Here is a 144,179-nt window from a genome sequence, read left to right on the forward strand (position 1 = left end):
CTACAACACTTCAAGTGTGTTGTTTGAAATAACCGACGCAGAAAAAAAGGTGACAAAAAGTTTATGTGGCAAATAAATATACAGGTAATCAATCTATAACATGTATTGTCGTCCCCCCAAAAAAACACTTTGTGATTCGTCTGAAATTAGAACGGGTTAGGTATTATTTTTGGATCGATATTTTAAATTTTTTGACTTGTTACGGCCCTCTTCGCTTTTCCTCGGGTCTTTGTGTATTGAGAAGAGAGCAATTAGTTTTGAACAATCGGGAAAATTATCAAGACTTTAAATCATCTCTTTACTTTTTTGTATGGTTTCTGCCCACGTTGAGCAAATATCAATATTATCCGAGAGTGACTGACGGCGACCTTTTGGAAGAATTTAATAAAAACCGCTTTCATCGCTAAATATAGATTTTCAAGGTCAAGGTCGCCCATAAGACAGTTACGATTGTGGTTGATAATGTTAGCAATCCATAAATTGCCAAATAGGCCATTATTTCAAAATTGATGCAGACAATAACCATGAAAGCAGTTCAAAATGGCTGTCATTTGAAGACACGCCAGAACTCGCTCCGATATAATTTTGTTAATCGTTGATGACGACAAATTTGTCTATGAAGTAAAATTTAATATTTTCGCGAGCTTTTCATATTGCTGCACGGATTTAAGCAGATCCAATTTCACGTGTAATATTTCAGTCATTATACGCCCAACTGTTGCTTCCTTCGAATATATATATTGCGGATATAATAAACTATTTGTGTATACTGCAAGTTTGGTGTCGATAGTGTTGTGTTAAATTTCGTAATATTAGAAAACACATCCTGACACGGAGAATTACTCACGTGACAGTTCAAAGCTGTCGCGATTTCTTCTTCACTATTAAACTGTCTAGTCTGTTACGAAACCCGTTTTTTACGCTACAGACCAATATCCGAAACATTTACAAACATGAAAAAGCCCGTGCAAAAAAAGGGGGAACCCCTTTACAGGACGCAACGACTGTATGTGTAGCAACCATGTTTGCCATATAATGACAGTCGGGGACCGTGTTGTAATACTTATAGGTTGTGAATGTACCGCGAGGTAAATCATGGTCTAAGTCGGGATGATTTTTGACTGTCCGACGGTCATCAACCCGACCAAGGAAGCTTTAAATTGGCTCAAAGTTTTCCTCGTTTCACAGACTTTGCTTGTATGCTAAAATAGCTCGGGCAGGTTTACAGTAACTATGTAGGGTTACCTAAAACGCCTTTTTAGTTTTTCTCTTGACTCGAGCGAAGTGTCGTCGATCTGACTTAAACCCACGAATGAATGACATGGGAGGACAAAAACGTGTCTCATTCGCGGTGAGTTAGTGCGATCTCAGGTAACATTGTGAGGACTGAGGTTCGATGCATTACACCGGTTCAGGGATGGAACATTCGCTCTTTGGAAGGGGGGGTCCAGAAGACAGGCTTGCCATTTTTTCGCGTTCCAAAAGCCACTTAAAGATTTTTCGGGGATTATGCGTGACATACCTATGCGGATCTTATCCATTTTTTTCGGCCCACGCATGAATGAGTATTGTTTTAATAACGTAACACGGATAGCAGTGATTTTTGCTCCGCACGTTCCTTTTCGATGATCACCCCTCCTAAGATCTAATCGTACTTAAATTCAAAGGTTCATGATAGTTTTGTACACTCTCCTGAGAAAGCTGTTTCAAGGAACGTGTATACGCGTCATTTTATACGACACTCGCATGCACAACTAGAAAGTCAATTATACCACACTAGATTAGCAGCAACATTGACAATTCCTCAAAATCTTTACAATGTACATCCTACTTATATGCAATAAAAGTAATATTTGATCGGATTGAACATGTTACAGTACTTTATAAATCTACCGTGCAGCCGATAGATAGTAGAGGGCGATAGAGGGCGGTGTTTCATTCAGTGGCAAAGAACGACTGTCAGGATAGCCAGCGTAACTGCGCAAATTAGCGAGCCTCATTATTTATGGCCTAGGGGGGGGGGGTCGGAGGAATCTGAGGGGGTCACTCAAAAATCGAAAGCTACAAAAGGGGTTGCTCAAAAGTGGAGAACAAGAAGGGGGGGGCTACTCAATTTTGTTGACATGTATTGAAGCATTTAGTGGAGTTACGAATTAATACAACAATAATAGTAAAGATATGTATATTCATACCCGGTATATGTACACATATACAAACACACACACACACACACACACATATATATATATATATATATATATATATATATATATATATATATATATATATATATATATATATATATATATATATATATATATATATATATATCATAATACAGGTGGTTTCAAGTAGAAACTAAAATCTCATTACACTATGTGTTTCACGTTATTGTGATCTTCAGACGAGAATGATCAGCTATTCGACGTGGCAAGCCTTATGTTAGAGGCTAGTACTGAGTACATTTTTCAGTATTTCCTGATTAAAGATTGATATACTTGCCTGATCATTCATGAGAAACGTCTGCTTTCTATATTCTACATTGTATAGGTTACCGATAGGGGAAAATGTGTAAAGCAAGCTAATTCTGATTCTATAAAGTTTAAAACAAGTGGAATGCCTTGACAACAAACCCATATTTTATTGCAAGAAATTAATAATAAACAAAAAGTTTAAAACAAGTTGAATGCCTTGACAACAAACCCTTTCTTTTATTGCAGGAAAATAATAATAAATAATAATTGTGAATAAATGTATGTCTGTCGCTATTTTTTCAAAAATGCAATCTTCATTGAAATCAGTGAACTGGAATATAAGTTTTGGAATACTGTCTCAGATTTCTGTTCCTTTGAGTTTTTTATACGAAAAAAATCTGAAAAAAATACTCCCCAAGTGCCACCAAATAACACCATTTTAATCTCTATTTTTCAAAAGCTCCAACGGCAGGAGGGGGACACCCCCCTCCTGACCCCCCCCCCCCCGTGACCGCTTACACGGTCGTTTGTGGTGCTTTCGCACCACATCTTCACCCTCTTGTAAAAAATCCTACGGAGAACACTGCATGTCATCAGAGCACTGGATACAGACTTGTACATCAGCCCCTGTCACAGCAATGGAACCTCTTTCCGACACAGACCTGTACCACAGGGTTTAATCAGGGTCTGTACAGGGCCTGTCGCAGCAGCAATCCATTTTACTGTATAGATATTTAACTTTCCCAATTTTTTTTTTTTGGTGGGGGGGGAGGGGGGGTTCACTCAAAATTTCTGTAGCAGAGAGGGGGGTTACTCAAACACGTCATGGTTGGCAGGGGGGGGGGTTACTCGAAATTTTGGAGTTTCTAAAGCAATTCCTCCGACCCCCCAGGCCATAAATAATGACGACTCCCTTATATGTCAAAATATAAGAGACGCTGACATCTACTTTCACAGATTCAACTCATTGCCACTCATTATGTAAATAAATTCATATATGTGTCGTCTCATCACGCATCTTGCAGAAAAGAGGTAAATTAAAAGGAGTCTTTGTACCTTCACAGATTTACGTGTCTAAAGTAGGTCTTCGAGAGGTCCGGTCTAACTTACAGTTGCAATCATTGAAAATTTTTCGTACCGTGATTCCATATTTATTTTGCAGGAATCCTTATGGGACTGAAAACACTACACTACAATCGAAAACGGAAACAGTAAGTACAGATTTTGGGTATGTTTTCCACAAAGTTGCTGATCTGAATATTATTTGTTGTACTACCGGTACAGTGTACTACATCAGTGTTCTCCTAAACAACTTAATTTCAAAGACGTTCCAAATTGAAATATTTTGGCCAATAGCCACTGTAGAGTCAATGACACAACAGTGATGGTAACACTTGTTCGTGTGGTAAAGTACTAGCCCTTCAGTCCAGGTTGTCACAGTAGCTAACATTGCACAAACCTTTTTCACTAACACATCTTCCATGAACCCCCTTCATTTCTTTGGTGATTAGTTTCAAAAGGAGGTATCAGGCTACAGTCAAAGCTGTCTGAGTGGTCACCCTTACAGTGCGGTCACCTCCCTATGGTAGTTACCCTGTGGTAGTCCAGTGGCACGTTAAAGGTAGAATGCGCCTCGGGGACAGATATTCGGACTCTCAAACTTTTTCAATTCTTTTCCGATCTACCACTTGTGGGGTTAATTTTAAAGCTCTTGGTGTAAGAAAACTTTTCACTGTCTTAGTTTTTCGAAAATCGATTTTTTTTTTCTCCATAGAGTTAACTCGGGGATGGCGGCCATTTTGAATTTCAAATGTCGGTAAATGTTAGGTAAGTCGTTTCTCCAGTACCAAAACTTGCACGGTGACCCAATTTTTATTCTTGATTTTGAAAGAGTGATTGAAAGATTCCTTGAGGAAAGTTTGAGCGAAAGTTTAGGTCTTTTACTTTCAAGGTGCATACTACCTTAAAGCCCCAATAGCGGCAACTGTGTAATAAACCGATCTCAAAATAACCTCAGTTTTCCGAGAACTTTCTTTGAATAAGATCCATTAGAGACTGAAAAAGTGTGTAACACTGTTATAAGTGTGGAAAGTGGCATGTAATTTCAGGCGTTTCCTTGTAGATTTCCCGCCATTTTCAAAAACTAAAAATATGACAGAGAAAATAAAGATTACAACAACAAAATGTTGGCTATCATGCGTGATGCTTGTTTCTTTTACGACTACGATGTGTATGTGCAGGAAATACTTATTTTTACACTTTTCTGTGGGGGCGCCATTTTATGAGTGCGGCACCTGTTTATTATTCAGCCTGTTAAAACTCATAGGAATGGTCAAAATTAGCAAGCAGTGATACGTCTATACACGTCCTTCAATTAGCGCGTTTACACGAACCAATTTTGGTTTGAAAATAAAATCATGATCATAATTCTTAAAATTAGCAGCTATTGGGGCTTTAATGGCTTTCTACAGAATGGTCGTTCTCTATGGTTGTCAGTGGCCACATGTAATTGCTCCTATTAGGTACAATAACTGTGTAGGCCTATACTATAACTGTCAGCATAGCCGACTCTGAACCACCTGTCAAAAATCCTTTAACTGACGGCAAGAAAGGAGTCTATTTTGGCAATCTCTATAGCCGCATCACATGACCACAAATGCATGTATCATGATTTCCGATATTGAATTTTATCATTGCTATTATATTTTCCTACTTACACCACAAGGAAACACCATATGCACTGAAAGTAAGACCACCTCCATATAGTGGTCACTTATTCTTGGTCCCCAGTGTGACTTCAATGTACACACGTTGGACTGTATGTAGTTAGTACTTCCTTTGGGCTTATACACTTTCTGGGGGGGGGGAGGGTGAAAAGTTGATCCACATCACACTGACTAGTACAAAACTTCAACAGACACACATAATACTTTTTCGCAATTGAAATTTTATTGGCATTTTGCATGCTCCCTATTGTTGCCAGCATGAGACACCAATATCAGCTGTTCTGAAAAATTTCATTAAATTAATTTACGGACAATCTCCTTGCATCCTCAGACTCGTTTTCCGCCATCTACCCGATGGCCATCCTCCAGAGCAAATTGCCACAAGAGTAAGCCTTGAAAAGGTTTGGCAAGGCAACAAGATCAGACTTTCAATATTGTATCGTACTAGTTTTTATTTTTCAAAGTAAGCCATCATTTTCAGCTTAAGTTGTCCAGACCACAGCTTGAGAAAAGTTGAAAAGCAGCCTCTACTTTTTCACATTGAGGCTTTCATCAGTATCAACCAACCAACCACAAATATATCTTTTCTTAACAGTAGCATCCAAGATGGAAAGAAGAGGGGACTTAAATAACCTTTTTTACTCTCTTTCATATAATAATGGGGATTAAAGGGATATTTGTCAAGCAGATTTGCCACAAGCTTTGATTATTTGAAATGGAAGATTTTGAAAAGAAACACTCCGATCACTCGTTTGGGTTTCATGTACCTATGTCTATACTTTGCGCTATTGATAAGCTGGACACATACAGAGCAGCCAACTTCCATTGATGTTAAGGTAGATGCGTCTCAGAGACACATTCGGACTCTCAAAGTTTTAAAATATTTTTCTGCAGGGGCTCATTTTAAAGCTTTTGGAATAGGACAAATTTTCACTGTCTTAGTTTTTCAAAAACTTGAAAAATTTTGTTTTCCCCTCGTAGAGTTAACATAGGGATGGGGACCTTGTTGAATTTCAAATGTTGGTAAACATTAGGTAACTTGTTTCTCTACAACCAATCTTTGCACAGTGACCCCCAATTTTTATTCTTGATTTGGTGAGAGAATGGTTTATAATTTTATTGAGGAAAGTTTGAGCAAAGTTCAAGTCTTTCACTTTTGAGGCACATACTACCTTAGAGAACTGACATTCATTTAGAAAGGTCAAATATTTAAGAACCTTCAAGTGGTGAGTTTTGCTAATAATCCTCCCCCCCCCCCCCCCCCCCCCCCCCGATATCAGATAATAGGATTGAATTTGAGAGTTCAATATCATGGGGAACCACCACAACTTCCTTTGATATTACAAATACTATATTGATAATTTTCACCTCTTCTGTATTGATCATAGGTTTAAATATCTGGTACAGTGTAAAAGAGCCCCTTGTGTAGTAAAACATGATAAAAATTTCAAAAAAACCATGAACACTGCACTCAAACAAGGAGTAAAAACTCTTTACTAAAATCAGAAAAAAATAGGCCAATATGACAGACCATTTCATTATCACACTCTTGAATTTTATTCTTGGACTGAAATGTACGACTCAAACTGCATTTGAAGAAGTTAATTTTAATCTAACAGAACTTTGTGGCGCGATTCTTTGTCTTGTACAATACCACATTTTCACACTTTAAATTTTGTCTTCTTTATGTCTGTTCTGGCAACACAACATATGCAATGCGCAGGAGGGAGGACATCTTTTGACAATATTTTTGGGGAATTCACTGCTCCTTCATAATGTCCCTGTTTTATAAATGAGATACTACCAACGTAGTGCTGGCTTGAAAACGATTATTGAGTTGTTACACTTTCATGAACCCTTATTTTATCTTTTTGATGAACTGCTCAATTTTACTGACTAATGACAAATGTGATGTTTGACCTTTGACATGACCTTTTGACCTCTTCTCGACACTTCACCCCCTACATCAGTGGCGGAGGGAACCATGTTCACATCAATGGAAGCGGCTGTGGTGGAAAAGTTGGCCACTAAGCTAGCTAACATGCAGATTGGATTTCCCATGGCAAAACCCAATGAAATGTAGGCAATTATGCTGACACCGACCGAATGTTTTATAATTTGTTATTATACTAAACACCATTTTTTTCTTCTATTATGATACTATCACTGTAAAGATCTATATAGTAAATGATGCATGCAGTAAAGCTTTGTACGTCTGTCAAGTGTGTGTGTGTGAGTTTGTATGTGTGTTTGATTTTGACAGTGTCTTCTCTTTAAGTCCCGCTCAGAGGGTTTGCTGTGGTTCTGTTGGGTTTCCAGTAGGTCTGTTGAGTACCCCTGCTGGGTTGAATCCAGGTGGTGGCACCTGGGGTGCAAGCCAGTTGGCTCCTGATTGAAAGAAGAGAGAGGTCAGGAATAACTCAGTCTGGTGTATTTTCGATCTGTCATGCTAAATAACAGAGCGCCCTCTGGGCTGATTGGCTGCACAATGGACTCCAAAGCATTCTCTTTGAATCACAAAAATCTTTCAGACTATGCGTATTGGAATGAGGCTGAATAAGGGATATTTCATGAAATTTCTTTATATCTCAAAGAATTTGCCGATTTAAAAGGTAGCAGGAATGTGGCACTGTAAATATGGTTGAAGAATGTCTTGACTGCCTCATTGACTGGTAGGTATATGATTGCCGACAGAGGTACATATGACATCATGCAGGTATATTTATATTGAGAACATTGGAGAAAATATTTGGGCAGTTGTATTGTAATTTTGCTGGTGAAGTCATTAAGGATTGCAATAATTGACTGAAATGGTTAAAAAGGGTGTAAAATTGTGCTTTTTCATTGTTATATATTGAATCAAACAACAACGATGTCTACATCACATATCACATGTCTTACCTCTGTTGTTGTATGCTGAATGTGGTGGGTAAAAGTTATTTGTGTGTGTGGGTGAATCAACTTCTGTTAGGGTGTGTAAAGATTTCATCCAGTGTGGTGGACTTTCTGATAAATTACCTGCAAATAAACAGAGCAAGACCAATAATGAATGGGATGGGAGCACTCGGTATAATTCTACCGTTTCTCTTTGCCGTGGAAGTACATCAAATTTTGTATCGGAAGACTGACTGCATTTTAAAATAAAAGATAAACAAAAATAACTGTTTTGTTTTGTCTTCTGTACAGGCATGACTTCTTGTCTACAAGGAACATCAGTGCACTAACAATCACTACGAAGTTCTTGATATTGTGTTTCTCAGATGATACCAAGGTACCTTTGCAATTTACCATGTACAAAGACACACACAGCTTTACTAAGATAATCATGTTACGAGTTGTCATTGTCTTGTCGATAATCCAGCTAACAATATTACATGAACAAAACGATAGTTTCCAATGGAGAAACTATTCATTAGGAGCAAATATCCAAATCTTCAACCTTTTCACCCCAAATAAAGCAGGTCGACAATCACCACTGATAGCAATTGGTTGGGATAAACTCGATACTGAAAGGGTTTTTAAAAATTTTCAAACTAAAGAATTTGAATTTCTTACTTTCTCTGTCTGTGTCGGTATTTGTATATGATGCTGAAGGTGTAGATGCAACTGTTATACTTGTTATGATAGCTGGGTCTTGTGATGGCCAGCCACTTTGACCTGCTGAGTTCCAACCATCTGTAAAATAAAATTGAAAAAGTTCAAAAATTAATACGTAAAACAATGGTAATATCTTTTCTTCCAAATGACATCATATTTTCTAGGAAAGATGGTTAGAAATGAAAATACCTGGTTACCAAGGTTACTGGGGCAGTGGAAACTAGGCTTTGCACCTACATCGGCATATGCACATATGTAGAAAATGTTCATGTATGGGTTTTATTGAGAGTAAATTATTGACAATGCAGTCAATCCAAACATTTTCACTGTCAGACTCTCAGCCCCTGCATAAATTAATCCAAGATCTGCTTGTGATTTTCAAATAATGACGCAGGAGCAAAGCTTTTATGATGCAGAGTTACTTATAAAATGTAAGTAGAGACACTTTGAAAGCCTAGATACTGTATGGATCATAGTGTATTGCACAGATAACGTGATGAACACTTAGATAATATTTCTGGGATGAATTTCATCTCTTTAAAGGCCAGGGACTTGATCCCCGGGATCAAGTTTGTTTTAGTCTATGAGAGGACTATGGAGTGTCATAGCCATTTGTTTTCCATTGACATTGTAATCTAATAAGCTTTCCCTGCTAGAAAATCTGACGCCGGCACAGGCCTTTAAAGTTGTTAGTAATAGCTGCTGAGTAATTAACAACATAAAGATGTCTCTGGGATGGTTTTTACACGTTTCTCTAAAATGGCTAGTAATCACATAATTATGAACGGTATGAAATAATTTCTAGAATGACTTCTAAACATCTTTTTGAGATGTTTAGAAATGGCAGTGTGATAAACAGCATACATTCTTCAATGAATTTTACTCAGCTCTTTTAAAATAGCAATGGAAGAGTTTGGTTCAATTAATATTTGAATAATTGTTACATAACATATCAAATGACAGTTCGACAAGATACTGAAGATACACTTGAGAAATTATGGAAAACTACATCAACAAAAACTTCTGAACAGAAGAAAACATGTAACACATGAATATGAATGACTCACCTTTTGCTTGAGTAAAATTTGTTGAGAGATTTGGCTGTCCAAAACTGATGTTGATATTTGGAAGAAGTGCCCGTAAACCATCTTGCCAGTCTTTTGCATTCATATTTGTTGGATCTGGCTGATGCTGAGATCAGAAAAGAGGCAGAGAGATGGTATTTTAGAGGGCAGCAGCAATATATTCTGACAAGACTTCAGTTTACAAGATTGTTGGACCCACTGTTCCACAGATGTCATTGGCTTGTGGATGGGTTTGCATTTTTCAGTCTCTGTCTGATCTGTACCCTGTTCACCCCTGAATCCCAATACACAGGTCCACACTCATTGTTGATAATCATGGGCTTATGTAATACCATGGTGTTGAAAGGGTTACTAAAGCGTGGCCAACTAGCCAAACCTCTGAACTTTTCATCAGCAAATGCTGCCAAACAGATGAGTTTGATAATTGTTTTATAACAAACATGAATACATGTATGAAAATACCCCACTTTAAATACTCTATACCATAATTTTTCAGAGGGGAGGGAGAGGGGAGGAGGTTGTTGACAAATGTTAAGAGCAAAAGTCGGAGGCTTTTGAGATCTGTTGTGTTCATTTTTGATGACACTTACCATTGAGTTGGAAGGCTGAGTGTGTGGCATCCATGACATCATTTTACTACCCACTAAATCTGAAAAAATATCATATGATAATATTACTCAAAACATTTGAAAGCAATCATGATACCAACAAAAACATATAGACTGGAATGCTAGAACAGAAATGAAACAGTATCTACTTCTCAAGTTGACCCAATGGGTGATAATTTGCTAATTAAATGCATCATAATTATCCAAATGCCTACGATATTTGGACACTTGTGTCAGTTTTTGCCTTTTATGTTAAAACAAATCAACAACGAAAGTTTAGAGGACTGACTGCCTTATTTCATGTATACTAATTTTCAAATGGTGGAGAAATAAGTTAGCCTAACAAACTCATACTGAAAACAAGACCACATTCTCGCTTCAGCAAACACTGGCAAGCTTGATACAAATCCTGGAATCCTGGATGGCTCCCGATGTAAATCAATGCTGGGTACGACATATAAATGTCAATGCTCTCCCTGGCTGGTGCATGCACACGCAATATTTTGAACACAGATATGGCTTCACTGACCTGGCCTGTAGGGAGGCCTTGGAGCTGCAGCTGGATTGAAAGCACTGATGTGATTGTTGAAACCTGGCGGGGGAGGGTGAGTTCTGTCTGCTAGTGACGATGGTGCTGAATTTGTGGTTGAATTTGTGGGAGGCGATGAGTTTAACTGTAGTTCTTTTTCCATGATTTCCGCTAAACCTTTAGAAGATTCATCCCAAGGATCAAACCCTGTGTGATAATAGCAGTATTGCATATACATGTAGCAGTATTGCATACAGCAGTACATAGCAGTATTGAACTTTAAGCTGAAAGCATAAATGTTACAACAGAAACTTTCATTTAATGGTATTACATCCAGACTACATCTCACTTCACTGTGGGCAACATACATATGTCCATTTGAAAAATATGTACTGGTACATTCTGGTCTGAGAAAATGTATAAACATAGCTCATCATATACCATAATGTTGCACTTGTCAACAGACCTAGAATTACACTGTCAGCAGAAAACAACGCACAATAAGTGTGTATGGAGATTTCAATGTATGAATTGAGTTCTGTGTTATAGAAATTAGATAGAGTCCACATGTACTGTACATAAAAAGGCACAAGTTTGCTGACAAAAATCATGTAATATGGCAATTTACTGAACACTATTTAAACAAATGTAACAGTATAGCAAACTTTATCCCTTTTGACTCTACAATTTGACTTACCCAGGTCATCTTCTTGTTTATCTTTTAAAGAACTAAACCCAAAAGCCTCTTGCCAATTTGTGGAGCTGGTGATTGGTAATGTGTCATTGCCAAACAAACTGCTTTCTGCTTGCCAGTCTGAAAGAAATCAATCAATCAATCATGTTTTTCTTTCCATCTTTGAATATCACATCAACCCTTTTAAAATCAATAGATTTATATTTGAAACTTAATATTGTGACTGTGACAGGAACGCAACCTCTCTGTAACGCCTAGTACATGTATATGACAACTTCTGAGTCTCATTATATGAGGGAATGCATAAATGATGTGGGCTAGTGTAGACCTATCACTTTGTGACTTTGGCCATGTTTGGCAGATCATACCGATATCTCAGTAATCAAAGAAAGACTTCAATGGCACCTGTGTGCATTGTGCTAATATTTTCTCTTGTAGATGACAGTCATTTCTGGGTAATTACGGTAGAATGTGCCTTGGGGACAGATATTTGGGCTTTCAAATTTTTTCAATACTTTTCTGGTCTACAACTTGCAGAGGCTCATTTTCAAGCTCTTGGAGTAACAACAATTTTCATTGGCTTTTTGAAAATAAAAAATTTTATTTTTACCCACAGGGTTAACACAGGTATAGGGGCCATTTTGAATTTCAAATATCGGTAAATTAATGGTAATTTGTCTCTCTGCTACCAAAATTTGCACGGCGACCTCAATTTTATTCTTGATTTGATGAGAGAATTGTTGAAAGTTTAATTAAGGAAAGTTTGAGCAAAGGTTTAGGTATTCACTTTCATGGCGCATTCTAACCTTGATGATTTTTCATGGTTAATTCATGGCATGTGCACTGTGGGAATCATGAGGGCACTGCTGTCAGCGTTCAGAGCAGAAATACTTTGAACAGGGGCAAGAATCTTATATTTTATCACCACCTTTGACCTCTAAAATGCATTTGTTTTTGTACTTCCAACCCTAAACAACTTTTGGAACACTTTGCCCTTCCGACTTGTAAACTAAAAAGCTATTGAGCTCTAATCACGTCATGACTTTCTCGAATGGAATCTGGAAAACAGACATATATGTAGACTTGTTGCAACTAAGCAAGTACAAATCTATAAGTTTACATTTTCAGTGACTTAAATCTGGTGAAAGTTGAAGCCAAATAAGTATGCTATTATAAACCTGTGTAGTAGGTCTCATCTAATGGCCTAATTTGATATATCTAGCTCAGACATGCACTGTAATTACCTATGATAATCTACATCACAGCACAAATGTACACTCTGTTGGAAGCCACTGACCGAGCAGGTCATTTCAAAGGTCATTGCAGTTGTCTCATACATGTACCAGTATATGTCATCTTGAGCAATAGTTTTACCATGCAAAGCATAGGAACTCTATTTTTGTCACAGTGTTTTTGTTAAGGGTGGTAAGCAACCAAATGTTACTGGGTTTTCCCAGTGATTTAACCAGGGTTCCCCTCGCTAGTATATCAATGCAATTAGATTAGGGGACAGAAGAAATGTTACCGGCATTCCCAACCGTTTACCAATGTATCCCTACCGTAGCCAAACACTGAGTCAACTCTATTCATGAGCACAGTAGACTGAGGGTATTTTGCTTTACCAACCTCCTATGTTGTCTCATTTCACATACAACTTTGTTATCACCATATGATTACAAATCTGACAATCATACATTTTGTTCTGCAAAAACATACATACAATCATACATTTTGATCTGCAGTAGATTACTGTCAAGTTTGTGACAGTCACATGGTTGTCTGGGTAATGTAACTGGGGGGGGGGGGGAGGAGGGGGGTAAGGGGTGAGAGGAGGATTCAGTGCTAGCAGATAGAAGCACCTGGGGAGGTCAAGCAGCCCCATGAATCTCATTTGAAAGTTCTTTGCAAATTTTTTTTCATGAGAAAAAAGGCCCACAACTTACCATTTGCTGGGTTTGGCAGGGCAGTTGCATTTGGCACATTAACTGGTGGTATGACTGGCCTAGGTTGTGGCATAAAACTGTTGGAAAACAATGAGGAGTCATCTGTCCGTAAACTGTCAAATGGTGACCGCCTCTGTTCTGTGGGTCTCTGTTGTGTGTCAACTGCCTGCGCAGTTTGTTGTAATATGTGTGTATCGTTCACTGTCACCACACCATTTGTCTCTATGTAATGCTCCTCTCTTGGACTGGAAAGCTGTGTATTGTTGCTCGACGGAGGCGAGCCTTTCGAAATAATACTTATGTCCTCTCTGCTGTCTGTGAGTGATGTTGGTGACAACTGCGGGATTGGCTGTTGTGGCAGATTTTGAAGTGGTGGAGACGGTTGCTGTTTACAGTTCTCTGTGGACTTTGTTTCTCTGTGTAATGATGGCCATGCCTCTTTATTTGTGTTGGCAACTGGGGGTGGTGACGGGCCTTTCCTGTAAGGAGATGAAAAAGCATACTCCGTTATTACTTGCATGTAATTAAGAATGTTTGTGAATGCTGTCTCAATTTGTAGTGTCATAGTTACAGGTGAGCACAAATTGCCTCTAGACTGCATGAAACACACAATTATAAACATTTTACGCTACATGATGTACAACGTTTACATAGATTTATTGAAGGAATGTTATCAGGTGTTTGACTTACAATATGCATGATGTAAATTTTTTTTCGACATTTCACTAACAATGGACCATGGATGATGACAGCACGCCAATAATGAATGAAAGTAATTCAATGCAGGGGGTAAGGGTCTAGTTCTATTTCAATTAGCCTGTGAAGTTTAACACTGACTAAATGCAAAGATTACACTATAGAACCCCTGTACACATGTGATACTCAATAGGAATTCTGATTTTATTTTGACACTTTTGTTGTTCACAAACTCAATCAATAGTTCAAACTTTCAATGATCTACACAAGCAACTTATTGTGTTTCAGGGAAAGTTCAAAGCATAATGTCATGATCAGATTTTTGCACTTCCAAACTTTGGTTGGGGAAAATTTGAGATCATCTGTGATAAGTTTTGTTTGCTATGAATATGCTTCAATCACCAAGTCTATTACACTTTTCTCACTTTTGTAATAACAAATTTGCAATGTTAATATTGTAATTTATTTTGCAGCAGTACACGTGGGGTATTACAAGTTCTTCCTCTTGGAATTTCAACTATCTCTGTTTAAAAGGACACCATGATCAGAGAATGTTTTTCAAAATTACCTTGGGGTGTTTTGTCTTGGAGCTGCCTGGCCATCTGACACAGTTGTCTGTGCACTACCAGTGCCACCACCACCAAATAACTGATCTAACAGTTTCCTCTCATACTCTTGATGTTTCCTGTAAAAAAAGAAGAAAATAATTTTAAGCCAATTTGTACTTTCTGGCCTACTTACAGAGAGTGGATCATCTTCCTATCTAAGTAATCTTGTTTTCTAGCTTGTTTCATCATCACTTGTAGAAACATCTGCCATAACTCTATTATCCCCATTTCTAAGTGTATAGGACGAAAGTTGCCGTACAATCAATGGGTCTGTACCAATACAACACACTAAACTGTGATACTGTGCTGTACTGCATAAAGCTATTTTTCACCCCTCGTTTAACAGAAATTCACTGATGTTATACTGATTAAGCGTAAATAGTAGTCATAATTTTTTTTGGCTTTAAGATTGAAATGCCTTCAATGTATACAAATTGGAAGTTGGTGGTTTTTGCCTCTACCTTATCGCTGCTTTCCCACTTGCAAGGAACATTATTTGAATAATTCTGAAAAGCATTCTTCACAATTTTACCCTTCACATGCAAGAGTCAGTGCATTATAAAGTAAAATAAACCTTCAAATGAAGCAATTTCAAAACTCAAGTAATTCAGATACATTTTACTAATTTACACAGTTTCCTACCACCTGAGAAATGTTTTCGTTGTGGTGGAGCAGGCATTGTGCTTCAAGTACACTTACCCTAACTGCATGTCTTCTTTTGTAAAACTCGCCGCTTCATCACCAAGTTCATGTAAATACATACAGTCCTACAGGAACAGAAAATATTGGCCATGAGTTTGGTGTAGTTCATAATGACAAAGTGTGAGAAAACTGAAAAATATAATATGTTAGTAAGAACCATATTTGTATATTGCAAAAAGTATACAACCAATCACTATGTGAAACCTTTCTTGCATTCTCTATAAGTTTTTCCTGCCACTTTTAATATGCGTTCTCTTCAAATTCTCTGTTTGATGTTGAAGTCCTACAAAAATTTGAACTTTACCTCACAAGTAAGTGTTAAGTATTAAAACCATCATCAGTTTTAAATTCAATGGAAAGTGCCAACTCTCTGAATTTGTTTATCATCAAAAATACTTCAAGAAGCCATCTTTCTGCAATTGGCATTTACGAGAACAATCTCTTTGGGAAATGAGACACTATCACTGAAAGCCTTCAATATCACCACTCCTAACCTCAGACCAATCCTTGGTATGTCTCAGTTTTACTGTAGCTAAGTTTCTTGTGCATTGCATCTGATATGTGAAGATAAATATAAATTTCTTTCACTTTTTCAGTTCCCTTGACTTGACAGCTTCATCAGCTGTGACTTTTGATGAATTTTCCAATCTTTTTCTTTTCAAAATATTGTAAATTACGGTTTCTTGTCCTACTCCTCAAACCGAGTCAAGATGCCTGGTGTTAAACTTGTAAACACAGCCTGTCCATGTGTAAGAAATCTTTGACAGTATTGACTGCTGAGTTTTTGTCCGGAGAATTCATTTGTCAAAAATACCATTCCTTTTTGTTCAGGATGCAGAGTATTTATACGGATAATATTCTGTATTTCCACACACTTCAGGCACAGAATGTGAAATGTGCTAGTTTTACAGCACAAAAACAATATTGCCAAAACGTTACAGCCATTGTCCCCCCAAGGCAATGAAAGAATTCCATGTCCTTGATTGTGACTTACTGGGTAACACTGATGATAAAACTTACCGGTTTGGGACACTGTGCATTTTTGAGGAAGTGACTACAATATTTTGTAGTTCCCAAAGATGCTTTCAATGTTCTCCCGTCGACAAACACATTGTTGACTGCCTGTATGGCCTTTAATGCATCTTCTGATCTTTGGTACGTCACATATGCACTTGCACTGGGTCCCTGGGGGTATAGAAAAACCATGATAATTTTGCATTTGCACACTGAAACTTGTAAGTCATGATACTAAGTGTACATACATTGCTTGTCAAAATCTTAAACATTTAACGATTTGTATAAATCCCTTATAATATAAATAGGTTTGAAAGTAGTCAATCAATTCTGTTTACCATATACAAACTACTGCTGCTAAACTTGTCATTAAAAAGCTACAAGTAGTGTAATATGGCTCTTATGGTACTTCATTTACTTTGTTAAACTCTTCTTTGGCAAATTATTTGAGGTTTACATGTAAAAGAAGAGTGCAAGTAAGCAATACACTTAAAGTAGCGCTGACAGCTGCAGTTACACAGAATAATTCTGAGCTTCATATTACCAACTAAAATATAGGCTGGATTTTTTTTAATCATAAGTCTGTTTTGAAGTTTCTTTCCGATCTAAATGTGTTATTTCATGGCTGTCGAGCATTGATGTTAGTAATGCAGTACAGGTATATTTGATGACACATTTGTGAATGTCACTGTGCTATGTATACAGATATTACAGCTACAGAGGTCATTTCAACTTCCTATTGAGATTTATAACACATTTCAGAATAAGTGAAGTGAAATTGTTGGATTTTTGAAATATTATAATTAGCAAAATATTATAATTTATGATGAAAATAAATTTTCCCGGTTGAATTTAGGAAAATAATACACTGATAATTGTTTTATTGGCCTACCTGTGAGCCTGCATACGATGTGCTTTGGTTGATTACCACTTTAAGGATCTTACCAAATTTGCCAAAATACTCATGCTTTTTCAAAATCTGCAGAAAAAAGGATGGTTCATTCATTAACTTTGCAATGTACAAAATGGAAGAAATTATCTTTTTGAGCTGGACAATTTCTCTACACATACATACATACATACATACATACCTATATAAATATGTACATACATACATACATACATACATACATACATACCGTACTCGTCCGAGTATAAGCCCCCGGTTCGGCAACACTAAACAGCTGTAAAACTAGGGGAGGGGCTTATACTCGAGCAACCCCATGCTATCTGGCGCGGCATGGACGCATAATTTATGCTAATTTTATGCACGATTTTTTTCAACACCACTCGATCTTTCTATCGCTTTCAAAATCGACTTACACATCCAAAGAAACTGATTGTACAATCTCTGAACACAGAAGTGACATTTTGGTGAAATTCAGCGTCAAAAAACCCCCAAACTTGAAACAAAGACGTCATGTATGCTGCTGATCAACAGTAATGTGAACAGGCATGCATTGCTTACACGGAAAGGCAACTCAATATTCCAGTATCAAACTGTCTACATCTTGTGAAAACAACAACATAGCAGTGAAAATTGTAATAGTCACCAGGAAAAGTCTTCACAAATGAAAGGATAATTGCTTCAAACAAAAGAAACTGCATGTTTCAAGCATGAAAACATCGTGGCTGTGCATGAAAATGAACAATGGCCGACGTGAGTGAGACTATTCTATTTAGGCGACGGGGGTGAGTAGGGTCAAAGAATCAAGATAGTACTGGGAAAACGTGTCATTTTCCTTACGATGCTGTCAAGGGAACTCCAGTTTCCCATTGTTTTAACATCTTTTAATGATTTCTTTATTATCTAAAAGTAATTTTACCAAGTTAAATGACCAAATATACTCTCCTAACCTTTCTGTATTTGAGTTACACTAGGGTAGGGGCTTATACACGGATGTAATGCATTTTCTAAAATCCTCTGAAATCAGTAGGGGGGCTTATACACGAGCAGGGGCTTATACTCGGACGAGTACGGTACATACATACATACATACACACACACATACATACACAGTGATGAAGAGTTTCTTTAAGTTTTGGGAGAGTACCTTTTGTTTTCAGACTTGACTTTGTAGTGGCTATTCTTTTCAGGGCTGTGACTGATATTGGGAACACACTAAAATTTTTTTTTTTTTGTCTTTACAAAGGACAACACTCACCTCTGGATCTGCCAGCCTCTGTGACAGCCCAACCACAAATACAAGATTCTTCTGCACAACCCTACATGAAGAGAAGAAGGTGTGAATACCTGAAGTTATGCAGTTTGTTAAATGACTGTGCTTTGGGTAATGATTGATATAAATATGGAATTATTGCACAAAATATTGTTTTCTGTAAAGGAATGCCAAACAGGATGTACTGTACAAGATTTGTAGCATTGAGGACAATGTACAGAATATACTGAAGTCAAGATATAAATCCTAGTATTTTGTGAATATTATTATGCAATTTTGAATTCAATGGGCAAAGTTGAAAATACAGTACTTTCAGAATGTCCTCTATGTACATTTGGCCGTGCGATTGCATGCTGTATGAGTCCCGTGTGTCACCTGTGCATACACTGACAGGACAAAAATTCAACATATGTGGGTGTAGAAATTACATTTCAGCAGAATTACTTAACATAAATTTACAGGTTTTGGAGAATCTTTGTATACTATGTGACTTAACAATTGTGAAATTTAGTTTTCAAAACATTATCTGATCTTGTTGAGTTTCCTGTTCTTTACATAAAACAGCTGTGAGGTCAAAGGTCAAATAGTGCCCAATAGAGCAAAAGGTTATTGGACAGTCAGGTATATCGGTTACTGTGATTCGACTCTGAGTTCAGTAATACTTAGATTCCCTATATGAGGAAAACTCAACAGACTACAGGAAAATGTGTAAAATAATTGTATTTAAATAACACCTGATTGAAATCCTTCGACAATGGCATTCATGCAAGTTGCAAGAATTTGCACATCTGACAAATAGTGCCATGCCTCTCCTATGGATGCAAACAACAAGTCTTTCAAAACTTTGGGAAGTGAAATTCAAGACAATGGTGATATTAAAGCAATCTGCCTTTTAATGTGATAAACTTGTCAAGTCACATTTTCACAAAGAAAACAACTGGTTAGTTGCACTGAAGTGGGTGACATTCTGCAGCATGTTCAAACTATTTCATCCTTCAGCTGGAATTAACTGCAAGTTTCCTGATAAATCAAATTAACCTCCTGGTTTCAGCAAACTTGAACTGATACCAGCCTATGAACCTGGCAGACCGAAGGATGAAGAATTACTTGGGAACAAAATATACTCACTCCACCTGTTTCCACTAACTTGTCTCGGAGTGGTTACAAAGTACATCTCAAGGAGTGAAATGTGAGACATGAGTGAGTTTTGCCTTACCTGACACTGGCCAAATGTTTCCTATTTTCTGATATTTTCTGCTTCCTCTGTATGTCTTTTTGCTTCTTTTCATTCTTAATCTTTTGTAGCCTGACATGAAGAAAAAGAAAAAAAACATTGTAAATAGTCTGTAAAACGCAGTCAATGTATGACTTTCAAAGTCATGGTCTTGGCAAAGGAATTTCCCTAAAAGATGAAACCTTTATGTTGCTAAGTTCCCATTTTCTTTAAAGCATCAATGAACCTCTTTGAATGTACAGCCTATCACATTACGACTTTGTTTTAATTTTCAATGTCTAACAAATCCCTTGAAATGAACTTTTGGGAAGAAAAACTATGGTGTTTACGCTTGATCAGCATATCCTGTTAGTTTACTACGTCTGAATACTGAACAGCAATACATCTACTGATCTAGCACAATCATTATGTATGTAACAAAAATCTTTGACGTGAAACAAAAGCAACCAAACTGTCCTTCTCTTGTTCTTCATTTAAAAGATATTTAGCCCAGCAGTTAGCATACTTATATTGACATGGTCACTACACATTACGTGTACATGTACATTTAACAAAGGGACTAAACCATTTCCCAAATTTCTCATGACTGAGCAGTATTCATTGATGTGTTTCCTATTGGATTCAACTTTCACTTTCACTCCTGCTTTTTGGAGGATATCTTGTATCAAGAAGTATCTATAATCTACTGTGCATCACTGCAGATCTTAGTGATATTACTACATGTAAAACTATATTGCAAAGGGGCTCTAAGAAATCAAACTTCATGAATTCCTGCAATCAACTCACTATGATTGCTGCTGTACAAGGAAATTCATTTTCACAAACATTGTGTAACATAATGGATAATGTAAACATACTGTAAACAACCACTTGAATATAGTATGAATTTGGTGTTGCATATAAATTTGGATTTACAAGTCACTCAGGTTCACAAATCAAAATGATGACAATCAATCAACTATATTATCATTGACAAATCAGGCCACTGTTACACATCAGCTCATTAACATAATAGTCAGATGGCGTCAAAATATTTAAGTAGGAAGGTATTGGATACCCAAGGGAATTATCTGTCCAAGTATACATGTAATTTTGCTGTATACAGTAAACAGTTAGCTGGCAGTATTCATGGTAGGGCTTGCTATGTTTTTGAATCCACAGCAACCTTCATTTTGTGCAGTCCGTGCATGCCACTGGCGAAGGGAAAACAACAGTTGCATACTCATGTGATATATCATTCTATTATTAAAATGTGTAATAGACTTCAAGTCCTAAATGTATTTACCAATATACTATAGCATGTATTTCAACCTGACAAAGTAGCTGTGCATATTATAAATTCCACCTTGGGCATTTCAAATACAGTAAAACAGGTTATGACACTCTCTATTACTATTATAATTGTTATTATTATTTATTATTATTGATTACATAAACATTCTGTCCTCCAGCCTATGGTACAATACAAACCTGGAACACATCAATGAATATTATTGTCATTCATTCTTATTATATTTCATTGCATGGAGCCAACTCTATAAACAGGGTTTGTATTGTGCATCTCTCAAGCGCAAAGTGTATATTTCTGATATGTGCACCTGGTCTTTTACCTAGACATTCTTCACGTACAATGACACATCTAACATTCATATTGTGTGACACACAGAATAAATTCATTGAGCGCGTCTTCTTTTAAGCTCAAATTGTGTCACTCTAGTCAGATGTTCTCTGACCAAAGGCTTGTTCATTTTTCATGCCACGTAATGAGTTTGGGGTCTATTACTATAAATCATATCCATCTTTGATCTATGGGTGCATATCATTTGAGCTGATCACTTATGGAATCCTATAGATATAACAACAATTTTGTGTCCTTTTTAACAGCATACACATTATCTCTGTCACTTTGCCTACTGAATGTAATGTTCTATTTCCCAAAATAGGTTACCCCAGACTACTCAATGTGGTTATACACATACATGTAAAACATGTTGATTGGTTAAATTCACATAAATCCATGTTGGTTGAATTCACATCAATAAGTCGCTTTGCATTAAGGCTTTGTGGGTATTAACAAAGATATTGTTGGCTTCTTTGTTTCCCAACGGTGGAAATTAACTGTCAGGAAATTAAAGAATCCTTGCATTACTTCTATTTTACCATATTCATTTCAAGCAATCACAATTTGAAATATGATATATGTATTCTGAGAGACTCACTCTTCTTCTGTTAAAGGTTTGAAATCAGCGGGATGTTCTGGATAAGGCTTCCTACATGCTGGACACAGACCATTTTCATCAGTACGAATACGATGCCAACAGAAGCGACATATCTGCAAAAGGTTAGAGAAGAAACAACACGTCATGAATATTAGTAGACGACAAACATATCTAATTACTTCTACAATATGTATCAGTTATATTTAATATTACAAAAATGATATTGTCTTTGAGATGTACAAAAGTTGCCTGCAAAATTACCCTGGTGATAAGAGTGATACAAAATTTAACACATAGAGTTACTTCTTATTTTGAACTAGATTTGTTGTTTTTATTATTCACTAACTTTCTCTTGATAAAATTCATGTCTCAGGAATAAATGTACAAATTTTATTTCAAAAATTTTATTTAAAAAATTAACAGTCAACAAATATCGTAACATTTATGCCACTAAATTCTAAGTGACGCTATATATTTTTACAGCACAAACAATTACAGCATTTGAATGCAGCTTTTGAACACTTTGAATGTGTTGACAAACTTTTTGATGACATTACAGTGAAATTACAGCAGGAAATCTATGATTATGGGGAACTTCAATGGGGTAAATTTTTTGCTATAAACAGCCTTTACAGCAGCTAGCAGGTATGTGGGTATTAAGATAACAAACAAAATATAAAACGTATTTTCCTTGGGTGATGGTGTAAGCAGGTCTGGGGATAATTGACAATTTGTTGTCATGTAGGACACATGCTGTCATTTGTTATCAACAATGGAATATGTCAAACAAATATGTATCTTGGCACTGTCACTTTGCCCTGTGTTGAGATAGATCACTATCCTTAATGGACATGTACACAGCAGATTCAACAGTCTGAACTAAAATACTTGAAATATTTAAAGTGGCATACATTGCGTAAATGGGTAAATTGGCTATGGTAGCAGTTGGAGTGACCCATTGGATTTTCCTTTCAGATACTGTATATCATGACGATGATGTGATCACGTTTAGTTTGTTATTTTTATCCTAAATGGCTGAACAGTTTTGATGAGAATTCACTTAGATAAATGCTAGAAATAATTTGCTTTTTTTTGAATAATTACCTGGTAACCACAGGTGCATGGGAAAAAGTTGACATCATCCATTTCCAGAGGTTCCATGCACAGGGGACACTGCAAGGAAAATCAGGCACAAGATGAGTTGTTTTCACAGATGTAATCGAGAGCCAACTGACCATGTCAGGGTAGATGAGAACAGATGATGTTACAACAAATTACATGCATTATCCTGCAATAGTGTATACTTGTAACATTGACTTCTGATACAAATGCCCTCCATATGCACTGGGTCAATGTAAACCCTGACCTAGATATGCTATATTTGTTGGGCAATAGGAGTGCCAAGAATTCAGCTTTATATAAACAGCAAATGCTCTGCTGTGGAGTGGAGACCATACACAGCTAACTGTTAAACACCATTTGATGTTGACAGCCTGCCTAAACACCAGAGGACCAGTAATTATCATTGTGTAAACTTTGCTCTACTTAGTATCACTGCATCTACATATTGTTTTGGAAGGCAATTCTGCAGCGAACCAATAAAGGCGTCCCAATCTCCGATTTGATAAACCCTGCAATTGAGCCTTATCTGCAGCTGCAGTTCTGATCAGCAACAACAAAAACGTGAAAGGTGCTGTAACTCGCTGTATTTTTTCTCTAAATATTTTGTTGTGATAAAGACATTCAATCATGGATAACAAGTGAAAAGGTACCCATGGCTATCTGATCATCCTGGTTTTACAGACACTTCCATCATAATTCATGTGGTTGCAAACAATCACAAAATGAAAAGTATAAGTCTGATCAGTTTACAGTCACACAGTAAATATACTCTACTTTTTGCTCTGTACACTTCCATATATTTGGAAGATTGCTTCAAAATAGGGCCAATAAGGAAATACTTTGTTTATAATGAGCTATCAATCCCAATAGAATGACCTCTGTTTAAATCTCTGATAAGACTAGCCAAAATTAGCTACAGCATTGGAATGTAACCAGCTCAATGTAATAGCACCATCATCATATTTGAATGGCTTTAAAAGTAACATCAAATCCACCCAAATCTCTTCCATGTTACCTGTCCAAGCATTGCCACACTTTGGCAGATAAGGATAATGTAAGAACATACATGTAAGAGTGAGATTTTTGTAATGCTAACCATAAAGTTAACAATGTAGTAGCTTTTAAAGTAAAAGCAACTGCCATTAAGTCTTAGGGAAGGGTTATCAGAAGGAATTTTGAAGTCGAGTTTAGTTTCTGATTCCCTTTCTCTTCTAAAAGCTGGATGAGTGAGCCGCTACATAACTCAAACTGTCTCAATGTTCCTATTTCTCACCCCCTTCCTTTCCTTTTTCTCCCTCCTCTGTAATTTGATTCATTTCTTCGTTAACAAACTCCCTGAGAAATCATTTTCAGACAGATTTAAAAAGTTGACAATGTGTACCATTAACCTCCTGGGTGTCTGTAACAACTAAATATAATATTGTGAAATATTTTTTATGTGTTTGCTTGTGGAGCTACCTTTTCTAATGAATAAATGTACCCTGAAATGATATCCTTTTTCCTCTCTGATCATAAAGTTTAAAAACACTGACATGACGGCGATGAGGCATGTGACTGACATGTCCATGAGTATATTAAATAAGCTATTCTATGAGTTTTGCAGTTCATGTCTGCATTTTCTCTATACTGCATTCTTCATTTTTTCACTGTAATCAAAGCATGTTGTACACACACATGATTCTGTGCAACAATACAAACATGCTAACTGCCACATTTTGGCACCTCCAATTAAATATAATTTGATGAGTGACATAGTATCAATACATTACTACTGGGACTGTAATTACCAAACATTACACAGCTCATATGCATATACTCATATAAAATAACATAAATATTCTACTAGTGAGATATTCAAGTCATAATATTATGATGCCTTAATGAAACATACATTTCAATATTTAAATATTCACACTATAGCAAAGCAAGTAACTTTCATGCACAAACAATGATTTTTCTTGAGGATTTGTTTCACGTAATTTCGAATGTTTATAGAGACATAAAAATTCACAGCCTCATATCGTATTGGCTTCAGGTATGTCCCGTTTTCGAAAGCTTTTAAACAAATACTTCCTTGCTTTTTGTTGTCATGGTATATACAATTGATAGGGTATTCCCCAACATACTACACATGGGATTTCCTAAAAACTGTCCTTTCTATGACCTTTCCTGAAGCGCTGGAACTAATGTCAATGGCCTCATGTAAACAGTGACCAGACCAGGATTTGATTGAACTACTCCAAAATATAACCGCAGAATGAAAGTTTCTTCTCACAATTAAATTTTTTTCATTGAATAATTCCCCAAACAACTATTCAATAGCTACTTGTCTCGAATTGTAATGGTACTTACCTCCATTGCATCGTCATGGTTGTTATTGTTGGCCATGGTGATTTCTGATGGTTCACTAATAACAGACGAAAAGCTACGGTAGATTTTGAAATACTGTAAATGTTTCCTAAATTAAGTTCCTCGCAATGTTTTACACGGATGCTCGACTTCGATCAAAATACTGCAAAATAATGAAGAAAACACCGAAGTCAACACAAACTTAAGTCACGTGTCATGGAGAATCCTTAACGTCCCCTTGCCATCTTTAGTTTTATGACATCATCAAAATGAAAGCTGGATCTCCCGATGCCTACATCAATATTATTGATTACAATGACATAAAAGATATATTTGAACCGATTCAATTCCAAAATCATGGTGAAGACATTTTTATACGACGATCATCTGGACCACTCCCACACTGACCGTGAACAGGATGAGCAGTTGTTCGGCAACGGACATTACTAAGGCTAATTCTATATTACAAGGGTGGCTCTATATTTTTTTCGAACATGTCTATTCATTATAAGAGCAACTGGGCATAATATGCCTGAAATATTTCCCAAGTATGCTGAAGACATATAAAACATGGCTGACGCATATCGACTTAGGGCAGATGTGCGAGAATGATCGTTTCCATTGACAGTGTATAATGTACACACCCTTCGGCTGACCGATCGTGTGAAAGTCGCTGCAAAGATCGTCGACCAAGGGCCATCTCTTATTATTCAAATTATTGCTTTCAAAATGCGTATTCCGCTGCCGCTACTGGACGTGTAAGCTTCCTAAATTACAGTTAGTGTTGCACTGACAAGTGTACGTATTTCACAAAGCTCCGCAAACATTAATCTAATCGACCTACACAATTTCAGTCGGACAAAATTTCGCTGTACCGTCCGTGGTCGCTGCCTTGAATATCGCGAAAATTTTGGTAAATATCAAAGCTTAATTATTTGAAGAATCAATTAGGAGGCGCTAGGTCATCATTCGTGCACAAATTGGGTGTAAATCTTTAAAATCTGACTATATGTTTTCGCTCACCTCTATGATTCTGCTTTCCAATATACAGTACAGTGAATTTTACTAAATGACGTAATTGCGCATTGCTCTGCGCACGTCACCCGGATGTTCGTCAGACCAAATTCGCAAAGTAGCATGGGAAAATGAAATATGTCTGCCGAAGGCTGACGTTCGCTACGAAATTCGGATGTCAACATGTCATATGAGCATTGCCTAGTTGCATACTGAGAGCTTTATCAACAATTGTAATTCCAGCTTGAACACATAGCTTACCATGTCTTTCAAGAGAGAAGGGGACGACTTCAGTTTGTTGAATATTATAAAAGTTAGTACATCATTTGCAAAATATAGTCTGACTCCAGGACTGAGGATTTGTATACTATTAGGTTTAGGGAGGTGAGGTAGGAACTTTTGGCTTCATGTTGACTCTGAATCGTGGTGGACTATGATTTTAGACGTGTCGCGTATTGGGATAATGCACAACAAATGCCCATAAGAGAGCTTAGGCGAGACATCATATAGTGTGGCTACACACCTTGAAGAGGAGGATAGGTGGATAGATAGGTGCACATTCATTCACTGATGATGGACATTTAGAGTTTTGCAAAGTACACATGTACTACATAAACTCTGGAAACTTATTTCATTCATGAAGTTTACGCTACCCCCAGACGTGACCATAGGTAGACCATAGCAATAAGATCTATAGTCGGCGCATGGGTCATCCTCACGTTCGGGGTGCTGTGTGCATGTCAGGTCACGGTTAGGTGCATTTTCTTCAGGTACAATCTGGAATTGCCCAAGGATGGAAGAGGTTGCTATAGAGACGTTGCATGTCATTACGACTTCATGCGGAGGGGGTAGGGTGGGTTAAATGGGAGAGTGAGCATGAGCATGGCGGTACCAAACGTACCTCCATGATATGAGCAAGGAGCTAGCTCACTGTTAGCTGCAGTGCAGTCGCTTGAGGTTTTGCCTTGGGTTTTGGGTCTGGCAGCTAGCTTGCTGTGTCTTGTGTAATACCTCAATGAGATGAGTAACTGAAGTACATGTACTCTGATTCTGAAGTTTTTCTCACAATGTGTCATCTGTATTTAAGTTTTTGGGTAGGCCTTTTTGAAGTACATGTACATATCAACCAATGTCTTATCTGTAACCAATGACAATTAGCTGTATGTTAACATAAAAAGTAGCAGAGTCCTTCTTCAGTAGTCTATGTGCCATGGATGGAAGGACCGTGATCTAGTCTAGTTTGATAGCCATACAAACTTTCTGAAAAGTGTTTATGCAATTAAATTTTACGTTATAGTAAAATTGTACAAAGTTTCAGATTACTGGCCAACAAAACCACTTTTACAGTAACAATGACAAAACATAACCTCTGCCGACTGCTTGCCCTCACAGTAATATTGTCACACAATAATCAGCTAAATATTACCCAGTGTGCCTTTGGTCTTAGAAACTCCTCGTGGCAATTTAGGAATCTTGCCAGTGTCAGTCATATAGCAGAATGTGTAGTATGTAAAATTTCCTTGTGCAAGGGAGAACTTTTGCAAGTCAGTGTTGCATCAGTATAGAGAGAACACCCATGTGCATTGAACCATTGTATGCCTTGTCTTTGATACTGGTACTTCAGACCGTCCTTTTTTTTAACTCCACATTTAGACATAGCCTGGGCAATGAGCAGGTAAATGTTAGTGGGGTTCCCCAGTCATTTTACCAGGGTTTCCCTTGGTATATCAATGCGGTCAGATTAGGGGACAACAGCAATGTCAGGGGGTTCCCAAGTCATTTACCATTATTCCCCAACCTTAGCAAAAACACTGACCGACATTGGATGTTTAGGGAATTTACAGCCGGCACAGACTGGAGATAGTATTCCAATATCCACAGTCTGTGCATAGTGACATATGTATCATTGTTTTAATTTCCTTTGCTTTTGTAATTGTAGAAAAGAAGAGTTTCTGAATTACTGGCAAATGATATTCCCAATGATGAGGCCATACTCATGGCAAATGGAAGGCAAGTCCACTAGTGATGCATTTTTTCTGTATTTTACACTTTAAGGTAGTACACGCCTCAAAAGTGAAAGACTTAAACTTTTGCTCAAACTTAGATTCATTGAAGCTTTCAACCATTCTCTTACCAAATCAAGAATAAATATCAAGAGTCACTGAGCAAAATTTGGTACCAGAGAAATAATTATGGTAATATTTACCTGAATCACAGTCCTTGTGCCTGAATTCAAAAATGGCTGCCGTCCCTGTATTAATTCTATGCTAGAAAAGTAAAATTTTTGATTTTCCAAAAAAACTAAGATGATAAAAAGTTACCTTATTCAAAGAGCTTTAAAATGAGCCCCCACAAGTGGTAGATCAGAAGAGAATTGTAAAAATTTGAGAGTCTGAATATATAACTCTGAGGCTTAACAAGCAGGCATCGCAAGTTTCAGTCATTGAGGCATTTCCATTGTCTAATCGATTAATGGTAATCACCAAATCTTCGGATTGACCAGAATGGAGGGGGGGGGGGGGGGCTGAAAATTTTGAAATGCACAAACATGAATTTACAATTTATTAAATTAATCATACAACCACTGCCATCTTAGGAATTGCATTATTTTTTTTTTCACTTTCTAGGTATGCATGCTGTGTGTGTCATCACAGGCCAGTGTTTGATACTGTTGATATGCTGTCGGTTCATAGGAAAGGCAAGAAACATGCAGCAAGTAAGCTTTATTCATTTGTTCGGTCTTCATCTAATATTATATTTGTATTACCGAATTCCTTGCACCACAAGCACAAAGAGATAGTGACAAAGTATCAGAATTCTGCAGCAAACAATGATATGGAATTTGATCCGTTGGAGATCCAGGACTGAATCATTTATAGGATCCGTTGGAGATCCAGGACTGAATCATTTATAGGCTGTAGAGAGTTCATAGGTCATGCAGGCCAGGTGCAGCAGAACAGAATCAATACTTTTATAATGGAATTGCGTGATAAAGATGACGTGTACAAGTAGACTTAGATTCAGTGAATCTAACCTGACATCAGCCCTCGTACCCTGCAATACTGGAAGGATTTACTCGACAATGCTTCTATTCCGCCATAATTACGAAACAGCGTTTCTTCACTCCACATTGAATTTTTTGACCCCAGCCTACAAAATTTAATTTTTTTTACTTCCTTAAATCATGTTCAGCTGCCACGCAGTGTCCAGAAACAACAAGTGTTAAATACTGAAAAAATCACTTACCGGGAAAGTATATGTGAAGTTTTAACTAGTCAATGTTTTCAGTGGCTACAATCACAAATGTTTTTACTTCTCTAAACTCGGCATATTGATACTTTTTCAGCATTTCAAAAGTATTTGGCGATGGTCTATACCATTACAACTTCCACCTTACTGCAGTAGGTCTTATAAAAAATGTTTCTGATAACCTTACGTACCCTGTTTTATATCTCTCAGCACGGTCCTACAGGACCACGCTATGAGCAAAAATATTTTTGCATTTTTGAAAGTAATACGCTGATGTCTCAACTTTTCTGTCTTCTTTGACAGCGAGTGAGCTAAAAATAAAAATTAATCTTCCTGCCTAACCTAGCAGGTTTTTTGAAGCCCTGTATTGCAGGAAGCATGCTTTTTAATTCCGTCTTACTTTTTTTAATGCTGGCGGACCTCTCTTTGATTGTCTACAGCCCTGTGTTTATTGTTTGAGCAGCCAAGTGGAACACTCTTTTGAAGATGACAAAGTTCAAAAGTTTAATGATTCTCAGTGAATTAAGAAACAAACAATGCATCTATTGTAAATTGGAGACATGTTATCGTAGACAATATGCCCTGAAGGGTCACATAATTACAAGTATGGTCTCCAAGGTGGACTTTAAGAGACATATTCCTGATGAGACTAATCAAAAGGCAAACTTTTATCCCAAAGAATTTTCAAAATTCTGTCAAAAAACAAGGGCTGGGATGGTGTAAATTAGATATGTACCATGCACAACAAAACGTTGAGTAATAAAATTAATATTCACCCTGAAAGAAGTTTGTCAGTGGATTGTACCAGACTTGCCCATAGAGTTATTGTAACATGACTACACAAAGTATTACTAATCCATAAAGTGCCATGCGGTAAGATACTTGTACATGCCCAAGGACAAAATTAGTATTTTGTACTTTCTTGAAACGAGGAATTTCACTCTCGTTGAGATTGTAGGGAAGCAAAATTATCTAAGCGATGTGAAGAATGTGTTGCAAAAACAAAGACAAAGGCTTGTTTGTATCCTTGAGTATGTTTTATACAATTACAATAGATATCTGTAACAAAGTTCTCTATAAAGTAGCATCAAAGAGAGCAGAGTACAGCACCAGTATAATAACATATACGTCATGAAAAATGTGCTGATTGTGATCGTAAGTTTGTTTCTAAAATTAGCATCATGCGTGCAGCATTGGTGACTACCAACAGAAATTCATACAAAAAACAATGGCATGTGTTATGAACTGTTTCAGTTTAGATCCCTTAGGATGTGATCTTTATAGTTTTTTGGCTCCATTTATGCCATATGTATATGGCAATATAATATATGGCAATATAGGTGATATTCGTATAGGCTCGAAAAATGTCTGTCGTCTGATGTATGTATATATGTGTGTGTATGTTTGTTTGTTTGTTTGTTTATAATAGCATAGGTGTAACATAATGTATCATTTTTGTCTTTTCTTGTCACATGTAATTTTGTGAAAGACTTGTCAAAAATGTCAGAAAATAATTTTATCACTCAGGAGGCAGCCAAACAGCTATTGATATAAATTGTGAATGGAAGTGTTTTTACATGTAAGTAGACTATGACTTTGAATGCAATGACATTTTGAATTGAAAGGGAGAGTTATTTATAATTGCCCCTTCCACTATGATTTGAAAATTCACCCTTTCTACTCCCCACTCTCCCCTCTCCCTGCATCCTACCAGGACAACTTTCCACTGGCCCTTTCCCCGATATGTAGTTTCTCACCTCTTGCTGCCAGATGATTTGCCTTCCCCGTCAGCAAGCCCCAGAAAACAACCAATTCAAGCTCTGTACCTGTACCTTTTTGTCTAAGTTGGTTAGCCAAGATTCTTTGTACGCTGCTAGGCTGATAAATCTGTTTGTGATGATCTGTCTATATATCCATATGTTTGCAAGGTACATCAATTATGCAGTGTTAATGGCATAGGTAGGACTTTCTCACCGCATCCTTATTCGCTATGAGGCTTTTTACATCTCTCCATTTCGTTGATGTATTCTCAGTGGTGTGACTGTGAGAGGCATTGTCTAGTGAAATCCTCACTGGCTATGTCAACTGACTCAGGTACATTAGCTGCATGATATACATTGTTAATGGCTGATGAACACAACAACATCACGTTGCTAATTACATGTATTACCATGTGTGCCTCGAAATTGAAAGATGTAAGATTTTGCTCAAACTTTCAGTGAAGAAACTTTAATCCGTTTCCTTTTTGAAATCAAGAATAGAAATCAGGGGTCACTATGTTAAATTTGGTAAAAGAGAAAATAATTACCCAATATTTCCTGACACTTGAAATTCAAAATGGCTGCCATCCCTGTGTTAACTTAATGGAGGAAAAATACAATTTTCAGTTTTTCACCAAAAAAAGGCCGTTGGAAATTTTACTTACTTCATGAGCTTCAAAATGAGCCCCCAAAATTGGTAGACCGAAAAAAAAGAATATTATAGTTTTGGAGTCCAAATATCTTTCCCAGAGGCACGTTCTACTTTAAAGAGGGTCTCGGAGTGAGTCTGAAATCAGGTCAATGCTCATTCTGTAACCAGGGACAATATATATATATGTATATAGAGGGTGACATTGTGTGATGTTATTCTCTTTCAGATCTAGAGAGATATTATCGCAATCAGAAAGAGATTGCCGACCTCAAATTGAAACGAGCTCATGAGCAGTATTTAAAAATCACTGAACAAAAGCAAGAGGTACAGTATGATCTGATAGAGTTGTTGCTCCGTTCTGATCTAATCTCATAGATGAGCAATCTTTCAAATAGTAATGTGCATTCACTTCACTGTATGCCAACCGTAATGTTGAACTTCCTGGCTTATGTCGTAGATTTGATTCATTGTGTTGTCAGGATTTCTCAGGATGTCTCTGACTTTCAAACATACTCCAGAACAAAGCCCTAGAAAGTCTTATAGCAACATAAAGTATTTGTGCTGTCTGTAATACTGACCATAGACAGTCTTCTGTTCTACTGCCCATGTACTGACTGAACAGACTTACTGAATCCTAGTGTGACAGACATTGATTAGCACCCAGACAATATAACATTAGAATTATTCCAATAGCTTTCTCTGTACCCTGGCAGATTCAAAATAACCCATCTCATCAGTGGCAGTTTTTGAAACATGACAAATTCAATAGACAGTGGGCAAGGTTATGTTACATAGTTGCTCCCTTAAACTCTACATCCCTTCAACACTAGAGTTAAATTTTACGTGCCTTGTTCATCACGGCAGATTGTCGGAAGCACTGGTCGTGCTTGGAATGCGATGATTGTTCCACGACTCTCATTCCTGGCAGTCCTGGAAACGTGACACACTCAATAGACTGGACAGATTTTGATATATGCTGGCAGCTTACCCCCCTGGATACCTTCAGAGAGTTAGATGGTACAAGCATAGTTCATTAAATCTATAATACAGAATAGGCGTCCTAGGGGTGATGGAAGACATCAATGTAAAATAATCACTCAACCTTCATAAATTCTTACATGACTAGGCCGGAGATGGACACGGGGATGCCGCAATGCCCAAACTTGTCTCTGAGACACACAAGACTGCCAAGCATGCATTGCTGAAGATGACACCTTATAACAGCTGTGTACAACGTGGAAAGAAAGAACAAATGAAAAGGTCAGTGACCTGTACTGTCACTCTTGACAAGTAGAACGGTTTACTTTAACCTCTGACCCCACTAGGTCACTCTGCATTACATCTGCAAGTTCACTTTCTTGTTATGATGTCTTTATTTTGAAATTTTTTTTTCAAGTGTCAGGATTTGATCCCTCGGTGAATTAATTGTCTGCAAACTACAACAACACAGAAATGGACCCAGACATTGTAGTTTCAAACTTACTTTATGCTTTCATTATTGCCAATGTAACATTTTTACACACAAATTGTTTTTTAAATTAGAGAGGACAACATATTAAAAAGAAAATGAAATTTAAACTCCTTTAATGAAAACCTGAAAGAAAAAATTGAAAACGATATTCTCAATCAAAAGTAGAAAAATCAAAAGGGTATTAACAAGCAAAATGAAGAATTATATTGAATTGTAGACTGTTCAAGTAGAACCAATGTTTGGATTAACAAATTCCAATTCTTTTCCAATAAATGCATTTATTGAGTGTGTTTGAATATTGGTTTTATGCTGGCTGAAGATAATTAATCATCTTTAAATAATGTAGATCTTCTGTCGATGTCCAGTGAACCATATCACTCATGTCCCCATATAATATATGGTATTTACAACTGAAATAATACACTGGTATTTTTGAAATGTGTACAGGTAAACTATTTCATTCTGACTGCAAAGATTGCCTTTCTTAACACTGAGTCAGTTATGGCATACAGGCTTTGATAAAAAAAATGATTTGTGGTCAATACTGGGTGTTCAAAAGGTAATTTTGAATTGGTGAAATTTTGTAAACCTGAAACAAAAAACACATGAAATATTGCTTACAAATCAGTCACAGAATCTATTCAGGTTTATGCATAATTGCCTTTTGGTTGAGAAAGTAGCTCTATCAGAGGAAAATTCGTCTTTTATGCTCACTAATATAAATTTCTTTAAAGTGAGAAGTTTCAGTATGTACTGTAAAATTATGTAAATTGGTGTTGGAGGTTAACAGCTATTTTAGCCTTTGTTCTTCACAGTTTTTACATTGATATAAAATTTTCTGTTATTTTCTTAAATCTCTCCACTTGCAGTGATAGTTCTGACAGTAAAGGTAAAGGATTGTTTTTCCAGTCAAAGAAGCGTCGGCTGAAGCCTGGAATGTTAGTCAACCAAGCTACAGGAATGATGTCAGGAGCATATGTTTCTAAAAGACTTCACAAGCAAGGACAGCTAGGACATGTTGAGACAAGTACCAGTATTTCGGGCAGTGACAAACATTCAGACGCAAGCAGTTCAGAAGTGGCCACAACAGGTGGCCATGCTGAAGACACATTGACATTGATCTCAAGGATACCGGCAGAATTAGTCCATGCGCCTCCCCCGCCACCGCCTCCAGAGGGCGCAGTCACACAGGTGCCATCGACCTCGACAGATATGCAAACTGCTTCCCCAAGGGCAGGTGATTCATGCAACTCAAATAATAAACAGGTGAAATCTAAAACAGAGGAAGCTTTGGAGGATTATGACAGAGACAGGCGGAAAGCTGAAGTAGAGTATTACGTCAAAATGAAAAGGTGTGTTAATTTTCTGACTAGTGAACACATGTATTTTTATGTGAATGGGAAAATCAGTTGTTGTTAGTCAAATGGAACAGTAGTGCAAGTTGTGACTTTAATGTTGACGTAGACATTAATCTAAATTTAAAGTTTGCAAATTTAGTGTATAGTTCGTGAACGTCTTGCATGGTAGCATCCCCTCTATGCTAATATTACACACCACTGACCCAAGAATGGCCTCTGACGCAAGGAAAGTTTGTTTGGTATTATATTGGTGTAAGGGCTGATTCATGGAAACTTCAAGAAATTATTCAACTGAAAGAGTTTCAGAAATTTTAAAAGTTGGAGGTTGCATAACTTTTGAATTGAGAGAGAGAGAGAGAGAGAGAGAGAGAGAGAGAGAGAGAGAGAGAGAGAGAGAGTCGTCAAAATAGAATATATCAGTGATTGACGACCTTTTCATCAAAATTTGGCTCGTCTTGTTATACTCTGGCACGTTGTCATTTTCTAGTCTGTTTGCATCTTGTCTAAATTCCGCAGTTCCGGTTGGATCATGGATCACAGAAGTGGCAAGTGGGTGAAGGACGAGAATGCAGAGTTTGACTCAGACGAAGAGGAACCACCTCTACACCCTCCATCATGACATAAAATGTGAAACGCACCTTTTGAAGTAGATTGTGCGAAGGAAAACACCAAAATGAAATTAGACTGTGTGTCATACACAATTATCAATCCGTACTTGAATTCTCTGCTTTCAAGGTTTCATGTCAAGAAAGACAAGGGATCTGGCAATATCAACAGTACACATATTTCTGTTTTATGAAAATGGGAGTGTTTTCTTCCCAATATTGTAATATTTCTGAATAAAATATCAATATTTTTTATTAACCTATTTGTTCTGAATACTTTCAACCTGAGCATATCCCATGTCTCCATTCATAGTTATCTATCCATGATTTGCCTGGCAGAGTTCTGTCACTGTTGTAATTCAGTCAAAACTTTGCGAGGAAAACTATTCCTTCTGTTCAAGAAAAAATTCCATATTCTCAGACAAATGTCTACCATTTATATTTTTACTATTCACCTCAAGCCCTGAGAGCATTGTCATTTTTGTTTGCATTTTATCATTAGTCCAGGATGTACAGTATGCATACAACTGGAAATGCCAAATAAAAATATTATACGGTCAGCCGAATTTATGAAAAATGAATTGTTAGGCGTTTGAGAGTAATTAAATTGTATAAACCAACATTGGAGTCAAATTTTATCGGCAGAGGTCAAATAAAAATAATATATGACATTATAGAATACATTGAGGCGCAGTTACTCATAATTGGGTATTGGCCTGCGTGTATGCGACTTTTCTCACGTACAAAAATCCCGCCTACGCTTTCATGTGTTTCTGTGACCTTGACTGACCTCCGAGTCTGTGAGTGAATGACTGGTGACGTCAGCACCGACCTCGCTAACGATATCGGTAAGTAAGACGGCGTCATTAAAAACAGTTATCGTTGATGACACAGTCCCCACTTGTTAATGGGTACTTTGATTACATGTCCTCAGAGAGGATAGAGTCCTCTTCATTAATTAGTCTGTGATAAAATACTTGATACAGATGACGCTCAATGGCCAAGAATGAGTTCCATGGTGATGAAAACATAAAACCAATGTAGCCACCATCCTAAAGTTCAGAAAATGAGTCAACTAGGAATTAATCAACAGGATGTGCAAAACATTTGTGCACACAATTCTAACACTTGACAGATTATCACTTGTACCATATTTCATAAAGTTTGATGCAGTATTTACAACACTATGAGATCAACATCTGTATCAAGTTTCATCACATTTGACGTTGTATTAATTTATGGCTATATCACCCTAATTAGGAAAGTTCATTACTTATGCAATTACAAATTAATTAAAATGACACTGATAAATGTCTTTTTCAATGTTAAAGCAATGTGAGCTTAACATCAGTTATCATCTGTATAAAGTTTCATGAATTGATGCAGTACATATTTCTTGACATATCAGCCTACTTACAAAACTTCAATAATTGACATGTTACTGCTACATGACGTGAAACAAATTGACGAGCATATGTATGAAATACTCGTAGGTCAATGTCCTTGTACCAACTTTGAATGATACTGGTGGAAATATGTCTGATTATGGCTCTGTGCATTTGAAAATTGTAACATAATCACCGCCATGCAGCAATATTTGATCTTACTGTTTCAAAACTCAACACGTATATGTATGACGTAAGTCAATGTACATGTACCAACTTTGAATAAGATCAGTTGAGACTTGCAGAGTTATGGCTCTCGACATGAAACAACCATAACAAAATTGCTACCATGTGGCCATATTGGACCATCTCGTGAAACCAATCGACATACATAATAAGTCAATGTCCTTGTACCAACTTTGAATAATTTCGCTTGATACATGTCTGAGTTATGGTTCCAGACATGAAAAAATCGGAAAAAAAATGGCCACAAAACAAATCAATGTGCATATGTATGACATAGGTCACTGTCCTTGTACAATGATTAAAATTGGTGAATAAAATAAGTTGAGACATGCCCAAGTTTTGGCTAAGGACACGAAAAAATTGTAACAAAATGGCTGCCATGCAGCCATATTGGATCATATCATGAAACAAATTTACATACATATGTATGACATAGGTTAATGTCCTTGTACCAACTTTGAATAAAATCGGTTGAGATATGCCTGAGAGTATTATGGCTCTGTACATGAAAAAGTCGTAACAAAATGGCCGCAAGGCAGCCATATTGGATCGTATCACATAACAAATTGACATGCATATGTATGACATTAGTCAATCTCCTTTTACCAACTTTGAATAAAATCGGTCGAAACATATCTGAGTTATGGCTCTGTACATGAAAACATCGTAATAAATGGCTGCCTTGCGGCCATATTGGATCGTATCACATAACAAATTGACGTATATATGTATAACAAATTGACGTGCATATCTATGACATTGGTCAATGTCCTTGTACCAACGTTGAATAAAATCGGTTGAAACATGTCTGAGTTATGGCTCTGTACATGAAAGAATCGTAATAAAATGGCCGCCTGGCGGCCATATTGGATCGTATCACAAACAAGTTGACGTGCATATCTATGACATTAGTCAATGTCCTTGTACCAACTTTGAATAAAATCGGTTGAAACATGTCTGAGATATGGCTCTATACATGAAAAAATCGTAATAAAATGGCGGCCTGGCGGCCATATTGGATCGTATCACAAAACAAATTGACGTGCATATCTATGACATTAGTCAATGTCCTTGTACCAACTTTGAATAAAATAGGTTGAAACATGTCTGAGTTATGGCTCTATACATGAAAAAATCGTAATAAAATGGCCGCCTGGCGGCCATATTGGATCGTATCACAAAACAAATTGACGTGCATATCTATGACATTGGTCAATGTCCTTGTACCAACTTTGAATAAAATCGGTTGAAACATGTCTGAGTTATGGCTCTGTACATGTAAAAATCGTAATAAAATGGCCGCCTGGCGGCCATATTGGATCGTATCACAAAACAAATAGACGTGCATCTGTATCACATATGTAGTAATCCTTGTACCAAGTTTGAATGAATCGCTTCTTGCATCTCTGAGATATCTGCGTGAACGGACGCACGCACGCACGCACGCACGCACGCACGGACGCACGCACGGACATGACCAAACCTATAAGTCCCCCCGGACGGTGTCCGTGGGGACGAAAACCAAGTCACTCGACTTGCGCCATAATCACCTTTTTATCGAAAACGATATCTGTGTTGAAGAGGGCGAAAGTCAAGTCCAATTTCACGATATCGTTTGCGTCATTGGAGAGGTTATGTATACCTCGCGTAGAGTTTCCAGCTCAGAAAAGATCGCAGTGCCGGACAGTAAAGTTCACGTTCAACTCATAAATAAACACGATGTGATGTAATTAAACTTGACGACTATAACCCATGTAAATGTATTTCAATGGTTTTTCAAGAGGATCTGAGGGTTGGTGTCCAGAACAGTCTCAGAAGTCATCGGGAGACATCGGTCGCCATAGCATTTATTCAGGCGAAAAATAATATAAATGGAGAGCCTATTGCCGATTTTTAAAATGCATTATTAAATAACGCTTATCCTTAAACAACATGCTCTCAGAATCGTATTTGATATACTTCTCCCTTTTAAACAGTTCAATGTTATGGATTCTGGTTAGGGAGTCTAATCGAAATAACAAACAGATAATAAAAATGTAAGTGATAGTTGTGGAGTGATGATGAGGAGGAGGAGGAGGAGGAGGAGGAAGATGATGATGAAGATGATGATTAACGTTATAACAGCGAAATACAATGGGCATTCTTGTAGCACTTTATAACAAACCATGAAATGGACAAACTCAGCGCTCGACTGCTCAATTAGATATTTGCCAGTCTTTCCGTTTTATGACCGAGGCGGATACGAAACATACCTAGTTGAAGAATATACTCATGCGACTAGAAATGTCAATGTCACGGCCATTTGATCAAGGTACATTATGGTCATTCGTTCCATGGTGGTTTTTCTGAGTATGCGCGATATATATTTCGATACAAATTTATTACCAGCTGCGTGCGTGATCCATATCGCGACTCTTAAGTTCTATTCTTGGCTTTCGTCATACATCGATCTGAATACCCACAATCGATACCATTTTGTTGAATTGAAATGCTGACACTATGGCTCTGCTTTTCGTTGGAATGTAAGCGTGAACAGCCAACATGGTAAATTGTGAAGTGCACGGTAGCTGGCGGTCACGGTCAGCTCACCGGACCCTTTGGGTTGGCCTTGAACCTTGATGATATGTCAAATCACAAACCTGACCTATTAACGAGTTCTTTCGAATTTTCCTTTTTTAAATTTGTTACTTACTTTCTTTAAGCGCTTTGTAACATTGAGTAAATAATACTGACGTCACCGCTAAGCACTGCTTGAGGTAATGGTATATTTTCGACCTTGTTTTTAGTATGTTTATAAATACTGAACAGTATGACTTACCGATTTATGAAAAAAAATGAAAATGTAATGTTAAAGATATTGCGATTTGTCATAGCAATAGAGGTGAAACTTGCACAAACGGGAAATGCGTACATGCAAAACTACCGGTGACCCATTTACTAACTATGGCTATTCAATCGAAACGGGCGCGCTCCCTCACTGTTGCCATGGCAGCGGAACAAAACTGCGGAAAACAGCGAAAGCGATTCGCTCACAGCTCAGTGAAGCGCTGTATCTGATGTAGGTCTCAAAACCATGCACCGAGTTGTGGCAAAGCTATGGAGGTGAGCTCAGTGTGATTTATTTTAATCCCTTGCTCTTTCGGGGCTCGCGCCCATTCTATAGTGAGTCTTTTGATCTGCGTTGAGTTACTTACGCGAGCAGATAAGTGTGTACACTTGTCTCGGTGTTGGTTCTCGCATTGTTATGCAAATAACGTTGTGGTGTCTCCCATAGATATGGCGTAAACATGTCATCGCCGGGAGTCCTTGTCTTCAAGATTCTGTCACGTCCAACGACAGACGCTGCGGAAATTCTCGAAAACTAAACTCCCTGATTTATTTCAGCCTGACCCGGGTGGACTAGATAAAATGGGTTGCGGGGCATCGTCGAGCTCGTCCGGAGCTTCGAGCGCTCAGGCCGGATTTCAGCCACAAACTCAGAATCAGGCAGCAGGTGGACAAACGAAGGGCAAACACGTCACAAATACCGATGTTGATGTGGGAAGGCTAGGCCCCATACAAGTCGCAAGGCAGCCGTTTGCGCCGCCAGGATCGCCCGTGAGTATCAGAATATTGTTAGGCCTATATGAATTTTGTTATGTGAATTTCATTATGAAGATGTTTTTCGAATGACCCGTATCTGGAATTCAACATTATTATTTTCATTGTGCTGTGGTGACCGTGATCGTGTATATTACGGTCAACAATAGCCCGGATGTGCCGAGACATCCGAATCTCAGGCAGCATCTTCTGATTTGAGCACTCCGGATGATCTCTTAATACCATTGATAACGACAGAATAATCTTTACCATGAGAAGCATAAACGGTTTCAATCTCAATTATCGAACGCCGCATCTTATTTTTGGCTATGGGTGTGGTTAGATCGATATCCGAACAAACAGGTGTGAGGTTCATGTACACCGAGGTTTAGTCCACCATGCGATTGTTTACCATGCAGATACTTTCACTGGTACCCCCGATCGATCTTTAAGAGCGCTTTCAAGAGAAAACGAAATGGTCGGTGAAAGTCACGATTTAAAAGCTGAAGTACATTTGACCATGGAGTTGTCTCGCATACACCTTCATCATTGATTTGACCATGATCACAGAGCCGCCGTGATATCGGCTGTAGTCCTACCGATAGCGTCATGAATCACAGTGCCTCTCTCCACGATTTAGAAGACTTAGATCTCATGAAAACTTTTGTAAAAAATGGTTTAAAATTTTACGGACAGTTGTTCATAACCTAAATCAATTAAGTCGATAGTGATATAGAAATACAGAGATGTTCATATATCGGTTGCTCTGAGTAGGAAAGAACTGAACACTAGCCATTGTCCGACATTTTCAGTTTAGGCCAAAAAAACCAAACAAATTGTGCTGTTCCGATAATATGATTTTCAAAAATAGGGTAGTTAGGTCGGCAGGGATTTTTATTTTCCAAAATTATCTTATTTTTAAATATGCATTTTTCAGGGGTTCAGGGTGGTCAAACACTGGCCACAACATTTCCAGAAAAATGTGTCATAAGCTTACATATAGAAGGAAAAAAAAACCATAAAAGACATCCTCATTCAAGCAAAAATCAAATGCCAAGTAACGAACGCGTGATTTTACGGGTTTATCGTTCTTAATTTACTTCCGTGTTTACGTAGCTCTAAAAAGTTTAGGGTCGGCAGGTAAAAATTGGGGTAGGTCAGGTTATCGGAACAGCACAATATTTTTGTTCGGCCTTATAAGCACTCGTTCACACATGCGCAATGGCTGAAAAGGACAAATATTTTTTGCTGCCTCTCAGTCTGAAGGAGTAAATTTTCAACGTTTTCAGTAACCTAATTTCGTAAGAATAACGTGTATTTGAGCATATCATGAAAAATATTGCTACTGTATCGCTGTACAGACTTGATTTCGAAATCACTGGCCGATACTTCATGTAAGAAGTCAATGAATGTTGGAGGAAACGTTTTTCAATGAGAATACATCTGACCATCGACCCCGGGCCAGCAATGTCGCTTTTATTCCTCGACAAGCTGTTAGCACGCAGAGCAAGAAAACTGTACGGTACTCAATTAGTGTACGAAACAATACATGTAAAATAACATTCATATTTTTTGCAGGCAATTTACCATGGAACCGTGCTCCCGCTATTGAATTTCGACCCGACGAAGTCCGCAGAGAGGATAAAGGCGGCGATAGAGGGCGCAGGTAAGCTTGATACCATGCTTATAGGTCTTGATCGGCCACCTGTATGAATCGTGCGAAAGCGGATCAGTAAGACCTAACATTAGGCTGTTGGTAGAAATGTCTGTGAGAGATCGCATTTGTAAATGAATAGTATTTTGACACTTCATGGGAATTTAGGGAATAATCAGCAAGCTTAGATCAGCCGAGTGGTGTATGGCGTGAGATTTCATAGACTAGAAATCTTCGTCAAATACCTGGGAAGAATTACGCTTAAAGTGTGAGCAAAGTAAGAATTATTTCAAAGTAAAACTGAAAATCAAATGTATAGCTATAGAGGGCGCAAGAAAGCGGATTTGAAAGGGGAAAAAACTTGCATGAAAAGTACAGATGGTCCCCCCTTTTACTTTTCAGGGACAAACGATGATCAGCTTATACAGGAGATTGCCATAGTAACAAATGTGCAACGGCAGGCAATAAAGAATGCCTACCAGCAGCGGTATGGAAAGGTAAGACTGGCAAATGACTTCAGTCGTCATCCCCGGGAACTTTGCAAAGGTTCTGACAGATATGTCTGCGTGAATATTTTGATTTTCCCTACGCTGGAACCTACTCATTTTCATAAAAACATGTTCTTATTTTGCTACCCAATATGGCATTCTTTTATGGGCGCGAAAACTAAATTGAACGGTTCAAAGGGAAATTCGACAAACAGGATATAACGATACAGACCTGCACAAATGGTCTCGCTGCTCGCCCACGTACAGGACACACACGCACTGTGTAAATTCACGTCTTTGTTGATAATGTCGATTGATATCCCCTTCCCCCTTTGCAGGATTTAATCAACGACGTGAAGGGCGACATCAGCGGTGACTACGAGGAAGTGATCTTACACCTGTTGGAGCCTTCCGCGGAGTATGACTCCTGGCTAATCAACGAATGCATAAGTGTGAGTATATAGGGCCTTCGGTACGAGTCACGTTTCTGCCAAACGCTGATCGCGGAGAAGTATTAAAGAAGTCGGGTTGGTATGCAAGAAACAAGCAGTGTGTGACCTAGCAGCAAATGCGATAATAGTACAATACTAAACGTTATAAATGTCTCAATGATGTGTTGTTGATTCAGTTTTTATGGGAATGCATTACCGCTGTAGACAAACCAAGTTCAATGGTCATTTGATATAAATGGAGGCATCGCTTACAATTGCGAATGGATAGTTGTCTTTTTTACAGACTTGTTAACGTCATTGTCGAATTAATTACCCTGAATACGATCTCTCTGTCTACTCAGGGCCCGGGAACAGATGAAGATGTCTTACTTGAAATATTGTGCTTCAGAACCAAAGAAGAATTGGCAGAATTAAGGCGAGTCTATCAACAAAGTAAGTAATTTCAATCGTCCGTTCGACGAAAATCTGTGCACGTGAAATTCAAATCATACATTTTCTATTACGGTCAGAAAGATATATTTAAAAGCTGACCGCAACTGTGACTGACACACTGTTTAAATTAACTGACGACATTGCTGTAGTTCTGACATTATTCCGTCTTCACGTCTATCAGAATATGGTCGAACTCTTGAAGAGGATATCAAGGGCGACACCACCGGTGACTTTGAGAAACTACTACTCACTCTCCTTCAGGTGAGTTTACTATCTCACATTTATGCGTTTTTGCATTAAGGTAATCCCGCACACCACTCCCCAGGGACCTTTTTAATGGACTCTTTTTACGTACAATATGACTAATGATAAGTGAATCTCTGTGCTGTTTCACCTATCGAGGCGCACTTTTAAAGACGAGGTCTTCTTTATTTGACCCAGGATAATTATAGAATTACGCTTGCAGGAACCAATTGTACTGTAGACCCTCGAAGGTCTATGATTGTACGTTGTCGCTAAAGCTCCCTCCCAGAATCAATTTTATGTCTCGGTAAGTACTGCGTCGCAGTAGCATGTAGTAGCAACATGAGGGCTTTAAGTTTACATCTGCATCATACAAATCCCGCACCCAAAACTCACTTCCAATGTCTAAAAAACTATCGCCAACCAATAGGAATTAATTTTTTTGCTGCAACTTTCTTTTCTTACTAGGGTAACAGGGACTTACCACACATTGTCGTTGAAGCGTTTGCCAGATCAGATGCAAAGTTAATGTACGAGGTAAGGAGACACCCCTGTTGAGCGACGTTACAAGCCATCAAGCCTCAAATACAGTATTATTGCTGTGTATTCAAACGTATGACCTATTTTCATCGCTCTCTCTTTCGATGACCTATTAACTCAAATATCTGCGAATCTCCTAAATAAACTTAAGTTAGATTTTCCACGTGATGTTGTATCTCTGTCTCTGGATGACTGCATCTTTTCTCCACAATATCCCTCTTTCTTTGTATCTAAACGTGTATCTCTGTTTCCCTTCTGTCAGTATTTTTCACTGTTTGTTTCTATATGTGGCTGTCTTCCCGTCACTTTTGTACCTGTTTCTTGTCTCACCCTTTCTCTCGTCTAGCCATCATTTTGTCAGTCTATGTCTCTTCCTCTGTCTATCAGTCTCCGTCTCTCTCTATCTCTGTCACGGTCTCTATCTCGTCGCTCTGTTTACCTCTGCCTTTCTGTCTGTCTGTCTGTCTCTGTCTCTGTCTGTCTGTCTCTCTCTCTCTCTCTCTGTCTCTCTCTCTCTCTCTCTCTCTCTCTCTCTCTCTCTCTCTCTCTCTCTCTCTCTCTCTCTCTCTCTCTCTCTCTCTCTCTCTCTCTCTCTCTCTGTCAAATCAGAGAAAACGGTGAATTCACAAAGTGTGAACACATATTTCCTTAATTTGCTGTGCTCTCGTTACAGGAAGGAGAAGGCAGGCTAGGAACAGACGATGACAGATTTATTGATATTTTCACGACGCGAAGTTGGGACCAGCTAGCGGCAGCCACGTTTATGTACGAAAAGGTAATCGACCAATCATTCAATCTAGTATGTGCTCGTGCGCATACGCTGGGATGAAAATAATACACCCTGACTCATAGTAATGTTGATCATTACTGTAATTTCTGGGACAGATACCACACCTTGCATTGATCAGTTGATTTTTGATAACTTCTATGTTACGTTTTTTCAATGGATTATCGTGCTTCCCCATTTGATCAATCGGTGTGGATTTATATTATTTGAGTCTGACGCTAGTATTATTTAACGGTATCTGCAAACTTTGTAACTATTGTTACTTTGATTCTTTTGTTTCTTGGGAACATCAGATGTACGGAAAGAAAATAGAAGACATGTTGGAAAGTGAATTTTCATTCGACATGCTTGCTGCTCTCAAGAAACTGGGTGAGTAATTCGTTTAGGTATATATAAAATAAACGAATACGCATGGTGCATCAGTATTCCATAAATCTATGATAATTCAATTCAATTTGATAAGCGGAAGCATTTGTACTGTCATAACTTCCGGTCTATGACTTCGAATTCGTTTATCACTGAAAGTTGCAAAAATGATTTAATTTTCAATGCATGTGTTGATCGCTGTCTGTTTCCAACAGTTGTCTTCGCCCGTGACAGAGCTGCGTATTTTGCCGAGCGACTGTACAGTGCCATGAAAGGTCTCGGGACAGACGATGACTATTTACAGAGAATCGTAATTACCAGATGTGAGGTAGGTTTGGGTCGCAACTCTGCCTGGTGAAATGCTGTACGTCTCATGACACTCAAACTCGGGGTAGAACGCGCCTCGTTTTTCAAAACCCGATTTGTTTGCAATACCTGTCATGTCGTCTGCTTGCGTGCACTCATTTGAAGCCTGTGGACTTAGTCTAAAAGAAGATTTCATCGCTTTGTTTTGTGAAAGTTGAGAACATTGTCTTCCATCGTATTAACATAGGGTACAGTGGCCACATTGAATTAAGATATCCGTAAATTTGATTTCTCTTATTTTAAATGCTAAACTTTTCGCGGTGACCCATGTTTTGTATTCTTGATAATGAAAGATAATAGGTGAAAAGCCAAAGGGTCAAGTTTCGAGGCGCATATACTACCTTAAAGCAATCAGTAAACTACAAAAGAGCCCACGTTAACTTCGCTTCAAATTCTGCTTTCTTTGTCGTCATTGTGAGTGTACATAGCACACAGACTTGCCTATCATCAGTGCATTTACAAAAAGTTTGGTTATTCTTTTTTAGTTCGTTGTAAAGTTTGGCGTGAGAGGTCGTGTCCAAATGTACGATTGTGGATTTGTTAGTTAGTCGTAAAAAGACAAAAGCCTTACGGGACTCTTTGTATGAATAGTAATCAACTAAAATTTCATTTTTATTTTAGGTGGATTTACTGGAAATCAAAGAGGCTTTTCGTCAAAAGTATGGATTGCCACTGAGCAAGATGATCAGAGACGACACAAGCTACAATTACAAAGAAGTTCTATTGGCTCTCGTCAATTAGGATTAAACAATTGGGAGAATAGCGCTACTATACGATGGGCCAACCAAAAATATGTTGAGACACTCTGATTGAAATGTCATGAGGGGACCAAATCAAACGTGTATATGTGACAGGAAACTGCGGTCATTTCCTGGAAATAATTAATCAAATAACTATTCTTTATAAATGAAACTCAATGATTACAATATGTTACGCTTTTATTAACCATCGTCTACAAGCGGGAGACGTTTGAGCAAGCTATTGAAACTCAAATAACTCATATATTTTCGGATATCAGGAATTTTCTGAACTGTAAATAGAGAACTCTGGGCTTGTTTCTTTATGTACATATATGTAAAAAGTGCAATCACTCAAAACGATAAACTTTTGAAAGTCATTTTATACCAACAAGATTACAATTTTAGAGGAGAATACATGTATTTTCATATCGCCGTATTTCAAGACAAAACAGACAATACGAATTTCCTTTGTTTTAAAAGCAGTGAGTGTAAGAATAACTGCTGAGACAGCAGGGTGGTTTATAAAACTTTGACAAATATCTTGACTCTTTAGCAACTCCTTTGTGTCTGCATAAAGTTTTCAGTCACCAGGATCGTAAACGTTAGAAAGCTCGGAACAAGGGAAGTGACGGTACTTCGAACCAAAGCTCCTTGCATCTTCGAGCTCTGAAATTTCTCGTTGTTCAAAGAACTGCCTGAGATTACGCATTTTTGTGTGGTGTATCTCAAAAAGTAAGACGGGAACACATGTTTTGTCGCTCTACTTGCATCTATATTATCACGAGAATACCAAGATAATGGTAATACCTTTGTTTTGTAAACCTCTGCCTTAAGTGTGCAATGTCGTTAATGTTACTTGATTGTGATTACAAGTGTACACACATGTGCCTGGATGTTCCATCTATACGTAAGCCGTCCATTTTGTGTAAGTTTTATTCCGTTAAAAGTCTGGTCGATAACTTTTTAACCTTCAGAGTTTTGTATGCTTATAATCTAATTACTTAGTAAAGCAATGTACATAAGATTTGCAGACTGCTTTCTGAGATGGAAATAGAAGAAAGATTGTATCTGGATAAGAAATAGCGAAATAACATTTACCATGGTCGAAAGTACAAGTGTGTTTGATTGTGTGTAAGCCTAATATTAGTAGTACATGTAGATTATGTCCTCTTTGGACAATCTTCTGTTTGCATACAAAACATTGGCAGCCTATCATTCTTTTCTCTTCCGCCACCCATCATCACCATCACCATCATCATCATCATCATCATCATCATCATAATCATCATAATCATCATCATCATCACCATCACCACCACCACCACCACTACCACCACCACCACCATCATCATCATCATCATCATCATCATCATCATCATCATCATCATCATCATCATCATCATCATCATCATCCCTGAAGCTAATCATTTAATTTAATTATCACCAGGACCGAAACAATATGAACAAATCGCTACAAAACATGGAAAATCCTCACCGTCACTCAAGCTTTGCCCATATTTGTTTCTGTCATCACCGTTGTCGATACGCGATAGGGTTCTTGTTGGTGACAATGCCTCCCGAGGAGCACGACCTGTTTTCTCCGATACAGAGCGAGCAAACACCGCATTCGCGACCTATTTTCAACGGGCAATTGTTAGTTATTTCAAAGAGGTTCTGATCGTAGGCGACAACCATATACCTATAGTTCAAAAGCATTTTTGCCTGTACACTGGCAATAGGACATTGTAATGCTTGAATGGGGGCCCATCCAATAGTTTTAACATTGTTAGCGGACTCTTGTCCTCCGTTGACATGCGTAACAAGTACCTCTGGGACCGGGCAAACAAACAAAGGCACAACCAATAGCATGCACTGCTGCTCACGCAGTTTTCAAAGTCGCGGGGTGGCTTTAAGGTCACTTTTTAAAGGACTCTCCGTGTTGTCCGAACACATCCTTAGTAACGGGCTGTATAACACACACAGGCACGTGAATGCAATGTAGACGCGCATACAAATGTGAGCAGTGAAAGATTACGTATTGTCAATTTGAAAAGCTGTAATTTATAGGGAAAGTCTGCCTCAAAACCGGATCGTCACGAAAGAGCGAATCTCTGAAGACGCTACAACTACTACTTTTATAGGAAAGAAGTTTCGATTTCAACGGCAAAATGGGATGTGGATCGTCAACAAGTGCCGTCGCTCAACGTCCGACGCACGCAGGGTTGGGAACGACGAATCTACGAGTAGGTCTGAACGGCCCCATTCAGGTGGCATCCCAGCCTTGGGCTCCGAAGGGCGCACCGGTAGGTAACGAAAGTTCGTTGTTGGTTTTGTAAAGTAAAAACATCCCACTTAGTTGGAATTGAAACCATACGTGGGTTTCGGCAGTTCAGTTATGATCATGGCATTGACATTGACATTGACATTGGCAGACTCGGCCACGTGAAAAGACGACAGCAATGGTGGCCGAGAGACAGATTGCAATGTGCGAATAATAATAAACTTTTGCCATAGTTAATTAAAAGCAACGCCTTTAAAGATCTTTCAACACTCACTATTACATGGCAAAATGTCGTTACCCTTCTTTAATTACTATACAGAAACGAAAGTTTTAATCCATCGCCAGTATCCTGCTAAAACAAACTTTACACTTCAGTCTCTCTTTCATAATCTAGAATAAAAATCAAGAGTTCGCCGTATACCATTTGGTCAAGTATTCCTGTTAATTCAAAACTTACAGATGTTTGTTTGATACTCAAATCGCTACGATTCACTGTATGGGCACAAATTTAATTTCCTACTTTCACAAAACCAAACAAAGAATCACAAAATAAACAAAAGAGCTGCTAACAGCCTCGACAGTCCTTAGACCGTCCGTAAACCACACAAAATTATGGTTTTCAGAGAACGAAAATCTGACATTTGAGCGAATAACACCATGTAAAAAAGGAAAACGTGTTTAGGACTGACGAATAATTTTGGTTTACACCTGCGTAGGTTGTTAAATAAAGGCCGACGTAATATCTCCCAAGTCATTAATCGTCTTCGGATGAACCAAACATTACAAGGTCTCTGTATAGGTGTTTCGAACCAGGCGGTAACAGTGACAAATGGAGATGTCTAGTCGATGTAATTACGCTGGCTCCACTCATGCATTGACGAATTAACTGTTTATTCACGGACCGTATCAAAAGACTGCGCGTCATCACCTGTGTTGAAAAAATTCACACCTGCGAAAAAATGGCTTCACTGAAACTGCGCTGCACATTAGCTCCACTGAAGTGTTTAGCCAACTGTCGATTGGTATCGATTTAAAATTCTTCACAACAACGAACGTGTGAATGTCTACTCACAGTCCCTCCATATAGAGGGACTGTGGTCTACTATATTGCACACTTTCATTACACCATTCAGTTCATCATCATGTATCTTCGATCGCGCTGACAAAAAACAAATTTATGAATTTCTTAACATCATGTAAAGCATTATGTCGTATAATGTGGTTTGTAATCTTGACATGGTACTTTCGTTTTGTTTACCGCCCTGGCACAATTTTAACGGAGTGATTTGTAGTAACATGATTATAAATACATTATCGAACCTCAAGTGCTGTTTATCTGTCGGAGTCTAAAGGAAAATTATTTGGGATTAACTTGATATCGTCGCAATCATATTTGCGATGCGTGTTTGCGTTGCTGTCATTGTTACAGACGCATGTACATTTCATCGAGCGAAATTCGACAAACTGCATGACGTGGTCTTTCCAGTAATTTTGAATTCCTCGCTGAACATGGGATGACACCTACCAAGTATAGCCCCTCCTAATGTAATTCAGTACGCTAGACTGCTCGTATTTGTTTTAGGTGAGTTGAACGCTCCTTGGTGTCCTTCCACCCGCTCCCTGTTCATTAAAGGGGCTCGAATTATAGATGAAAACTTATGGCGATTATATTTTCATTATTTCTGTACAAAACATATCTTCTTTTTCCGCCTTAAGTACGTGGAAATACAAAGTGTTTGCCTACACAAAGCATTGTACAATATGCACTGTTACATACAGTTGTTCGGTCCGATGAATTTGGTTAAATTTCTTAATGGGCAGAAAACTCATATGTAGCGCCGTGCGTGGATTAGATCTAAGCTTATCCACAACCAAATGTGATCCAGCCACTCATGTCAAATTTATATAGAATACCAATCTTTCAGACACTTTTAGTAAGAGTCAGCAAATAAATTCTAGTCCGGTCTGACAATCAAGTATTATCGTCATCAATTTCGTGTGTGATTTTGTCGTGCCTTTCGGGAGCTGATCGAGAAAATGTACATTATTTTACAAGCAGAACAGATCTGAAAGATGATGCAACGAAAAATGTGCTGCTAATAGAGCTTTAAATTGCTCAAAGGAAGAGACAAGGTCGAATTTACCCTAAGGTATATTTACACCATTGTGTAAAGATCTCGAGAGCTGACAGGGCATGCGTGTAGGTAGGATGGTGTATGTGAGTGTTACTCGTGCTGTTGTGAATAGCGGCCACGACGGTAAAGAATCTCGATCAAGAAACCCTCCTTCCAGCTCAATAGAGCGAGGCTAGTCAAATCTCAGGTGACAATAATGAGTGAGAAATGTAAGGTGCCGTATGTATTGAAACTTTTCAAGCTGTTGTAGTACTCACTTTAGAAGAATGCGGCCTAATATCAATACGCAATTGTATGAACCACTCTACGTCACAATTTTTTAGAAATTGCGTTCCTGGTAGCGTGACTAAGCAAACAGATGTTCATTATTCAACCTACGCTATGGTCTAACGAATTTGGTTAGATTTCTTAATCGACAGAAAACTCATATGTATCGCCGTACGCGGAATAAATAGGCCTTTCCGCAACCAATGTCATCCAGCTACAAATGTCGAAATACAAATCTTTCAGACACTTTGACCCCCTTAAACTTGACTCTCGATACTTCTTATAAGGTACGTAGAAACAGTGTCATAAGAGGAAGTATACTTGGCGCAAGGGTTGCAATTGTTTGTCTATCAACCAAGCGTCCGAGCAACACAACCGATGTCGAAGTATGTAAGTCTACACCTGTCATCAACATGGGAGAGTGAAAAGGACGACGATATGGTCAAAGTCCTAAAACTTATCTCAATACAAACTCATTGAAACAATGTAAACAGAATCGATTTGACAAATTTGTAGTGCACCGTTGAATGATGTATTGAGTACTGTTTGCAAGCCAATTACGAAGACATATCACATATACCGCGGGTTACTAAGATTTGCATGAGTTGACTAGGTCCTTCTGAAATTTCACCATCGGTGTGAAGGGTCGTCGTTGTCGTCAAAACATATAACAAAAAGTACGTTTGTGTCATTCCCTAGATGTCAAAGCAATGTATAGTAACAAACCCGGTCTCGGTTGTCCTGGTGATGTCAGGAAACAACGGTTCTATGTCGTCAAGCTTTGACATTTTTGTCATAGTTGAATTGAAAGTCAAAACACCCGCGTCGGGGCTGTTTATGGTACATGTATTAAGTCTGTACCTCAGTGTGGTCGAGTATTTCGCACTAACCTTTTTCTTAAACAGCTACTTTTCCTAGCTAGAGACTACGAGTGCCATTACACCAAGTAGTAAAATACTAGCAAATAAGTACAAAATCGCTTCTGAGGGAACTTGAAAACACAGAGACAAATTAAAACAGAAATAATTCAATTTCACAATTATTGTTATTTGCAGGCAATTTATCATGGAACAGTCAGACCCCGGATGAACTTTAACGCCACGGAATCAGCTGAGAGATTACGTGACGCGATGGCTGGACTTGGTAAGGTTTCCCGTTATTCACTATAGTGAAGTGAATATCTCTGGTTTCTCCGATGGTCCAAAAATACATAGAGAGGACGCATGGATTGGTATTTCGGCAGTCCCCCTTTCTAAAATCAAAATCATGATGTATTTTTACGTTGAACCTGGAACCCCTTTTGCGCTTTAGTCTATCATTAGGCCAACATGTACAGGGAAATTGCTACTCGCAAAATCGATACGAACGGCATATTGCGCCGAGCTTAACGGTTAAGTAGCAAATTTTAGAATTAGGTTAACATGCTCGCTAGAGTAGCGTTTGAGGTACATGTATAGGAGATGGTAAAACATGAGAGCTCCAACGATTTTCGGTAAAATTTGTACCTAAAGGTTGTATGTGCCTCGGAAATAAAAGATTTCATCTTCAGCTCAAGCTTTCCTGAATGAAACTTTCAACCATTCTCTTATCAAATCAAGAATAAAAATCAGGGGCCACTGAGCAAATTTTGGTACTGCAGAAACCGTCAAATTACCCAACATTTACCTACATTTAAAATTCAAAATGGCCGCTATCCCCGTGTTAACCCTATGGGAAAAATTACAATTTTCAATTTTCGAAAAACTAAGACTGTAAAAAGTTTTTCTTACTCCGAATCCAAGAGCTTGGTGAGCCCCCACAAGTGGCAGATGAGAAAGAATATTTGAAAGTCCTAATATCTGTTTCCGAGGCGCATTATACGCATTCTGACGCAAGGATATTGTTTAACTTCGTTCAATGTATAATTCCGTATTCAGGTACCAAAGACGACCAGCTCATCCAAGAAATCACAGCAGTTACAAATCTTCAGAGACAAGAGATAAAAATAGCCTACGGTCAAAAATACGGCAGGGTAAGTAAATACTTCATTTAATTAATCCTCGTCACTCAAACGCTAAGTTTATTATATAGAGAAAGCACATAAGGGAACATCCAGTTATTATAGGCGGGGTGGACCAGAAAATTCTTCTTGCGCCCAAGAACATCCCCATCCACTCAAAATATTTTGAACTCCCTTAGCAGATGATAAAAATGTGATATCTCCACTGCAAGCAGATGTTAGAGATTTTGCCGGCCCACCTCGGCCATAATATTTGAACGCTCCCTATGGGACATAAGGTCTTTTGTACGCACACTGCTTTGGAGTAACGCCACAATTACCTGCCTTATATTACCGCTGAGATCTATTCAAGTGATAATAAATGCGTGATAGAGACGAGTAAGACTACGGTGAAGTAAAAGTAACGACAGGATTTACCGGCGGTAATATTTAGCCAGCGAGACTAATTTTGCGCCAACTACTCGACTATAGGACGACCAATAATTGGTTACAAAGTCGCTGTCACTTGGCATTCTATGGATGCTTAATTGGTCGTAACAGCAGCGGTCACCGGAGCTGACAGACAATACATCTTTATGTTTTTGATCAAGTAGAATGCGAAATGTTTTGCGGACTCTCAAATTTTTTCAAAGGGTTTCTGGTCTAGCTGCTGCTTGTGTGGTTCCATGGGCAAGCCAAATTTTTGTCTTCTCGTTGTGCTGAAAATGGCGGTCATTTTGAAATTTAAATGCAGGTAAATTTGTACAGTGTACAACTAGGCATCCTGAAAACTGATAGTAAAATGGTTTGTGACGTCATGTATGGGACAGAGACGGAAGGAGAATTATGTGGTGAAATTCTTCATATGTGAACACAATTTTAACGCCTTCTCCTTTTTATAGGATTTGATTCAGGACATCAAGAGTGAGATCAGCGGTGATTATGAGAAAACGGTTCTTCATTTGATGAAGCCGAGTCCGGAATTCGATGCTTGGCTCCTCAATGAAACCATGGCCGTAAGTATTTGAGCTTAGGTAAAATATTATCAACTCTATATAACGAACGTAACAACACGTTTCAATTGAAATGTCTTTTAAACCCTCACTATTCACATACTCACATTGTTTGCTCAGCGTTTTCAAACCACGCTTCTGCAATACACGTATGTTTTATTTTCCTCGGTATGTGTATAGAACACATGGATAACGCGTACGGCTTGTATTGATTAACGCGCGGGCCGCTGTAAAGCAAACGCTTACATAGCAATTTTTATCCAACACTAACGATTGATTAAAAAATAAACGGACATACTAATATAAGGAGCTGCGAAGCCTGTTGCTAACAAAGAATCGAGTATAGTTTAAAATTGATGTTTATATTTGTAGGGCCTTGGCACGGACGAAGACATCTTGCTGGAAATTCTCTGTCTAAGAACGAAGGAACAGTTGATGCAAATACGACAGGCGTACCACCAGGGTAGGTAGAATTTCCTGAACCAAGATCGGTCCACATTATTCCACACACCAAGTGTGCAGTCACAATCTTTGAATAATCTAACGATCACAATTAGTTTTAAATTTAAAATAAATTACCCTACAACGATTTGCTACTGACTGAAACTGTGTGTGCTATCACACTATCAGCCGACGAGATTGTCAAATTAAATTGGGTTGCCTAGTTCGGCATGGAAAATTTTGGGACATTACACACTGTTTAGGGAAAGCTCTTTTTCGTTCCATTGCCCAGTCTACGGCAAGCCGGTGGAGGAGGATATAAGGGGCGACACCAGCGGCGACTTCAAGAAATTGCTACTGGCTTTGTTGGAGGTAAGGTGACATTTACGAGACTTCATATCTACCAAATCCCTGATCTTGAGGTCAGACCAGGAATTAGAGGAATATTGAAGTGAAAAGTACTACTGATATTGCCTTTGAAATGGAGGAGTCATAGATAAAAACAAAAGAAAACAAAGTACACGGAAGGGCGGCATAGCTATACAACAGCGATAACGACACAACGATGTATATTGGGGCAATACTGTACCATGCACCGTAAAATCGATGAAGTGTATAAACTGTATGATATAATGTTTATCTATTTTGTTTGCTCGTTTTTCACTTCGAAGGGAAACAGAGATGATCCACACATAGTTATAGAAGCGTTTGCGAGAGCAGATGCCAGAACTATGTATGAGGTGAGTGCGAGAATGGTACCACCGTCCTGCACCCTTTACGCCAAATTCACTCTTCGACGCAACCATGCGTATACCGTTACAGATACAGTTTTGGAACGAAATATAGCTTGCAACAGAAACACAAAAACATCAACAATTAAATGACCTCATTTGTGAACTATATTCCTTTATAAAGAGATCTTAATTGCATTTTTTGTGATAGGTTTTCTTCTTGAGCATTCCAATGGTCTATCCGCCGAAAAGGTTTTAGTTTATTTCACATGTTTCTGACACTTTTTTCCAAGCGTGAGATAACATTTCTTTGAAGACGTCTGCTGTCATACTTGACCTAAAATATCACATATTTTCCACAGGAAGGTGAGGGAAGATTGGGTACTGATGACGATAAGTTCATTGAAATTTTCACGACTCGCAGCTGGGGTCAGTTGGCGGCGGCGACCTTCATGTACGAAAAGGTAACTGTTATTAAAATTAGTGTCGAATAGATCACTTCATTCCTCGCATGCCAACTAGGCCTGTCTAGTTCACACGACAATTTCATGAATTTTATGCGCCACGGGACAGATATTTGGACTCACGCAATTTTTACAATTCTTTTCTGATCTACCACTTGCGGGGGCTCATTTTAGAGCTCTGGGAGTAAGAAAAACTTTCACCGCTCAGTTTTTCAAATATAGAAAATTTTATTTTTCCACATAGGGTTAACACAGGGATGGCGGCCATTTTAAATTTCAAATATCAGTAAATGTTTGGTAATTGTTTCTCTGGTAACAAACTTTGCACCATGACCTCTGATTTTTAGTCTGGGTGTGGTAAGACAATGATTGAAAGTTTCATTGAAGAAAGTTTGAGCAAAAGTTTAAGTCTGTCACCTTCAAGGTGCATACTGCCTTTAAAAATAATGAACAGAGAGTTCTAGCCATGCGCTTTTCATTTTAAATTGATGACGTAATGTATGATGGGCGCATCGAATATTATGAAGCGTAGAGTTTGTTCTTTGTCAACGCTGCTATTAAGATGAACATCCTGTTTTATTGTACTAATTCCGCTGATCTCAATTCATGCACACCTTATACGTTATTGCCGGATATCATCACCGAGACAGTCAAAATATTAAGATTGGTTTAAATCTTTCTCTAATGTATTCCTAATTACACAGTTGTACAACAAACCGATTGAACAGATGCTTAATAGTGAGTTCTCGCGAGACATGTTGGCTGCACTGAAGAAAATGGGTAAGTACCAGAGTTCAGGAAGGACGCAATGATTTAATAGTCTCTACTCATCTCCAAATAACGTCACCTTGTAATTGAGTAAGACAGCCGTAGATGAATACATGGATGGATGGATGGGTGGGTGGGTGGATCGGTGAATGGGTTGATAGATAGATAGATAGATAGATAGATAGATAGATAGATAGATAGATAGATAGATAGATAGGCAGATAGGTAGGCAGATAGGTCTACAGTATAGATAGCTAGAAACTATACATACATACATACATACATACATACATACATACATACATACATACATACATACATACATACATACATACATACATACATACATACATACAAACATACATACATACATACATACATACATACATACATACATACACATACATACATACATACATACATACATACATACATACATACATACATACATACATACATACATACATACATACATACATACATACATACATACATACATACATACATACATACATACATACATAGTTCACGAATTATTGACGAGAATCAATTATTGTTTTCTGTTCTTTCAAGTGGTATTTGCCCGTTGTCGAGCGTCATACTTCGCCGAGAGGCTCTACGCCGCCATGAAAGGTCTGGGAACGGACGATGACAGTTTACAGAGAATCATCATCTCCAGATGTGAGGTATGTCTTCATAGATCATCATCCTTGTGTCAAAGTTCACTAAATTATGAAGTGCTGCACTATGGATAGTGAACCCGTAATTATTGAACAGCTTTGGTGATGATTCTAAAGATCTCTGAATATCGCAATGTCTGAAAACTGAAGGGTTGATTGTACTATTTTTATCAGTTTATGGTGTTTTCTTTTTTCACAGGTGGATTTGTTGGAAATAAAAGAAGCCTTCCGTCAGATGTACGGCTTACCGCTGAGTAAAATGATCCGAGATGACACCAGTTACAAATACCAAGAAGTTCTTCTAGCGCTTATAAACTAAACTGTGTCTCTCTCCCCCACCCCCTTCGTAGCTATTCAGACGCAGACGTACTTCAGTGTGACGGTTAAAAGACATTGAATTGCAATTATGTTTTGTATTCTGTTGACCTAAGTCAAACTGAAGTCCGATACGCAGTTTCTTCTATCAGTTGGAAAATACAGCGTTTGTGTAGTCATGCGCGCCATGACGTTACTGGTGACGTCACATCGCCATTTTAGCCCATATCGTGACTATACATCAGCCGCGAGACTGGAGACTACGCTTTAAGACAGATTTTGACGAAGTTCGGATACTTAAGATAGCAAAGACCCTCGAATTTTATATGATTTGGACTCACGTAATGAAATATAGTATTCAGTTAATAGTTTGTTTTGATGCGCTGTAAATATAACTTTCTATCTGATCATGTAACTTCTATGGGTATGTTATTTGATACTCAAACTTGATTTTTACATTTTTTATATTTTCATTTTGTGTCAACATACTTAAATACGGTTGTGCAATTTTTTTTACGCATTTACAATGTCAACAAGCAAAAATACGACTCCCTTCCCTGCTCCCCGGAAAAAAGCTTCATCTTTGACTTTGAATGGAGCGTTCATTGCCATTCAGGGTGAGTTAACACCTTTGCACATGGCTTTGTTCATGAGATGGTCGTAGTTTGCGTTTGTCAAACATCATAGCAATTTGGTTTTTGCTTTTCCCCCCGTAAATGTAGAATGCGCTTCGGGGACAGATATTTGGACTCTCAAACTTTTACAAAATATTTTGGTCTACCACTTTCGGCTGGATGGCGGCCATTTTGAATTGCAAGAAAAGTCGGTATTTTATTTCCCTGGTACTTTAAGTTTGCATAGTGATCTCTGACCTTTATTCGTGATTTCAAAAGGGAGTGGTATAAAGTGTCCTCACAGATACTTTGAGCAACCTTTCACGATTTTCAATTTCCAGGTGCGTACAACCTTAATATTCCCAGCGTGCATACTCTCAAACAGTCAAACAGTTAATTTAACGATTGCACACAGTGGTTTTGCATCGGTTTTATTTTCATTTCCGTCACCCCTCTTTGATAAGGTATTTTATTACACAAGAAACTCCTGTTAAACAGCATTTGAGCGATCGAGAAATGACTCTCGCAATATCTTATAGCTGGATACTTAAAGGAAAGTGAAATGAACAAACTATATCTTTTGCATTGTACATCCTCCATGAAAACCACATTATCTTCCGAATAAATGACTAAAATGACTTGGTCAACATTTATTGACCTGAGTATTGTGTAACTCAAGTGTGGAGTATCTTTCTTCATCAAATGTAGCGGTCTATAATTTATGGGAGCTTTATGTAGCGTTGAAATAGTTTTGATGATACTGTCATGAATTTCCTTCTACAAACAGATACATTTTCCTATGTCGAATCACGAAGCATTAACATTGCAATCACTATGCTATGTGGACAAAATACTGTGTTATTGTTGAAAAACGAATTTTAATAGCATCCAATTCTCTGCCGTGACATTGCATACATACACGCTATACTCACAGGTTTAGCATAATTAACATTTGGACATGATTTTCGAAATCCTAAAAGAAAACTTGTGTTTAATTCTTGCTGACAGGACACAAATACTCGAAAGTAAATCAAAAGTTACAGCTAATGGAGCGACGAATTCTAGCTTTCGCTTCTCGACTTGTAATTGATCGGAAGGCATTGCCCTGTTTTTGTTTCCAAGTTTTCGAGGACCCTGCGACTTCTAAGACATTGCCCGTGACCGCAAAAATATTTACCTGAAAAGTAAAGACATTCAAGCACACTCAAAAATACCCAATAGTGCTACAATGATTTTTCTATGAGTATCTGTGCTGTCCACAATAAATCCCTAAATGTAAGATATTTTAAGTGGTTCTTTTTCTCCTTTGATGGAGTTTCCGATTTCTCGTCTTCAGTTTTTACGATTCGATCTACACTATTTTGAGAAAAACTGCCTGACATAGACAAACGATAGTTCAGTTTGTCACGGACACTCTTGGCGGAGAAAACGGTACATTTCGTTCCATACGTTTCATGTATAGAGAATATGTATGACAACAAAAAATATTAAATTTGTATATTATCACTTTCTATCAATCGTGTAATTATCCCCAAATTGTTCAAATCGTGTTGTTTATCAACTAATTTTTTCGTACTGTATGGACGTAAAGGTAGGGTATTTGGTATGGTTTGACTTGATTTCAAACATTCTTTGAGGTAACCATCTCAGACTAATCGGATGAAGACAGGTCGTCTATTTCATGGTAGCGTTTACCCCACGAAGAGAACTCCGGTTTCTTTAAAATTTTTCGGCAGATGTCGTAATGTTTCTGTTTCACTTCTGCAAGGAAGAGTAGAGAAGATATACTTTCAGTGTTAACAGATGTGTCTATATTTGACAGTTTGAACTAATTGTAAGAGATGTTGTATAAATCCTGGGGCACAAAACATGAGAGATTAGTGTAAGCTTACATTTGCGAAAGGCTATTCGGACCCATCCTAGATTTGTTATGCGACCTGTTTGCCAGTACCGTATATATATCGTATCCCGATAAAATTTTCTATGGCAAATGAAACGTATTTGCCAGAAGGTCTTCGTTTAATGTATGGAGCACGGCATAATGATATTTATTTATGCAGAGCGTAAGAAATTGACCCTTTTAATCTAACTATTCTCTGGTGATTAATAAGCTCAGAACCTCCGTAAATTAAACATTTTCTGAAAGCCTAGATATAGGGAAACATTTTGATTAACCACAGTGTCACCATTATTTACACAACTATCACGTGACAGGTAATTTGCATAACCTTTCAAAAATCGGTTTTCCCTATGTTTTGTGTGAATAATTCAAAATATCTGATTCAAACTTGCTGGAATGCAAGCTGTCACAACGCTCTTCCAAACTATGTCTCAGATTTTTAATATCTTGCTTAGTTTTTTTGGAGCACAAATTTACAGAAATCAACTAGGGTTAAATTCACCGCTCTGGAAGTTTTTCTGGCATAAAAATTGTTTTAGAAGTTTTAAAAAATCTCAGACACTTTTTGAAGATCCTTAAGACAGCTTTCTCTCACACAAATTTCAGCCATATCTCAAAGCATTGAAACAAAACATGGGGAAAACCGATTTTTGAAAGGTTATGCAAATTACCTATCACGTGATAGTTATGTAAACAATGGTGACACTATGGTAACTAAACTGTTTCCCTATATCTAGGCTGAAAATATATGATTTGCGGGGGTTCTGAGCTAATTAACTACTAGAGAATTCTTAGCTTAAAAAGGTCAATTTCTTGTCTTGGAACCTTAATTTGCATTTGTTTCGTGTGTGCAAATACTATGATAACTGACTATCTATAGAGTGTTTCACATACCTCAGATCGCGCACAATATGAAGGTATATCTAAGAATATTTCGATATCATTGAAAATGTGCTTTGTTTTTTTATCACTAATAATTGTGCACACACACCTTTAAACGTGCGTCCAACCAGGCTGGTGGAGGCCACCACAGCACCGAACATATCATCGCCCACCGATATGTGGTCATCCGGGACACATCGCGTAGCGACTTCTGGGATTTTGCTGATCTGATCAAAATCAAGGATGCTCTCCGCAGTGCCAGAAGAGTACGTATCAACGAATCCGCACAGTCCGACGACGCCATCACGGAGCACAGGTTCCTGGATATCTTCACCGTTGGCGAGTCTCAGGATGAGCTGCATTAGACCACCATTTTCGAACACCTGTTCACGAACAGGTCCAATGTCATGGTCAACCCTACCATTCAGCTCAAGAAAGGTAAACTTCCCGTTTGGAAGAGGAAAGAATTCATAGTTTATAAGCTGATTATCAAAACCCTTGTCAATAAGTTTCTTTGTGATGAGATCCGTGGCCTCCCACAGCTCACCTGCTCTCTCGTTGTCGTTGGCAACAGTTGAAGGGATGAGGCCACCGAGGAAAGATTTTGCGCCCTCTCGTGGCGAATGTTTATGAAATAGCCAATCGCACAATTCCATGGACACCACTTGACCATGTCGCACGTAGCAGCTTGTGGACACAATTTCCGAAGCATCAATGAATTCTTCCAACATTGCACAATGTGAAAGGCTGTGTGGATAGCTCTTGATATCTAGCCACTTTTTCAAGAATCTGTCTGAAACGTAATTCAAATGCTTATCTTTCTTCAGGCTGATCACTGCAGCTTCGAGTTCTTCTGTGTCGGTGATCTTGTACACGCCAACGGAAGCTTCGCCCATCGCAGGTTTCAAGCAACAAACTCCTCCACTCCTCTCGTAAAATTCTATCGCTTTTCTCATGATATCTCCCAGGTTCTGATCCAAATCCAAAACAATAGATCTTACCTGCTGTACGTCACTTCCGATCAGCTCTCTACTGTAGTGCTTGTGGCAAGTCAGGAAAACGGACTCCACAGAAGGACCTCGGATATGGGGAAAAGTTTGCGAAATAGCAGCGTGTACAAGAGACGCGAAATCACTGGCACTTAACACTGCGTCCACATCTTGTTGTTTTACCATTTCAATGCACTGCTCGGTGTATTCATCGATGTCAACGCCATCTTCCAAGTAGGAATACAAAAACGAATAATTCTCGCGTTCTTCGCTTGGAAGTTGATCCAGTGCACTAAAGACCACGCTATCCATTTTCTTCGCACACAATATAAGTACTTTCTTTACGGACGCCATCTGCGGCCTTTTAAGTTTTTAAAATTGCTTTTCACTAAATCAAGTGCAAACACGGACCTAGATAAGAAATGGGATATATTTTTAATCACTCGTGCTTCATAACATTATACAAACAGCTAAGAACAAGACCGCAATCACAGTACACCAATCTTGATATATCAATCGACATTAGATTTATATCAATGATAATCGCGGAGATTTTACATTTTCTATTGTAAAACTTGTGAATAAATTTCCCGTCTGTCCGTTTCATGCAAATAGTAAGCCATTTTCTCCATCATAATGATGCTATTACGTACCACATTATTTTTCGCTTGTCTTCATATTAGAAAGATTGATTAATAATTCCTGATCCATGAAAAGTGTTAGACTTGCCTGAGTATATTCGGCTGCTCTAGTTCGCTAGGTAGACCTTGTAGGTCAAAAGTTTCCCATACAAATTGTTTTCCGTGGGTAAAATGGGCAAACGCTTTGTGTAGGAACCTCAGTAACGGCAACGCATTGTTTGATGAGGACATTGACCTTCTTTGTAGAGTCAACGAGGGCAAGGACAAACTTTCATCCGCCATTTTACTGTAGTCGAGCTGTTTGTTGTCAACGGGAATTGAACAGTAGTCATCGTAGGGCAGATCGTCCATGTAGCCGACACGAACACGAAGTGTCTGTTAGCGGCTCCAAAAACTATGAAAAATAGTAAAGAATGAGCTACAAATCACTATCAGTTTTAAGTTGCAGGTAGAATAAGTCTGTGCCTTTGTAAAAATACTATAAAAATAGTAGAAAGTGAAGAACCAGCTGAAAGTTAGTTGAGGAGACCTTAACCGTATATCATTTGCATCTCATTGTCGGCTACATGGACTGTGTGCCCATCGTTAGACGTCGCTATAAAACCAAAATGTGCACGAAGCCGAGCGAGTGAACAGGTCCACGTGCGATAGACAGTTTAGGCCTACTTCTTCTGACGTTTGTAACAGCGAAAGAATGCCTAGTTCAAGGTTATTCTCACGCACCACAGGAGCTAGCTTGCAGTGTGCTGGGATGATCTATCGGAAGCTGAAGGCCGAACCTACCAAGTTTCTTGTCTGGACCCCAGTCTCTGCTTTTAGCCTTCGTCCACACTTCGAGTGTGGTCGGAGACACGGTGGCCAAAGCGAAGAAATAGGGTCAAGGCCACCAAGTTTCGGCCTTCGACTTAACACTGTATGATGTCGGCCTTCGGCCTCTGATGGACTACTCCTGCAACAACGCGAGCCCATGGGGTCATTGCATTCTTATTAATGAGAAGGTATATACGTACTTACTTAAAGACCTGAAAAGTGCTACTGGATCAAATTCTTCCGAGAGGGCCGAGATTTGTAGGTTCTATTTCTACGAGTCCTTCACGAGTAGATGTTAGCGATATTTGTTTTGTAACCAATCCGTCGTGACAAGGTCAACTGCACAGAGTATTCAGATATCAGTAGAGTCAGCAATGGACTGAGCTGCTCAGGCAACCAAGGGAGCGTTCAGTTTTTGCGGCCGGGGTGGGCCGCAAAATCAAGGGAGTCACCTTAAATTTGAAAACTGCAAGCGGGGGGGGGGGGGGGTCATGTATTTTCAAACAGCAAAGAGGGAAGGGGGTCACTAACTTCATAAGTATCCTTCCCATCAAAAAACAGTTTCGGTACAAAATATTCTGGGAAATAAGAATGATTCTCTGCATGATTTTATTCTTTGAAGTCATTTATCTGTAAATCTAAATAAAAGTATAATCATCTGTCACATAAACATCTTGCTTTGGCAACTCTGAGGCTTGTCTTCTTGTAAATCAAGCTCACTCGGGGGAATGACCAATTCCTATTACTCACATATTAGAGATATTATAGCAAGTTTTGTCATCGAAAGTAAAATAATACTTTAAGGTGAAAGTCCAACATCTTAATTGTTGTCCATATCTGAAGTTTCAAATACCCTCTTTGAACCAAATATCAATTGTCTGTCAAACACCTATGAAAGCACAGATTTAGTTAGTTTAGTATTGTTAAAAAGTATTCATAGTTTTCTCATAGACTGCCACGTATAGTGAATCTACATTTCGGTGAAATTCCAAAATCAAATGTTTTGCACACACATCAACTTGTAAACTCTATAGTCTAATCCGAGTACTTTAAATGAATTATGAAATGTCAATAAATACAAAGATTTAGCTAGTTTTCTAGGGGAAAAAATATTTATAGTTACCTCATAGACTACCATGTATAGTGAATCTACATTGCGGTGAAATTCCAAAATCAAATTTCTTGTACACACATAATAGTATTCGTTCATACACAAATAAATTGACACTTCCTCACAGTAACGGTATGTCAGATATTATTTACCAAAGTTTGGGCTATAACAGATCGGGATGTCCTAACGATGTAGACCAAGAAGTTCAAAATAACAATGGGATGACTCCTGGCGACTGCGACGATATTTGACATCAAATGCAACGAGCAGTGTCAGCGTCCAGCTCTCCCTGCATCGGGCAACACACTCAGAATCTGCACAACTGTTCATCACAGTTGCAGTCATCGCAAGTCTGGATTATTTTAAAACTGCTCGTTTTCTGGCACAATTAACGTCCAAATTATCCATCAAAAATAGATCCTGTAACTTCACTGTGCCACCACTGAATGTCGCGACGGTATGCGGTACAGAATGAGACAAATCTATTTTTAGTATGCCAAAAAAGCCAGGACTATTGTTCTTATGTAAATTACGAAAAAAATTGTTACTTTTTTCTTTTGATTTGAACTCTTGACCCATTTTCTGTGTGAGTGCAGCAGGTATTTTTTGACAAGTATCGTTCGTGTTGCATGCGAATAAAATGCAATGTCGATATCGGATATGGACGTAATGCGTATTTATCGTAGGGTACTGTGTGCCTGTACGGAATCCCAACTTATAAAAATGCTCGGTCTCGGGCGCAGAATTTCCGACGTTCGACGATCTCTCAGACGTCCGTTTTATGCATTTTGGGCTTAGAGTGATGAAAATAGCCAAGTTGACAACAAATACACGCAAGTTGATATAATATAATAGCAATAACCCCCTTCGCAGTCGGGTATACACTCGATTTTGGTACAATTCGCTCCATATAGCACTCGCCTATCGGCTCGTGCTATATGTCGCGCATTGTACAAAAATCTCGTGTATACCCTCCTGCGGCGGGGGTTATTGCTTAAATAAATGATCAATGATTGTAACAGCTATTCTGATCGGACAGCGCATTGACACTGACAGTTCAATCCTGTTTGTAATGATTGATCTTGTCTCATCTTCAGTTATATACGTCAAACAACTTGGATTGGTCCAATTATGTCTGTGTGATGTTAAGAAACTGAAATTTTTTTTCTTTAGCACTCACCCCAAAATTTCTCCCAGCCCAGTCAAGCAAGCTATTTCATCGTCGTTTAATTTCACTTCATGCTAATTATTGTTCTGATGTTTGGATCTTCACGACTGACCACACAATCTCAAAAAAGACGTACGACTCACTTATTCTCGACTCTGTTCCACTCTTTTTCCGCTCTTGCGATGTATATATACAGCTTCGCCGTCACAAATGTTTATTTCAAACTCCATCTTCATAGCTTACCTCAAACTCACGAAGAAACCGACAATTTATCCGCTGTCTGTAAATTGCATTATGTTTCATGGCTATGCTCCGCCACGATCTCTACGTTCCTGTAAGCAGAACCTCTTAAAAGTTCTTAAAACACTTTAAAAAATACTATGCTGCTGCAGGAGTCTATGATTATTGTAATCTTCCCCAACCTATCAAGGAATCAGAGTCGTTGTTATGGTTAAAAGAACTGGCAAAAACCAATTGTTCTATAGTTTCGACGTAATTGCGTCATTCCAATCCGTTTTCTCTATTACGTATTACTGTTCTGTTGTGTATTTTATACCGCCTCCAGGACAAGAGGTATTTAATACCCATGGGGTTATCGAGTTTAAATAAAGACAAGATCAAATTAACATAACGATAACAAATGAAGCAATTTAAAACACAAGCTCTCTTTCTCTTTGAATTCGCCAACCATAATTCCCCGGTTATACAAATCAATCATACCAACATCTGTTGTCCTCTGTTACAGGAGTGTGTGGATACATAATTTTACAAGAGTGTATTGAATGAGTGAGAATTTCACATTCAAATGTCTACAAAGTGTTTTTAGAGTTGCCAATATAGGCCTAACAGTGTCAGAGTTGGCCATCATCGAAAACGGTTAATCAGTATACACATATTGACCGGCCATGAGGGCAACAGCATACGTCCGTACCCCGAGGGACTGTGAGTCACCCCCAAAACCAGAAACAGACTGTTTCCCGAGGCCGTAGGCCGACGGAAACAGTCTGTTTTTTGGGGTGACTTACAGGCCCGAGGGGTTAAAGATGTATGCTGTCGCCTGCATGGCCAGTCAATATGTGTTTTATAACACACCTCATCCGTAGCCATGCATTAAAGAACGTACTATACACAAAACTTGTCGCATGAATGATGTAATATGTTGAAGTGGTTCGGCAAAAAAAAGTTTTTTCCCGACAGGGTCGCAATACTTCTGCAAAACGTTCAATGCACCTTTGACTATCGTTTTCGTTCGTTTCGAGTTCTTGTTGGAAACCAGAGCATTCAGTTCTTCTTCAGAAAGTAGGATAAACCGAGAAATTTCTCGACTATCGTTTCGCTCGGCCGCAGACGACATCTTTGTTTACATTCCAGTTCGCGCATGCGCCAATGTTTGTTTTTTTTGACGTCAGCGGGCATCATTTTTCGGAACTGATGCCTGGCAGGCAACAGTTCCGACAAATGATGCCTGATGACGTCGTTTACGTGGATCAGCACAAAAAGAACGCATCCCACGTGACTATCAATTGGCGAATTAGAACACAGACTGCGGATGAGGTGTGTTATAATAAATTATGATTTAGGCGGGACATCATTAAATTGATAACTGACATAGATTCTGATGTATTCAGCCAACCACCTGTTATTTATTCTGCTTTTTTGTCCAATAGCTCGCTCGCTCGCTCGGATTTCAGTACGTTTTTTATTCATATTTTCGGATTTACATGCATGCAGGTATACCTACGTACTAGTAATACATGTACAATGCACTAGTAATTGTCAAATAATACCTGTCAACCTGTCACTTGATTGTAGGGTGATATATTAGAAATCCAATAACTGTACCATTTCTAACAAAAATAAATTAACAAGTATCATATTTGATAGAGCTGACTAGGTGCCAACACAATATGACTCGACAAATACACCTCCTTCAGTACGTATGAATATCGAATTGTAATAACATATTTGAAAAAAGCAGAAATGCGGAATACGCTAACGAAAACAAACCTACAAGGATCTCCTTAATGGATGTTTGTTGTTTTATATCCTGGATGCGAAACTATTTTTGTGTCGGCTGACGGCTGAACGTAAGTGGTACACATTCCATGGTAGTTTCCAGAAACCGCAAACATTTTCCTTTAAATAATGGAAAATAAAATAATCTAGCTTCCATGAAAGGATTTTGCTATTGAAAGCTTCATATGGAGATTGTTGTAACTCCCATTCCTACCGCTGTATTTTAACAAATAGGGTTAAAGCAAAAAAAGAAATCTTATCACATTGTTTCATTTGTCAGCTGAAACCGGATTTTCAAATTTTACAATACTGGTGAATAATAATCGTCTTGTTCTCAGCCCATTTTGTTAAGTTTAACTTTTTACTTTTAAAAGTTAAGATTTTGAAAATGGGTTTGCGGTATTACTTGGCTTTCAACAGTCAAACAAAAGATCAAAAGTTACTTGAAAGAGAACAACAATGTCAATACGTGTATGTATGTCCCTACCTACGACTGCAAATACAAACCACATGGAAAACAAGGGCCACAGTGAAAAGACTATTATTATTATTTTATCCTTTACTGAGAATTGGCACAATTCAAAACTTCATCGGGTGTGACTTTTGGTGCATTTTCGAGTGTTTTTGTTTTATTTACTTGAATGTACAGTTTCTTGTTCTAACCGAACAATCTGGTTGAAATTCTTCAACACAGGCTGTATGTATGGAATGTCAAATGATATTGTTGACTTCTGAATTCTAGTCCGGGCAGTGTTTTCTCTGCGTGATCATTGAAAGGGGCACTTTCTTTTTGGGTCACCCTCATATACCAGTATATTTGGACGTCTTTGCTCGGTTTGTTTTATACGCGATTTCTGTGCTGTCAGGGCAAACAATGGATCGAAATGCGCAATTTGCCCAATTGCGCAGTCGAAAGAAAACCCTGTCCGGACTTGTATTCATTTGTCGACAACATATTGTGCGCAATCACTTGAGTTTGCAAGGCTGATACTTCGTATTGCTACCTGAAGAATCTTGTTGAAATTCTTCACTAAGTAATTTGTCACCATAGGCTGTGTCTATATGGATGTCAAATGTTATTGTTGACGACTGAATTCTAGTCCGGAATAGAATTCATTTGTCAACAACATTATTTCATATTGTGCCAAATCAATCGAGTTTGCAAGGTTGATACATTGTATATCAACACACATTTGGTAGATGGTTAAAAACGTGACCTTACTTCAAATAACAAACTAGAAAAAATTGTCAGAAGTTGCTGCTTATATGGTCCCTCTAAGCAATTTTGTGTCAACTAAATTGCGCAATCTGAAAATGACGGCTTGTCATTTTTGATTTTGGGATAATTTCGTAGCCATCAGTGAACTGTAAAGATTTTTTTCAGTGGACAAATATCCCCGATGACATTATGTTTGACTTACTGGTCAGCATCAAGGTAGAATGCGCCTCGGAGACAGAAATTTGGACTCTCAAACTTTTACAACTTGAATTCTTTTCTGACCTACCACTAATTTTAAAGCTCTTGGAGTAAGGAAAACGTTCATCGTCTTAGTTTTTCGATAATCAAAAATGTTAATTTACCGCCATAGAATTAACACAGGGATGGAAAACCATTTTTATTTCATACATCGGTAAATGTCAGGTAATTTGTTTCTCTAGTACTATACTTTGCATGGGTGACCCCTGATTTTCATTCTTTGATTTGGTAAGAGAATAGTTAGAATTGTCATTCAGGAAAGTCTGAGCAAAAGTTTTTAAGTTTCACCTCCGAGACGCATACTACCTTATAAATCAGATTGTTGCGACTGTCTCGACTTGGACGAAGACGGGCCATGCATTTCTTGACAGCCTTTTTCCAACGACGAGAACTCCGGTTTCTTTAAAATTCTTCGACAAATGTCGTAATGCTTCCGCCTCAGTTCTGTAAGTAAAGAGAGTGTGAGATAATTGCTTGTCGGTAGTTTAATTTATTCATTATGGCGTTGAAGCTATGTCAAACGTTGGCCTACAGAGTGTCGGTGAGATATATTTTTAAAACATACAACGATAATCTTATGATATTGCATTTTGTATTGCTTTACTCTACATTTTGGGCCTAACTCAAAATTGCCATTTCTATCACGACTCAGTTTTCTTTTTTATTTCATATGTGGTATCGACTGAAATGCGTACACTAACCTTCGAATGAGCTCCCAGTCAAAGCTGTTGACGCCACCAACGGACCACACATGATCTCACCAACAGATATGAAGTCATCCGGGGAGCATCGTGCAGTGACCTCTGGGATTTTACAAACTTCACCAAAATCTAAGATATCGTCTCCCTTACCAGAACAGTATGTATCTACGTAACCGCAGAAACCGACCACTCCCTGACGCTGGATGGGTTTCTGTATATTTTCACCGTTGACGAGTTTCAGGAAAATCTGCATCAAATCACCATTCTCGAACACCTGTCGATGGACGGGACCGATGTCGTGTTGTATCCGGCCGTTGAATTCCAGTAAAGTAAAGTCTCCGTTGGGTAAAGGGAAGAACTCGAAGTCGATGAACTGATCGTTGAATCCCTTTTGAATTAACTTCTTCACAATGATATCAGTGGCCTCCCACAGTTTACCAGCCCTTCCGCTGTCTTTGGTTACAGGTGAAGGGGTGATGCCGCCGGCGAAAGATTTGGCGCCCTCTCGTGGCGGATTCTCATGAAACACCCAATCAGTCACACTTGCGTGCGCCACTTGATCGTTTTGCACGTAACAAGTTGTTACAACGGTTCTCGAAGCATCGATGAATTCTTCCATCATTGCACAATGAGAAAGGCTGTATGGATATAGTTTGACATCCAGCCACTTTTTCAAGAAACTCTCTGAAATATACTTTAAACGTCTGTCCTTCTTCAGGCTGGTTACAGCGGCTTTAAGTTCTTCTGTGTTTGTGACCTTATAAACAGCTGTGGAAGCCTCTCCCATCGCAGGTTTCAAACAACAAACTCCTCCACTCCTCTCGTAAAATTCTGTCGCTTTTCTCATGATATCTCCCAGGTTCTGATCCAAATCCAAAACAATAGATCTTACCTGCTGTACGTCACTTCCGATCAGCTCTCTACTGTAGTGCTTGTGGCAAGTCAGGAAAACGGACTCCACAGAAGGACCTCGGATATGGGGAAAAGTTTGCGAAATAGCAGCGTGTACAAGAGACGCGAAGTCACTGGCACTTAACACTGCATCTACATCTTGTTGTTTTACCATTTCAATACACTGCTCGGTGTATTCATCGATGTCAACGCCATCTTCCAAGTAGAAATACAAAAACGAATATTTCTCACGTTCTTCGCTTGGAAGTTGATCCAGATCAGCAAAGACCAGCCGGTCCAGTTTTCTGGCACACAATACGAGGACTTTCTTGACCGATGACATTTTGGAAGCGGTGACTGATTATGTTCGCAAGTCCGTTTATCCGCGAAAGGCTTTTGACGGATGGTCCCGTATCTCTGTAAAGGTCTAAACGGTGAGGGTAAGACCGATTAGGGTGTTTATTCTAGTACAGAAACATTCATCTGAAAACATAGCAACATTCATAATTTGTGGTGTGGGAATCTTCATAAGTAATCCCTAGGTTTCACATCAGTCACAGGTAAAAGGTCTCCCTACTACCCCCAATGGTTACATAAATCAAATGATGATATGCACAACCATAAAACTCATCTGGTCTACAAGGTCCGCAGGTTTGGAGAGTGTGCTAAGGGAGCCATCATTATTTACGGCCTGGGGGTCGTAGGAATGTGAGGGGGGGGCATTCAAAAAATTGAAAGCTACGAGGGGGTTGCTCAAAATGTGGAGAGAAAGAAGGGGGTTACTCAATTTTTGGTGCAAAATGAATTTAAATACCTCTCAGATTGCAACATTTCACACATCAATTTCTCAAATTTTTCCACGCAAAAGAAGGCATAACCTCCTTCGACACTTCCCCCTCAGCCTCCCGCATGTTCTCCCCCCTGTACTTTCAAATTCTGCCCTGTCAGATATCCTAAAACCCTGTCATGATACCCATCCTAATTAAACAATACTGTATGGTTGGATACTGGTTATAGCGTGAAGTTTTATATCTACATTTTATTGTGACTTTGAATTTCATTTTGTTGGTTTAACCTTTTCAACAGTCGTGAGATAACCGATAATAATTTAGCAGGGTACACCAGGATATGAAAGGTCTTTTCTATTGCTGCATTTTTGTAAATTTTACAATTACATGTGTTAATATTTAACTTTTCTAGTGGGGGGAGGGGTCAGTCAAAATTTCTGTGTTTAATAGAGAGGAGGTTACTCAAAATCATCAGGGTTGGCTCGGGGGTGGGTGGGGGGTGTTACTCCAAATTTCAGAGTTTCCGATGAAATTCTTTCGACCCTCCTAGGCCGTAAATAATGACGGCTCCCTAATGCAAAAGCGGAAAACTGTAGACCCTATACTATGCTTAAACCGAAGTGCTGAAACAAAATGAAAATGTGCACGGGTAAATCTGATGTGGCAGCGATGTGAGCGTAAAATGCTCGCGACGTTTTCTTTGTATATACACTCTTGTGAGTCATGTCATCATTACGATGAATTATGCCCGCGTTTGTCGAATGTATACAGATCTCATGTCTGATAGTTAGACAGACTGCATAGAGTGCGAAGTACAGTTGTTCTGAACAGTTGTCCAGGTGATATCTCATTACCCATAAAGGAGCGGGATTGCTGGATAGCCAAAATAATATACTTTGACATATTTAGCAGCTATTCAGCTATAAGAGGGTTTACAGCAATGACTCAAGGGATAATTAGCGGCAATTCAGCTATTATGTTTGGGACCTAATGAAACTTAATAGCTTTTTTTTTTTTTTTTTTTTTTTTTTATAAATGATTTTATTTTTTTAAATTCACCGACTTGAACCAAGTCTAGCCATCTCCCTACAGCTGCTCAAACACACAATATTTAGTTTGTCGACAAAGCCTGTATATAGAAATATAAATATGTATTTGGTGATAATTTAATTGGAGTCCAGACTGACAGTCAGTTGTCAGTGATACAAATGCATGGTACACATACATAGGCTATGATAGCAAGCTGAATACCAGACAATTCGCAACATGCTGTAGGGAGTAGAACAAGAACGCAGCTGTAAAACTGAACAAAAATATTGTGAAAATTATCAAAGTTAATACGGCTACTGCCAACGGGTAGCGTCACTATCATTAATGCTCTGCTACTGTGTATCACTGTTACCTGAACCGTGACAGAGATAGCTCTGATTCTGATGTACATGGTAGTTGAAGAAAGAGTTTGGGTCAAATGACGCTCATGACAATGAAACATACTTTTTTTTTTTTTTTTTTTTTTTTTTTTTTTTTTTTTTTTTACAAGACACCTTTTTTATTTTCTTTACTCGTCTTTTACAAGTAGTGAGAAAGCACTTTCATGTTCTCTTAATCGCACTTCGGCGTTAAAAAATTCAAATAAATTAATATTTTGCAGCTTATTTGTATCTTTGTAAAGCATCCATGACTTATAGATGGTGAACATTGCTACTACTATAAGAAGATTAACAACTTTGTTTTGATTTGGTAGACCACATAAAAGTGTCTTCAAGGTGATCTCTACATGAAAATGAAACTTTTGTAGTAAAAAAGATTGAAAGTCTCTCCAGAAAAGCTTAACACGCTCACACTCTATGAACATATGACAAAGGTCATTTGTTGACATACAAATCTGACAAAGACTGGTTCCCATTATTTTCCACCTGTACAGGTTTAAACCATGTTAACTGCTTCGGGCTTGTTAGGCAGCTATTCAGCTATTCTGCTATGATACCAAAATCTTTGGCTATTCAGCTATTCAAGCTGATAGCCGTTTTTAACCGCTATTAGCCAATGTTAGCTGGCTATTAGCTAGCTATCAGCTATTTTCTTATCAATCATATTCATGCAAAAACACTGTGATGTTGCCTTGCCTTGAAACTTATACTCTCATCATTTACACGCCGAATGAGGTGACATACAATTCGTAAGTGTATTTTCTGACTTTTTTATTACATTTTCAACATTTGCTTACGAACTTTCGGAAGCTACACTCTTTTAAACTCGAAAAGTCTTGCAATGCGATAACTCTTGTGATGCAGCACCTGTTTGTCGATATCTTTCTTATTTACACCAATTATTCCCACTGCCGATCTGAGTGATCTCGCAACGACGCTTCCGTTTTTCCACATGAACTTACTGGTCGCAGTTCTTTGTCCGATTTAGAAACTGTGTAATCAGTCTTAGATTAGTATCTGTTAAAACCTGTAAAGTGGGCATAAACATTAAAAATTTCATGTACAGTGTGATCTTTTGACTTGATTCTAACCTTCTCTTATAATAAACAAAATAATACGTTCGCCATTTCCTCCGTAGAGACCCGCACGACAAGAAATGCACATGTGCAATTAGGTATTTCTTGAAACTTAGTAACTCTCTGTTTGAAAAGTTTCATATTGCTTGTGTCTGAAAAAAGCTTCATGTGATTACATGTACCGACATTCACGCTGTGACGGGTTTTGCATTGTCTTTTGTTTGAAGACTTATTATTAATATGCGTGACAGTTTTCAGCTGAATACAAAAATTGTTAATAGAAGACTTCCCACTACTGACAAGTACTTATATAGGAAGTTACACAAGCGTTTGGACGATAAGCTGTTGTTTTGGCTTGGCCTCTGTATTAAATAAAATATATGTGAGAATATGGGTAGAATCACAGAGTAAAGGAGTCAGTCTCGTTGGATGGGGGAGGGGTGGGGTTCTTTGTGCACGGGTTTATTTTATTTTATTTTATTAATTTTGACTGTGATATTTCAAGTAAAGAATTCGACTACAAACCGTCTGACTGCTTTCTTTATTACTAGTACAAGTAATTTTATTAATTTTGACTGTGATATTTCAACACCACAACCGTACGCGTTGGACGGCTGTGGTGTTGACTCAATCAATTAATCCGCTGATACGGACAGCCCATTAGCAAGTTGGTAACGTTTGCGGAACAATTAAAACGGTATGTACAAAGGTTGGAGAGGAGATAAGGACTTGTCGGTAATAAAGAAAACAGTCAGACGGTTGGGTGTCAAAATCTTTATTTGAAGTATCACAGTCAAAATTCATGCTTCTTCTTTAGAAGTATGTAATCTGTTCTATGCGTGATCTAAGTCTAAACTGTGCCTGATAATAAACTTTTACGACATGTATCATATGAAATATGGTGTTTATTTCCAGCGAGAGCGTTTGCAGGACGGGCCGGCGGAGAAAATCAAATTTACATCTCATCAAACCATAAGGCGCATCGTTACAATAGGGACCCAGACGTTTCCCAACCGGTGTGTGGAGGGACTGTGGCCTAAGTAACCTCCAATTCTAATTAGACTAGTATCTAAATAATGCCATATTGCTGTAAAACTCTTGACGAGACTCATTCATTGACGTCATACGTTGTTCTAAGTATTTCGAGTGAACTTTGAAACCATCTCTATGAACACCGTGCAATCATGACGATGTGCAATTTGGATGAAGTGTTTCTGTAAAATCCACTGTATCACAACACCAACTTGAAGGGTTTTTCACTCAAGAAAAGCGAATGCAAATTTGTGAACTTCTGCGAATTGTGATACCGCGCATAAATTCATTTGCAATAACCGTCTGTCTGTGCCCGCGCGCTCTGTTGAAGACTGACCGTTTGTCTACTCGGTGGCAGTTTCACACTACAATCACTGACCCTTCACACACCTCGTCTGAGGTAGCATCACTCACCTTTTACCTTCAGCACTCCTAAATTGACATTCAGAGTGATCGTACACTCTCACTAGTGGTTTAGCACGTCTTTACAGGTCAGTCTTCGGTCTTCCTTTAGTACACTACAAAGTCCAAAATCCCCTTCATTTGGTCATGTGACGTGCACCTAGTCTCGTCTCATTGCTTTATCGGACAATATTACGGTATTAGGGAGCCGTCAGTAATTACAGGGGGTGGGCCGGGGGAATTCAGTGCGTACCTTTACTGTATAATGTGACTCTCCCCTCTCCTTGTGTCTAAAATGTGACCCTCTCCCTTGTCCGGCATTCTAAAACTTGAACCTCCCCCAATCACTGCAGTATTCTCCCGAGGAATAAGTAAAAAACAGTATCTGCTAATTTGCATAACAATTAGTTTAATTGTTATGTAAGTTACAGACAAAAATTACAGGGCGAAGGGCTGGCGTGTTTGGAGGGACGGTTGCAATTTATCATGCCAGCATTTTTGAAGGGTCATGCATTTACGGGAGGGTCACCATATTTCGCGCAAATATAAGGGGGCAAGATGTGGCTGATATAGTGCGTCACCAAAAAATATCAAATCATAATACATGGGAGTCTATCATGCAAACTATTGACAATCCCTGCCCCCCCCACACACACACAACAAGCTATATCTGTACATGTATATATGTTTGATAATATATGTAAATGTACTTTGCTTGAAGTGGGAAGTTAAAGCCCCTGTAGCTGTAACTCTTGAAATTTGTTGACTTGAAAAAGGCTTTCTATCTTCTCTGCTTTTCTTTAAATTCTACAAATTTAAGGAATATAGCTTTTACTCCTGAAAAATTGGAGAAGTAAATTTCTGAAAACCATTTCTGAAAAATTGGTAATTTTACAAAGAAAACAAAGCATATGATGTTCCAGTGGAAAATATTTGAACTTTTTTTTGTATTTAAATTGTTTTATTGGTAACATTTCTATAGTAACATGAACTTAAATTAAAATGAAGTACAGTGCTTAGTTATCTACAATTTTGTGTAAAATTGAAATCCATTTGCTGCAATGTCTCTCTAATTTTGTCTTTTTCCAGAGCTATTTCGTACTCTAGATGGTAGTTGAATTTCACTTGCAACATAAAAGCTGCAAAATGTGGTTTACTCTGTTTCATTTTCATGGCATAGATGTGTCTTTTGGCTAACAGTAGCAAGTGATTATGAATGTCAGAGTAACCGTCAACACCAAAGAGCACTTCATTTAAGTATGTCTCGTTAAAAACTGAGAGATTCCTCGAAAAATGTGTGAAACTCGTTCCAGAAGGTCTCAGTAAATTTACAGGTGTAGAAAAGATGATCTAGTGTCTCGTTGCTGTTTTGGCAGAATGAACAGAGCGGTGATTGGTCCATGCCTCTTCTAGATAGATCGTAGTTTGTGTACAGAATATGATGAAGAAGTTTGAACTGGAATTCACGTGTTTTTGTGTCTATTGCTACCTTAAATGGTAGACTATATATGCAAGACCATGGTCCAGTAAAGTCATATTCTCTTTCATAATAGCGTTCATTAATTGGACTTAATTCCTCATTACTGTAAATGGCGTTTCTGATCCTCTCCCTGGTAACTTTGTGGGAGGGTCGAAAGTTACAATTCAAAAACGCATATTCGTATTCATCTTTAAACACCGGTTCAACCAGCAATGGCTCTGGCCACCTAACTCTGAGACATGTGATTGCTCCATAAAGAAAGAGGACTTCTTCCCTTGGAGGTTTTTGTTGGCTAATTTTTCCCATGACAGATACCCCTCCTCGGTAAGTAAATCAAATATTAATTCAAACCCTTTCTGTCTTAGCCTTGGATTGTAGACAGAATGCCCTCCAATTAGAACATTTCTGTTGTTCCAAATTGTTTGACAAGTAATGTCAATCTCAGAGTCATTGACCGCAACATTGCAGACCGACCAGGATTCAAGCATTTCTTGGTAGAATCTCGGTAGGGGCAGGCTGAGTGAGTTAATATCGAAGTTACACTTGAATAGGTACTTTCAACCCACAGATTTTAGGCGATGGTCTAGAAAGAGTTTCCAGGGGTGCTCTATGTTTTCATTTAAATACCTTTAAATAAGGTTTATTCGCATAAGCTTGTGTGTAGTTTTCACATCGGGAGCCTTTAAGCCCCCCTCGGAGACCCCTCTGACCATTACCTTTCTGGTTATTAGTCCCCACGGACACCGTCCGGGGGGACTTATAGGTTTGGTCATGTCCGTGCGTGCGTGTGTGCGTGCGTGCGTCCGTGCGTCCGTCCGTCCGTCCGTCCGTTCACGCAGATATCTCAGAGACCCCTTAAGCGATTTCATTCAAACTTAGTACGAGGATTATCACCTATGCCGTACATATGCACGTCGATCTGTTTTACGATCTGATTCAATATGGCCGTCTGGCAGCCATTTTGTTTCCTGTATTTGATGTTGGTGCGTATGTTCACGCACATTTCTCAGTGATGCTACGAGCGATTCCATTCCAACTTGGTACATAGATTACTCTATATGTTATACATATGCACATTGATTTTTGTTTTGATCTGGTCTAAAATGCCTGCGTGGCGGCCATTTTGTTTCCTATATTTTACGACTGTGCGGGCGTTCACGTAAATTTCTCAGCGATACCGGGCGCGATTGCATTAAAAGTTGATACCTATATTAATCTCTATCACATATATATGCACACCGATTTTTGTAATGATTCGATCATAAATGGCTGCGTGACGGCCGTTTTCTTTCCTGTCTTTGATATCCATCCACAGGGTCCCCAGGTATGATCCACAGGGTCCCCAGGATGAAATTAATATTAATGCTGTGTCCATGCACAGGGGCTTATGAATGCAGATATCTGAGATATTCCTGTGCCAATTCTTTTTAGTCCCCACTGACACCGTCCGGGGGGGACTTATAGGTTTGGTCAGGTCCGTGCGTGCATGCGTCCGTCCGTCTGTTCACGCAGATATCTCAGAGATGCCTGGAGCGATTTCGTTCAAACTTGGTACAAGGATAGTACCCTACCTCATACAGATGCACGTCGATTTGTTTCACGATGCGATCAAATTTGGCCGCGTTAGAGGACTTTTTAGTTTACACCTCCATAGACTCCCATGTATCCTATAAGGCTGTTCTCCATAGACTCCCATGTACCGGTATACGGCCAAGAAAATAGTTTCTCATCGTATTCATATTGCAAAAAGGATGCAGTGACACAGTTTTTAGTCCCCACAGATAAAGTTCAGGGGGCTTATAGATTGGTCATGTCCATCCGTGAGTCCATCCGTTCACGCAGATATCTCAGACACTTTGACAAATGTCACGTGACCTTGGTGACCTTTGACCTCAAATATAAATATTTGTCCATAACTCAGTAACCACAAGTGCTAAACCTTTCATATATAGTATGATGGGACACCTTATGACGCCACATATTGTACCTCATTAATTATGTGCATATCTAATTTTGAGCGAGCCAATAGAGCTAGAGGTCTGATTTTTGGTATATAGGGATAACTTTGCAATACAATTTTTTTGACAAAATGTCACATGACCTCAATGACCTTTGACCTCAAATATACATATTTGTCCATAACTCAGTAACCACAAGTGCTACACTCTTCATATTTGGTATGATGGGACACCTTATGACGCCACATATTGTACCTAATTAATTATGCGCATATCTAATTTTGAGCGAGCCAATAGAGCTAGAGGTCTGATTTTTGGTATATAGGGATAACTTAGCAATACAATTTTTTTGACAAAATGTCACGTGACCTCAATGACCTTTGACCTCAAATATACATATTTGTCCATAACTCAGTAACCACAAGTGCTACACCCTTCATATTTGGTATGATGGGACACCTTATGACGCCACATATTGTACCTCATTAATTATGCACATATCTAACTTTGAGCGAGCCAATAGAGCTAGATGTCTGATTTTTGGTATATAGGGATAACTATAGGATAGAAATTTTTTGACAAAATTTCATGTGACCTCGATAACCTTTTACCTAAAATACATGTTTATGTCAATAAATAAGTAACCACAAGTGCTATGTCCTTTATATTTAGTAGGATGGGAGACCTTATGAAAACACATGGTTAACCTCATTAATTATGTGCATATATAATTCTGGGCAAGCCAATAGAGCTAGAGGTCTTGATTTTTGCATATAGGGATTAATTAGCAATACTTTTTTTTTTCAAAATGTCACATGACCTTATGACCTTTGACCTTGATTATACTTATATATGCATAACTCAGTAACCACAAGTTCTTTACGCTTCAATTTTGATAGGATAATAGACCTTAAGATGTCACATCTTGTACCTCATTTATTATGCGCATATGTATTTCTTGGCTGGCCAATACAGCTGGAGGTCTGATCTTTTTTCCCGATTTAGAACCATAACTTAGACATGCCTCTTGTTTCAAATTGGGAACAATGATATAGACCTATGTGTCCATAGATCTGAACGCCACACTCCAGTGATACTTCTTAATGACCACATTTCCCTGCCCCATCAAGACTAATACTTCTATTACAAGTGGGGACTATGTCATTGTCAATGACTTGTTCTATCTTTCCCAGTCCAGAGGAAATTGAAGATAAGCTGTTCAAATCTCTTAAGAATTTCAGGTGTTATTGTGGTCATTCTCGTAATTAAGTTGTGATAGGGCGAAGGTTTTCAAAATCTGAACTTTGCCCATGAGTGTCAGGGATCTCTTTTTCCATGTTCCCAGAGTTCCTTCGATCTGCTTGAGTGGTGTTGCATAATTGAGAGTGGTGTTTAATTATACGAAATGTGAATTCCTGCAATTTTGATTGGAGATGTCGGCCATTTGATGCCAAATGGTTTTTTCTTACGTGTTTTCCACTTACCAAGCCGAATAGCTTCCGTTTTAGTAGGGTTGACCATCAAGCCTGAGAGTGAGTGGAACTCGTGCACCATTTCAAATATTCTCTGACATGACTGTTCATCTGTTACAAAGGTCGTCAGGTCATCCGCAATGCGGCATATTTGCATTCACCTATTCCTGACCTGATACCCTTGACATTGGCGTCATCATTCAAGTTAATTAAGAATATTTCTAGCGCTAAGATGAACAAATAGGGTGACAATGGATCTCCTTGTCTCACCCCCTTTCAATGTTAAAATATCCGGTGCTGAAACCATTGTTCATAACGCAACTCAGGTGCCGCCAACTGGTAAATTTCATGAATTTCTCAAAATCATCACAAAACATGTTTTGAAGGCTTATATACCAATTTGTCTAATTTTTGACCCTGACCTAAAATTTGGAGGGGAAAATGAGGGCTGTTCGTAACTGCCCTCCCACTGGTATACACTGAAAATGTGCCCTCCCACTGAATTTTGATGCCCACTGCCCTCAAGTATCTACAGTCTGCCCGCTCCCCACTCCCCACAACCTGTGACATGATTATACAGGAATGACAATGTCAACTGCATCAGAACCAATTCCTGACCTTCAATTTTTGTTCAGATTCATTCAATTATAAATAATTCTTATTTTGTCTGTCCACAGATGTTGGATTACATTGAGAATGATCCAATGATAATTGAGGTATGGGGAACACAGTATGAGCAAGCCAAGGGTGGAAGACTTGGGAACCATGTCAGATATGACACACAGAATACAGCAAATCAGGTATGTTACATGTACATATGTCTCTTGTGCTGGTAACAGCAGCCAACCCCTACCCCAAACATATATATCAGTGTTTTTCGTTCGCTGCATAAATGGTTAAAGGGAAGCGGTCATCTGAACTGCGCATCTCCTACTATCTTGTTTACAAACAATGTATTTCATGCACTATATAGATGCATCATGTCAACATAGCTGCAACATTAAATTTTATGATATACATTATGACAGACATGTTTAACTTTCATCAATCGCCAACATACATTGGATATAGTGTTTACATCGGTCGTAGGGGTCCCTAGTGACCTTTGAGTGCAGTTCGGACGACTACCTCCCTTTAAATGATGAAACGGGTGTAATTGTGTGCTATGACATGCATACTTTTCTGTACCATTGTAATTCTATGGCAAAAGAATAGCCAAATAGAATTTCACGCATTCTCTCTCAATGAGCATAATTTCGTCCCTTTTTAAAAATTTTTAATTTTAGGTTTTCCTCATTTACAGAAAGTAGATGAATATTACAATTTACATGCAGAAATTGTGATACTGAGAAAAAATCTGGTAAGTGTTGTAACACTAGGTGTCAAGACTGAGCCCTCACATGTGGTAGGCCAAAAGAATATTTTAAAAGTTTTAGTCCAAATATCTGTCCCTAGGCACATACTATCTTAACCCTTTCAATTGCTTTGTTTTAACTTTCAGTATAATATTCAAGAGTTAGTGGAGGGTGCCAAGATGTCTGGAAAAGAAACAGTTCCCATTGATGACGTGGACGAGATTCTTGGAGACGAGTACATTGAAGCGCCAGTGAGAAGAAGCAGAACATGCATTTTGCTGTAAACCTGCATCAAGAGATTTTTCAAACTTTGACACAATCCGTTTGAAGAACTAACAGAGACACATTTCTATGCGCCTCATATACTGAATAGAAAGAGCTGTGGCTCCAGAGCCCTCTCCAGAGAGCGCCCTCAAGTGACGGATCTTTCAGAAAATTTACCAAGTTTCTTGACTTGCAAAAATTGAGTCACAGAACAGGTCTCCAAATTTCAAGCAAGATTGTTCCACGGCCTTAACAGCAATCTTCAGTCTATTAATAGATAGGGATCTTTTGAGTTATATCATACTTAATTTCCCAATAGTGGAGAGAGGGCTTTCCTAAGTGTATGGAAAGCAGATAAGTCTTTCACGGCACATTGCTTTTATGTGTATCATTTGCAAAGATATAGACGTGTATGTAAATATATGAACACTTGGAGCTTATACTATACTGACAGTGAATTCGGTACCATACATCATAAGCTCTCCTGCAGCCCCTCATTGGCTGTATCGTGCTATGGTTGCATGGTGCTCAGGGCTGGTGTGGCCTGACTCGGCACGAGCTGGCTGTGCTCATTATGCCAGACTTCATCAAATAGCGAGGGGACAGTGAAAGGAGTCCACATGTGTCAGTGCTGGGTTTGTTAGAATCTAAAACTATTCTTGTTTGGGTTTATTTGTTTGTGTTTGAGTCAGGGGATGCAGATGTCATGCAGTCCTGATTAGAAGGAAGATAATTCCATTCTCATTATGTCTATAAATGTGACATGTAGGATACCTGCATTCTCAATGACTACTACGCTTTTGAGCTTTGAACTTTACGCACATTTCAAAGGCCTCAATGTACGCGTTTGGTACCCAACTACCGCTCAGGAAGTAGCCTTAATGCTGTTGATACCGTACTCTTGGCGTGTTTTTCAGACTTTCTATGGCATACAGCCTACTCGACAATGCACACAAAAAACAACAAAGCCTTTAGCTTCAATCACCAGTATGTCTTTCAAAACTAAATAGCCAAAGTTTAATCATGTTAAAAAACCATGTGAGTTTTGTACTCGTAGACTTTTTTTCCTCTCTTTTATAATAAAAAATCAAGTGATTGCAGAGTTACATTAATGTATTACGGTAGAAAGTCACATAAAGAATTTACAAAAGGTTGTGAATTCTCTCGTAAATTTTCATAACATCAGGTCTAGTACTCATTGTCTTTTCTATATTGTAACGTATAGTAAATTCTTTTTAAAGTGAAATTCCAATTGGAATCTGATATCCAGTATTTATGTATGCACCATTTTCCTAATAAAATTAGAAGTTGCATAACCGTATTACAATGTCTGGGGATGACCATGTTTTCAACGAGGTCACCAAAAATTTTCATAGATGGTGTGATTTTCACCCTTTCTCCAATAAATCTACAAATTACATTTTCAATCTTTTCCCAACATCTTTCAGCAATGTTACAATATAAAATCTATGTTCTAAAGAGTCAACTTGATGACAAAGAGGACAATACATAGAGTCTTTCAATTTCCAAAAATATAAATATTTGTTGCATGGCAATACACGTAGAAGAAGTTTCCATTGAAATTCTCTCAGTTTTGTCTCATTGGTTGCACTGTAAACTTGTTTCCAGATGCTGCTGTGACTGTTACTGTCTCTGGCTGTGTCATTTAAATTGTTACACCATTTTGAAGACTTTGTACTCGTAGACTAATATTTTGGCACAATTTGAACTTTTTGTAAAAAATATTTCAGAGTGTAAACTCAGTTTTTGATCAAAACTATGAAAGTGAAAGACTGAGTAATAGTGTGCCCTGTTCATAGGACTGCAAAAATATTCAGTATTTTTCCCCTTGTTGATGTAGTTCTAGTCAAAATGTTGACCTGTAAGTCTTGCCTTTTATTATATATATTAATTAATGTATTAAAGTGTATATTATTACTACTGGTAGTGGTAAGAGTGACCCTCTCACCTCCATGGTTTGGCCCAAACCCATTGTTATCAGTGGTGACATTTGGCCTGGTTACAGGGAATCGTGGGTAATCGGGTTAAGCCCTAACCCTGGCTTTCACACACCCCCATAATTCTGTAGCATTGGTCCACATTTACCATAGTATAAGCAATGGGCTTGGGCCAGACCATGTCAGCCACAAGGTTAAGCTTCTCACATGATGCACTGTCAGTGATTGACAGAAGCCTGTTTGGTGTCGACCAGAATGGCAGCTTTAATATTACCAATAAATTTGGTCTCATATCTGCTTCTGTCCATCCTGCCAGTTCATGGCCAATTTCTCTGTTGTGCAATTTCTTTTACAGTGCAGCAGAAGAAAAACCTCATTGTGTATGCATATGTTCACTCGTTCCACAGTAAAATATCCACGTCTGCGTATTTGCAAACATGGCTGTGAGGTGGCCATCGTGTTGACTTTCACATTGCAGCTACATGCTTTGGGTCAGACTTTGCCAAAGATTTCTCTCAAATTTGACATATACAGGTATACAAATATATAGCTCTATCAAAATTCTGTGTCATGTATTTTTATCAGGTTGAACGCACCGTGCCACAAGGCGCACTCATGAAACACGAGTCAAAGTCCATTCAGGAAATTAGCGTGTCTTACCTCCCATCAAGAGTATTCAAGTGGTATGGGGATTTTCAATCCCTGACAAAATATATCTTCGTAATTTATTTAGAGTTGCATATAATCCCAGTTCATGACTTACTCACAGGTATTTCAAATTTGAAGCAATTTATACAATGAGATCATGGGATTTATGTATGCACATGTAGTAATAGAATTTAGCAGATACATATATGTCTGATATATCACTCACACAGTGTGTGTCCAAGTTTTTTAGATCTGTGGTAACCAGCCATCGCATAATTTACCAGATTGTCTTTCATTTGAGAATAGTAAGCTGTAACATGAACCAGGGTGTACAAAGACATAGACTGTCAACTTCCGTTTCAGGAGATATAGTTTGAGACAATTATGAGATACAGGCATCAATTGAGAATCAAGTGTTCCATATCACAGTGTTTTGCGTTGAACCATTGGCAATATTGGAGCTATAGACATACTGTCTACATTGAGTAGTTTCCAGCGAAAGTTGAAACATTGTATAGAAGGAGGTCAGACGTGGTCAAAAAACACCATAAGATCTGCACAACGTTTGCAAATTATGAGTTGTGGACAATAAGAGGAAGGTGTGTAGATTTGTAGTGTTGTTTTGATTAAGAGTTACCTCCTTCCAGATAGAGGTTCAACTTTCATAGAGTTGATTTATTTGTGTTGACTGATATTACTGCCTGGACGATAATCATGCCTGGCAGAGTTGGCAACGTCTCACTTTGCATAGTATGTATTTTCCCCGTCTTACCAATGCTCCAATACAAGCCACTGTATTTGACAGAATTTTTGTCAACTCAACAGTAATCAGTTTTGCCAATTGTAGCCCAAATTTAAAGATAGACATAAAAACAAAATAGAAGGGTGCACCAATTCAATCATACAAAGTTTGCAATTTTTATTACTGTTTGCCCTGTATACCCCTTAAAGCCTCCGTAAGTGTTCCAAACTTGCCATTGAAAACACTATGATTGTACCAAATTGTGGTGTTTGTATATGGCATCCACAGAAATAACAACGCAAATACTAGGTGAAGTACACCAACGGCATTGATATATACAAAGCAAATAGGGCAGAGGGTTTTACAGCTTTTGGAGCAGGATGCTTTAGGGAGCGTTCAATTTTTACTGCCTGGGGGGGGGCGGCAAAATCTTGTCGCCGGTGTTCAAAAAAATATAGACCCCCCCTCTGCATTTTTCGTGAAAAAAAGATGACCCCCCTTTGTCAGACGAAAAAATTTGATGACCCCCCCCCCCCCCCGCTGAAAATAACTAAAACCCATATGTCAAATTTACCCGCATGGTTTGGATTTGAACTACGGTACGCGGCGAACTTTATTCGTGTAGCAGAGATGCCAGTGCACAAACTTCTCAGCCACATCCATGCAAACGTCTGTTAATTAGGACGACTGTAAGGCAGTTTTTAACTTCATTTCCATAGACAACTTATGTCCATGGACATTGTATAAAGTAAACTTTATTGGAGTGGTTCGCCAAAGGCAGCCCTCCGGTTAAGAGGGTCATGGGCCATTACGTAAAGTCAACTTTATTCTAGTGGGCCACCAAAGGTGGCCCGCCGGTAAAGAGGGTCGATCATGGCTATTGCATAAAGTAAACTTTACTGGACAGGGCTGCTGAAGGCGTGCGGCCATTAAGATTGCCATGGGGTATTACATTAAGTCAATTTATTGTAGTGGGCCGCCACAGGCGGCCCGCCGGTAAAGAGGGTAGATCATGGCCATCGCATGAAGTAAACCTAATTGGAGTGGGCCGCCAAAGGCGTCTGCCCGTTAAGAGGGTCATGGGTAATACATAATGTATATTTATTGTAGTGGGCCGCCCAAGCGGCCCGCCGGTAAAGAGGGTCGATCATGGCCATGGCATAAAGTGAACTTTATTGTTGGTATTATGTTTTTGAAAATGTGGTGACCCCCCTTTCCTACCACTGAAAAAGCGGTGACCCCCCTTTGCGGATTCCACAATTATGATGACCCCCCCGGATTTTGCCGGCCCCCCGGCCGTAAAAACTGAACGGTCCCTTAGTCAGTGTCAAAGAGTACACATAAATTTCTATGTACTGAACTTGGAATTGTTTACCTTTGGATTTTGTTCCGATATTCGGGGAAATGGCAGTCATGCAGATTGGTTTCAGATTGCAGCATACTGGTATCCTCCGTTCAGAATCAAGCCTGCATGCTTAAATCCGGCAACTGGCTTGCAAAACAGTCAAGAATTTACCAAATTAGTTTCCATAAAAAAAGCTAAAACAATTGTCAAAAATTAATGATGCATATTATCTTTCAGATTTAATAACAGAAATTCGACTGTTTGTATGATTTTTCAGTTCTGAAAAATGTGCAGGTTTTTCTCATCTGCAAAGGAACCACATGGCAGTGTATTTGTGAGACTGTAATTGTATACCTCCTTTGGTGTGTATACGCAGTATTTGCTGTTACGACCAGATTGCTGTCGTACTTGTATTCCAAAAGGTAATTTTTAAGAAAGTTACAATTTGTACAAATCAATGTTCTGTTTGTTTAAAGAACTGTATATAACCACTTTCCATGTTGAATGAGATTAAAACAATCAAGAGATTTAATATTTATTAAATACGGTTGTTCAGTTTCTATGATTATTATTTTGAGGAAAGGTTGCTTGTCACCCTATTTTACTGTATGAAGGTCGAACTGTGCCACTGAAAATCATATGATTTGACCTGCTAGCTGTGGAAACAAGCTGTCTGTGGTGGGGCCGCGGTTGCGTCTATACAGGCCATCAAAAGGTCAACCCCGCCATGGACAGCTGCGGGCCATCTGGTTGGGGAAATGAGTAAATTATGACGACCCGACTTGGGTGAGGACTTTGAATGGCAAAATAAACCAAAGTGAGTGTAATTCACTAAACTGACCTATACCTGCCTGAACTCTGATTATTTGTCATTCCCTAACTACTGTTGTGAACAAAATCTCTTTGTTTATGTATTTTGGCTGATTTTCCAAGAAGTATTCAAGATTTTTATTCGGGCACTAGAACTAATTCCATTGATATGCAGACGAGAGCATCAGGCGTTAGAGTGAGGGACAAAGTCCGCTGCCGGAGAGAAAATTTTGAGTATACTCCTTGCACAGATATGCAGCTGCCTTTCAACAGCTAGATTGGACCAAGCCATGGCGATGAAAGGTTAAAGGTAATTTGCATCTCAAAAATTGAAAACTAAAAATTTTAGTTCATTTGTGTGTTGAGAGTACTTCCGTTCTCACTACATGGGAGTGAAGTGTCATTATTGACACTGGTTTGAAACATTTTAGATGCCATGAAAAACTAACTACACTTAAAACAAATGTAACAGGCATGCATGATTTTCTGAGTATGGTATGACAGCTTACTTTGCACAGTCATTGATTCTGCCTTGGGTGGAGAAGATGTATACAAAATGGGGAGTAAAATGAGAAGGAAATGTTACTGCGTAATTTGCTCTCTGATTCACATATAGTGCAATGCAATGTGACTGGAAATATACCAGGACTTACAGATTGAGTTGTTCCAATGGAAAAAATAGCGTCAATGACACTTTGCTCACATTTGGTTAGATTTGGCAAGCCAAAGTGAATGAACGTACAAAATTTAGAAGCTTCTTTGGGCCCTGGCTTGTAATATTCATATGTGCATAATGGTTGGCAACTATTGCAACGGACACACACATATTCATTGCAAAGCTTTAAGCAGCCCGGTACATTAAAAATTGAGATACAATGTACCATACCAAAGTAAAGGTGTTCTCTTGTAATATGTATTGCATGCAATTAATGTGGACAATATTTAGTACCTGTACTATGGTTACACGACTGAAGACTAACTTAAAGATAAAATTTATTCATATTTGAGCTCCAAAAACTTGGTCTACAGACAGATTAACGGATGTGGACAGCCTAACATACTCAGATTGAGAGTGGTGATATTGGCCCTCTAGTATGCCTTGGCCCATTAAGTAGGGAGGCCAGCAGGTCGCCCAGGACGTGCTGAATTGACACTCAATCACCAGTGACTTAGTCATGTTCAAAATTGAAAAACATCGATAACGGGAAAGAAAATTGTGGAAAAAAATACATGAGGCTAAAAATTAAAAATGCAGCTATTCTCTCATATGTTTTTTATTTCTTTATATGAACTACTTACTTTTTGAATAAACTGCAAAATTGAGGTAGAAACGTACCGGGAACGGCGATCTGAAACATGGCAGCACCTAATATTTACATCGCCGATTTTGAAACGCATTTTTGAAGGTGAGCCAATAAAAAATCCCTTACATCGAATACTCATTTGAAAGCCCAGATCTCGCTTTTTCTCGCGATATAAGGTTCTTCACCAACATAGGGCAGTGTATATGACCAAATCCGAGACAAAAAATTGAGAGCGATTTTTCCGAGACCTAACCCGACCAACTCTCAGTGAAACGTCCTCTAGTACGCAGTTTATCATTATTTCTTTGAATTTTTGCTAGAAAAATGAGAAATTTTGAACAGCTCACATATTTATTGACGGAGATATTGACCACGCTTCACAGTAAGTGAGGCTACCCACAATTCTCCATGATCCGTACACACGGAGATCACTCATTGAACTGGAGCAAATTTCTTCTGTACACAGAACAGCTCGGTCCATATATCAAAATTCTGGGACCATAGTTTTGATAATCATAATTCTCTAATTTCTCATGGTGAATAATGAGAAGATCAATCCCTTTTGCGCAGAGGAGATAGCAATTTGTGATTTGTCGACATAGATTTTTGACAACCATACACAATATTTTCAAGGAAACTAAGGGAATAAGTTGCATCTGTGTTGGCAAAAGAAAGGGTATTGATTTTTTTAAATGTTTGTAACAAAGGAAATTTGCATGTCTGACAGGTGGTATGATGAGACCATCTTAGTTGCTGATAACTTTACCATGACAAGTGTGCAATTTTTAGCACCTCAAAACATCGACTTCTCATTCAATTTACTCCTGAATTTTAAAGATGATCAATAATTTGGAACATAGTTTTAACCAATAATCCTTAAATTAAATTCTAAGTTTCAAATTGTTCAGAAACTGATAAAATTGAAGAAGCCTTTACCAAATAATGTCAAAACTCCACATGGCCCCAGTGGTGATGTTTTGAAAGCCTTTATTTGGATAAAATACTTTTTGTAGGTAGTTTTAATGCAGTAGAGCTATTCAAAAGTGTCATCAGCTCAAAAAGACCTTCAATTGATATATCACTTATGCCATTGAGCTTAATATTTTCATTTTGTCATTTCTCGTTAAGTGTCGTTCATCCGTTGCCATGGATAAATCCAATATGGCCACCATCGTAATCGCGTAATTTTAGGATACATTTGTGTGTGCCATTGAAATCTATCTCCATGCCAAATTTGGTACAAAAGATGTTTTATTAACAAAGTTACAGCAAATTTACTGTAAATTTCAGCTAAAACTCCTTCATTTTGTCCCATTGTTCCCATTGTTATTATATGTATTGTCTTTCTACAGAAAGAGTAAAAGTGAATGTTTTAAAAGCTATAAAATTGTAACCGTTCATCCAATTTCGAAAATTAAAAAAATGTTTAGCTTCTCTCATTGAAATCTAAAAAACTACATTAATTAAAATGCAGATTGAACATTTCAAAATTTCAGTTGGCCTCCCTACATCAAGAGTGACAAAGATTTATCAGAACTATTGATACATGTAACAAACAGCAGAGTGTGATTATAAACTAGTTAAATACACAGGCCATCAGGATGAATATGTTACATCAATTTGATGAGTTTCGTGTCCTCTTTCTACATGTATGATAATTTTTAAGACAATCATCCAAATTTCCAAACAATACAGTGGACTATTTTTTCTGAATTTATTTTCATTAAAAAAATTCAGAAAGAAAAACTTCAGAGAAAAATACAAAATTTAAGATATTTCCATGAAAATTTAAAACAAGCAACCTGCGGTGGCCGATTGAGCTCCCCTGTGTTAAGCAGATAATAACTTTTTATGACACGTGTTGACGAAGAAGGAAATCTTTAATAGCTTACCTCAGAATGACCTGACCAAAAATGGCAAAATATGCAATTGAAGATTTCATCGTAATTTTAACATATCACATTAAGATCACCTCTAGGAACATGTCTACCAAATATCAAAGCTATCAGACAAGTAGTTTTTCAGAAACAAATTTTTCAACCATAAATTGCTCTAAAATACAAAATTGCAAATTTCATAATAATTTCAATCCCTAGGAAGCAGTATATCAAAGCTATCGGACAGGTGTTTATAAATGTGACCAGAAATGGCAAAATTGCTCCAACAATACAACATTGCAGATTTCATCAGTATTAATTAATACATCACATTTTGATCATCCCTAGGAACCTGTATACCAAATAGCAAAGCTATCAGACAAGCAATTTTGGAGAGAAAAAAATGACCAAAAATGGGGCAAATGGACCCAAAATTACAGATATGAAAATGTCACCACAATTTGAACAAACCTGACTGAGGTCACCCTGAGGAAAATGCATACCAAATTTCAAAGTAATTGGACAATCCATTTCAGAGATGACTTTTGACTTAAGACAGAAAAAATTACCCCCAAAATACTACAAATTTAACTACAATTTGAACACAACTAATCTGACGTATGATACACAGATTTAGCAATATGCAGGATTTTTCCTTTTTTTACGTTCACATCTCTACCCTGGGTGAACCTGTACACCAACTAAGATGGTAGGTACTGCCACTTTGGAGTTTTGATCGGGACTGACATACATACTTCGTACATTCATACATGTATATATACAGACAAACATACAGACATTGCCAATTTATCACAAAAGCTATCTTTGGTACATATAGATATACCAATTTGAGCTAAAAAGGGAGTGAGAAACAGAGTCACACAACTCAAGGATTGCATTTCAAAATAAATTATTGAATACATTTATTTGGTATGTAACAAAACACTGTAAAGACTACACGTTCTCATAAACTGTCTCGAAACACCAAAAAGTCAAAGTATTGCAGTGGCTCTGAAATAATGTCAATAAAGAAAAATTCTGACTACTGATAGTTCATTAAAAAAAAGTCAACAATCTTACAAAACGCTTCGGCTACGATTTCAGTAAAATCTGTATTTGCAGTCTCCACATTCTGCCAGCATCAAGATTTGGCATTGCTAGAGCAATAATATAGCTATATGTGTGTCTAGAACTATACAAAATAACAACTAGAATCAAATCTTTAGTCAACTTCCTCAACTTTAGGCCCTGTACTCTGTTGACTGCTGTTGCTATGGCTACCATGCAGTTTTGCCATGATGGGTGAACAAACTTTCTGTAACTCATCTTGTTTGTGATCAAACTCTTCTTTCTCAGCTAACGTATTGTTATCTAACCAACTAATTGTGTCATTGACTTTGTCCAAAACAATGTCTTTGTCTGCCTGGCTGAGTTTGTTTTCCACATTTGGATCTGTCACGGTAGATTTCACGCTGTATGCGTAGCTTTCCAATGAATTCCTGGATGAAACTCTCTCTCGTTGTTTATCGTCTTCCGCCTTGAATTTCTCAGCATCTGCAACCATCTTGTCGATGTCTTCCTTGCTCAGTCTGTCTTTGTCATTGGTGATGGTGATTTTGTTGCTTCTGCCGGTACTCTCGTCTTTGGCCGTCACATTCAGGATGCCGTTGGCGTCGATGTCGAAGGTGACTTCAATCTTGGGAACACCGCGGGGAGCTGGTGGGATTCCAGACAGTTCAAATAGACCCAGTCTGTTGTTGTCTTTTGTCATGGCACGCTCACCTTCAAAGACCTGTACGGTGACGGCTGGTTGGTTGTCTGCATAAGTGGTGAATGTCTTGGAGGTCTTGGCTGGGATGCGAGTGTTACGGTCAACCAGATTGGTCATAACACCACCAGCTGTTTCTATACCCAGTGACAGTGGAGCAACATCCACCAGAAGCACATCTTTCACCTCTTCACTCTTATCACCTGACAAAATAGCAGCCTGCACTGCCGCACCATAGGCCACGGCTTCATCTGGATTGATGGATCTATTCAGCTCTTTACCATTGAAGAAAGACTGAAGCAGGTTTTGGATCTTGGGAATACGAGTTGAACCACCGACCAACACCACCTCGTCAATCTTGGATTTGCTTATCTTGGCATCTAACAAGGCCTTTTCCACGGGCTCCAATGTTTTACGGAACAAATCAGAGCAGAGTTCTTCGAACCTTGCACGGGTGACACTGGTGTAGAAATCAACTCCCTCGTAGAGAGAGTCAACTTCGATGGAAGCTTGTGTACTGTTTGAAAGTGTCCTCTTCGCTCTCTCGGCGGCTGTTCTCAGTCGACGAAGGGCTCTTGCGTTGTCACTGATGTCTTTCTTGTATTTTCTCTTGAATTCTTGTTTTAGATGGTTTACCAATCTGTTATCAAAGTCTTCACCTCCAAGGTGAGTATCTCCTGCAGTCGACCTGACTTCAAACATACCATCTTCGATTGTCAGGATGGAAACATCGAAAGTGCCGCCACCTAGGTCGAAAATCAGGACGTTTTTCTCACCTTTCAGTTTTTTGTCAAGTCCGTATGCCAATGCAGCTGCCGTTGGTTCGTTGATGATTCGCATAACATTCAGACCAGCTATCACGCCAGCGTCTTTGGTTGCTTGCCTCTGTGCGTCGTTGAAGTAAGCTGGAACAGTAATGACTGCATTTCTCACGTCGTGTCCCATATATGCTTCGGCAGTTTCCTTCATCTTTGTGAGCACCATGGAACTGATTTCCTCGGGGTTGAAAATTTTCTCTTCACCTTTGAATTGCGCCTTGACTTTCGGCTTGCCGCTTTGGTTGATGACTTCAAACGGCCAAAGTTTCTTATCGGCCTGGACAGACGAGTCATCGTATCGACGCCCAATCAAACGCTTGGCATCGAAGATGGTATTTTTCGGATTCATAGCTACCTGGTTCTTGGCTGCATCACCGATCAGCCTCTCTGTATCTGTAAAGGCAACGTAGCTGGGTGTCGTTCTGTTGCCTTGATCATTGGCGATGATTTCCACTTTACCATGTTGGAAAACCCCAACACAAGAGTAGGTAGTGCCTAAGTCGATTCCAATAGCTGAAGGCATGTTGATATTCTTGCTGTATTCGGTCTCGTGTAGTCTATCGTCCGCTTGCGACTTCTGAACGAGTGCTTCTTCTCCTGTCGAGCCTCTTTGCACCGCTTTTGATTTGATATCTGACGATCCTGCCCAGCCGACTGCATATATAAAGCCATGATTTTCGAGAAGCTTCGCATTCGCGAAGGTTCTCGTATTTTCGTATTATCGCTTTGAATAGGTAGTGGCGCCCTCAACATCCACTTTGATGAACGCGTTGAGTAAGCTTCGGCATCGGCATCAGGATTAACGCCATGCTCACAGCGGTTCACAACAACATAAACATCATCTATAGGCCTACAGATATATATTGCGTATGTTCAATGTAACACTTGTGATACAGACAATACAAAACAATAGAGATTTTGCTTTTGCTTTACAGTTCGGAGATAATAACTACAAAAACTTTCGGATATTCGTTCGATAAGGATCTTTCCTCTTTAGAAACAGTAGAAATGTCCTCGTCACGTACTCAGCGCACAGTTTCTGGTCTGACGGACTCGACTGAGTAGTTTTACCAATTTGAAGACGAAAAGCGCTAACCTCTCGGCAGCGACCGATTTAGAGGTCAGTATCAAAACTGAACACAGGTATGCTTTCCTCAAAATAAACGCGATAGAAATCGACTGGGTAATCAACTACACCGTACCATAAACTAAAATATTTTGTTTCCTTTGTTATGAAATCTGCGCTAAATTTACCGTTCATATTCATGGTCCATGAACACGACTTAGAGGTTTTTTTCCCCAACGGCTAGTCTGTGAAAGGATTAGAATACCCCTCTTGATGCTAGTAAATACTTAGCCCTGCGTACCTTGCTGTGTGTTTCGGGCGTTACAAATGTGGTGGGGGCCGTGTAACGCCCGAAACACACAGCACGGTACGCAGGGCTAGTAAATAATAAGCTCAGATATACATGTATAGTCAAGGCAGTGCTAACTTGAAAATGAGATTGTTTTATTAATAGGTCCTAAATAACGATGTCGTCATGTAGACTCTCTTTCCAAAAGTTATTCTGATGCTTCAGCCTAGGTAAGATGGTACAGATAATAACAGTAGGCTACATAGCTGCAATAATATTATTGTTGCCTTGGTTGGCTGTGGTGCTTAGGGACGGACCATTAGATCTTGGGAGGGGGTGGTCGCAATGAAATTGTGAATTTTTTTTACAATTGTAAATTTCTAAAAGAGCTTTTTCCAAATGAGAAAAGCTGTGCTATTTTTTTTTCTGAGTAAATTTTCAGATTTATAATTTTTTTTTAAGTTTGACGCTGTCTGAGGATACAATGTACATCCATAGCACTTGCGCAAATAAGATTGCGTGCTGTAACTACAACATACATATGGCCTAGTGATTTATATTGCTGACAGATTTCACGAAGTTGCAGATCATCTTTTGACAAGCTGAGAAGCTGTTTGCAAAATATAGTGAAATTTGCATATTTGTCTTTTTAGGGCAATTTATGCCATTTACAGTCAAAAAATCTGTATTCTCTGAAAGGGCTTGTCCTATTTCTTTGAAATTTGCTACATAAGTCCCTTAAGATTTGTTTAAATCATGCTCTTTTTTGTGGTGGACAAATTTTTCAGGTAAGGGGTGGACCATTTGATATCCTGGGGGGGGGCTTGGAAGATTGGTGGAGAGCCATTATTTTTTTTCCCATGTGCTTCACCATGAATTATTTTTTTTCTACAGGGCATATGCTGGCAACTTATTTTTTCACTTTCCTTCTTCGAGATATATTTTTTTTTTCCAAATTTTGGTGCAATGTTTGTTTGCTTGGTTTTTCACACCCAGTAACATGATGTTGTTCTATCGCACACAGACTATATTGAAGAAACTAAATAAAGATATGTAAATACATGTACATTTTGATTCACTTTACAAAACCATATTTGTAAAATCATGTACATTTATGGCATTTACTTGTCAGTGTTGTCCTTACATTGAAAGTAGCCGGGTAATTTAAGAAAGTAGACAGATGGACTGCGAGGGAGCGAAGCGACTGAGTGGCGAGTGAGCGTAGCGAACGAGGGGGGGAGAGAGCGCGAGAGGGGGGTGTCCCCCCTCTCGCAAGGCGAAAAATGAAATTTTGGAGTGGAAATGGTTTTCTCTGGTGGCATCTGAGGTGACATATACAGACTGAAACAGTACTTTTGTTGTGTGTCTTAGACGTGGCTCACATACAACAAAACAAACAAACATGATTTTGTTTTGTTTGTATTATTTATGACACACTTATGGTTTATTTGCAGTGAAGATGTAACATTTAATCTTAAATCACCTGCTGTCTGCTCATTCATTGCCCATTTCCCATTCTTCATTACCACATAGTAGTTTCCCCAAAACCATCAAACTCATTCAATTCTAATCAAAACACATTCGCTTTTGTTAAGAAAAACATTGGTAAGATAATTCACTATAACAGTGTTCGCATTTACGAATAAAACATGCGTATATAGAAAACTCATAACAATGAAATAATGTGTAGAGAGTCGATCCAATGCGTAATAATATTACGCATTGGATTGAGTCTCTACGCATTTTTTCATTGTTATGAGTTTTCTATACGCAACGATAATAGTAAAATGTTTACAGGCTGTCTCTCTTCTTGTGGTATTTTGACAAAATCCTTACATTCAGATTTACATATTTCTGGAAAACACTGGTGAGCAATTTCAATTTCAGCATACTTCCTCTAATCAGAAGGTCATGTATACTGTACAATTGTTCATATTCAGTTATTGTTCCTCAAGCTTGAAATGGTTTATGCTTTACAAAACTCCAGAGCTACTGCTTGATTTTTATTGATGCTGCAGTGTGCATCGAACAATTGCCAAAATTTTTTTTCCGAGTCGCAATGGTCCTTATTTTTTTTCCATCAGCCACTTAAAGCCAGATTTTTTTTTTCGAGCAACTCCACCTGACATCTTTTTTTTCCCCCCAAATCTTCCAAGCCCCCCCAGGATATCAAATGGTCCACCCCTAATTGTCATTCAGCATTTGCTACACACAAACGATTAGTCATGCAGATTTATCAGTATTTGCTATAGAGATTTTTTTACAAGAGGGCATAGAAGTGGTGCAAAGCACCACAAGCGACCGCATAAGCGGTCGCGGGGAGGTCAGCCGTTGGAGCTTTTGAAAAACAGAGATTAAAATGGTATTTGGTGGCACTTGGGGAGTATTTTTTCAGACTTTTTTCGTATAAAAATCTCAAAGGAAAAGAAATCTGAGACAGTGTTCCATAACTTTTATTCCAGTTCACTGATTTCAATGAAGATTACATTTTTTGAAAACGAAAACATAGCGACAGACATACATTTATCTTGTTCACCCATTCTTTCATTCATCATTGCAATAAAATGCTGTGAAAAAAATGAACCTGATGTGGTCTGCATCTGTTCACCTTGATCTTAAAAGGCTAATATAACTTTCTGTCTTGACAACCATACCATGGTGTACCTGCTAGGTTTGTACGCAGGAAACAAGTAAAAAACAGGCTCTAAAATTTTATAATTTTCAAGTGATCAGAATACAAAAGTCCTGAAAAGATACGATGCTACCAGATACTTGTCATAGTCACTTGTCATTTTGCCAACTAGGGGTATAGAGCAATTTTCTCCTACTCTGCCCATATGCAGACGCGTATACACGTTAGTTTGACGTGTACGCGCAGAGCAGACTAAACTGAGCCGACAAGTAACTGAATATAACACTCTAAATGTATACAATAAAATTAAAAATATGCCTGGAGGATGTACTAAAAATACAGAAAGCTGCTTCCTGTCGGTAAAATCAAAAAGAAATTCAAGATTTTAAAGACTTTTGCAGATTTTTTTTACGCTTTTGTATTCTTATTTATTTTTTTTTATTTTGCAGATTTTTTTCACTAACTTTCTGCTCTGAATTTTTTTTCTGTTTTTCACCTACCCTCCCAAGATCTAATGGTCCGTCCCTTAGGCTTCTGTCGCGCTGCTTGCACCTTGCCCCGCAGCCAACCAAGGCTACAACTATTGCAGCTGTAGACTACACTGATTTGTTAAAGGCCGTGTTTGGGGGGTGTTGTTGTGTTGTTGTTGTTGTTGTTGTTGTGTGTTAAAATAATCTCATTGCTCTATTAACCTTTGACTATGGCTGTAACTGTATTTTGCAATTGTCTCTCTGCTCCTAGATTTTGCCAACTAGGGGCTATAGAGCAATTTTCTCCTACTCTGCCCATATGCAGACGCGTATACACGTTAGTTTGACGTGTACAGGCAGAGCAGACTAACAGCCAACAAGTAACTGAATTGTCAAATGAGGCTATCGTATTTGCTTTAGCCATTTCTCGTGCCACAACTCTATGGATAGCGAATGTTCTGAGTCAAACGAAATCGAGCAGACTTCACCGTGAATCTGATACCGATAATCATCTGGTGGGGCAAAAGGAAATCACGCAAGAATTCTCGATGGTTAACGAGATGTCAACACGAACGCGGAAATTTCTAGAAGTTACCAGCATGAAACTATGGACGATGCCGAAGCTTTCTCAGCGCGTTGAGTAAGCTTCGGCATCGTTGAGGGCGCCACTAACCATTCAAGGTGACTCATAATACATACACGAAAACACGAGAACCTTCGCGACTGCGAAGTTTCTCGAAAATCATGGCTTTATATATGCAGTCGGCTGGAAAGGACCGTCAGATATCAAATCAAAAGCGGGGCAAAGAGGCTCGACAGGAGAAGAAGCACTCGTTCAGAAGTCGCAAGCGGACGATAGACTACACGAGACCGAATACAGCAAGAATATCAACATGCCTTCAGCTATTGGAATCGACTTAGGCACTACCTACTCTTGTGTTGGGGTTTTCCAACATGGTAAAGTGGAGATCATTGCCAATGATCAAGGCAACAGAACGACACCCAGCTACGTTGCCTTTACAGATACAGAGAGGCTGATCGGTGATGCAGCCAAGAACCAGGTAGCTATGAATCCGAAAAATACCATCTTCGATGCCAAGCGTTTGATTGGGCGTCGATACGATGACTCGTCTGTCCAGGCCGATAAGAAACTTTGGCCGTTTGAAGTCATCAACCAAAGCGGCAAGCCGAAAGTCAAGGCGCAATTCAAAGGTGAAGAGAAAGTTTTCAACCCCGAGGAAATCAGTTCCATGGTGCTCACAAAGATGAAGGAAACTGCCGAAGCATATATGGGACACGACGTGAGAAATGCAGTCATTACTGTTCCAGCTTACTTCAACGACGCACAGAGGCAAGCAACCAAAGACGCTGGCGTGATAGCTGGTCTGAATGTTATGCGAATCATCAACGAACCAACGGCAGCTGCATTGGCATACGGACTTGACAAAAAACTGAAAGGTGAGAAAAACGTCCTGATTTTCGACCTAGGTGGCGGCACTTTCGATGTTTCCATCCTGACAATCGAAGATGGTATGTTTGAAGTCAGGTCGACTGCAGGAGATACTCACCTTGGAGGTGAAGACTTTGATAACAGATTGGTAAACCATCTAAAACAAGAATTCAAGAGAAAATACAAGAAAGACATCAGTGACAACGCAAGAGCCCTTCGTCGACTGAGAACAGCCGCCGAGAGAGCGAAGAGGACACTTTCAAACAGTACACAAGCTTCCATCGAAGTTGACTCTCTCTACGAGGGAGTTGATTTCTACACCAGTGTCACCCGTGCAAGGTTCGAAGAACTCTGCTCTGATTTGTTCCGTAAAACATTGGAGCCCGTGGAAAAGGCCTTGTTGGATGCCAAGATAAGCAAATCCAAGATTGACGAGGTGGTGTTGGTCGGTGGTTCAACTCGTATTCCCAAGATCCAAAACCTGCTTCAGTCTTTCTTCAATGGTAAAGAGCTGAATAGATCCATCAATCCAGATGAAGCCGTGGCCTATGGTGCGGCAGTGCAGGCTGCTATTTTGTCAGGTGATAAGAGTGAAGAGGTGAAAGATGTGCTTCTGGTGGATGTTGCTCCACTGTCACTGGGTATAGAAACAGCTGGTGGCGTTATGACCAATCTGGTTGACCGTAACACTCGCATCCCAGCCAAGACCTCCAAGACATTCACCACTTATGCAGACAACCAACCAGCCGTCACTGTACAGGTCTTTGAAGGTGAGCGTGCCATGACAAAAGACAACAACCGACTGGGTCTATTCGAACTGTCCGGAATCCCACCAGCTCCCCGTGGTGTTCCCAAGATTGAAGTCACCTTCGACATCGACGCCAACGGCATCCTGAATGTGACGGCCAAAGACGAGAGTACCGGCAGAAGCAACAAAATCACCATCACCAATGACAAAGACAGACTGAGCAAGGAAGACATCGACAAGATGGTTGCAGATGCTGAGAAATTCAAGGCGGAAGACGATAAACAACGAGAGAGAGTTTCATCCAGGAATTCATTGGAAAGCTACGCATACAGCGTGAAATCTACGGTGACAGATCCAAATGTGGAAAACAAACTCAGCCAGGCAGACAAAGACACTGTTTTGGACAAAGTCAATGACACAATTAGTTGGTTAGATAACAATACGTTAGCTGAGAAAGAAGAGTTTGATCACAAACAAGATGAGTTACAGAAAGTTTGTTCACCCATCATGGCAAAACTGCATGGTAGTCATAGCAACAGCAATAGCAGTCAACAGAGTACAGGGCCTACTGTTGATGAAGTTGACTAAATATTTTATCTGATTCTAATTGTAATCTTGTATAGTTCTAGATACGCATATAGCTATATTGTGGCTCTAACAATTCTGAATCTTGATGCTGACATAAAATGTAGAGAGATGCAAATACAGATTTTACTGAAATTGTAGCTGAAGTGTTTTGTAAGATTGTAGACTTTTAAATGAACTATCAGTAGTTAGAATTTTTCTATATTGACACATTTCACAGCCACTGTAATACTTTTAACTTATACTTTTAACTTGTGTTTCGAGATTTTATGAAAACCTGTAGTTGGTTTTGGTGTTTTGTTACATATCAAATAAATATATGCAATAATTTATTTTGAAATGCAATCCCTTGAGTTGTGTGATTCTATTTCTCACTCTCTTTTTAGCTCAAATTGGTATATGTAGATGTACCAAAGATAGCTTATGTGGTAAATTGGCGGCGTCTGTATGTTTGTTTGTATGTATAATTTATGTATGTACGTACGAAAGTATGTATGTCAGTCCCCATCAAAAACTCAAAAGTGGTAGTACCTACCATCTTAGTATTTGGTGTACAGGTGTGCCCAGGGTAGAGATGTGAACGTGTCAGATAATATAATAATGTAAATCTCTGTAACCATTCATCTGATGGATTGAAACTGGTTATGCAGGTTCCTTCAAGTAACCTAAATTAGTTGTGTTCAAATTGTGGTTAAATTTATAGTATTTTGGGGGTTATTTTTTCTGTTTTTTGTCAAAAGTCTTCTCTGAAGTGGTTTGTCCAATTACTTTGAAAGTTGGTATGCATGTTCCTCAGGGTGACCTCAGTCAGGTTTGTTCAAATTGTGGTGACATTTTCATATCTGTAATATTGGGTTCATTTGCCCCATTTTGGTTGTCTGATAGCTTTGCTATTTGGTATACAGGTTCCTAGGGATGATCAAAATGTGAAATATTTAAATCCTGATAAATTCTGCAATTTTGTATTGTTGGAGCAATTTAACCATTTCTGGTAATATTTATAAACACCTGTCTGATAGCTTTGATATACCGGTTCCTAGGGATTGAATTAACTGTGAAATTTGCAATTTTGTATTTTAGGGCAATTTTTGCCATTTTGAGTTGAAAAATTTGTTTCTCAAAAACTACTTGTCTGATAGGTTCCATATTTGGTAGACTGTCCTAGGGATGATCTTACATATGTTCAAATTATGATGAAATCTTCAATTGCGTATTTTTGCAGCTATTTTTTTTGCCATTTTCGGTCAGGCCATCCTGTAGTAAGCTCTCAAAGATTTCCTTCTTCATCAACAGGTGTCACAAAAAGATATCCTCAGGGCAGCTTGATAAGCCACCATAGGTTGCTTGTTTTAAATTTTCATAGAAATGTCTTCAATTTTGTATTTCTTGTGACGTTTTTCTTTTTTCAATATTTTATGAAAAGTAAATTCAGAAATATAGTCCGCTGTATTGTTTTGAAATTTGGTTTATAAAACTTCATTGCTGGATGATTGTCATAAAAATTATCATACATGTAGAAAGAGGACACAAAACTCATAAAATTGATGTAACATATTCATCCTGATGGCCTGTGTATTTAACTATTTTATAATCACACCCTGCTGTTTGTTACATGTATCAATAGTTCTGATAAATCTTTGTCACTCTCGATGGGCCAAGGCATACAAGAGGGCCAATGTCATCACTCTGTCAATCTGTGTATGTTAGGCTGTCCACCCATCCGTTAATCTGTCTGCAGACCAAGTTTTTGGAGCTCAAATATGAATAAATTTTATCTTTAGTCTTCAGTCGTGTAACCATAGTACAGGTACTAAATATTGTCCACATTAATTGCATGCAATACATATTACAAGAGAACACCTTTACTTTGGTATGGTACATTGTATCTCAATTTTTAATGTACCGTGCTGCTTAAAGCTTTGCAATGAATATGTGTGTGTCCGTTGCAATAGTTGCCAACCATTATGCACATATGAATATTACAAGCCAGGGCCCAAAGAAGCTTCTAAATTTTGTACGTTCATTCACTTTGGCTTGCCAAATCTAACCAAATGTGAGCAAAGTGTCATTGACGCTATTTTTTCCATTGGAACAACTCAATCTGTAAGTCCTGGTATATTTCCAGTCACATTGCATTGCACTATATGTGAATCAGAGAGCAAATTACGCAGTGACATTTCCTTCTCATTTTACTCCCCATTTTGTATACATCTTCTCCACCCAAGGCAGAATCAATGACTGTGCCAAGTAAGCTGTCATACCATACTCAGAAAATCATGCATGCCTGTTACATTTGTTTTTTAGTGTAGTTAGTTTTTCATGACATCTAAAATGTTTCAAACCAGTGTCAATAATAACACTTCACTCCCATGTAATGAGAACGGAAGTACTCTCAACACACAAATGAACTAAAAGTTTTAGTTTTTCATATTTTGAGATGCAAATTACCTTTAACCTTTCATTACCATGGGCTTGGTCCAATCTAGCTGTCGAAACGTCTGTGCAAGGAGTACTCAAAATTTTCATTCCGGCAGCGGACTTTGTCCCTCACTCTAACGCCTGATGTTCTCGTTTGCATATCAATGGAATTTGTTTTTAGTGCCCAAGTAAAACTCTTGAGTACTTCTTGGAAAATCAGCCGAAATACATACACAAAGAGATTTTGTTCACGACAGTAGTTAGGGAATGACATATAATCAGAGTTCAGGCAGGTATAGGTCAGTTTAATGAATTACACTCACTTTGGTTTATTTTGCTGTTCGAAGTCCCGACCCAAGTTGGGCTGACGTAATTTACTCATTTCCCCTACCAGATGGCCCGCAGCTGTCTGTGGCAGGGTTGATCTTTTGATATCCGGTATAGATGCAACCGACCCCACCACAGACAGCTTGTTTCCACAGCTAGGTCCAATTATATGATTTTTAGTGGCATGGTTCAACCCTCATACAGTAAAATAGGGTGACACGCAACCTCCTCAAAATAATAATCACAGAAACTGAACAACCGTATTTAACAAATATTAAATCTCTTGATTGTTTTATTCTCATTCAACATGGAAAGTGGTTATCTACAGTTCTTTAAATAAACAACATCGATTTGTACAAATTGTAACTTTCTTAAAAATTACCACTTGGAATACAAATATGACAGCAATCTGGTCGCGACAGCAAGTACTGCCTATTATGCCATGCTACAAAGTCCTATGTACAAGTCACTATCGTTAAATATGATTTCTAAAGATTTAAAATAGTTTTACAGTTAAGAAATATTATAGTCATTTTCAATTATATAGCCCTTTTAATAATTTTTGTTTCACTTTGTAAATGATTGTGGATTTGACCATGTAACTAAAATTACGTGTATTACACACCAATGGAGGTATACAATTACAGTCACACAAATACACTGCCATGTGGTTCCTTTGCAGATGAGAAAAACCAGCACATTCTCCTGCAACTGAAAAACTCATACAAACAGTCAAATTTCTCTTATTAAACCTGAAAGAGAATTTGCATTATTAATTTTTGACAATTGTTTTGGCTGTTTTCATGGAAACTAATTTGGGAAATCCTTAGCTGTTTTGCAAGCCAGTTGCCAGATTTCAGCATACTTGATTCTGAATGGAGGATCCCAGCATGTTGAAATCTGAAACCAATCTGAATCACTGCCATTTCCCCGAATATGAGAACAAAATCCAAAGGTAAACAATTCCAAGTTCTGTACATAGAAATTTATGTGTACTCTTTGACACTGACGAAAGTATCCTGCTCCAAAAACTGTAAAACCCTCTGACCTATTTGCTCTGTATATATCAATGATGCCACCGTACTTCACCTAGTATTTGCGTTGTTATTTCTGTGAATGCCATATACAAACACCACAATTTGGTACAATCATACAGTGTTTTCAATGGCAAGTTTGGACCTCTGACAAAGGTTTTAAGGGGTATACAGGACAAACAGTAAGAAAAATTGCAAACTTTGTTATGATTGAATTGGTGTACCCTTCCATTTTGTTTTCAAATTTGTCTTTAAATTCGGGCAATACAGTTGGCAAAACTTATTACAGTTCAGTTGACAAAAATACTGTCAAATACAGTGGCTTGCGTTGGAGCATTGGCAATGCGGGAAAAAGACATACTATGCAAAGTGAGAAGTTGCCAACTCTGCCAGGCATGATTATCGTCCAGGCGGTAATATCAGTCAACCACAAATAAATCAACTCTGTGAAAGTTGAAACTTTGGCTGGAAGGAGGGAACTTTTTGTCAAAACAACACCACACATCTAAACACATTCCTCTAACTGTCCACAACACAGCATTTGCAAACGTTGTGCAGATCTGATGGTGTTGTTTTGACTACGTGTGACTTCCTTCTATACAATGTTCCAACTTTCGCCGAGTTGATTTCTTTGTGGTGGACTGATATTACCGCTAGACGATAGCTACACCTGACAGTCTTGGAAACTACTCAATGTAGACAGTATGTCTATAGCTCCAATATTGCCAATGGTTCAACGCAAAACACTGTAATATGGAACACTTGATTCTCAATTGATGCCTGTATCTCATAATTGTCTCAAACTGTAGCTCCTGAAACGGAAGTCGACAGTCTATGTCTTTGTACACCCTGGTTCATTTTACAGCTTACTATTCTCAGATGAAAGACAATCTGGTAAATTATGCGATGGCTGGTAATCACAGATCTGAAAAACTTGGACACACACTGTGTGAGTGATATATCAAACACATATGTATCTGCTAAATTCTATTACTACATGTGCATACATAAATCCCATGATCTCATTGTATAAATTGCTTCAAATATGAAATACCTGTGAATAAGTCATGAACTGGGATTATATGCAACTCTAAATAAATTACGAAGATATATTTCGTCACGGATTGAAAATCCCCATACCACTTGAATACTCTTGATGGAAGGTAATAAAAAGCTAATTTCGCGGAATGGACTTTGACTCGTGTTTCATGAGTGTGCCTTGTGGCAAGGTGCGTTCAACTTGATAAAAATACATGATACAAAATTTTGATTTTGCAAATTGAAATGAAATGAAGCTCTAATACAGCTATATATTTGTATATGTCAAATTTGAGAGAAATCCTTGGCAATGTCTGACCCAAAGCATGTAGCTGCAATGTGAAAGTCCACGAGATGGCCACCTCATAGCCATGTTTGCAATATGCAGACGTGGATATTTTACTGTGGAACAAGTAAACGTATGCATACACTATGATGTTTTTCTTCTGCTGCACTGTAAAAGAAATTGCACAACAGAGAAATTGGCCACAAACTGGCAGGATGGACAGAAGCAGATATGAGACCAAATTTATTGGTAATATTAAAGCTGCCATTCTGGTCGACACCAAACAGGACTTCTGTCAATCACTGACAGTGCATCAAGTGAGAAGCTTAACCCTGTGGCTGATATGGTCTGGCCCAAGCCCATTGCATATATGTACTAAGGTAAATGAGGACCAATGTATAGGAATATGGGAGGTGAAAGCCAGCGTTAAACTTTTCACCCCCAATGCCCTGTATAGAGGTCCACACTTACCATTGATAACAATGGGTTTGGGCCAAACCATGGAGATGAAAGGGTTACTCTTACATCTACTAGTAGTAATGTACGCTTTAATACATTAATTGGAATATCTGTAATAAAAGGCAAGACTTCAAGGTCAACATTTTGACTAGTACTGTATCAACGAGAGTAAATCTGAATATTTTTGCAGTCCAATGAACAGGGCACACTATTCCTCAATCTTTCACTATGAAATATTTTTACAAAAATTTCAAATTATTCAAAATATTGTCACTGTTAATCATAACAAAAAAGAAGTGGAAAATCTATGAGTCTTCAAAAATTCACATTGATTTTTCACATTATTAAACTTTGACTATTGAGTTTTGAAAGACACACTGGTGATTGAAGCTAAAGGCTTTATTTTTTCGTGCATTGTCGAGTAGGCTTATGCCACAAAAAGTCTGAAAAACACGCCAAGAGTACGGTATCAACAGTATTACGGCTACTTCCTGAGCGGTGGTTGGGTACCAAACACATACATTGAGGCCTTTGAAATGTGCGTAAAGTCCAAAGCTCAAAGGCGCAGTTATTGAGAATGCAGGTATCATACATGTCTCGAGGGTTTATGGAATGGAAAAATCTTTGTTTCCGTCAGGACTACATGACTGTGCCTAGACCCCTGACCCCAAACACAAACAAATATATCCAAAAGAGAGTAATCATAGTTTCCTACAAAACTAGCACTAATGTATGTAGACTCCTCTCACAGTCCCCCCTTGCTAGCTGGTGTTGCCTGGCTCAGTGAGAGTAGCCAGATTGTGCCGAGTCAGGCCACATCAGTCCCGAGCACCATGCAACCATAGCACACAGCAGCCAGTGAGGGCCTGCAGGAGTGTATGATGTATGGTGCCAAATTCACTGTCAGTATAAGCTCTAAGAGTTCATATATTTACATACACGTCTCTACGATACATATAAAAGCAATGTGCTGTGAAAGACTTATCTGCTTTCCATACATTTAGGAAATTCTTTCCACTATCAGGAAAATTAAGTATGATAGAACTTTAAAAGATCTCCGTCTGTTAATAGACTGAAGATTGTCGTTAAGGTCGTTAACAATCTTGCTTGAAATTTGGAGACATGTTCTGTGACTCAATTTTTGCAAGTCAAGAAACTTTGTAAATTTTCCGTGTGGGTACTGAGGCACATAGACTGAAAGATCTGTCACTAGAGGGCGCTCTCTAGACAGCGTCCTCGAGTGACAGATCTTTCAGTATATGAGGCACATAGCAATGTGTCTCTCTATTAGTTCTTCAAACGGATTGTGTCAAAGTTTGAAAAATCTCTTGATGCAGGTTTACAGCAAAATGCATGTTCTGCTTCTTCTCACTGGCGCTTCAATGTACTCGTCTCCGAGAATCTCATCAACGTCATCAATGGGAACTGTTTCTTTTCCAGACATCTTGGCATCCTCCACTAACTCTTGAATGTTGTACTGAAAGTTAAAACAATGAAATTGAAAGGGTTAAAGTAGTATGTGCCATGGGGACAGATATTTGGACTAAAAATTTTACAATATTCTTTTGGCCTACCACATGTGAGGGTTCATTTTGAAGCTTACTGATTTAAATAAAGTTTTCACTGACTTAGTTTTGTGATAATCTAGAATTGTATTTCCCTAATAGAGATAACACAGGGATTGCATCCATTTTGAATTTCAAATATCAGTAAATATTGGGTAGTTTGTTTCTCTAGTTCCATAATTTGCACAGTGAGCCTCGATTCTTATTCTTGATTTTGAAAGAGAATGGGTGAAAGCTTGCTTGAGAAAAGCCTAAGAGCTTAAGTCAGTTGCTACTGTAATTTTTCAATATTCCCTTGGAAAGAAAACGACATATAATATGGCAATATGCATAAAATATGTGTACTGTTTTGCAAATGTTATTTATGGGGAATGTGGATGTCAACTTTCTTGAACTTTGTGTAATGTCAACATCCTTATATACATAAGGACATACATACAGACAGACATACATACATACAGACATATATATGCACACATATACAAATATAAATGCTCACATAGACACATACACATCTAAATTCTTTATAATCTACCAAATCTAATTGATATGAAAACTCAGGTGAGTATTGGCATATGAGTCACTCGTACTTAAATAAAGAAAGCCTTCTGCATGCATCTCTTTCCCCACATCTCTTCCATGTAAAGAAGGGATTATGAGACTAGACTTACATTTTTCCTTCTGATTAACATTTCATAACATATGTTTTAATGTAGTACTGGTAGTGGAAAGCACCAATTGGATCCATTTTGGGGGTTAAAGAATATAATAAATTATTGAGCTTTTGTCAACCATTTTTTTAATGAATCTGCCAGCGTATTTAAAACTCTAATAACCAAAGTCATATTTGCCTTGTAATGTGTAAAACTTCATGTCAACCGACGTCATTTCTGATTTTCTCCACACAGCAGCTGACACAGACAGACTGCATAACCATATACCAACAACCACAACACAAGGCCATCTACGCAAATGGCTCACATACTTTGGATGAATGAACGAATTTGCATAATGAATGTTACAGTATTAACACCCAGTGTTTATATAATACAACACTTACCAGCTTTTTCCTCAGTATCACAATTTCTGCATGTAAATTGTAATACTCATCTACTTCCTGTAAATGCAGAAAACTGATGTTAAAACTTTTCAAAAACAATGAAATTATGCTCATTTAGAGAGAATGCATGAAATACTATTGGGCAATGCTTTTGCCATAGAATTACGATAGCACAGAATAGTATACATGTCATAGCACTCGTTGACACTTGATTTAACATTTGAGTAATTATGCTGCGATGAAAAACACCGATATATGTTTGGGGGAGGGGTGGGGTTTTGTGTGATGTTTTTAACACTAGAGACATAATTATCAGTGCATGCACACATACCTGATTTGCTGTATTCTGTGTGTCATATCTGACATGGTTCCCAAGTCTGCCACCCTTGGCTTGCTCATACTGTGTTCCCCATACCTCAATTATCATTGGATCATTCTCAATGTAATCCAACATCTGTGCACAGACAAAATAAAGGACTATTAATGATTGGATGAATCTGAACAAAAATTTAAGGGCAGGAATTGATTCTGATGAGGTTGACATTGTCATTCTTGTGTAATCATGTCACAGATTAGGCAATTACTGTTACTCTGTAGGAATATATCATTACAGAGAGTAAATATAGGTGTAATTCTTGAGATTATCTGCATCATTTTTGTTCTGGAAAACAATTACATATATATTTTCTCCACATCTCCCTGAAGTAAGTTGCAATACAAACGTAGCTTTCAAAGCACAACATAGTGTGTAGAATTTGTAATGTTATAGTTGACAAATGAATTCTACTTTGGACTAGAATTTAATTTTCCGTCGACGATAACATTGGACGTAAAACATATACAGGCTGTATTAAGGAATTATACAGAGTAGACATGCTGACCTGATAACTTTGGGAGTAGAACAACACCAATGAAGGAGTCATCAAAGTTACATTTAATGGAGATTTAAGCTCAATATTCTAATTCTAATGTTATCAAAAAGACGATTCCATTTTGTCAGTATACATGTATTTCACCAATGCTGTAAAGTACTGGTACATCTGTATGCTCCCTTGGACATAGCATAACATATGTACACTGGTTGTAGAATTAATCAACGCCCCTTGAAGACAGATTTTTCAGACTTGCAAAATTTTCTTATCTTCTGCATCTCATATGGACCACCCCCCTCAAATTATGCTTTCACTATCTTGGTTTTAGCAAAAATTTGAAATTTAATATTATGCAGAGTAAAAAATTTGATGTAATTTGCTTTCCTAGTCCAAAGCCTCCCATGTTGACCTCTGAACTTTTATTCTTGATTATTAGCATCAAGTTTTGTTGAGAAACGTCTGAGCAAAACTTTCAAATTTTCATTTTCCAGGCAGGTACCTGTTACCGTAGCCTGGCGGACGACAGTGTCTGTGTGTGACTTACCTGTTTGGTGACCTTATTATACTGGATTAAATTCTCATGATTGTAGTCTGGATTACAGGTACCACTGATACGTCTTGTTGAGTTCATATCTTCTTCAAGGAAAAATTTATATTTACAAAAACTCTGGAAAAGTCATAGATAAAGATACAAAAAAACCCATCAAGACCAGGTTCAATGCCCTGTTCGAAGACTACTCTCCAAGAATGGTTCTACTCTGAAAACATAGGGCCAAAGTCCCTGAAGCTACTATAGACATGGATACAAAATTAAGTATATCCTGACTATGAAATTATCTCACTAAGGTCATCCTAGGGACATGTAAACCAAATATTAAAGTGTCTGACCAGCGGTTTTGAAAAAACAAGCGACTCAACAGTTGACAGAGCTCTGCTGTATTATGTAGAGAATAACCTTTTGTGACACATGTATTGATGAAGAAGGTGGATATCTTTGATAGCTCATTTCAGGATGGCCTGACCAAAAATGGAAAAAAATTCTGTAAAAATACAGATTTGCATATTTCATCAGACTATATTAGTCTATAATAGCAAATAAACGAGAGTTAATTACATTCTAATTAAAGTAAACAAGACTTGCTTCAATCAAGATTTACGTCATAAAAACACAGCATATCTGTCAGGTTATAAAGAATCTTGAGCTGATTATCTTTTAATATCAGTATTTTCATCCTATTAACCAAGCACATTTTAACTTTCAAATTAACATTGTAAGTAAGTTCTGTTGAATAAGTTGAGACTGTACGTACTCAGAGAAAGCACACTGAAGAGACAAATGTTTGAAACTTGAGAAGTTCAAGGTCATCAAAAGCATTATAAGGAATCATGTTACACTTTCATTGCACTGTTTACACAGATTGCATAATTGCTATAAATAGCACATGAGGAATCTTACAGCCCAGCTTTACCATAAAAACCCTATCACTTTGACCACTCTTTTAATTGACCACTCTATTTTTTTCCTCAAAAAGTAATCTTATTTTATCCTTACCAAGTCACCCATAAATGGAAATTAGAACTTTCTCTATCTCTATTTGTTTGACCACCCTATCATGACAAACTATTATGAGCAATTTCTTTAGATAACATAAATGGTGGTTCAGAATATATCAAAGTTGGGATTCAGGAAAGTTGCCTTTACATGTTTTAATCCTCAATTCACTATGAACGGTCAAAAAAAGTTGTACTTTCTGATAATTCCACACTAAAATTATTTTGGCTTCGATGATTTCCTAATTAATTCAATTATTTAAAATCATATTAATTATTTTTTTCTGGGTGAATTGATAGGGTTTATACAGTACAAGAATTACATACAATGTAAGTCAAACTTTGACCAAAAATGACAAAAAAATTCCTTAAAAATACACATTTGCATATTTCATCACAATTTGAATAAATCTAAGTTGGGTTATCCCTAGGGACCTGTATACCAAATAACAAAGCTGTCTGACCAGGGGTTATGAAGAAGATTTTTTACCAAAAACACCTTTTTTGGCATTAATTTGCCTATTTTCAACAATATCAAAAAATTAAAAAAATAGTTTCTCAAAATCATATTTTTCATCTACACAACAAATATCAAATCAGTAAGTACTGCGGTTCTCAACATATTTGAGTGGACGGACGCCTCACAAACGGACATACATACATACATACATACAGACTGACGACGGACGCCGGACGGATACCCATCCCAATAGCTTCTATAGACTATAGTCTATAGTAGCTAATAAAAAGGATGCGGTGTGTTGTACAGTCCCAGAACGTCCACAAGATCATGTGTTGGCCAACCAACGTGTACAAGCATATATGGAAATACACATATTTCTATGTTCATTTGTGCACGTGGGTTGGTTTATACCTGGTCCATTCCAATTCTTAGCTTAACCGATTGGTTTGGCAGTGTCACATGATGCATGCTAGCTGACTGCTGATCTATGTTGCATATACCTAGCTAATTACTAAAATCTTAGCCATGACACTGATTGATACACCTTATATACTAATGGCAAAACAGCATTCTTGTTTCGGAAATATTTCTCTATGAATCATTTTAATTAGTCAACACTTTTTCACTTTTTTTTACGGTTGTAGACTCTTCATAAATGATCACAATAATCTTCTCTATTTAAAGGCTTTAACGGTTTGCGTCAGATTGTCTCATCAGAAAATTTACTGACCAGATAACAATTTCAATGGAAAACAAAAGGCTATCTATTGCACCTCCATAACCCTCTTACATACTAGAACAAAGGCGATCCCACCGATTGCAAAAAGTGCCTTTAAAGTACTTGTGGAAGAATTAAATGAAGTGATTCTTCCCCTATGTTTTTGCTGCCAGCCTTTTTTAGCTTTTCTGTGGTGATTAATGGGACATCATAGTGATCATGACATTGACTGTTTTGCTTCTGTTCTTGAAATTACAGTACACGTCACTTACCTGATTAAATTGTGGACCTAGGCCTCGGGCAAAGGGTATTTTAAATTTGAAACGAAGAGCTTGCCCAACCTAACGAAGCAAACACAAACACCAAGTCCTAGTGAAGATATATATCAAGGTGTTTAAATATACATATGTGTGTGTTTCTTTGTACCTTGGGGCTTGAAATATTCAAGTGGTTTCCAAAACTTTGTAAATTTTCATGTCACACTTGATGTACGAAGAATGCTGACCAAATCTCTCTCTCTCTCTCTCTCTCTCTCTCTCTCTCTCTCTCTCTCTCTCTCAATATTGAAATAGTTTGCAAAACTTGGAAAATTTCAAAATCATGTTCAATGTATGAAGAGTGTAGACCAAGGCAGTTTTAGAATTTCATATTGGAGAGTTTAAAGAAAGGTAACAAGAAAATGTGGTGAAACTAAAGAATATTGGATTCATACCAAGCCATATTACAATTTAAAACTATCCTATGGGGTGTGTTTGTAGTACCGGTAATTTAAAATGAAAAGCACCCCAACATGGCCATATTACTGATATAAGAAAGTTTCCACCAGCTACTCTTAATTTTACTGGGTAGCCAAAAAATCAAAATAATTACCAAGTGCTGGGGGTCATCAATGATGTCATCTTCACCAAGTAGAGTGCCATCACTTTTACATGGTAGAAGTTCCACGACAACATGCCCTCGTTCTATACTTCTGTAGTCTGTGATAGGCAGGGTCTGATCAGTCTCAATCTGATATGCCAGACTTCGCAGATGAACAAAGACGTTACCGATGTGTACTTCGGTGTCAGAGGGTTCCCAGAAGGGGTCCTTTGACTGGAATGAAACAAAGAAGTGAGCATTTCAGACTTTTCAGTAGTTTTATTTTTAAACCTTTCATGCATGTTTTTTTTCAAATATTCTATTGTATAATCAATGTTACCATGCTTATGAATATCTCTGAGCACTTGAATGCTGTAATCACACAGCATGTCCTGCCACGTGATCTTGTTCAAGTGGTGGTACATGTATACCTCGCCTGTTTGTCAAATATTAACATCTCAAAAAGAAAAACAAATTGCAAAATGTAAATTCATCAATTTCATCCTATGATTAATGTCAGGGGAAAAATAGGTTAGGACATATCAACAGGGAAAAAGGTCACAGTTCAATGTATCATGAGTCAGTATCATCTGATATTTCCATGGATACCAACAAATGATGGATTTGAAAAGTTCATCCACTGTGACTCATCATTGTTTTAAAATCTCCTACTTTAACCTTAAAAGCTGTGTAAAAGTCACGTGCTGACAGACGAGAGGTCGCCTCGGGTGACAGGTCACCACAACCTTCCGCCACGATGATAACAGGCAGATGTGAATTCAACCTGGGTCAAAGGTCACCTTGACCTTACAGCATGGTAACTGAAAGATGTGCGGTCAACTTGGGTCAAAGGTCAGTGTAACCTCCTATCATAAAGATAGCAGAGGAGTGGAATGCATGTAAAAGATACCGCTATGTGCTGTACATGTCTCTTTTTTATAATCGTTTGACTTTGCTCACAACTTCTTCATCCTGATTTTTGAGAGATTCTGTAAACTCGGTTACCTTCTCAACATCCCAGTCCTCATCTCCCTCCATGTATTTCTGATACATCTCTTGCATGATGTATTTTCTGTTCAGAAACTTGTCTCTGCTCCACATGAACTCATTGTTGTTCTCAAGATTTCTCAGCAGGACGTTAACCTACGATACAGAGACAAATTAGGAAAATTTCACAAATAACACCAAAAACCAACGAAACAAAGAATAAAAACAAGATAAGTCAATGCAGAATGTAAAGAAGGCATTAGAGAAATGATGTTTAGTAACTTTTGTTGGAAATTACAGACAACTCTTGAAGTGTGTAAAAAGAAGGAAAAAGATGAAAAGCACAGCCATGCTGAGCAACTGTTGGGTTGGATGGTCAATGGGAGTCAATCTTTGGATAGTATGTGTGCATACCTGTGTGTATTTATATCATAGGCACAGTCTGTGAACATTTTCAATCAATGGCAATTTTTAGCAAACTGTTATCAATTCAGAAATTGAGCTGAGAATCCCATAAATGGAATATGTCCAGTGAAAGAAATGGCTTGTCTAAATTTACAGTGGACAGAAGTGCTAAGTCTCTAGTGTACACCCAGCAATAGTTTACAAAAAGATTTTGATCAGTGCACGATATATGCATGAGAGTTACTGGTCAAATCCCAGTGGTATACCATCGCTGGGTGTGATTTATTTATAATTATATCATAACTGTATATTGAAAATCTGGCATGGAACATCAAAAAAGATTTTTGCTCTTGCTGAGAGCTCGCACGCATGCCAGCCATGGTATATCGCCAGTATACCATGGCTCTTTTCGCGTCTCGACCAATTAGCTCACTGTATTTGCGCAGTCAATATACCGGTATAATATAGTACATAATAATAATGTTCCGAAATGCTTAAACATTGTGTATGTATTACTGGACCATTGAACAGTACATGACTCCATTCACAGACTGATCATTTTCGCAAATGGCATAAAGATCAGTATCTGGGCCATATGTCTGACTGCAATTAAAGATTTTATCTGTTCCCAGTGTTTATATTTTGTTATTATATAGAATGCAATATACATGTGGTGTTATGTTTCAATTTGAACTCAGGACGGTACACTGTGTACCGGGACTGTGTACCACTGAAAGGTCAACCAGAAGCTGTAAGCATGAATGCAGTCAGAACTTTGGAACACTTTGTACAGCATGCACCGTCCAATATGTGAAGGAAACGTTTTTGTTCCTTATCCTGGTGTGTATGCTAATTAATTTACAGTGTGCCTCTCTTCTGTTTTTACGAACTGAAAATATCAAAATCAATGATGAATATATGAACACAGAAAACAAAGGTAAGAAACAAAAAAGAAGGAGAGGTGGCATATTCAAACGAGAAAAAGCAAATGGCCACAACACATGTACATCCAAATTTACACATAGACAACTTGTTTGTATTCCTTGACCCATTCCTTACATTTCTCTGTGTAGCTAGAGGTCATATTGGACAATACAATGACATTGGGCCAAATCATGTAATTGAACAGGTATACTAGTACAATCAAAAATATGTACAATGTACATCATTGTACTTCATCTGTACAATTTTGACAGAATACAATCCCCACACCCCCAGCACATGAAGCTACATACTGAGTCAAAGCTTGCACTTTACTTTCTGTAGCATCACTTTTAACGCCGAACAAAGACACAACGCAGTCCTGTGAGAACCTCAATTTTATTTACAATACCTGAGGCATTATTTGAATAAATTGCACGGCATACATAAGGAGAGTTCTATGGCTTTAATATTTCGATATTATGCCAGTGCTAACAGAAACATGACTGAATACAAATCTAGTTTTCAAATCTTAATTCTGTGAGTCTGGTCACCAGGTATTGACGGAGCATGATGATTTTCCGAAGGTCATCTGATCAAACTACGACCTATGAACTTTGTGGCCATATCCTTGACCTTTATATACCACCATCACCAGATTCACTTACCTGTGTTCTCCCTTCTTTCAATCCTCTGGCCTGTGGTGAGATCAGCGCCACTTTAAAGTTCACATTTTTGTCTAGTTCTTCAGCCATGGCGTTGGCTTCGTTGACCACAGGTAGAATTTGTATCAAGTCTTCCTGTAGTATCAAGTCTCTGTAGTAACAGGTCATCTGTACAAAAAAAGCAATACAAAGAATTGATAAGGTGAATTCTTGATGTGATTGAAGTATTGATCAGAATCAAATTAGGTAATATTTTTTGGTTTGTTTTTTTGTTCGTGTGGAATGAATCTATTGTCATATGCACTGACTTGGTAATACAAATTGGCAGATGATGTAATTAACAATCTGTCATTCAGCATATCTTTACTTTGCTCACTTACCTACCCTATCGAGGTGGCATAACTATACAAACTCTCCCTATAGATTTAGTAACTTTCAGAGATACAGTGTGGGAAACACTGTATGGACAGATGTGTGAAAATTCTCCTTGAGAATACTGGAAGCCTCTTATTACTCATTTTTTGTTACACTGATCTTTGTCACTGAAATGTCTATTATCATAAGTATGTACTAGTATAACGGCAGGCGGGACAATTACTCAAATTGGTAAAATGTACATTAATTTTGTTAAAAAGAATATTGAATTGTTTTAAAATGTGCACATAAATTCTTTTCATACTGTAGAAAGACAGAAAGAAGCTCCTAGCTGATAAAGGATGATTTACTGTCAGAACACGTCTCCTTAATCACCTTGGGGGAATGCACTTTGAAAATAAAACTAAAATATCAAAGTTATGCATCTCCATCATTTTCTAGATCATTTTCTATCATGACCAGCGTGTGTTTGTTTGGAAATTGACACCAGCACTGGAGAAAATCTTGAAATGTACAATACCAAACATATCACACTGCCAAACTTCATACAAATTTTATGTGAGTTCTACAGACATCTGTCGAACACATTAACCTACATTTGGACATTCCTGGCCTCGCTTCGATGTGGAATCCTGAATTTTCGGCGATCTCAGCCTGGGCCTGGTCGTAGGTCACTTTCTCTTCTTGCTTGCCGGCTTTGATGTTCTTAGCCAAGTCTTGCGGGTGATGGAAAACGTACAAGTGGTTCGACCCGAACATGATTCTGGTGGGAAAAAAAGGAATCTTGTAGACACACTACACCCGAACTTCAGTCATTCTGTCAGTGTTTGATGTTTTTAGAACTACTATAACTTTAGATTCTTTCATTGAGACAAAGTACTGTATACTTATTTCTTCACCAAAAAGTATGTTGAAATACCTTGTATGGCTTTGTCAATACAATGCCATATATACACAACACCGATCACAACACCGATGCTATACTGAAGAAGGGGCAGCAAAGATTGTACTTTTTAGGAAACTGCGTTCATTCATGGTTGATAGACAAATTTTATCTCTTTTTTATAAATCTTACATTGAAAGCGTTATCTCATTTTCATTCATTTGTTGGTATCAAAATCTGTCTGTTAAAAACAAAACTTCACTTGATAGAATTGTTTCACTTAGCTCAAAACTAATTGGTATACCCCAGAGAAGTCTTTCTACGTTTTATAATCAGCAAGTACTCAGGAAAGCCCGCTCAATTCTTTTGTCTAGTGATCACATTTTATCAGCAGAGTTCGACACACTTCCCTCTGGTCGGCGTTTTAGATACCCGGCTTGCAGGTCAAACCGGCGCAAGTTGTCATTCATTCCAACCGCTGTGCGGCTTTTAAATGATTCCTAAACTGTTTTTTGTATAGTCCTGCGTCTCCTACCATTTTGTAAATTTGTATTATATATTTTTGATGTTGTATTTGAGCCACGCTTTTTAATTGCCCGTGTTTGGGATAAATAAAGTTCTATTGAATTGAATTGAATGTTATTGTTAACGAAGGAATTCTAAACTACAATTTTATGGTCAACAATAACATTGGATATTGCACAAATCCAAGCTGTGTTGACAAGTTTAAGGCAAGGCACTTCAACCTCGCCTTGGGAGTGGAAGAAAAAATTGTCATTTCCTCTGAGAAGAAAAATCCTGGACAACAAATGAAAGGTAACAGCTAATAGAACTTTAAGAAGTACTGTAAGAAAGTGAATTCAAGCAATGTTGACCAGCAATCATATATTGATTTTGCTTGCATTTATCACAATATTTGTAAAATGCTCATCATCTTTTAATGATAGACATATTTGCAAGTATTACAGCAGCACAATTTTCATAACATCAAATTCAGATTATGATTTGTTTCAAAGAAGTTTAAAATGTTCGTTACCTATCATTATGGTGGAGTTCCAGATCTTCAGACAACTCTTTACCATTGACTAAGATCTTGGCGTTCTTGCACGGTTTGAGCTTCACGATTGATTTCTTATTGCTGAGTACTGCATGGTCTTTCTGAATACTGTCGTGGACATGCAAAAGGTAAGCTTATTAAAATTGCATTAACTGATGGAGTATTAAAGAATTTTCTTCAAAAAAGATCGCCGAATTTTCGAACAAGTGTTAATCCAAGTCAGATGCACATACACGTAGCTGCTATTTTGAATTTCAAATATCGGTAAACGTTAGGTAATTTAGTTATCTATTACCATACATAGTACAGTGACCCCTGATTTTTATTCTTGATTTGTTACGAGGATGATTGAAGGTTTAATTGAGGAAACTTTGAGCAAAAGTTTAAGTTTTTTCACCTTTTAGGCCCAAATAACCTTAAAAAAGAACTCACCTAAGACCTTCTATGAATAAGTAAGCTTGTGAAGATGCTTTGTCACAGCCGACCTTCAGTGTACCTGCAGGGACAGATCATTAGCATTTTAACTCTTTACAAACAACAAAGATATTTGATATCATTATGATTTTTGTAATATGTTTTGTCAAACATTCATAGCTATTTACACCTTGCCATTTGTTTTGTACCATTACCTCATGGTATACATGTATCTATTTGTCATAAAACGTTTTTTTTATGGTAAACTTTGCGTATCTTGTAATGCACACATGTTTATTGGAAGTCATGTTCATACACGATAGAATGTATTGGTACAAGGAAGCTTTGAATGAAGTTGCATTTTGTGAAGTGAAAATTACCGAGTGAGTCCATTGAATGTATCCACAGCAATTTTACCATCTCTTTACCATCACTAAATTGTGGAATTTTGGAAAATTCTAGACTTGAGAATATTTGATGATGGTCAGTTCACCTTATCTTACGAGAAAATGTTACTTTACCTTCAGGTACAAAATGCACAACCATTCCCGTGAGAGCCGGATCTTCGTTGAGATTCCATAAATGCGGAATCACTTTCATTTGCTGCTGTTTCTGATGCTCAGCCATGATCTTTTCCTGTCGAGAAAGACAGAGATAATTTTTCTTAAATCTGCCTTTTATTACTTTATTCCTGTAGGCTCTAACAAAAATCAAAAATTGTGCTGTGTAAAAGTTCTCTGTAATGGTATTGCAATCCAAACTAATGCATGCAAGACATGAGTAAAATCCTAAAAAAGACAATTGCCTGTTGATTGAGGTCTGTGGACAAGGATTTATATTGATGTTTTCAACTTAAAATGAGAATGTGCTGATTTTGTTTTCAACAAAGGCAGATGAAATACAGCATTTTCACATTAACATATAAAGACCTTTGACTTTGACTCTAAGTACAGAAGATGAGCAAGGTCAAAGTTGAAAGATTCAACGTTTTAGCATAATGTTTAGATTTTTATCCTCACCATGTTTGCAGCTTCACTCTCAGCCAGCCTCTGCTTCCAGGATTTCTCCATCTCCGTCATCTCTTCCTTGTTCCGCTGAATCTGTTCCTGTAGTTGCCTTTTCATTTCTGCAATCTCTATTTGAACAAAAGGAAGTGAACAAAAAGTCAAGAAAACAATCTGAAGGTACATGTTGATTAGTTTGAATTTGAATAAGGATAAAAGTACCAAAACTCACAAATATTCTCATCAAAATTTTAGGGGGAAGGAAGAGTTATTTTCTATTTCTTTGCGACAGTATGCTTCGACTTTTTCATGCTTCAACTATTAAAATTATTGATTTTTACTCTAACTTTATTTATTCCATGGGACTTCAGTGTAAGCTGGCTGAAAAGTTAGTTTTTACCCAGTTCTATATAAATTGTTCTGTTTAATCGTGTTCTAAGTCACCAGGTATGAATTTAAGAGGATGTTCGGCAAATAGTGCCCAAAATAAATTCTTCCACAATAATTGACACTGGCTCTAATGGGCTGATGATCGCTCGGTTACTTTTTCAATTAAGGCCTAACTTACAACCTTAAATGTCAAAATTGCAAAAAAACCAGACCAGATCAGACATATGGCTTTGCTATCAGAAGTTACAGACGCTAATTGTTTGCCTATCATGTATAAAGACACATATCGATTTACAGGATAAAATTATAACTGGTTCATCTTGAAGTACTACTAAACTGTTATCATGTACAGTGTTCTCCATATCTTGGAAAAAAACAGAGGGGCAGCCAATTACATAACAATGTATAATTTGCATATTCTTTTGTTTTGGAAATGTATTCTATTATACAGTCATTAACATATGAATAGATTGCTCCAAAAAACCAGAAGGGTGTCCATCCTAAAAGCTCCCTTGTTGAGAACCCTGATGTACAATATCTTTCCTTACCGTCATCATTAACAGCTACAGCAAGTCCGTTCATTGCAGTTGGAGTACCCCCTGACTGCAGCTGCTGAAGCAACTTCATGTTTTCCTCTCGTAACTCTCGGATCATTCTGTCCGTCGCGCTCTCATTGACGACTGCCTTCGTCTTGATAGATTTGGCTCTGTCGGCTATCATGACCAAGGAAAATACGGTTTAGTTTCATTCATGGTTATTACCATTCACAGTACAATTTGTTGATCGTGGTCAGTTGCTGTTGTTGTCGTCAGTATCCATGTTGTGCTTACATTTGTACATTGCCATGGAAACTATGCAAAGCAATTTTGTGAAAAAATCCCAAAGATATTAAAACAGGAATCAGAGTCCTGATCTTCAAGTTTCATTGTTTTTCTGTAGTTTAGCAATCGGTTGAAATCATGAAATAATTTAATCTTTTGCTGATATTACCCAGCTTTCCTCATTGTCTATTCAATACACAGTATCATTTCTGTTGAAATATTACCACTGAAGCAAACACCTGTCTTATCTGTACCTCCACTCCAATGATTACAAGTCAAACACTCAAACACAAGCAACTTTTCCTTCTCATCAACACACTATAATCACATATTGTCAACTTGGCAGCATTTCATAAATGTTTAATGTGTGTTTTTACACACATCTGGGGAAACTCCTTCTAGACTGTAAAATCATCCATATACACTCCGTCTACTGTTATCTTTGTGCGTATCTAAATAAATGCAGTAGGATTTGTCTTACCATATCTGAGAGTTGAGAGTGTTTCTTCATAGTTGATATCAGCTGGACTGATGGCTGCAATCTGTTGGTGGAGACAAATGTATTAATGTTGGCATCAACTGGAGTAAGTGATAAGTGTTTTACTTCATTCATGAGAAATGTTTCAGACAGAGTCATTCAATGAATTGAAAATTTGTACCATATTCTTGCATACAGGAAATACGGTAGTAGATTGGAAATATTTTTCTCTGACCAACAGAAGATATAAAACAATAAATATAATGTACAGGAATAGAATGATTGGCAACAGCTGGAATAATGTCCATTAATTTCTTGAGATGTAATGGATAAAACCTTTCAGTGTTTATGATACAGAGTCAGATGATCTGGAGTCATCACTGGCAACTATTATACCAGTACATTGGTGGCAAAATACAGTGATCTGATTGGTTAAGAAGTTGAAATAACAGTGCTATATTCACAATATGGTACACTTGGAACATGTACAAGCTCTCAGTTAGAGGGAAAAATCTCTTTTCTAACGTTTCGCACCAGACTCTAGATACACTATTTTGGTATAATGGCACCTCAGCAATGGCTATATCACTAAATTTTGACCAGTTCACTCCATTCGCTTGCTATCACTCATGCATATAAGTCGTAAACTGTTCAAAATCTCATTGTATACCCATTGCACGGGGTGTTCTATTGCATAAACATAACATGGTTCTGAAGTACTTGAAAGACTGATGAGTTGATACAGTGAAGATTCTCACTTGACGGGTGTGTTTTGAAATTACATAGATCATAAGAAGTTCTCTCACCATGATTGTTTTGCTGTTTCCACCAAGCGCATTCTTCAATAACCTTGTAAGCACTGAGTCCCTGTATGGAACTGAACAAATTGAGTTGGGAAAACCTTTTTACATAGTATTCAGTGTATATTACAGTATCTCAAAACCGTGTTATAGGTGAACAGCAGAATGTGAAATCAACTTAAAAAGAAAGTGCAATGAACTCAGTTCAGTGGACAGTATGTGTTCAAACAATTAGACAATGATCTGAAAGCACAGAGAAAGAAGCAGATATCTTGTCATAGTTGGTGTCTAACTCTTGCACCATACACACAATGGAACTGTATGTATGATGAAGGAATTATTGGCAAACTAATATTGAAGAAGGGATACAAATCCTACTATCCTTCCATTTTTTTCCTTTTTCTTCACTCGTACGTTCAATTAGTTATGTCATTTCCGCGAATTCCAAAACGACCTGAATGACAGTCAACTTCAAAATCGCAAAACATATTGTATTTTTATAATATTTAACCGCATCGTTTCCCTGGGATGATGCATTTGCTTGATAAAGTAGGGATGGCAAAATCATATAGCATAGCTCATTTTAAGCAAAATTAACTTTGACTTTATGCGGGACATACACTTTAAATTCCTGTATAACCTAAAACTTTACTTTGGCTTCTGTAATCTTATGTGTTTTACCTGTAGAAATCCACCATATTGAAAATATTGTTGACGACCTTAGACTTTTGTGACTCACTAAAGTGACAAATCATATTCAAGGTACCGAGAAGTGCCAGATACAACAAAACAATTTTTTTGCAGCTTCTGACACAATACAACTAAAATTACAGTATTCTTGTTCCTAATTGGTAGATTGGAATATTTTTTTCTTCGCTTGAAGTTCATGGTCAGCATTTTCAGTAGACATTTGTAGTCATAGAAACATGCGTTTATATTGATAATGTATTTGCAGTGCACTTCATCTGACCTTATTCGGGGATCTCACATAAAGGCCTATGGTACTTCCAACACTTCAAGATAAATGAACTTATACCCCAATACAACTCTAATATTGGTATACAATATTGTGAGACAAAATATTCATTTTATGACAAGTTGAGATCTGGCAGATTTTATATGTATAATATTATCCACTTTTCACTAAAATGTGTACAATTTTCACCATCAGAAAACACAAATTCATGATGTTGGATAGTTTATTCCAAGTTTCTGACACTTTTTGGATCATTTCAGCATGCATGTTGTGTTGGCAAATCTTCTTGCATTGAGCTTACTTACAGTATAAAATAGATCTACACTTGCAATAGCACCCTGGTATTAGAACCTTAAACCTTTCAAATTTGGCTTTCCGGTAACTTACAAGGACAACCCTTATATATATAGGAGTTTAAGCATTGGAAGATTGAGGCAGAATGTACCTTTGGGGCAGATATGAACTCTCAAAATTTAACACTATGAGTAATTTTTTGGTCTACAATTTGTTGGGGGCTAATTTTAAACTGCAGCTCATGGGGTAAGTTAAGTTTTCACCAGTTGATTTCAGTAAAAATCCACAATGTAATTTTTTGGTAGAGTAAGCATAAGGATAGCTGCCATTTTGAATGCCACTGAGTTTGTAAATTTTGGCTAATCTAATGTCAAATTGTGCATCCTGGTCCTGAATTTTTATTCTTAATTTCAAAAGAGGATGGCTTAGGTTTCTTTTACGGTAAGTTTGAGGAAAGGTATGGTCTTTCAATTTCGAGGTGAAAAATTAAACCATTCATCGCTTTTAATGTTTTCTTCTTCTTTCGTTGTAGGTCAGATGGAGCATAATTTTATCCTGCATGCAGCACTGTGTATTAGTCAAAAAAGGCAGGGCTAATTTATGGGTTATGAAGAAATTTGACTCCTCCAACCATGGTTTGACCTAAAACCATTGGGGAGTTTTCAATGGTGAGAGTGGACCTTTGTAAAGGGAAATGGAGTGAAAAGTGAGAGGATACACCAAACGCCTGGATACTAATTCGGCAATAGGGACCTCGTTTGTATGACATTTGACATGACTTTTACACCAAAGTTTCATGAGCGGGTTCGGAGAAGCAGTATTTAGCCATGTGATAGGATGGAAGTGAGATTATATCCTTGGAACCGAATAGTGGCCGTAAGCAGAGTTATGAGACTATACACAGATGGAGTGTGTGACGGTAAATAGACTGTGAATGCATGGTGAATGAGTGGAGCATTCTTGTGGGTTTCTGAGTTAATTGGAGGATCTGAAAAGCTTACCATGTCAGTTTGATCGGCAGGAATTGAGTGGAATGAATAAGCAGCCAGGTGAGTTTGCTGTGAATCATAAGCAAGGCAAAGCTGTGAAATATACATGGAAAAATTCAAATTTCACGAATAATGTAAATTCCATTCGTAATAATGTAGATTCCACATTCATTCCATGAATAATGTAGACAACTTTCATTGCAATTGACATCCCTGTGACTTAAAGAAACTGATGTCAATTGTGACTGCAACGTGATTTTGAACTCAAAAACTGCAACTGTTTAACAGTACTACATGTAATGGTATGACGGACCCATACAAGACATTTGTACTGGTTTGACAGTGGCAAGTTTTTCCCAGTGCGTGGTGTATGATTATAAAATACATGTGTATTGTACAGTCATAAACAGAGATGTTGGACATTGGGAAAAAAACTTAATCATGATATCAGATTATAATACAGACTGATAAGTATATCTTCAACCAAATTGTAGTTCAAGCTCTTGCTTTTTAAAGGGAAGGCGGGGGTCCTCAACAAAAAAAATTTACTGATTTTTAGTTTTCAGGCTGCAAGTATTTTCATTCAAGTTCTTGTGAAAACACTTTGTTTGTTTGTTGTGCATTAAAGGGCCAGTAACGGTAACTTTTATAGATTTTTTAAACTAATTTTGTTTGATATGTCAATCACAAGTTTTTGTGCTGCTTTTGAAACAAGCATGTGTAAAATATCCTTGCTTCCCAACAAAGTATCTATATGTGTAAAATACACTGTTATTGTTTATGTTAGAATTCTACGTCAAGACCAGAATTCACCTGTCAACAATAACAGTGCAGTCAAAGAGTCAAGTGGGGACTGAGTTGACAAGCTGAATACTGTGTATCTCAACATGCTTTGGGGAGTAGAACAAGAAACTGTAGTAGACATCAAAAGCAAAAATAGTGAAAAGAATTATCAAAGGTTACAACTACTGGCCTTTTATTACAATGGTCAATGTCAAATTCTAGGGAACTCCGTCCACCCAGTACCCACACAAGTATTTAAGTGTGCAACTATCCACTTGCATTTCATGCACTTATTCTTTCATCAATATTTTGCTTTCCAGTGCAATGGGGACAATCTACATGTACTTTCAAAAGAATACAACAGAATAGCAGTTGCTGCTTAAGCTTTCACACTTAACCCTTTCACCACCATGGTTTGTCCCAAATCCATTGTTTTCTATGGTAAAGTTGGAGATGTATTCAGGGAACTGGGGGTGAAAGGGTTAAATATACTTCACATAAACTCACTGTGTCCAGATTTTTTCCCAGTGGATGCATCTGCCAGGGCTTTGATGACGTTGCCTAACGTTGTCAGTGATTGGTTGATCATGGAGCCTTCCTTAAGTCTGTCACCAGTTGCACCAGTCTGGTCGGCTCTCTCACTGAAGAGATGGTCGGAGATAAAATTTTGGTAATCACAGTGTTGAGCACATCAGGAGTCAGTGAATGAAAGTCTTGCTGTAGTATTTTGCGTGTAGGTGTGTGGGGTGGGGCCTTTTGTCCTAGAAAGTTTATATAAATAATGTTCTGTTTTTGGACAAATTTGCAGGATCTTTGGCATTCATTTCTTGTCAATAAGAATTATTGGTATTGTCCATCTCTCAAAAAATGATTATACACTCTCTGTTAGAAAGCAACTCTTCTAGAATGCTTTTCAAAATTACAACTGTTTGAATCAGCACATTGCTGATAAAGCCATTCATGCACCAAATCAAATGAATTTGGCAGTCTTCAGACTACACAGTGGCTGAGAGTTAATTTTGACAAACCTGTGTTGGACACTCTTACCTTCCAGCTAGGTCCACTAGATTGATGACGGATGTCTTGGACAGGTTCTGGCCTTTCTCGGTTCTCTTTTGCTGCAGTGATATCGTCACTATGGTATGAGCCCGACTGTTGACAAATTGTGTGCGTGATAAAAAGAGCCAAAATTTATAACTAAAAGACCATTGCTAATAAGTGCTAAAAAAAAACTCCTTCATTTGGTAGTCAGGTATTTTTCGTGTCACACCAATAAATGATACTATTATTAGCTCCCACTTGCCCTGCTTTTAAATTCTCACTGACGTCAAGCCTACTTTATGATAGTGAATATGGAATATGTTGAATTGCTATATCTAGGCCCTGTGTTGTCCGATCTGATTTGATGCAAGTGCTTCTTAATTTAACTTGATTGTAATACCAGTACATACCAGGAACAGTAGGTTTTATTAGCCTGCAATACATTTAATATGCATTTGTCTTGAGAGCATATTGTATGTGCAGTAAGCCAAAATCTACATTCAGAAAATGTAGCAACTAAGCAACACTCTTCCTTTGTTTTGTTTGTAAACAAAATTCCTACTTGCATTGACAGGCTTACTCAACACTCATGCAGAAACACTGTATGCTGAACTTATTATTAAAAGTAAATATCTGAATAATATAATTTCTTTCAAAAATAAGTCTTAAATTCTGCATTGACATCATTGGCAAGGCAATCAGGTACAACAGTTGCAATATTTGAAATTCAGTTTTATCTTAGAGGAGCATGGGGGTGTTTACTTTTATTTCGAGAAGGCCCCCCTATAGGAAGGATTGGGTCAAACATGTTCTTAAAATGTTTCAAATTCTCTTGCCGATGGTTAACAATTCACAATGTCCAAGATATGTTGACAAGCTCAAGCACTATGGGCATTGTAATATCTGTATGGGCGACATGAACACATTGTAGATGAGTGACCCACAGAACAAAAGTACAGAGAAAAGTTAGGGATTGTTCTCTTAACCTTTTTTGAAATACAAGATACACTGACTCAATAAACAAAGAATGACGTCTGTATAGGGATCATTGTTGTGATGTCCCTGACCTTTGACCCTACCTGCTCGTGGCATTCATGTTTGTAGAAGCTATGGTCCTGTTCCTGGTTCCCTCGTTCATCTTGCTCTCAATGTTTGCGAAACTGTTGACGGGAAACACTTTCAATGCCTCAACTAAAATTCAATGAAAAAAAATAGGCAATTGTTGAAATTCTTATATGAAATTTTGGTAAGGAAATCGACAAAGATGCATTCCCTCTTTGGTAATTATCGCATGAAACGACAGCACTGGTTAAATTCATGCAAAAGTTACACAAAATATGCAGTCGCTTAAAATTAGACAGTGTCAGAATGTGAAGCAGGCAGAATGTGCCTTGGTGAGGAACTTTTGGACTTTCAAAATCTCTGAAATTCTGGTCTTGCAAAAAATGCTGTACACTTTGGTTCCAAGTTTGAGAAACATAAAGCACTGCTTGCTGATCAAGATAAAACATGTAGAAATGTTTGATTTGATGTGAACAGCAATGGCACTGAGAATTCTGGCCCGACTTTAAATTTGATTTTGGAATTTCACTGAAGATGTTCATGCACTCTAGTTCTCCACACTGTATCTTCTCACCTTAACCTGTACACCACCAATTCCCTGTAAACAGGTCTACAATCATAACATTGCATGGGTCTAGCTCAAACCATAGTGGTATAAAGGATCAAAATTGGAGAAAAACAGCTGAAGAACTTTGTCTTGAAATGAAGTGATTTGCATATATTTCATAAGGTAGTTGCAGCCATACGGTAAAATTAATAACAAGAAGATTTGGAAGATTGCAAATTTTGACCACTTGATACTTACCATAAAATCCTTTACTTTGGTGCTCTCTCACTTTCAATCCACCTTTCGGAGCATTTTTCGGATTCAACAAGTCCTTGACTTGCTCATTGTAAATTTCTATCATTGAAACTGTAACCTACATGATAAAACATAGATACATTAACACTGTACTGTATCACAACCGCCGCACTGAAACAATTAATCCTGGTGACTGTAGCAACAGTTGCGATGATGACTCTGACTAGATATTTCGATGATTGAAAACGTCATGAGCAAATGTGAGTTTCAGATGAGAAACACTACAGTTAATCTGTGGGACAAAAATTAACTGTATTGTGTTTCTTCCTTGACAAGTTCACTAGACGAGGACAGATTCCTGGTAACCCTATCCTTGTGATGGGTCAGTTCATAGACTATCCCTTGTAAAGTTTGAAATGGCATTCCTTTACCCCTGGCTCTAGCATTAGTTCTTGTTGACATTGAATATTTATATGATTCAATTACTCCTTTGCATCCAGTTAATAAATTTGTTATGAGATAAAGCTCATAAAGGACCTGTCCTCCTTTCAATTGGGCTGTTTGCAAATTACGTCAACGCTCTCTCATTAACATGCAAAAGTGAATATTTGTTCACATTTTCAGATTTACACAATTTTGCAATTGTGCAACTATTACGCAATCATTAAGCGTTTCAATATGATTTCAGGAGCAAGAACACAAATTTGTATTTGACAGACTGGACAAAAACAGGAAAATACAGCGGAAGACAGTACCTCCTGGAGGGTCTGTGAGCAAAAGTTGGAGTTCAATAGAGCTAATAGGGCTGTAAGGTGTTAGGCCAAAATAATGTCGTCTGAGAAAACACTTACTTCAAACTCTGCATTTTCTTTGTCATCAGCATTTTGTCTTTCTGCGATTCCATTGAATAATTCCTCACACGTCATTGGTACGATGCCTGAAAAAATCAAACAGGATCAAATCGGCATATCCATTTCTGTTTATAATTTTTTGGACAGGACATATCAGATGATGAAATCATTTGGACTGTTCCACAATTAAGGCAGCGTAGGGGTTACGGGGGTTGTATACTGTGGATATAAAAACCTTCACATATTCACAAAATCCTCTTATTGTCTATGCTGGAGCTCAGTGAGAATACTGAGTAAAAAAGTTCCTCTGATCATCAACAAAACCCTTAGGATTGAAAGAACAATCTTGACTATTCCTGTATTTTTTTGATATGAACTATCTTTTGCGCATTTACCCTTATTTGCTCCATATCCCATGATCGAATAAGACTTCCCACTTCCGGTTTGTCCATAGGCAAACAAGGAGCAGTTGTATCCTTTCCATGCATTGTCCAGCATCTTCTTTCCAAGGTCATTGAATACTGTTTGCTTTTGGCCAAAAAGAGATTTTTATGATACTGTAATATTATCCATGTAAAAAATATAAATATTACATTCAACTCAGTAGATATCTACATTTCAGTATGACTTGATGGAGATATGAATACATAATTTTATGAAAATTGTTAGTGACTTTTACCTGGATTATTACTTGAGTCATTGACGCACATCTGTCACAAGTTTCTTGTAGAATTTTTTGGTCCAAAGACACCATAATATTGTCCAAAGAATGATGCAACTAATCGTTAGATATTGTTACATTTTAAGAGTTAGAATTAAATTATAGGACTTTCTGAAGAAATAATAAGGGATGTTGTCTTATTTCAGTGACGTTTTACTGTGATTAGATTTTCGGCAAGTTGCTGTAATCTGTACAAAATGTCTGACATTTTCATTGTAATTTCACAAAAATTGCCCCAAAATTTATCCAAAACCACTCAGGCAAAAGAATAGAGAAGAGAAAAAATCCTGATAAATCTAAAAAATGTTCTAACTTTACACCTCTGCGGTCCTTTTGTTCCGGGAAAATATGTCCTATTAATCTTGTACCTCAACATCGTAACCTTTTTCACCGCCATGGTTTGACCCAAACCCATTGTTATCAATGGTGATTGTTGACCTGTTTACAGGGAATGGGGGCTGAACAGTAGACCAAAACCATGCAATGAGTAGTAGTGTTTCTCTGATTACCTGATCAATATATTTGGAATCTGTGGCCTCCAGATACTTATCAGGTTCTCTTTCCTGGAAACCATCATGTGACCAATAGGAATAGTCGTAAGTAAATCTTTTTGGTTCAGTGTCTGGTGCATCAGGATTGGTCAACTCTGTGGTCTTGTCGACCATGTTGATAATACAGCCAGCGTTACGAGTCCTTTCACGTTCGTTGTGAGAGCTGTTAAGGAGGTCATTCATAAACATCTTTAAAGTTATGAGTGTCCACACTTTCTTTTTTTCTTTCGAAAAATAGTTTTTGATCCAACTTTTGAAGGCTCATAAAAGTTCAAAAGAATGGAAGGAGGGGGAAAAAAGACAGGAAGAAAAATTCTTTTGGTAATCTGAAATTAAATGTGTTTTGTATGTGTCTGAGTTAATCATTAGAGTTGAGACATGTAGACTCTCTCAGGCACTGCAGTGTGGCTTGCTGCATGAAGCAATGGTGCAATAGGGTTTGGTTTTGAGTGCTCATGACCATGTAGATACTTTGTTTTCAAATTGATGACTGATCATTTTACAAGTATACGAGAGGTAGATTACAAGTGTTTGAGAGGAAGAAAATAAAAATTAAAGGACAAAAGTACAAAGTACTCTCTGACTGGTGAACAAGCACTTTCTCCTGACATGTTCATGCCTAAGATGTGGACGTAGAAGAAGTACAATACAGGCAATATACCTGTGGTCAGGTACTACATACAGTTACGCGAAAATGGACTTGGTCCAGTTCCACCATCATACCTGTTGGCACTTTGAGGGTTTCATGCATGAAAGGAAAGCTTTAGAGTTTGTGCGGTGTGATCAGGTCGTAGCCATGTTTTTGTACATGCCTTGATGGTTTTAACAAGACTAACAATAATTATGACACTAGTTCAGAGGCAGCTGTGATTTATAACCTGAAGTTCAAAAAAATGCCAAGAAAACAACTTACAACCACTTTTTTCAGCATGAGGTTGACTTGATAATGTTCAAATAGAATGTCAAGCAATGGCAAGTAACATTTGCAATCACTCTTGCTGATATAAATTGAATTCAAAATTATTAAATAAATAAATGAATTTACAAAAATTGATGTCCAACATGAACACATGACATGAGACAATAATAACATACTATATCTCTACATCTACGGTCTCTCATCACTTTGTTGGGTAAAGTTAACCCTTAACTTAACACAGATACAGAGGTTGAGAGTACGAATCACTTTGGGCCAGTTTTATCCTCCCTCCCAGTAAAACTGTCTGAACTGTACACAATACTGGTGTAGTGAGGGCGAGTACGCCTGCACAAAAAAATGTTAAAAATAGTCTCAGAACTCGCATGATAAAACTGTTGTGTTGCAATGTTGGGTCAGTGAACGAGTATTTTGCCGGTCAACAGCACGACAAACTTCACCCGTGAGCATTGCCTATCAGCCTGGGACTAGGATCCTCAGCATGTTTTTATCATTGACAGTGCAGGTACATCAAAGCATGGACCTTACGTCCATGATCAAAACGAGCTAAAATCCACTCGTAACAGTCAAAGTATATCTCTGTATTTGGACGTACCATCGATACATGTAGAACTACGAGCGTGTCAAACCATCCGATATTACTAAAGCCGTAAGGTCCCAACGCCCGATCAATCTTACTTAGTGCTGTCGTACAAAGCGTCCACTCAATAACCTATTCATATAGAACGAAACACAAGAGTATCATCGTGGAGATTTCAGCACTGATTTGAGCACAGCACAGTGCGTAGTTCTATTACCGGTTGTACAAGAGCCTGACATGTGCAATACGGGACCATCCATCACGATACAGCAATAACTGGGGTTATGTTATACTTGTAAAGGAATAAAGACTGCGTTGATTAAAGGATATGAATGGTCGAACGCGGACCGCTACTTTCATGTTCTCGGAGCCGGAGCCCGCCATTTCTGCTGTGATCTGTACTACTGGCCGCCTGTGTTTTCTTCCTCACGGAGACGCAAACTTCAGTCAGACCATTGTTACTTCAACAAACTGTCGAAAAGTAATCTTGTGTGGACTCGTCAATCCTTTCCTCTCCACTTGTATGACTATCTTCTGCTTCTGGCATACAAAAACATGGTCCCGGTCGACAGAGACGCGCTGTTGACCATGTAAACATAACAACAATGGATGTCCTCACTGAAACGAGCATCATAGGTCAAAAAACTAGTGACCCTCTTGAGATCTTTTGACTATGAAGTTAGCGTCGGAATGGGAATCAGATTTGCCGACTCAACTTTTCGTCGCAAAATGCAGACTAGCTGTGAAAAATAAGCGAATTTTAGCTTTAATCAATTAAATATTAAGCTCACCTGATATATTTTTTTCTGATCATAGGGGTTACATTATGGAACCAACGAAATCAATGACAAATGAAACGGAAAGTTCATGGAATATTGTAACTTCGATGATAGAATTATATTCAGTCATCAAATTATTGCCAGGCAAAAAGCTTAGTTTCTTTGTTGCTACATTCTTACGTAATTATATTAAAGTTATGTATGGTAAATCGTCAATTATCGAGTTTCCACTCCAGAACCTTTTTTAACTTGCTCGCAAGACAGGCGGCTGACGGTGCAGAAAATTATTTTTGGCAGATGAGCTTATTGGAATTTCACTGACCTTTTTATCTGTAAACTTTATCTCAAATTTCGGATTATTAACCGAGTCAAACAACGACAGTATTGTGTCAATTGACGAGAAGAACCACATCTTTAAAACCTACTTTCGTTTCTTTGTATTATATAAATTTGTCACAAGAAACCTCGAGATACTCAACAGCAACGGACACTAGTAAGACAATATTTTATCTTGGGTAAAGTTCTGAAGCTATTTAGACTGTACCAAAATAGCTGCTTTGCCTGGCTCTTAGTCTGTCGACAGGACTAGTTTGCTCAATCAATGGAATTCAGAACAACTTGGTGTGAAGCCTTAGCCTCGCCGCACGGAACAAAAACGATAACAGCTAACAGCACCTCCAATAGGCGAATAGGTAACCATGCCTTTGTTTGTTTTTTTTTCCTTGCCATATATTGCTGAAGGCCGAACGTCCGTACGATAGGTAAAAAGAGGGGAAAGGGACCACACGAAAAATCGGCAAGAAGTCTGAAACCGACGAAATTAAACATCAAACTTCAAAAAGCAAAATTCCATCGGCCGTTCTGACAATCCTTCAAATCTTTGCTGTGGTCGATGTTTTTTTAATAGGCCTATCTGATCAATGCCGCCTTTGCGATGATTCACTGTCAAGCAATTCTCCGCTTTCGCATTGTTAGTTCGCAATGCCAAATTTGATGATATCCTATCTATCAAATAAATGCAGTGAGTACCGCAAAGAATTGAAAGTCTTGAGATGTTTCAGACCGGCCGACGTATTTTTATGAGGTTTCATCGAACAATGTCATACCTTTTAGTTCTAATTTCTTTTTTTTTACTACGAAACCGAGTTTCGGCCTCCGAGGACGATCCCAGCAACACTGACGGCACAGAGCCCATGAGTGCTGCAGGGATGCGGCGATGAAGACCCGGTATTCCTATTAAAATTGAAAAGTAGACTTCTGATCGTCACTGAGGTAAAGTAAACGAAATAAGTAGGTTAGTGCTCACAACAATAAGTAAAACAGTTTTTTCAATACATACATTCCTTCGTTTTCCTTTATTTATTTATTTATTTATTATTGATTTATTATTTTCCAAGGGTAAGCCAAAGGAAAGCTAGTTTATTTACAGGCTGACGTAGAAGTCCCTCTCAGAAGACTGATAAACAAACATATACACAGGAAAAAAAACAGAAAATCAATGTTATAAATGAGCAAAAATTGCAGTGGTAATGTTCACTTTGAAAGTGCAAAATATCTCTAAAAAGGTCAATTAGGAATGTACAATACCATGACAAATTATTCTAACATCTATAAAATGGTGGGATTAAAACATATTAAAACGTAAAACGACAACAGGGCGATCTAAAACTGAGCAGGCGCAAACGTTTAGCTGGCACATTGAAAGATAATTTGGATAAACATGAGGGACGATAACTACGATGCTGATCATCTACGATGCTCTTTAAGGTTGTATGCGCCTCGAAAGTGAAAGACTTACAGTTTTGCTCAAACTTTCCTGAATGAAACTGTCAACAATACTCTTTCCAAATCTAAAATAAATATCGGAGGTCACGGCAAGAACAATCACCTGACATTGACTGATATTTGAAATTCAAAATGGCCGCTACTCCTGTGTTAACTCTACGGAGAAAAATAACATTTCCGACTTTGGAAAGACTACTTAGTTGAGCGCTTGTGGTGGATCAGAAAACGATGTAAAAATTTGAGAGTCCGAATATCTGTTTTCGATGTGCATTGGACAAATTAGACATACTAGATACTAGCCATTTTAAAGGGACATAAGCTGTAACGTATTGCAAGTTTTTCAATATTCTGCTTCTGTATATCAACTACCGTGTCTGACCCTAATCCGTTTGTCATGCTGAAATTTCGATTATTCCTTTCGTCAACACAGCTTGTTGGCCTATGTGTGTAGTGATCATTGTTTATTGTTTACAAGTGAATTCTGGTCCTGACTTGAATACAATTTTCAACAATAACAATGTAAATTATAATATATAGGTTGTGTTGATATGCTAAATACTTGGCATTAAATTACAGTTTAGGGATTCAATGCAGAAAGTGTATTGAAACCACAAAACAAAAGTTCTGAAAAAATAGCCAAAAGATACAGTTGATGGAGCTTTAAGTTAAATAAATAAATAAACAAAAAAAAAAAAAGATTCATACATATTATTCTGAACACTCTCTCAAACTTTAACTCGAGACATCTGCCAGGCCATACAACAAAGCTACTCCTATGAATTGGGTTGTTTCCAAATAACGTTATTGTTCAAAAATGAATACCTGTCCAAATGTTTCGGATACATATTTGGAAATTACTCTTTACAAGAATGACAAAAATACGTCTTAATGTCAGATGAACACTAAACAATAAGCCTTTGCTGGCTTGTTGAATGGGAACTTATAGTCTTGATATTCTTATGAGGGGAACTAACACTCGACTTTTTGGAAAGGACTGTAAAAGCCTGGCAAAGGTTATCTGATACATATGTACAAACAAACAAACACACAAACAAACATACATACATACATACATACATACATACATACATACATACATACATACATACATACATACATACATACATACATAGGCCTACATACATACATACATACATACATACATACATACATACATACATACATACATACATACATACATACATACATAGGCCTACATACATACATACATACATACATACATACATACACACGTAAAAATAGCAAAATTGTGTGTCTCTGCAAGAGAATTGACGTTTTCTCCTTCGATATGAGCTCATATACCTCAATATTTGGCACGCCTACAAATAAATGTCATGCTTTGCTGAATCATGCTGTTGGTAAACACCAATAGTTTTGCGTTGCTTAGCAACAGCTCTTCCGGTGGCGTGGCAGTGCGCCCTCTTGAGAGTAGGTTGGAAACTGTTTTATGTACTGGCTAGGCTGACTGCACTTGCATATCGCGATCGACGTGATTGATAAGACTGACATCATATCAGACATGTCATACTCAAGAATGAAGTGCATGAGATTTCAATGAACGAGTCATACATATCGCACAACCGATCTCTGGATTTAGACCCTGAGGATACCATCCCAATGTTTTAGTAACCGTGGTGTGTGAAGCCGGTCCAAGATAACTGAGAGCAATCGGAATTATAGACGCAGCAATCAGCAGTCATGGCGGCGGGAGCAGAAAACGTTAAAGTGGCTGTTAGAGTAAGGCCTTTTATATCCTTTTTATGCACGCAGCGGCAAATGTGTAAATCACAACATACAGTGCAAATGCTCAATACCTTGTATGGCTTGCCAGCTGTGATTATCAGTTTACTTATTGTAACCTAACATAGCCTGGTCTGGCCTATCCCTGCGTACGATGTTGTGTCTTCCCGGCGTTGTATGGCCTCCAACCGTACAACGTACAACACTGGGAGCACCCGGTACCCAGCATCGTATACGCAGGGTTGGCCCACAGGTTATCGTAATGTTGCTTGGATAGTCGTTCGAGGCAGGCGGCCGGAGGTCGCCGTTTACTTGGAAAAAATATTTTTTCCAAGTAAACGGCGACCTGCGGCCGCCCGCCTCGAACGACTATCCAAGCAACATTACGATAACCTGTGGGTTGGCCTGGCTGAAGCGACCAGTGAAGGTATACCGTATAGGGAGCCCACATGTCCATTCATCGCGGCAGGATAACGGGTACTCCCCGGGGGAGAAACCGGTCATATAGCTCATGGAACCGTTTAGGTATTTTACCTCCGTGTATAGGACAGACAAAGGGGGTAGTAGGAGACAAAGGGGGATACACGAGTTGTTGAGACCGTCGACCACGGTCCCTCCACAAAAGGGAGGACCGTGCGTCGACCCATGGAGGTAGCAGAGATCTCTGCTACCTCCATGGTCGACCGAACAAAAAGAAGTTGAACTGTGTTAATATTGCTGCAGGCTTTGCAGAATGGCATGGTGACAACGTAGTACAAGTCACAGGAAAGACTGTTCTTTAAGTATAGCCCTTCGAAGGTGTGTAGTATGTTGTTGTATCTTGTTCTCAGGTTTGTTGCCTCTGTTTGTTGCTCCATAAAATTTACCCTGACAAACTTGACCTCGCTGTTTGCATTTACATCTTTACAGAAATAAATTGCAAAAATTGTACAGTCCCTGCTGGTGGGTTAATTTTAAATTTTTGAAAATCCATTACGTGCAGAGACTAATTTGATGACAGTGCAAATGAGTTTGCAGACTCGTTCTGATTTCAAAAATCATTTTTCAGGGATGTAAACTTGAGGAGAAACGTTATTCACACCTTCAAATCATTTGCTAAGTACTGATCACTAGACTTTGCATTGCAAGAACAGCAGCTATGCACCAATTCTTCTGAAATGAGGTAAAATGAATATTAGAATATCACATTTGTAAGGGACAGTTAAAAAACCTAGCAAAGGGCTATCTGATACTGGTTCTTTGCAAAAATGGAACTATCCATCCCTGGCTTGAATCGAGAGAAGTTATTCTAGGCGTCTGTTCTCAAATACGGACAACAAGACTTGTGCTGTACTATACTGAGGGAATGTGTACTTGGAGGTTGATCTTGTGACCTCACTATGCATGGGTGCTGACAGTCCAAATATCAGTCCCTGAGGCGCATTCTACTGTAAAAGAGGAGCACAATTGGCCATCTACCTGTAGGAATGGTTTACACAAGCTCTGCTTGCTTTACTTAGGTTTGTGTGACTGGTCTGATGGAATAATTATTAGTTTACATTACGTGTCTCCTCTAAGTTGTTGCTGGGGCAACAAATAGAAAAAAAAGAGCAGGTGTCTTCCGCAGTTGAGTTATTATATAATTATTCATAAATGCCACTGTTACTCAGTGGAGTAGAGTAACCATAAAAACGTGAACAAGCAAAATCAGTTTCGCTTTCATTTTTCAGCAGCGACCAGCTGGCATAATTCTTAGAAATATCAATTGTTTATAATGTCTACAAGTACTTTACATCTAGGGACAACCTGCTTGAATAACAGTGTATCTCCATAACCCTGTCACAATCAAATTTGAGAGGAGCGGTTTGGGAGCAATTATATTTTTAACTGTACAATTTCTCTTTGAAACCTGAATGTCTGAATGTGTGTTTGGGTAGCAGTACTTTGCGTATGAAACATGTATTCAATCAAGAGAGAGACAAGGGTAGAATGTGATGAAACTGAAAGCCTACAATAATAATGGCTAAAGATACAGAAACAAGAAATGTTCCATAAACCTCTTGTACTGAAAACCCATCCAGCAGCACATACTGGTAGACTGAATGTCAGCAGGGTAGATTTGACACCACAGTTTGTCTGTCTGCTTTGAACTCACTTACTCCTATTTAATTTCAGTCAGTCTCTCTTGGTTCGTTTTCAGATTCACACTGTAACTTTAAGTGATTCCCATGTCATGAAGTGTAATCATGACCATGTAAATGAAAACTGCATATACTGCAACTGCCAAGTACATGTATGATATTCTTTTGACTTATAGTTACTGAATACAAAGCTGTAATCATTATAAGTATACCTTTAGTATATAGTAGTATAAGCCCTATTCCTGCCAGACAGTATCACTTCCCAATCTGCCACGTCAGTAAAAAGCGTTATTGAGCCAAAACCATATATTTTCATCCACTCGACTTAATGGTCTGTTAAAGCAGCTTTAATCCATAAAAATCATATTTATGATATCTATGTTTTCAAGGGCCTTCAAATCTTCAAGTTTTTTGTTAAACTGCAACATATGGGACATATGTTCCACATAAGCTCTTACCAACTTGACATGATGGTGAATTATAAACTTGATGGGATGGTTTTCCCTCTGCATAGGGCCATGATCTGATCAAGTTATACCATGTTAACTTTATTTGCTGTTTCTGCTTGTTAGAAGATACAGTATTAGGAGTTTTTTTAATCCATGAAATTAAGTCTTATGATTAGAAATGTGAATATTCAAAAAAATTGTAATATCATCAGCCAGCATGTCAGGTTGTAGGATAAAGACGTTTATGATAACAGAAACCAGCTTCCTGAAAAAAAAAAGGTTTAAGAAAATAATTGCAATACACACATATGCAAGCTAGCATTTCAACATTTCAGCATTAGCATATGGGGAGAAATGTGTGCATCTCAGATCTAGCTGATTTAACCTTTATTGATTTTCATTCAATTAATTAATTTAACTAACTGGAAAGATGTTTATTTGCAATTTCCTCCACACAAATATGTGCTCTACAGGTGAATTGTGTGGGATTGAGGCTGACGTTGCAGCCTTCATGACTGCAGCGAAAAATTTACCGCCGACATGATTGCCATTAATTGTTTAGGACACCGTTTCCTTAACAAAACCAGTGATTATTGCACATTCCATCAAGAATGTCATTTGTACCATATCATTATGTAATATCTTCTCAAACAAAGCACTGCAGGAGTTTCAGGTCACAATCAGAACAATAGCATGGAGTTCCTATTGTAATGTGAGCCGTCCTAAAGACTTTCCAACTTTGATGATTGTCAAAATCTCTCCTTCTCTTGGTCTATCGGCAAGGATGTGCACATTACAGTATCGATTCTTCTCAGGTATTTCAAAAATTGATTTTTTTAATCTTGAGTTTTTCATTGTTTTAGAAAAAGTTTTGTTGTACTTCCTTGTTTGTTTGTTTATCTTTGCCAAACAATTTTTAGCGATGACTGCCAGCTTGGGACATGGGCCAAAATTTGTGAGATATATTTGATAGTAATTTGAAAAAAAATCACACAGCATGGGAAAGACAAATTATTCTGGCACCAGAGTTTAGAATATACCTTATCCAATTAAACTTTAAAGCTCTTGCCATCATTTTCTGTGGTGAATGATGTTGCCTCTGCTGCAGTAGCTTGCATATCAAATTCCCAATTATTCAGTTAATTCTGTATCTCTGCTAAACTCAATGATGTCCCTGCTTCTGTTAATCATTCACCCATGCCAACTACAGGTAGTTTGTCTTCCCCGATCAAATTACCTTGGCCTTATTGTAGACGTATGACTGTAGGCCGTTGTCAAGCACTATTATCCCTGTTGACAGCAAGCTGCAGAGGTAATCTTGGCTTGTTAATATTTGATTTTCAAGTTTGCTGCTGTGTGAATGTTTGTTGTAAAAAAACAAAATGTTTTAAAATTATGTAGAACAGGATATGATAAAATTAAAATCTTTTAAATTCTTGCCAAAAGAAAAACATTAATGCAAATGGAATTTTTGACTAGTGCAATATCGACAAGTGTATAACTAATGACACTTTGTGAAAAAAAAACTCGACTGTGTTTGGTTCATCACGTGCAATTTATGGAATCTGTATTTCTCCGTGTTATCCATAGGTATTATTGAAAGCAAGAGATATTAAGTTTTATTTTCAGTGTATGGATATGGTGTTTACTTCACGATAGAATTCGATGGATTCCATTGTATTGTTGAAATCCGGAACCCGGATATGTTTTTATTTGTGATGAATCATTTGATACATATATTAGTAATGTCATGAGAATGTCATTTGAGAATGAAACTTTGGAAGTGTCTTTCTTGACTTTTATCTGGATTATAAAGACTCATTATACAATTATGATTATTTTTGCTCCAAACTAGAGTTAATATTGGTTGTATTTTGCAGCCCACTCTGCCCCACAAAAAAACAGGCTCAAAAATCCCACAATTTTGCAATCAAACTTATAACTTGCAGTAATTAGACCATGTTTATAATACAAGTTCGGAACACCTGCTCGTTCCTCCCCTTCCTTCCTCCCCCTTTGTGCTAATGTATATTCCTGCTCCTTTGCGATAGTTCTTGATTGAGGGACAAGTGCCAGAATTTTCTGTCACTAAATGTTGACTGAAGTGACCTCACATGACCTCATCACACAGGGTTTCTCATTCATGAAAAAACACCAAGTCATCACCGCAGAGACTGCCTTGTACTGGAGTCCAAAAGGTCAAAGGTGAAGCCTTACAAACGGAGGAAACCTAAATCAGAATTTGTGCCTACATCCAAATTAAATGAAATCAATCAGAGTGAATCACGAGTCAGAGATGACAAAGATTGTTTATAGACTCGCTTCAGTTTAAAATAGCCATCAATCATGACTAAGCTGGGGTTACAGATATGACAGAGTGGATAACATATGTGGTAGATTTAGCCGAACCAACAATAGCATTACATTGAATATTGTTGTTGCATGACATGTATATGCATTGCCTTGTTGACTTCCATAAAGAATGAGACGTTTGTTCAGATCAGGTCACTTGAAGATCTGACCAGTGATGTAGTTATATTTCTTAGGAACTGCGCTGTCTTCAGGAATTCTGAATTTAGGAATATGGTACTGCATTATTCTGTGGTTGTGGCATTGCTTGTGTCATTATCCAAAACTGCTATGTTCAAAATAGGCATCAGTTTAATAGCTCAGCCGGACTTAGAAGGTGAATGATAAAAACTCATAAATGTTAACTTTTCAGTATTTCTGTCCTAATTATCATTTTCTCTTTTCTAAATTACCAGTATGTTGCAACACCCAGTATTTGGCTTGTTTGTTAGCAAGTGTATGTGTGAGCTGTGTTAATGCTCAGCAATGCCTTGAAAGTGAAAGACTTAAACTTTTGCTCGAACTTTTCCTCAATGAATCTTTCAACAAATCAAGAATAAAATCCGGGGTCGCCATGCAAAGTTTGGTTCTAGAGAACAAATTACCTTTCATTCACTGATATTTGAAATTCAAATGGCTGCCACCTGTGTTTTAACTCTATGGGGAAAAATAATCAATTATTGAAAAAAATTAGATGGTGAAATTGTTCTTACATTCAAAGAGCTTTAAGATGGGCCCCCACAAGTGATAGATCAGAAAAGAATTGTAAAATTTTAGGTGCATTCTACCTGAAAATGTAGGGACAGCAATTTACTTGTCAACAGCAGAATGCAGCCTGCAGTGAGAGACTGTGTTGACAAGCTAGATATGCTAGATGTTTCCACACAAAAACCAAGAAATCATAGCTGATACACAGAGCAAAAATCAGAAAATTTCGTTAAAGTTACAAACCTTGGTTTATGAAAGATAATTGAGACTGACTCATACTAATTTTACAGTGTATACATTACAGGTGGTTCTACTCAATAGCATTACAACAAAGTAGCTTTATTCAAATCTGCTGTTACAATGGGCATTTGGCCATGGGTAACTAAATATTCATTAAATAAAATAACAAATGCATTACATGTAAGTCTTTATCATTCACAAAGACATACAAAAAATGGATTTCAAATTGTTGCATTTTTAAAAAATCCTTTTATTTTTTTATCATTATGGCACTTTCAGTCAGCCAACAAATTATCAATTGGTCTCACAGTATTTGTGGCATCTCAGTTTTTCAACATGAAATTTGTTCTCTTCCCAGGGCAATAAAACGTAATCTAATGATATAAAATATGAAAAGTCACACATTTATTGTTTTATCAATGTGTGATCTTTCGCACAACAACAATTTTGCAGTAAAAATATCTCTTATGAACCAAGTGGTCAAGATAATTGATCCGAACATCCCCCACAATTCTTTTCATGCACTGTTGCTTTCATTTGAGATGACATCGTCCATATGTTATTTGTACAAGCTCTGAATAATTCTGTTCATCAACAATGTGCTGAAAGCATTCAATTCTGATGAATTTGGCATATTTATCTAATTTTTAATTAGAAATTGAACATCATTTATATTCACTTACGGGATTTTTAAAAAATCTCAAGCACACTCTCCCACTTTTGAAGGCTAGCTTTTCAGAGTATCAAGGAGAATTTTTCCCATCATGCAAATTTTCCCATAATCCTGTTATAAATGTTTTTTATCCAATATTTGCAGCCTGTTACCTTTCTCATAAAATTCCAGGTCAGAATTTAAACTGCTGGTTATTGAAATAAGGGTGACCTCTAACCCATAGTACGTTTACATATGAATACATTTTCTGTTCTGTCATGATATGAAATATGGTATTATTACATCGTATTTGTCGATACAAATCATTCTTGTTCAACCATGTGAATATCTAAATTATGTGATAAGCACTTGTGTAAACATGATACCATGGAAACCAAAGTCTGTTGACAGTCGATTTTCTACAGGTCTTTTTTCACATTCTGCTTTTGGCCCTGGATCCCTGGCCCTGGATATTCTGAAAATGTACGTGCCCAGCTTATCCTATTAAACTTGACATTGGACCTGTGGTTCACCCAAAGTCCAAACTCGCACATAAAATAGTTTATACCCATCATTCTAAGTGCGTAGGCCCCTTTCATAGAGGAACTTAGCTTTGGGACCTGTTTACGTATTGAGAGGATCAAGATTAAGTTTATGTAATGTGCATAAACATGACAGTGGAAACCATTCACA

At 38.0% G+C, this 144,179-nt stretch overlaps 10 protein-coding genes across 14 annotated transcripts in view; 5 read left to right on the forward strand and 5 right to left on the reverse strand.

Annotated features, from left to right (window-relative positions):
• Positions 1-5,401: 5,401 nt before the first annotated feature.
• Positions 5,402-26,887, reverse strand: LOC139140167 (CCR4-NOT transcription complex subunit 4-like). Its single transcript, XM_070709229.1, has 18 exons — positions 26,804-26,887; positions 25,784-25,943; positions 23,414-23,482; positions 22,310-22,422; positions 20,073-20,162; positions 18,842-18,902; positions 17,569-17,655; positions 16,683-16,847; positions 15,660-15,727; positions 14,921-15,037; positions 13,657-14,135; positions 11,717-11,833; positions 11,020-11,226; positions 10,473-10,531; positions 9,865-9,988; positions 8,756-8,875; positions 8,102-8,218; positions 5,402-7,588 (listed from the first exon to the last, which is right to left on the reverse strand). The coding sequence occupies exons 2-18, from the start codon at positions 25,817-25,819 to the stop codon at positions 7,485-7,487; spliced, it is 2,133 nt and encodes a 710-aa protein (XP_070565330.1). The 5' UTR covers positions 25,820-25,943; positions 26,804-26,887; the 3' UTR covers positions 5,402-7,484.
• Positions 26,888-26,917: 30 nt separating this feature from the next.
• On the forward strand, positions 26,918-36,148 carry LOC139140168 (sodium channel modifier 1-like). 2 transcript variants are annotated; one of them, XM_070709230.1, is made up of 7 exons: positions 26,918-27,107; positions 28,734-28,804; positions 29,422-29,510; positions 32,682-32,779; positions 33,582-33,715; positions 34,796-35,278; positions 35,801-36,148. In XM_070709230.1, exons 1-7 carry the CDS (start codon positions 27,057-27,059, stop codon positions 35,901-35,903), a joined length of 1,029 nt encoding a protein of 342 aa, XP_070565331.1. In that variant the 5' UTR covers positions 26,918-27,056; the 3' UTR covers positions 35,904-36,148. The 2 variants fall into 2 exon arrangements, with proteins under 2 accessions (XP_070565331.1, XP_070565332.1); XM_070709231.1 differs by lacking the exon at positions 28,734-28,804 and having other exon boundaries at positions 26,972-27,107.
• A 4,358-nt stretch (positions 36,149-40,506) lies between these two features.
• LOC139140179 (annexin A13-like) lies at positions 40,507-47,205 on the forward strand. The gene is made up of 12 exons (XM_070709248.1): positions 40,507-40,622; positions 40,905-41,117; positions 42,678-42,765; positions 43,156-43,250; positions 43,580-43,693; positions 44,035-44,125; positions 44,307-44,386; positions 44,837-44,905; positions 45,582-45,683; positions 45,989-46,064; positions 46,277-46,389; positions 47,049-47,205. The coding sequence occupies exons 1-12, from the start codon at positions 40,617-40,619 to the stop codon at positions 47,166-47,168; spliced, it is 1,167 nt and encodes a 388-aa protein (XP_070565349.1). The 5' UTR covers positions 40,507-40,616; the 3' UTR covers positions 47,169-47,205.
• A 1,817-nt stretch (positions 47,206-49,022) lies between these two features.
• Positions 49,023-59,517, forward strand: LOC139140171 (annexin A4-like). Its single transcript, XM_070709234.1, has 11 exons — positions 49,023-49,470; positions 52,906-52,993; positions 53,767-53,861; positions 54,731-54,844; positions 55,214-55,304; positions 55,575-55,654; positions 55,954-56,022; positions 56,376-56,477; positions 57,182-57,257; positions 57,819-57,931; positions 58,125-59,517. Exons 1-11 carry the CDS (start codon positions 49,336-49,338, stop codon positions 58,242-58,244), a joined length of 1,083 nt encoding a protein of 360 aa, XP_070565335.1. The 5' UTR covers positions 49,023-49,335; the 3' UTR covers positions 58,245-59,517.
• A 51-nt stretch (positions 59,518-59,568) lies between these two features.
• LOC139140170 (uncharacterized) lies at positions 59,569-64,455 on the reverse strand. Of its 2 annotated transcripts, none has more exons than XM_070709232.1 (3): positions 64,281-64,455; positions 61,746-63,036; positions 59,569-60,615 (listed from the first exon to the last, which is right to left on the reverse strand). In XM_070709232.1, exons 2-3 carry the CDS (start codon positions 62,977-62,979, stop codon positions 60,506-60,508), a joined length of 1,344 nt encoding a protein of 447 aa, XP_070565333.1. In that variant the 5' UTR covers positions 62,980-63,036; positions 64,281-64,455; the 3' UTR covers positions 59,569-60,505. The 2 variants fall into 2 exon arrangements, with proteins under 2 accessions (XP_070565333.1, XP_070565334.1); XM_070709233.1 differs by lacking the exon at positions 64,281-64,455 and adding an exon at positions 63,355-64,107 and having other exon boundaries at positions 59,721-60,615.
• A 3,624-nt stretch (positions 64,456-68,079) lies between these two features.
• LOC139140172 (uncharacterized) lies at positions 68,080-76,324 on the reverse strand. The gene is made up of 3 exons (XM_070709236.1): positions 76,181-76,324; positions 70,550-71,867; positions 68,080-70,292 (listed from the first exon to the last, which is right to left on the reverse strand). Exons 2-3 carry the CDS (start codon positions 71,781-71,783, stop codon positions 70,156-70,158), a joined length of 1,371 nt encoding a protein of 456 aa, XP_070565337.1. The 5' UTR covers positions 71,784-71,867; positions 76,181-76,324; the 3' UTR covers positions 68,080-70,155.
• Positions 76,325-92,274: 15,950 nt separating this feature from the next.
• Positions 92,275-94,698, reverse strand: LOC139140173 (heat shock 70 kDa protein IV-like). The gene has a single exon (XM_070709237.1). It carries the CDS (start codon positions 94,488-94,490, stop codon positions 92,604-92,606), a length of 1,887 nt encoding a protein of 628 aa, XP_070565338.1. The 5' UTR covers positions 94,491-94,698; the 3' UTR covers positions 92,275-92,603.
• A 4,296-nt stretch (positions 94,699-98,994) lies between these two features.
• LOC139140174 (heat shock 70 kDa protein IV-like) lies at positions 98,995-101,552 on the forward strand. The gene has a single exon (XM_070709238.1). The coding sequence runs from the start codon at positions 99,318-99,320 to the stop codon at positions 101,208-101,210; it is 1,893 nt and encodes a 630-aa protein (XP_070565339.1). The 5' UTR covers positions 98,995-99,317; the 3' UTR covers positions 101,211-101,552.
• A 2,674-nt stretch (positions 101,553-104,226) lies between these two features.
• On the reverse strand, positions 104,227-133,259 carry LOC139140175 (kinesin-like protein KIF28P). Its single transcript, XM_070709239.1, has 24 exons — positions 132,974-133,259; positions 131,085-131,282; positions 130,250-130,382; positions 129,855-129,940; positions 129,007-129,121; positions 128,219-128,330; positions 127,146-127,250; positions 126,606-126,739; positions 123,063-123,133; positions 122,260-122,320; positions 121,506-121,670; positions 120,583-120,698; positions 120,085-120,199; positions 119,582-119,645; positions 119,129-119,257; positions 117,802-117,972; positions 116,838-116,985; positions 114,862-114,999; positions 113,869-114,090; positions 113,271-113,339; positions 110,811-110,933; positions 109,726-109,848; positions 109,395-109,451; positions 104,227-108,246 (listed from the first exon to the last, which is right to left on the reverse strand). Exons 1-24 carry the CDS (start codon positions 133,025-133,027, stop codon positions 108,109-108,111), a joined length of 2,847 nt encoding a protein of 948 aa, XP_070565340.1. The 5' UTR covers positions 133,028-133,259; the 3' UTR covers positions 104,227-108,108.
• A 3,412-nt stretch (positions 133,260-136,671) lies between these two features.
• The window catches only part of LOC139140176 (kinesin-like protein KIF28P), a 46,702-nt gene continuing 39,194 nt past the window's right edge, over positions 136,672-144,179 (forward strand). For all 3 annotated transcript variants that reach the window (XM_070709242.1, XM_070709240.1, XM_070709241.1), the window contains exon 1: positions 136,672-136,977. In XM_070709242.1, the coding sequence (XP_070565343.1) occupies positions 136,927-136,977 (51 nt within the window). In that variant the 5' untranslated portion in view covers positions 136,672-136,926. The remainder of the gene's footprint in view (positions 136,978-144,179) is intronic.

Source organism: Ptychodera flava, chromosome 9, assembly GCF_041260155.1.
Source record: "Ptychodera flava strain L36383 chromosome 9, AS_Pfla_20210202, whole genome shotgun sequence".
Taxonomy (NCBI): Eukaryota; Metazoa; Hemichordata; class Enteropneusta; family Ptychoderidae; genus Ptychodera; species Ptychodera flava.

Excerpts from the sequence above, each read along its gene's own strand:
- LOC139140167 (XM_070709229.1), bottom strand. The coding sequence starts at position 25,819 with ATGGCCAACAATAACAACCATGACGATGCAATGGAG. Across the intron at positions 17,656-18,841 it reads AGAGGCTGGCAGATCCAGAG|ATTTTGAAAAAGCATGAGTA; the intron begins GTGAGTGTTGTC and ends TTTTTTCTGCAG. Across the intron at positions 7,589-8,101 it reads TTCAGCATACAACAACAGAG|GAGCCAACTGGCTTGCACCC; the intron begins GTAAGACATGTG and ends TCTTTCAATCAG.
- LOC139140168 (XM_070709230.1), top strand. The coding sequence starts at position 27,057 with ATGTCTTTCAAGAGAGAAGGGGACGACTTCAGTTTGTTGAATATTATA. Across the intron at positions 29,511-32,681 it reads AGGCAAGAAACATGCAGCAA|ATCTAGAGAGATATTATCGC; the intron begins GTAAGCTTTATT and ends ATTCTCTTTCAG. Across the intron at positions 35,279-35,800 it reads TATTACGTCAAAATGAAAAG|TTCCGGTTGGATCATGGATC; the intron begins GTGTGTTAATTT and ends TAAATTCCGCAG.
- LOC139140179 (XM_070709248.1), top strand. Across the intron at positions 42,766-43,155 it reads GGCGGCGATAGAGGGCGCAG|GGACAAACGATGATCAGCTT; the intron begins GTAAGCTTGATA and ends TTTACTTTTCAG. Across the intron at positions 44,387-44,836 it reads TACTACTCACTCTCCTTCAG|GGTAACAGGGACTTACCACA; the intron begins GTGAGTTTACTA and ends TTTTCTTACTAG.
- LOC139140171 (XM_070709234.1), top strand. The coding sequence starts at position 49,336 with ATGGGATGTGGATCGTCAACAAGTGCCGTCGCTCAACGTCCGACGCAC. Across the intron at positions 52,994-53,766 it reads TGACGCGATGGCTGGACTTG|GTACCAAAGACGACCAGCTC; the intron begins GTAAGGTTTCCC and ends TTCCGTATTCAG. Across the intron at positions 56,023-56,375 it reads ATGCCAGAACTATGTATGAG|GAAGGTGAGGGAAGATTGGG; the intron begins GTGAGTGCGAGA and ends TATTTTCCACAG.
- LOC139140170 (XM_070709232.1), bottom strand. The coding sequence starts at position 62,979 with ATGGCGTCCGTAAAGAAAGTACTTATATTGTGTGCGAAGAAAATGGAT. Across the intron at positions 60,616-61,745 it reads GGTTGGACGCACGTTTAAAG|AAGTGAAACAGAAACATTAC; the intron begins GTGTGTGTGCAC and ends TCTTCCTTGCAG.
- LOC139140172 (XM_070709236.1), bottom strand. The coding sequence starts at position 71,783 with ATGTCATCGGTCAAGAAAGTCCTCGTATTGTGTGCCAGAAAACTGGAC. Across the intron at positions 70,293-70,549 it reads GACTGGGAGCTCATTCGAAG|AACTGAGGCGGAAGCATTAC; the intron begins GTTAGTGTACGC and ends CTTTACTTACAG.
- LOC139140173 (XM_070709237.1), bottom strand. The coding sequence starts at position 94,490 with ATGCCTTCAGCTATTGGAATCGACTTAGGCACTACCTACTCTTGTGTT.
- LOC139140174 (XM_070709238.1), top strand. The coding sequence starts at position 99,318 with ATGCCTTCAGCTATTGGAATCGACTTAGGCACTACCTACTCTTGTGTT.
- LOC139140175 (XM_070709239.1), bottom strand. The coding sequence starts at position 133,027 with ATGGCGGGCTCCGGCTCCGAGAACATGAAAGTAGCGGTCCGCGTTCGA. Across the intron at positions 127,251-128,218 it reads AACATGAATGCCACGAGCAG|TCGGGCTCATACCATAGTGA; the intron begins GTAGGGTCAAAG and ends ATTTGTCAACAG. Across the intron at positions 110,934-113,270 it reads TAGGTCCACAATTTAATCAG|AGTTTTTGTAAATATAAATT; the intron begins GTAAGTGACGTG and ends TGACTTTTCCAG.